We start from the raw sequence: 128,807 nt of genomic DNA, 5'->3' as shown, positions 1-128,807 counted from the left end.
AGCAATTAAATAGAGAAGCGAAGGATGGTGATAAAAATTAAACCTCATTTGGAGTTAAAGCTTGAAACTTTTTTTTTTGTCAAAATTTAAATTATTATTTTTATTTTAAATTATTTTTTTAGTGTTTTTAAATTATCTTAATGCGTTTATATTAAAAATAATTTTTTTAAAAATATTTTTTTAATATATTTTTAAATAAAAAAATAATTTAAAAAATAATTTTTGTTGGGCTTGTTAATTTTTTTCTTATCATTCTTTATATACACACGCATATGTTGCTCTGTGTATCTCTCTTACACAGACATGTACTTATTTTTTCTCTCTTCCTTTTTATCTCTAAGATTCTCGTTGGTTTGTCAAGATTTAAAAGTTTTTGTTATTAATTTTTTATATTATATCTGGTTTTTTTTAATGATATAAGTTTTATTTTAAATATTTTTTTGATATATTTTATTTTTTAATTTCATCAATTTAAATTTAATTTTAATGAATTTTATATCAACTTTGATAGTTGTTTTTTTAATTGATGTTTATTTTTTAAATTATTTTTTTAATTAGATTTTGTTTTTAATTTTATTACTCAATATTTGATTTCAATTTATTTTTATGTCAAATTTAATTATTATTATTTTTTTCAAATCTTATTGTTATGTTTTTTTTTAATGAATTACATCTCTTAATATTTATTTATTGGAAACTTTGCTCCATGATTGGAAAATTTCGAACGTGTCATCATTTTCAAATGATCTTTTTTTTAGTTTTTTTAAAAAAAAATTTTAAAAAAAATTATCATTTAATATTATTTATTAAGAATTAATCTTTGTATTTTTATTAACTTCTCTTTACACGGAGTTGTTATGATCTCATGTCTTAGGTTAGGTTATAAGTATAACAATTTAATTTGAGTTGATTTAGATTTTTTTAATTTTTTTAATTTTATTTTTTAATATTTATTTATTTAATAATTAAAATTTAATTTAATTTATTTTATAGAAGGGTACCTAATATCACAATCAGGTCATATATTTTCAAATGAGGTCAAGATTAAAATGTAATTTAAATAAAAATTTGATTAGCATATGCCTCACACAAAACTGGGAAGTGGGCGCCTCCTTCACCCTTCAAATAATACGTGGAATGCCATAAAAACTTTAAATACTGCTTTTTAGGACAATGTTAGTTATGTCTTGTTGCTGTTGTCATGTAACTTGTTTTTTCCCACTCTGTCCTTTATTTTTCCCTTCTTCGAACTACACTTTGGGTATTGCCAAAAAAAAAAATCTGGTTATTTATTTATTGTATTAAATCAGATTTTTATTCTTTTAATTACAATGGATTTGACCTTAAATTCTTTATTGAATATTTTTTAAAATTTTTTATTATTTTATGCTTATTTTTATATTAAGTTTTGCATCATTTTTTTTATTGTTATTTGTATGTATTTTTTTTCTTATCTTTTTATTTATTAAAATTACTTTTCAATTTCATCCATTATTAATTTTTTTTAATTAGGGCATCATTCTTTTAAAATCTATATTTTTTCTTTTTGATTTTTTTTGTTAATTTTTTTTTAATTTACCCTTGATTATTTTGACTGGTTGAGAATTTAATATTTTTTTTTTTGAGTTTGTCTTTTATGCTATGATCTGACCTTATGATTTGAGTCACGAGTTTTGAAAATTATATCAGGTTGAATTCATTTTTTTAGGTCTTTTTTAATATTATTTTTTAAAAATTTATTTCTATGGAGTTATCTCAGTACCATGTCTCAGTTCATGGATTAAATAAATTTATTGAGGTTGATTTAGATTTTTTTATTATTTTTTTTATTATTTTTTAAATTTTATCATTTAATATTATGTTAGTTTAAAAATTTATCTTCGTAATTTTATTCAATCTGTTTTCAATGAGATTATCTTAGTTTCACGACGAGATTATAAATTTGGTGTGTTAGCTCGGACAAACTTAAGTTGATTTCTTTTTTTAATTTTTTTTAATTTTTTTATTCAATATTTTATTTTCCTAAAATAGAGATTTATATTTTTTTAAAATGAAATTACTTTTTTATCATTTAATTTTTATCTTGTTAACAAATAGAACCATTTGGATTTTTTTTAATAATATTATAAAGATATATTTTTTTATAATATCTATAAGCATATATCTTTGTATTGAATTATTGTTGGGTTTTTTTTTGCTTTATTTATTGTTAATAATTTTTTTAATAATATTATTAAATTAAATAAATTTATTAAACTTATTTTATTCAATGATTAGGTCCTCAATTTGTTTTTTAAAAGACATTTATATTATGTTAATATGTTTTTTATGTTGAAAAAAAAAAAGTCTCACAGCAGAGTGAGTGCCGGGCCTGCCGGCCACCTATCCAGTAACTACACTAAACTAAGATTCCAAATATAAGTGAGTGGGCCTAAGTGGGCTTTATTTAAAACAATGTACCAATAAATGGACGCTTCGACTCTCTGCCCGAGACACGCGTGAGAAAATCCTAGCGAGTAGTAGAACGCCATATCCTCAAACTCCCACTGATAAACGTCACTTTTCAATCAAATCTCTGACCGTTAACTCCTCAAGCTAACGGCGTAAAGGACAGCGGGGGGGAATGAAAACTACGAAAATGTTCAAACCCAAAACATAAACTTTACCGCAACTTTTAAATTCTCCCCCCCTCACTAACCTGCTCTTATTTTTTGTTCAATTTTTGCCCTAATTACACTTAATTTTTGGGGCAAATCGATCAAAAACCCCATAATTGAATCCTACTTCCATTTTTTAATTGTGAGATTGAAAAATCGGTTACTCTCAAATTTTGCTTCGCAGAGGTGACATTGAAAACACATTCTTTCCTTTTTCTTTCTTTCTTTCTCCCCCCCTGCAATTTCTTCGTAAATCCGCGTTTAGTGCTGCTGCTAGAGTTATAGTTGAAACGACATTAGATTGTCAGAAACCGATTCTCCTCAGCATTAATTGGATTGTTTAAATTTGTTATATTATTATTTAATTGAAGTTGAAGGAGGTTTTCGATCTGATCTTAGATTCTTTAGATTTAGGGTATAGTTCGGACAACGCTATAGCAAAGCTTATATGGTCTTTGATGTTATGTTTCTGTTAATAATGAGTAACATGTATTTATTAATTGCAACTTAGTTGTTTAAATGTTACGGAATATCTGTTTGTAGGTGGTGAGTTGATTGGCGGGAAGGGGGTTGGTTGTTATGAAGTGTTTGTGAGGGTAATTTATGGCAAAAGTTGCTGTCCCGGGAGGTTCTTTAGGTTCTGTTAATGTGCAAATTGGTGGCGCTGCTGCTGCTCTAACTGATGGTACAATGGTTAAAAGGAAGACTCCGTCCGAACTGAGAGTAAGTTTTCAACTTTCTATTATGTGTTTTACAGCTTGTTTGGAACCAATTCTATGCTAGAATTGATTTCAACTATTTAAGTAGATTAAATTGATTTGATTTTCTAATTGAAGTTTTTGGTTTGGAATAAGTTTGAAAGTTGTGAAATTTATTTGACTTGTGTTAATGAAAATACATCATTTACCCTACATGTCCTCATCCCTAATTGGGTAAATGGTGTTTAAATGGCTTCATTTCCACTCAAATCTTACGTTTCCAAACAGCATGTAAGGTCTTGAACTTGGAAGTTTTGATCACTATTTGAATGGTTGAATTTTGGCATTTTCAACAAAGTGAGATTAGATTCATGCGCATGATGGTTTGTCTTATGTGTCCACTTCCCTTGTAGATGTTGGATAGGAAGGGATGGAAGACTGATATTCTGCTTACTTGTATGTTCATTAATCAATTTCTTTTTATTTTTTGTTTGAACCCCTTTATTTCCTTTTTTTTTGGATGTGTGTGTGGAAATGGGTTAATTGACCAGCTTCCTCATAATTCCTTTACCCGCTTTCTCATTTTATACCTGCTTAATGCTTTTAGTTTGTTTTATAAACACTTCCATTTGTATGTTACGAAGTGTTTGAGGAGAGGGTGGGGGTAATTGAGAATTGCTTTTCATTTTGAATTGCAAGAACTGATGGTTTATATATAATACATCACATGTTACCTCAATGTCATTGGGACTGTCGTTTATTAACTGCATTAAATTTGAGTTCAAGAATCTTTTCAAATCTATTTAGTTGTAGTGGAGGAAAACCTCTCAGTTTTGTTGTCATTGTTGGCATGCAGGGAGAGCAGCTGAGGAGGAAAAAGGTTATAGAGATTGTAGATGAATCTCCAGCCCCCCTGGGTTCAAAGAAGTAAATTACTCTAATTTTCTATTTCTGAACTACTATTTGTTTTTGTTGATCTGTTGACCATTTCCCTTTTTACCTTCCAGTAATGGTATTGAGATGGATTATGGGCTTAGGAAACCAGATGCATCAAGGACTCCTAGATACATTAACACCCGCATGGATGAAGTTTATCCTGTCAAAAAATCCAGGCTTAGGATTCTTTCCGTAAAAGACAGTGCAAAGGTTATTGTATTTTCCAGATCAGGATACTGATGTTCTGGTTCTGATTATGATAGCATTAATACCTTATTCATTTGTTCACTGTATTTCCATTTACACTCAGGAAAATACATCAACTGAACAAACTAATAGCCTGAAGAATATCTCTGTGCTTTCAACTCTGGCTGCCAAGAGACAGCAACTTTCATGGTATTCCTTTTAGCACAGCGTATCTTATCTGCAATATATAGACAGTTCCTATTTTCCTCACTGATTTGCTTTTGATCTCATGGCAGTACAGAGAATTCGGTTGCTTCTGACGAAGTTTTGAAAGATGATGTGGTACAACCTCGTCAAACAATCAAAAACTGCAGTCAAAGTATATTTCGCAGTGTTACTGAGCTTTCATCTAGTGGTGAAAGGTCATCTGGCTTGGCATTTGTTGAAATGGTATACTGTGCTGGCAATTTTTCTTTCTTGTTAATCAAAGCCGTGTTTGTTCTGACTTGACTTACCGACATAGGATAAAGCATTGAAAGGACTTGTGGCCCATGAACCGCCTGACACTTCTGGTTTAAATGCTGATTCTTCTGAAAAAGATGGCAATCATGGTGGCAATTTCTGCTCTGAATGCCATATAGCTGGCAAAAAGGCTCCTCTTGATTTTACTTTGAAAACTAGAATGCGGGTGGCATCCTACTGTTCAGTTAATTGGTGAGTTTGCCGAGTACTTCAAAAGTTAGTATTCCCTTACTAGTTTGTTCTGCTACCTCTAATTAAGATAATATCAACCCTTGAACTTATTTGATGGTTGGTTGATCTTTCATCATGTGAGTGTTTAAAACTTCCAGCTAATTAATTTTCTTTCTCAATGTAATTTTTCAGTCATACTGTTATATTTTCATTTGAAATCAAAATTTGCTGTTACTTTACCATGCATCTGAAAATCTCAATTAAATGCATACATGAATAATTGACAAGGTATGAGTAGCTTATGCTCTTGTTTTCAATCTGGATAAAGGTTCTGTTTCTGACTTCCTCATCTATTGATTCATGAAAATAATCATGAAATATACGGTCCTTTTGTTTCCTCAATGACTATTTTGCAACTTATCTGATATGGCACACCATATTGGAAACTGTTAATCAATATGTTAGCAAGTTCCATGCTGTAGGTTGTTAATCAGCAGTTAATATTTTGCTTGCAATTTTTAGGATTCATAGGTCAATTATGAGCAGCACCTACAACGGCATGCCACAGCTTGCATCCCAATTTGGTGATTCCAAGGACAGTAGTAGCTCTGGGCAGGCAATGACTTCTCAGATCCTTAGTGCTAAAGCTTTGCATTCATGGGTTTACCCTCAATCCACCCTGCCTCCTGCTGTTATATCAGTGCTAACCTCATCAGCAATTGAGGGAGGTTGTCAAATAAAAACATTAACTCATTCGAGACATTTTCTATTCCCTTTCTAATGTTCTCGCTTTTTATTTTGTGGGTGTAGATTTTTTGAGAAAACGGCAGCTGGCATGGGAGGATTCTTTTCGAAGTCTTTATTACATGCTTCGAAAGAACATTTGCAATATTTTTTATGGTATGTTTCTGCTCTTAGTTTATTATTCTATCTATTTTCTCGTCCTGCTTTAAATTCTGGTTCTTTTTCCACAAACATGGAATATTTTGTGCAAAATAAGTATGCTGTTGCTTCCGGGCATCATTATCATTGAGGCAAATTACTTGGATTTAGTAGATGTCAGAGGTTGTGTCTGCATATCAATAATTAGAACTCATACCTCCTTTCCGTGATTCCTAATCTGGTACATTGCATACTGAGAGCTACTTGTAACATGGCAATCATGCAAAAGCTATTATTTTGAAGAGATACGTTTCTCACCATTTCTTTATTGCCCATGAAAGTATTTTCCCCTCAAACTACAAGTTAACATTGAGTTTTCATGGGAATTTTTTGTAGTGTGCACTTCACAATTTGTGGTGATGTTCACTGGTAGTGATGGCTCAGGATGTACCAAACACCTATGCAATGCTTACATCTCCCAGTCGACAAGAGGTCTGAGGTCTTCGTTGAGAGAACATGTAAGATCTCTGTTGATATTTTAATATTTGCTCATTTATGTTGTTGATAATTTTGCTAGATGTTTTAATTTATGTATGTTTTGCTATAAGTTTGTCATATTATGTAACGCTATTAATTTGTTGTGTAGGACGTTTGTTTCTCTATGCCACTTTGTCGTTCTAAAGTAGAGCATGTCACCACTGAAGATTTAGTTGAGCTTTCTGAGATTGAGAAACAAAATTTGGGCCAGGTAAGTGAACCCTTTCCATGTATGGCCATCTTGCGTTTCCCTGGGCTTAAATAAGTTGCCTTCCCTGATTTCATGGTTCATTAAGCTCTTTGATTAATTAATACTTTTAATTAATATAATCCAGCAATTATTCCTCCTTCTGTTCTTTTAATGAATTAATGGTCCTAGTTAAATGCTTAGTATTCTTTTCTTTATGATCATTTAAGATTTGAAAGTTTGGGCTGTAAAGGATATCTAGCAACCTGTAGTAATGATGTATTATTATTACAGTTGTTGGGATTGTGATGATTGTACATCCCAAGCTCCTACTTTTGTCTTCTAATAGTTACATTACCTAACTGGAGAGTTCTGTACAATTTTCTGTTGTCAAGATCCTCTGATGTTTACTTTTAATTCCGTTGCTTGTACTTTATAATTAATATATGGTTCCTGCTAACATGATGCAGACTCGTCGCTTTAGTTCCTTGTCTGATGTTGATAATAGCCCACAATCGCTGCTGGCTTTCTGTGGAAATAAGAATGTAAATGGGTTGTATGATTTTTTGTTAAATTACAGGTAAGTGCAGCGTGTAAGTTTTTTGAAAAAATACCTTTCTGTTGAGTTTAGCTGTATAGTTCAGAAATTAATTCCATATTTTCTGCATAATGTTATGACTATATCTCACTTCCTCGTCCTTGCCTTCAGATCTTCCCTTACCTTTTTGTCCGGAGTAGATGTTCCTGTATTGTACTCACCTGTTCCATTTCAGAATGCTGCTCTTTCTTCTCCAGAGGTGGGTAGCGTAAATTTAATCTTGGACTCAATAGATAGAGCTAAAAGTCAGAGCATACTTTCATCTCTTTTACCAGTTTGCCTATATTAGCCTCTATTGTTTAGCCTTTTCTCATTGTCCAACCAAAATATTTGCACTCTCGTCAATCTTTCATGACAGGACCTCAAGGGCGAAACTTTCATTCACAATCAAATCTGATTCACTTACGGAACTTCCCTTTTATCGGCAGCTATATTATCCATTGCAAAGTGTTCTATTATATATGTTCTCCTTTTATGTTCTCTTTTTAAATAGTTTTTCTTTGAAGATTTATCTGTGCTTTTCATCAGTATTTTTAATATTGAAAATATGAATCTATTCAAAATGGTATATGATTCCTGCCTCATGATGTCAGAAGCATGTTGGCGTATCTGAGTATTGGTCTTGTTTCGCAGATAAAATGCGTGGAGGTAAAAAGAGCTCACCATATTGCTGCCTCCCCTAAAGAATCTACAGTTAAAGATACTGAATCCAGTCAAGGTTCATCCGCTGGGCTCTTATCCAGCATTGAAATTAAGGATGCATATATTCCATCATGGATTGTTTGCCGTGTATGTGCACTCATGGACTCTGATGGGAGAAGCTTTGAGGCAAGGTATGATAAATTTCTCATAAGCTTTTGTCATCCAGGCCCTTATTTAGTATCACCATAATTACATAGTTATTCGGTTCTCAACTGTTGTTTTGATTTAATTTGGGTAATTTTCAGCTTTACAACAGAACGCACCTCTATTGGCTTGAATGTTGCTCTTGAGACAACCTGCAAAAAACCTGATCAAGCTGCGGCGGTTGAAGGCTTGCAAGAAAGTAATCATTCTTTTGGTATTCCAGAAGCCTCCGTTGCTCCTTGCTTGCGTTCAGGCTTCTTAAAAGGCTTGAAGTACAGCGATGGTTCTTATGTGGCTTCCCTCTCTCCTGTCTAACATTTTGCTCGTGGAGTCTCTGATAGAGACACAGCACTCTACATTTTGCCGATTAAAATCGATCCTTTCCTTGTATTTCCATCCAATGTAATCTTGTTTCTTTAACAGAACTGAAGTTACTGATTGACGCTGTGTAGTCCTTCGCAATATTTATGAAAGTAGCTGACATTATGCCTTTTTCCCGTGCCTGTTATGTTGTGTGCCGTTTACTTTCAGCTCCTTCCATTCCCTCTCTGTTTTTTGAGAATTGTTGCTCTTTCGTTCAAGTCTAATCTATTTATTCAACATTTTCAAGTGTTGCTTTAATTGCCTAACCCAAAAAAAAAACAAACTGCTGGTTCGGTTTGATTTCCGTAGGCTCCATTGTCAATTCGTTATCATATTCTGCTTTCTTGTTGCTCAAAGAGCAATATTTACACGTTTTCCTTTTAATGTATAAGCAAACATGCACTAGTCAAAGATGATTTATGCCTTTTGTGTTCTTAACTCCTGTAACTATACTTTGTCCCCGAAGGGCTAGCCATGAAAATGAGAAAGCTCCTGTTCTGGGAGATCATGCCAAAAGTTCAAGCATTGTCTCTAAATTTGTCATACAGTTCCAGGAACATCATTCAAACCATAATTATATGAACTGCATTATTTTTTTTTACCAGTAATCCATGCAAGAACAGGCTCCTCCCTTAAAATGATGGAACCTGTTCCGATCTCTAACAATCAACTCTCGTTCATACACCTTGGAAATCAGCTTTGTAGCGGTGTGGCAGTCTTCACATACCCGCAAGTTCTTCGCTATTCGAATGGGATCATGACCTTTAGTTCTCAAAATCGCATATGCAATAGCAAGCTTCTCGCTGTGCTTGTGTATGCTGCTTTCTTTTTCCTCTTGATCTATGTCAAACAATGCGTCATCATTATTTCCAGTGTATCCTGCCTGTCTTATCTTCCCAAGGATCTCTTCCCACATTCTTTCAATCTGCTGAATTTCTGGGTGGGTTTTATCACCAATGGTGAATTTATGAACTTCCCCATCCATCTCAAACAGAGTGTAACCTGGTGGTTTCACAACTCCTCTTTCCTTCATCATCTGTCTGATGTTCTCAACATTCTCCCACTTGTTTGTGCGTGCATAGATGTTAGAAAGAAGCACATAGTAACCACTGTGTTCTGGCTTTAACTCAATCAAAGTCTTCCCAGCTCTTTCTGCAATTTCTGAATTCTTATGAATTCGGCAAGCTCCAAGCAACGCTCCCCAAATTGGTGCATTAGGCTTCATAGGCATTTCATTTACAAATTTCTCAGCTTCTGCTAACTTCCCTGCTCGACCAAGCAGGTCAACCATGCACCCATAGTGTTCCAACCTAGGCTCAATCCTATAATCTCTTTTCATGCTCTCAAATAATTCCAATCCTCTTTCAACTAATCCCCCATGACTACAAGCTGATAAAACAGCAGTAAACGTTATCTCTCTCGGTGTTAACCCTGCCTTCTCCATTCGTAAGAAGTACTCAAGTGCTTTCTCGGCATAACCATGCATTGCAAATCCAGCAATTAGAGTTGTCCAGCTCAAAGCATCTCTCCCTGGAAGTTGGTCGAAAACCCAGATAGCTTTATCAATACTTCCACATCTTGCATACATATCTACTAGTGCAGTTCCCAGAATCAAATTTACAGTCATCTTATTTCTCAAAATATAATCATGTGCTCTTTCTCCAAGTTCAAGTGCACCTAAATGAGCACATGAAGCTATTACACTAACCATCACTGTCTCATTAGCGCGCACCCCTTCTGATTGAAGTAAAAAATACAATTCTATTGCCTTCTCAAAAAAACTATTTTTCGCATACCCACTAATCATTACACTCCAAGTGACCAAGTTTTTTTCAGGCATTTTATCAAACAATTTCCGAGCAGACGTAACATCTCCTGATTTAATATAACCAGTGACCATTGAAGTCCAAGAAACAACATCCAAACATGAAATTCTCCTAAAAACATAACTCGCAGACTTAATATCCCCTAAAGTAGAATACATAGTAACAAGTGAATTTTGAACATAAACATCATTATCAAGCCCATGCCTAATTATTTGACCATGAGCTTGTATACCCATATCTAAAGAACCCTTTTGAGTACAAGCCTTGACTAAAAATGGGTACGTAAGATTATCAGGAACTAAGCCATTTCTCTTTGATTGGACATAAAAATGGAAGGACTTATCCGGGTCTTTGCTTCCAGAGAAACCCCTTATAAATGAATTATAGATAAAAAGATTTGGGTTTTGGATTTGGTAAAAGACTTGTGCTGCATAATCAAGCAAGTTCTTGTCTATGCTAATGGAGATTAAGCAACTTGCAGCAAAAACATCAAAGATTGTGTGGGCTCTTATCAAGTGGGCATGTATGATTTTCAGGTGGGAGAGAGTGGTGCAAGATTCTAACAACGAAAGTTTTGGATTTTTAAGCTCTAGTTTCCTTAAAACTAAGTTACTAAAACCACTCATGTTTTTCTAAGTAATCTAGTGTATGTCCACACAGGTCAGTACTCTCGAGGCCCTGTTCCTTACTGCGGCGGGACCACTGCATTCCAAGCAGATGTCGAATTAGGATCTACTGGTCTAAATGGGATGATAGAGTGGCGGTACTCAATTGTGTGGAAAGAGTAACCTCCCTCGGTTCCATAGACACGGATGTCTCACCACCGGGAATACGCACTGGGTTTTTCTTTCTTGCGTTGCACATGGAATTGTTTCACAGTAGATTATTGTACGGTAAAACAATTAATTTTAAAAAATATATTCAAGCAACACAAGCATAAGCATGTATATATATATATATATATATATATGACTGGTGTGAGTCATATAAGTTGGAATCATTTAAGTATATATATGTATGACTGGTGTGAGTCATATAAGTTGGAATCATTTAATTAGATAAAAAAATAAGAAGGTAATGATAAGACCAAATTAAATAAAAAATGAGAATATAAAAAAAAAAGGCAACAAAATAGAAAAAAAACAACGAGAACTAAGTCCTAAGCTAATTCAATACAGAAAAATAAAATAAATAATTATTTAAGTTGACTCTAGAGAGTATACTAAATTTGCAATTCAATTTATTAAACCGGTATAAATTAAAAAAAAAATTAAAAAAAAAATAAAACTTAATTTTTTAATAAATTTATTGTAGGTTGCTGGAATCAAACTAGAGAATCAATTAAAAAATAACAAAAAAAACTCTAGCAAACTTTGTAAGCATACCAAACCCCGATACTCACATCATGCAAATAAAATAATCTAATACATGTCAAAGTAGAAATGATAAAATTATAAATATCAATCATAAAATAACTCAATGTTAAAGGACAAAAAAAAATAGAAATGATAAAATTATAAATATTAATCATAAAATAACTCAATGTTAAAGGATAAAAAAAAGATTAAATTAAAAAAATTGAGTCATTATGAATTAACTCATCAAATTTATAATCAAAATGATGAGATTGGAATAAACTAATTGAAAAAGAAAAAAATCAATGTAAAAAAATAAACCCTAAAAAAAATGATATTAACTTGAATTAAATTTTGAAATCTGCAACTCGAGTCATGAAACCTAGATCACTGCATTGAGAAAAACATAAAATTCAATTCCTAACTAATCTTATACCACATGATGAAATTGAAAAAAAAAATCAGTTTTATAAAAGGACTTAAAATGAAAATGCAATAAAAAGAATGAGGATCAAATTGAAAATAAAAAACAAATAAGAGGATATTTTATATTTTTAGATTGAAGAATAAAATTAAAAAAATTATTTTTTCAAAAGAAAAAAATAGCAATTAAAGAAAGAGGACTAAATTAAAAAAAAAAGGACAACTTACAATTGAAAACAATTTCATATTTTAAAAAAGAGATCAATAATAAAAGTTTAGCAAATAAAAGAATGAGAATTAGATTTGAAATGAAAATAAAATAAAATGAGGAGATAACTCTAAAATTTGAAATAACCAACACAAAATTCAAGTAAAAATGAGAGAAAAAAAAAAACTAACGACACATCATCGTTAATCAACCACATTTGTTACTCTCAATAATCATGTCATGATACATCTAATACTATTATGGATGATCGAGTTTGGTCATAAAAAAAGGTCGCATGTATTACCAAAATGTTATGACCCTCCTAAATTTTTAACTTGTGTATTGCATGATTCAACTTTTTTTACCCTACCCATCAACTTCAATCCTCCTATATTTGTTTCATAATTCAATTGGGTATCTAAAACTTTAATTGCTCTAAATTAATAAAATTTAAATGAATATCGAAACATCTCCTCAACATTGTAAGACCCTATATCTAGGTAAAAAAATAAATTATCAATTCAATTTGAAAGAAAAAAATGAGGAAGGATCAAATAAAAAAAAACAAAAAAAGGAAATAAATATTTTCCTTGCAAACCAGTCCCCAATAGAACAAAATTAAAGGTGTCCAAAATATTTCAAAGCCTCAAATTTGGTCCCCAATTTATAGTTGCTCTACACCAATGAAGTTAAATTTTATTTCACAAAATTGAGTAACAAAAAATTTTCTTAGCACCTCGGGGTTCATATTTGCAGCTGGTTAAAACAAGCCGCAAAGTCCATACCTAAGTTATTGCAATGTCATAAAAAAAAAAAAAACCTTAAATTGAAGAGCCAAACTGTAAATTTTTGAAGAACCAATAAATAAATATATATATATAATGTGAAATTCTTTTAGGGCCAATTATGACCCATCTTGCTGACTATAATTGGGCACCTCATTACCTAAAACACCAAACAAATCCTCCCTGAGGTACGCTGGAACCTACCTCCTAATCGGAACCCAAAACTGGAAGGATCCTTCTCACCGAATTTCGGGCCGAAAAGATACAATGGACGTTCTTCCCTCTCCTGATCCGAATACCTAAAATACTCTTGAAGCCTCATCTCCACGGACCCAGCAGCAAACTTCACATCACGCAATTGGTTATTTTTTATTTAACTATATAATACTAAAAAATTAATGATCAACTGAATAAAAAAATAATTATAATGGACTATTGAAAAAAAATGATTGTTCAAGAAAAAAGGCAAAAATCAAATAGAATATAATAAAATGATATCTAAAAACATTCTTTATCGATTTAACAATTTAAAAGAAGTTATATATATATATATATATATATATTAAATATAATAAAATGATATCTAAAAACATTCTTTACCGATTTAACAATGTAAAAGAAGTTTTTTTTTTTTTTATATATATATATATATTAAATTAATTATTTTTTAAGAAATTAAGTATGGTTAAAAAAAATAAAGTTCAAACACGTAGACCTGTTTTTTAGAATGTCTTCCAACCAATTGTTGTTTTTTTTTTAAGAAAAAAAGAGACATGACAAGTCTCAAAATCTAGCTACCATAAATTTAGTCAAAAATTTGGGTTGTGTTATTTTTTTATTAAAAAAAACTCAATTTTCCTTCTATTTTTACCAATAAACACCTCAAAAGCACTCTTATAACTTCAAGAAACTAATCCCCTAACTTAAAAAAAATAAATTTCTAAAATTGATTAAAAAACACAACTAAACTGAACAGTCAACTTCTTTCTCTTGTTTTTCTAGCTCATGGACTAAAATGTGAAAAAAATAAAGTTCTGGAGCAAAAAATATAAAAACCTCATGAAATAGGGATTAAAAATGAAAAAAGATTGAAGCAAATTTAGGGATTAAATATGCTAAAAGAGGGCCTAAGCTATAAAAAAAGTATGGGAATTCCGGTGTCAATTTTGATCCTTGGAGTCTTAATTATGTTTAATCAAGAAAATTGAATTTAATTTTGTTAAATTGAACATCAATTTAATATTAATTTTTTTTTAACATTTCTAATTGCAAAGTTAACCGAGTATAAACAAAAAATTAACCTTAAATTAGCTAAATGTTGAAGTATCATATTAAAAAAAATAACTGAAAAAAATAAAATAACAAAATAAAAGTTAAAAAATAACCGTGTGAATCCATGATTTTTTTTTTCCCGAGAGCACAGTAAAATATTAAGCCCTCTTAATTTTCTTCTTATTAAGCTGGTGATGGGTTTTCAACCAGGACAGCAGTTGTGTTCATTTAGCAGTCTTGACTCTTAAGACAACAAATTATTTTGGTTTTTATTTTCCAATACAGATTTAGTTGTTTGAATGTTACTGCCATTTCTAAAAAATAAAATAAGATTCAGATACACGCACACACACACACAATAAAAAGAGGTGTCGTTTAGAAAGCAACTAATACTAAAATCTTACACACCACCTTCATTTTGTTGTTTCCATTTTTGATTCCTGAACTTCCTCCCATTCACACATGAGACCTGAGATTGACAAATAACCATTCATTTCAATTACTACAATTCTGAGCATCTGAATGTATGTATACCAAAACAATAGAAAGAATGATTCAACATTTCATTCGCAAAAAAACTGAACAGGGAAAAGGATCCGTTTCCACCAGAAGGAAGCGCGAGGCTCAAGCTTGAATTCTTGAGAGGAAAATATGTTCTTCAAGCATCTACATTCCATTGCAAGATCATGGTTTAAAGAGGAGCCGGAATATGACATAAACCTGTGTTTGTTCCAGAGTAAGTTGTTGTCCCATTCCCACGCATCCAGCCTTTGTGGGGTTTGTTTAGAAAGAGAACTTGAAAGCACCAGCATGGGAATCAGTCACTGAGTCCCAGAAGGAAAGTTTTTTCTCTTGGGCCTTTTTCTCCTCTGCTTTCTGCACCAATTGATCGATAGTTCCAGGGAAAGTGGACTCAATAGCATTCTCAAACTTATCATGCAAATTCACACGGTCTCGAGTTCCAGACACTAGTTCCCCTGCATTTGGCCTCTTAAGAAAATCCAAAACATTCAGCAGATTTCTCCTGCAATACACTAGACAAGTAAGTTGCAACCAATGGGTATTGGTTTCTCATATCCTAAAATATGAAGCAACAGTCTTTTCTCTATACAAAAAATAAAGGGCAGAGCCAGGGCTTTGGAAATGGGTAGGCCATGTTAAAAAGACGAGGACTTGGAAAGGAGATTGAAGTACAGTGCAAGACAAGAATTAAAATAGATTTTCTTATTTTATTTTGTGTGTCAGGTGTGGATAAACCAATGGAACTGATTCACCAGCTTCTTATATAGTCCATGTCTTCTTGATGAACTTATTTAAACAATGACAACGGAAATTAATGAATTCCCACCCTCTAGAGAATAGTTTCTTCTACTGTTTAGTTTATGTAACATCTCAAGGTATACATGGCAAGGATGGGATAATCTAATGAAATTCATTACTTTCAATTCAGAGAATCAAAGACTTTACTTGAAAATTGGCTCCAGCATATAAACTGAATAAACTAAAATAAATTCATTTTCTTAAACCGAGGTCTCAACTATATCAATCGATTCTTGTCACCGACCTACCATCATTGCACTTCCTATCCATGAATACTGGGTTTGCTGTGGTAAGTTTTCGTCATTCAGTTTCATGAATCATATCTCTACTTGTCAGCTTCAGAAGTTACACAATGAGAGAGCAACTTCATTCTTTTAAAAGTCTATTTAAGAACTATCATCAAACCTTTTACTCAACCAATGATGTCTACAGATGAACTTTCTAAAGTTAAATTCTAAGAACTATCTAAATTATAGATAATTAAAAACAAAAGAAAAGTACCTGCTGACATAATTCTGTGTAATAGCAATGGATTCTTCCAAGTTGATTACCAAATGCCACCAACCATTGGGCACAAAGATCACTTCACCAGCCTTACAGATGCATTCAATAGGTCTCCTTTTCAAGTTCCTTGTTGCACCATAAAAGTTCATGAACCATTCCATTATGGAAACAGGACATGCTACCTCTGCACCATCTGGGCTTGGATAAACACCAGGAGGTACCACATCAGGTGGGAACAAAATCCACTTCTTAGACCCCTTAATCACTGCATTCCAAGCAGATGTAGAATTAGGATCTATGTGAAATGACGAGCCAGATCCTGCAGGGCCAATTATGACCCACCTATAGTCTGGCCTCTCATTACCTAAAACACTGAACAAATCCTCCCTAAAGTACAATGGAACCTCATATTCAGAACCCAAAACAGGAACCTTCTCAGCGAATTTCGGGTCAAAAAGATACAATGGACGTTCTTCCCTCACCTGATCCGAATACCTAAAATACTCTTGAAGCCTCATCTCCACCGGCCCAGCTGCAAACTTCACATCACCACACACACTAACCAAATAATCCTTATCCCATTTTTGCAATGCATCCCAATTATCGATACACCCTTCCAACAATACCGGCTTATTTGGCTCCTCAAAATTCATCACAAATTCCTCAACAGAAATGCCTTTCTTTCTAACAATATTATCTCTCTCAAGCCATTCAGGTTTCATTTCAAGACTAGCACATAACCAACTTTGAAAAAGATAATCAGAATAGAAATCTCTAACTTTCAAACTTGAGCAGCCATTAACGTCAAATAAAGGGTAAATGCCAGCAATATAAGTAGACTTCCATGACCCATTAAACAGAAACTCACCATTTAACTTATCCAAGACAAGGTTTCTCCATAAAGGCTCATGATTAGTGAAAACGTAAAATGACTTGCTAACAGTAGCTAAAAGTCCTAACTGGGTTCCATCAAGAAATCCTAAAATATCAAGAACTAACTCATCAGTCAAAATTTGAAGATTACCTAAACCGGTGTTTCTTGAGTTAATAGAGCCTCGATTGAAGTAAAGATTGCCAAGTGGCTGGACCCCGTAAGCATTTGATGGAGCTGAGGTTTTTAGATTAAACCCTTCAGTGTCTTCTTCTAGTTCATCTTGTTCAATAGGATCTTCTTTGGTTTCTTGTCTTTTGTTTCTTGTTTTCGTTTTGGGTTTTTTGTGTCTCTTCTTTTTTATGATTCGAGACAATAAGTTCGTGGAAGTTAGCATTGTAATGAGAGAATATAGGGTGCTGTGGCCGCCTTCTTCAGGGTCTGAAAGGAGGCAAAGTTTGAGGACGTTCAAGGGTTTTAGTGAAGCCAAAGGATCCACTGGTTGCTTTAGGCGTTTCGATGTGTTCCTTTTTTCAAGCATGGAAAGAAACGTTTTTGTTCTGTTATATAATTTCTTTTTTTCCCCTTAATTTCGTGGGTTAAACACCAGACTTAAAATATAGCATCAAGCAAGGAAAACTAATTTACATCGGGAAAACATGTCATCGCGTTTGTTTTATGTAAAAACTTTGACTTATTTTCTTCATATTTTATAAGAAAATCAATCAATTCAATTACTTTTAAAATTTATGAATTTTATAACATATGGAAATTTATTTTTAAAATCATCTAATAATATCAATAATTATTATCAACATCACCACCACAACCAACAATTACTTCCACACATTATTATTATTATTATTATTATTATTGTTATTGTTATTGGTAATTTTCTTGAAATATATGCATGTAATAAAAGTAATAAATTAAAATTTTTTAGGAGTTTTAAATATCTTATTAAATAAATTTAAAGTTGTTTGTATTTTATATAAAAATTACTTGAAAATTAAAAATTTCTTTTATTTTTAAATAATTACTTCAAAATCAGGTAGTCATAAACTCATAAGTTATTTAAGAATCTGATTTAATCCACATAAATCACGAGTAAAAAATATTCTAAATCTTTTCAGGAGAAAGATTGCAATACTTTGAGTTTTAACTCTTTTATTTTGTATTTATATGTTTTTATATTACACTGTTATAATATCATGTACAAAAACTATAAGTCATAATATTTTAATTATAAGAAAACCTTAAAAAGTTATAAATTATAAAATAATAATTTATCCTTTAAATAATATCACATATATTATTTTTTGATAATTTTAAAAAAATTTCATTCAAGTCCCTACTTAATTTTTCTATGTCTAGAATTGTAATATATTAATTGTATACTAGTTCTCAATTTTTAAAATTTATTTATAATTAAGTTACATTTAATTTTTAATTTTTAACTAATATTAATTTTTTATAATATATCACAATATTAATGAGGTATTTAATTGTAAAAATTAAGAGAAAAATAAGAAAAGCTTGCATGGAAAATCTACTTTTTATTTTGAGTGTGTTTGTTTTTTATTTTAAATGTTTTATTATTATTTTGAATTGTTTTGATGTATTAATGTTAAAAATTAATTTTGAAAAATAATAAAAAATATTATTTTAATTTATATTTAAATAAAAAACATTTTCAAAATCATGTTAACACAACCGATAGCCGATGACACATACAACACAACAAGTATGGGTATGGAATATGAATCCAGCACCCCATCAAATCTTGGGATATGAATCTCTCTTTGAGATTAGACCTCGCTGTTGTCATTGTCCTCCATCTATGCGTTTTCACAAAATTAAAGAGAGAAGGGAGGAAAGAAAGGAAGTGGCTGCAAATTTAAATTATTTAAAATGTGTGGTAATAAGATAAATGGCTTGGTCATAGTTTGGGAATGAGTTTTAACATTTTTTTTTTAAATTGTTTTGCTGTACTATGTTAAAAATAAAATTTTAAAAATAAAAAATATTATTTTAATACTTTTCAAATAAAAATATTTTAAAAAACAACTGTCGTTACACTTTTAAATATCTTTTTAGTATATTTAGCTGTTACATTTTTAAATATCTTTTTAGTATATTTAGCTACGTGATTTAATATATATATTTTAAAAATTTTTAATTTAAAATATTATAAAATAGAATTTTTATATTTTTCAAATATTAACACATCAAAAATATAGAATAATATAAAAAATATTAATTTTTTATTTTTTATAATTAAAAAATAATTTAAAAAACAACATTCATATTTTCACCGCTTGCTTGTAATATTCTTTAGGGTCAAATCCGTAGGTTGTCAATTGAACTACTCCCATGATGAGAGTGGTTCATCGCGTGATGATTATGGGTTGAACTAGGATAAGCTCCTCCAAAAATCATCTCTTCAATCATCCATAATTATTTCAAAATAGATAGGGATAAAAAAAATCTTATTATTTAATTAAAACAAAATATATGAATTTAGTAAAAAATCAAATCGAGTTTTTTTAATGGATGAAACATGGATGCCGAAGTTTATTTTTATTATATTTCAAACATTTTCAACGCACAATCTTATTTGAAAAATATAATTTCCAGCAGTTGTGCAGACATGTCCAATCGGCTTCATGTGCGAGTACACTGACGACAAAATGCAGAGAATACCCAAGGAGATACGATGATTCAAACGTCAGGCTTAAGTGTCTTGCCAACGTCGATGACAAATCGGTATCTAACATCTGCTTTTAGCACGCGCTCCATGGCAGTGTTCACGTAGTCCATCGGAATAACCTCAATATCTGCTGTTATGTTATGTTTGGCGGCGAAATCAACCATCTCTTGTGTCTCCTTGATTCCTCCAAAGCAACTGCCTCCCACTGTCTTCCTCCCTGTTATTAATCCACAAAGGTAATAAATATATGCAGTTAGTGTCCTTGTTCCGATTGGCAAGATGAATTATTCCGGGAGACACGCATACACATACCGGTGATCAAAGGAAAGACGGGCATTTCAAGAGGCTTCTCCGGAGCGCCGACCAAAACTAGCTTTCCATGAGACTTCAATAGAGTAAATAAAGGCAACAGAGGGTGAACTGCGGACACTGTATCAATGATACCATCCAATGTTCCCTTTGCAGCCTACACGAGAAAATAAAAAACCCTATGATCAGAAAAAACTAGCACAGTATACAAAAACCCAGGTGATTATTAGTTGAGCTCACACTTGTAAATAATTTATCAGAAAACAATTGTACCTGCATCTGATCTTGGTCACGACTGACCAAAAACGAGTCTGCTCCAAGATTTTCTAGAGCCTCCTGCTTTTTATTTGGAGAGGTACTAATCACCGTCACCTTGACGCCCATAGCTCTTGCAAATTTCACTGCTACATGACCTAGACCACCGAGGCCAACAACGCCCACATGCATACCAGGTTTGTCAAGTCCAAAATATCTCAAGGGGCTATAGACTGTGATTCCAGCACACAAGAGAGGAGCACCAGCATCGAGCGGTAGGTTATCTGGAATACGAACGATGAAGTGTTCATCAGCAACCATACTATCTGAGTAGCCTCCATATGTGACGGTTCCGTCATAGTACTTGGCACCGTAAGTAAGTATCATTTTTGAACAGTAATTCTCGAGATTGTTCTGACAGGTATCGCAAGAGCGGCATGATCCAACCATGCACCCTACACCCACTTTGTCTCCGACCTTGAATTTTTCTACCTTGCTCCCCACCTCTGTCACTACTCCGACAATCTCATGCCTGCATTCAGACAGTTAATTAACTCGTTACTCTCAGATTTTCAATATTTGTAAATTCTAAGAGCTATAGCGCTTTAACTTCATTGATGAATGAGCAAAAGGAGTTGGTCTGATCCTAGAATCTTATGGAAATTCATTGAATTTAGTAAGCATCTTCAACATATATTCTGTTAAATGCTTCTCTGTTTTCCTTCCTAGAAATATAGCTTCTGGCTAATTAAACTTTTATGCTGTCCTGCTTGTTGTTTAACTGATTTAGCCACAGTTACTTGTTGGCTTCTTGTTATATCCATCCATGATTTTATTTGTTTTTGCAGTCCAACCGTACTTTAAAAAACAATTTTTTTTTAATTTAATATCATCAATAACAGTCTCTGATCTAATCAATCACAAAAAGGAAGCAAAAATTCATGATAGGAAATTCAAAGAGCCATTTTACAGTTGAAAAGGGTTGCTATAGCTAGTATCCTGACAATTTAAATGGGAGCACAGCATTTGGAAAGAACTAGACCTTGCGCCCCCCCCGCCCCCCCCTCCCATCTGTAAGGGATATCTCCAAACAATTACTCGAATCAATTCAAATGAAAACAAACACACAGGCTACTCAATATGGATACACGTACCCAGGGATAAGAGGGTATTGAGTAAGGCCCCATTCATTCTTGACCATGTGAAGATCGGAGTGGCATATCCCACAGTACAACACCTTGAATGCCACGTCCTTTTCCCCTGTTGCTCTGCAAGAAGTTAGAAATAGCCCTTCTGTTTAAATTAATATATAAACCGATTTAAGGAACATGTAGAATGCACAAAGAAGATTAAAAAGCAAATAATAGGACTAAAAGTAAGGTGATGGGGAATGAGGAAGAACCTCCTGGAGAATTTGAAGGGAGAGAGGACCCCAGACTGGTCTCTCGCAGCCCATCCAAATGCCGGTTTTGGATGCTCTTCCTCTGGCAATTTGTCTACCATTTTTCTCTATAGTATGTAGAACTGTAAACCAAGATTCACCTTCCTGATGCAGCAAACACCAATACAATTTTACAAGCTTGTGTGTGTGCGTGTATATATTCAGTGAGATGAGTGGTGTAACTCCGGGAGCTTTCTAGCATGATGTATCGGCTGACGTGTAGGTGAACTAACCATGAGTGGGTTTCTACTTTCTCGAATGGTCGGTAGTGTGAAAGGTTTGAGGTGCAGGATTGTAGCAGAATTTGCTTCGACGACTTCGCTTCAAGGAGTCAAGATATTCAGAGCCACAGCACTTCAGATACCGTTTGAGTAGAAAGTTTTTTTAAAAAAATTTAAATTTATTTACTTTTTATTCTAAATAAATATACTTTTAATGTTTTTAAATTATTTTAATTTACTAATCTTAAAAATAATTTTTAAAAAATAAAAAAATATTATTAACATATTTTTAAATAAAAAGTAATTACAATCACATTTTCAAGTATGTATCAAGTCCACATATTTTTTCTTTATTATTATGATTTTGTTTTTTAATTTTGTGGTTGACAATTTCTATTTGTAAATGGCTCTTTCCATCTCTCTCTCAACACTCAGCCCTAAACCATCTGTCCATTGTTAATTTTGTAGACTTTATTTTTTCATTTTTTTAACCTGAAAAATATATCTCTTTATGTGGGAGAAAAATAGTTACTCGTTCTTCAATATTGGACAAAGGTAAGTTCTACTTTTTCAATGTGGGAGCAATTTTATGGTTGGATTTTGGTGTTTTGTTAACTTCTTACAATAATTTCTTATTTATTTATAATTTATTTTAGATTTTTTAATATTGAATATTACATTATTTTTATTGAAGAATATTTCTCAATAAAGTTTTAATAAAAATTATTTTATTTTTAATTAGACCTCAAATATATCTAAAAACAAGTTTTCCAATAAAAATTATGTTTCTCTTTAGATTTATTTTAGATATTACTATGTCAATTAGTTTTGGCATTGTTTTCTTTTGTTTTAATTGATTTCTTTAACACTAAATTGTACGATGAAGGGAAAAAACAATGGTTTGATCACTAAATGCATGTCCGCAACAATATATTGTGTTGTGGGTATATTTTACGCGGTGGTTGAATTGTTGTTTTATTATTATTTTTAGTTTTTTTTAGTTTTAAATTATTTTAATATGTTAGTATTAAAAATAATTTTTTAAAAAAATATATATATATATTATTTTAATATATTTTTAAATAAAACATAATTCAATGAAAAGTTGTTGGATGTAACATGACAGGACCTGCGCCAATCAGTCTCCTCCTCTTTTTCTTTAGCAGTTGCAGGGAGCCATTCGTTGAGTGCCGAAAGCCTATTCATCAAACAAAAAAGTATTGGCTAAGCTTTGTTGTAATATGTTCCTTGGGATTTTTTTATTGGCTCTTTTCAATATTTTTTTTTATTTTTATTTTATTATTTAATATAGAACTTTTATTTAATTTTATTAATAATATTTGTTTGGTGATAAAATAATTTTATATTTTTTATTATATAATAAAATAAAAATATCAATTTAGTCCAGTAAAATCCGTAACTTATTTATAATTTTGGTATATTAACTAAAATAAATTTGTTATTTTTTTAATTTTTTTAAATAATAAAATCATATAAAAATAACTTTCATGTAATTTAATTTAAAACTTAAATTAAATAAAAAATTAAGTGAAGAATTTTCGAAATTATTATATTAAATTTAATAATAATATAAAAATATTCTATTATTTAAATATTATTTTTTATATTTTAAAAAATTTAATCCAATCTATCGGGATTGCACAGGAAATAAACTAGTGATGCAATAAATTAAGACATCAAAAACTTTTATTGTAACAAATGTTATGACGTGGATTGCACTATTCCACAAGAGTTTAAAAGTTCAATTTAGTATATAAGTTTTTTTAAATTTATATGTTTTATCCTTCTAGTTTTAGATGTTTATATTTCAATCCTTAATTTTTTTTTCATGTTTTAGTCTTAAATATTGAGATATATTCAATTTAGTTCTTCAAGTTTATGGAAAACTTCAATTTGATTCATATATTTTTTAAAATTATTCCTTACCATTTAAGGAGTTCACTTTCCACCCCTATAGCTTTATTTTCAATTTGATCCTTGAAGTTTTTAAATTTTCAAATTATTCCCTAATTGTTTTAGCATTTTTTGACCTTATAGTATTATATATTAGTGTTTTGGTTTTATAAAATCATTTTCCTCAAGTGTAGTCCCTAGATATTTAGAAGATTTCAATTTAGTTCTTGTAACTGTCATAAAAGTTCAATTTGGTTCTCTAAAGTTTTTGGATTTTACATTTTTGTCAATGTGGTTTTAGTTGTTTGCATTTTGTTCCTAAAACTTCATTTTCCTCGTATTCCGGTCATTGAATGATAACAAATTAGGGAGAAAATCAATGAAAAAAAAAGAAGAAATAGAAAGACTTTGACTTGCTATATTCCAACCATAAAAATATTAATTTGAGTGTCACTAGACTTGTTTAAAAAGAAGAGTTCATCGAAAATAATTTTTATTTTTAATCATGTTTAAAAAATTAAATTAAATTTCATAAAAAAAATTTATATAAAAAAGAATCGAGCATCCTTGTACAAAGAGAATAGAGCCCTTCATATTAAATTTGTAGACCTTAAGAATAAATGCATGTTTTCAAGATGGTGTTGCTCAATTCCATAGAAGAAATTGTACTAAAACTGTTTGCACCAAATAATAAAAAATTATTTTTTAATAACAAATAATTAAATTTATTATTTTTATTTTATTTTTTATTGTCTTCGATAAACAACTCTACGAGCATGTTTTTCAAATTAATAATTTATTTGATCGAGAAATTATTATGTTGTTTATTTTATTTATTTATTGATCATATAAATTATATATTTAATTATTTAAAATTTTATGCATGTTTATTTTTATATTATCATATTAAATTCTATATAAATAATTTTTCATGTACAAAAGATTTACAAATTTACAAAACAGTAATAGTTTCCAACACTTCGAAACCTTTGAGTACAGACTAGTGGGCCATTTCAATAGCCCATCTCCAGAACTCACCATAAATCCTCTAGCCCATCCCGAACTCATGATGATGTTTCCCTTGGACTGTGACACGTGCCAGGGCCCATCAAAGAGGACAAAGCCAGTGTCATGTCAAGCACGTAGACGACAGGTCGGGTATTGGTGGCCATCGTCCCATCACGTGTATCCTCCATTTGAAGGTCGCTTTCGCTGTTGCTATCTCTTGTTTTTATCCCCCGATTAAAAGATATAATTATTATAATAATTTTTATTTATAAATATATTAAAATAATATTTTTTTTTTAATATTAACATATTAAAATTATCTAAAAATATTAATTTAAAATAAAAAATAAAAAAATTTTAAATTTTTTAAAATACAAAAATAATGATCACAATTACCGGTCAGTGAAAGTCAGTTAATTTTATTATGAATATTTTATATAATCTTTTCAAATAAAACATTCTTTTATTTATTTTTTGATATTATTGCTTAAAAAATATTAAAACCGATAATTTTTTATTTAAAGACCCCGCTGCCATGAAAAAAATAAAAGCAATTTTTAGTCGAGAAATATGAAGTACATGAATAAAAATATATTTTTGAAATCGTTAAGAATATTTATTTTAGCTACCATGAAACACAACAAAAATAAATCTCGAACATGGCTTCACAGCATCTGGCGGGCGGCTAGTTTGCTTTGGAGACATTCTTTATACCAACCAAAGGAGAAAATGACTGTGAACCAGTACTTTGCAGTGGAAGTTTCATCTCCTCTTTCGTTGCTCTTGGCTGGCATGGGCGAGGAAAGATCCCGGAATCCGACAAATCATCTGCAATGTTATCTAAAAAGACAGTAGATGCGCGCGCAGGGCTTCTCCGCCCAGAGACCACCTGGGTGCAAAAGGATAAGATTTGCATCGTGCGCTTGTCGATTGCTCTATTATTACAATTATTAATCAGTCAGAGAACAAAGCATTAGGTAGAATAACTGGATTTAGGAGCAATCCAGATGTGACGTTGCCTAATCATGGTTCAAAGAAGCAGTCATTACTGAAATGCCCAAAGTAGACTCTGACCTAGCTTCTCCAAGGAAGACGCCTTCAAAGGAGAGCTTGCTAGTCGACTCCTCTCAAGTTCAGGCACACAGGAATTGAACGTCCCGAGGTCGTGGAAGGGAGCAGCCAAACACTTTTTCATTTTTTTTCAAGGCAAGGCAAAGGACCGGACAATGAGAGAAAAAAAGGTCGCTGGCCAAAGTAACAATCTGAACAGCGTTCCTGGTTTGAGAGCAGCCTATTTTCTGCATTCCATGACTGAGCAGTAGCTGGATTGGCAATCTTGACGGATAAACCAGAGCTTACAGCTTAATAATGTCCGAGTAGCTGTCAAAACTAGCTTGTGATTTTGTGATAATAATCTGTCAGGAAACTAAATTTTACAAACAGATAGCCCGCTATTTACAGCAATCAACCATGATTAACAGCGTTTAAAATTAGAGGAAATCACCAGTGTGCACCTCAAATGAAAAAAAGAATAGCCATTGCGTATTTAAATGGGAAATCGTACAGGAATCTGAATTCTGAAATATACAGTAGAGGGCTGGCTGTCAGAAGACGGATACCTCAATTCAAGCTAGATTTCAACTACACAGGCAGGCATGCCCATTCTAAATTCATGCTTCCCTAATCACCCAGAAAAGAATACATTCAATCCAGATAATATGAAATCAAAAAACACTGCACAAAACACTGAATTTTGCGGAAGCACATAACAAATCAGGGCAGCAACGTGACTGCGTCTTCACAATAAGAACATTGGCTTCAAATGGGTAAAGGAATTTTGACTGATGGTTTCACACTTGTGTGCTCATGAGACATCTCCATTGCCTTGTGCTGGGGCCTTTGTCTAGAAGCATTAGCAAACCAACATTGGTGGCGGACAGCCCAAACATATACCTGCCATTACAAGATTCGATGAGATCAAACATCAACGCCAGATTTAGACCACAAATAATCCCATCAATGCTAAAAATACAAATCTTAAACATTATTTCTCAAAACTGAATCAACTGAGAAACTCAAGAGTTCAGGAATACTGTAAACATATGCACTTGCTTCTGTAAAAGAGTAAGTGAATCACAAATTTCGAAACTGGGAATGCCAGAACAATTACCCCTGGATTCATTCCCCTCTCTTTCTCCAATTTCCACGCAATTCCTTTCAGAAATTACAAGGATTTTACCTTCAAATTTGGAAAAAAATTTCTACCCCTGGTTCATTTTTTATCTTGCAAAATACACAGCAAATAAACCCAGTGGAATTTTTCACTCCTGATTTGCATGCACTTCAAATAATTCTGTATATACAATTAAATGGGAGCTGATTTGCATGCACTTCAAATAATTCTGTATATACAATTAAATGGGAGCACTAAACGAGAAACTATATTATGTCAAAAGTTTATAGCAATACACTTACTTGCTTCGTTGAGCTTTCTTTCTCCAGAAAACAAAGGACACAACCCACTGAACAAACAAAATGAATGGGGAGTTATTGATGCTAGTACAACAAATAACACACAGCACGGTGCTTAAAAAGTGGCATATGAGAGGAGAGCCAGGTAGTCATTAATGCGTACGAGAATTTAAAAGAGTGAGCAGCTGAGAGCTTTTGACAAGTGGAAGTCAGGAGAATTAAGGACAGAGAAAATGAAAATCCAAGAAAATAAAGAAAACATCAGAAACCCCCTTCAATAATTTTATCTTCTATATGTTCAAGCACTCAATTTACATCATAACTCAGATTTCAAGAGACAGTCTTCTACAATGCAGTTCAGTTTATTCAAATTCAAAGTTATTATCCAAGTCTAGTTCAGCCATACCCACAATAATGAAGAATAGAAGATTTAAGTGAAAAACAAAGTCGAGGGGAGGAAGCGCAAGTCAAGGAGAATTTGAAGTTAAGTACAGGACAAAAGAATAACAGATACAAATACTATAACGCAAGAACAATCACCAAAATGATTATGGAACAGCAGATTTGATGATATATTTTGAATACCAAAAAAGGCTGGGTCTCAGGATCGAAAGGCCAGACAATCAACTGAATGGAAATCTCTAATTTACAGGAAAGCATATTCATTTACACAAAGCATAAAGAACTACCTTAAAGATTGACATGAAGGAAAAGTTTCCAAGAAGAGATGGCTTCTTCACAGGCAATTTTCTTTCTGGAGACATTTCCTTGCACAGATGTTGAGCTATCTCTTTCAACAATACCATTTGGGCTTTATCAGTCCGCATTGAAATAATTGCTTGCCTCATAGATTCCCTGTCAGCCTCAAGTGCCTGAAGTCTCATGTAGAGCTTTTTTATGTCAGGATCACTAACATCAGGTTGATCCAATGTTTCTTTGGGAGTTGAAAGATACTCTTCATAAATCCCAATTCCAGCTTTTGGTTCTGTAACACCATTCTGTGAGACCCCGTTATGGATAGAATCGATGGTATAAACTCTGTCACTCATGTCATCTCTAAATTCCGATGAATTATCCCTCTTTCTTGAATCTGTGTAATCTTCCACTTGCAAAACACAATCCGTCTTCTTAAAGCTATTGCTTAACCTGCATCTTGGAGATTCAGTGACAAAATCTGGACCAACTTCTCTGGACATCCCCATCAATGAACTTGAACTATCTGCAGAGAACCTCCTGCTGTGCCTTGATCGCCTAGGAGAGTGGCCAACTACCACCTTCTCAAGAATATTCTTTGTACCAGAAAAATCACCATCCTGCTGAATGTTGCGTGGGCTTCTCTCCATCTGATAGATCCTATATTCCAAGTTCTTCAACTGCTCCCGACCATGTGGGGTCTCACTGAATGCATATTTCTCAACATCCACAATATCATCTTCACCCTCCATGGGATTTGGATTTTCATTCAAATTGCATTTCAGGGGTGGGTATTCATAAACTGGAAACTCTAATTGAGCCGCAACCAAACTTTCATTCATGCTTGTGTTGCGGCTAAACCCACCCCTCTCACCCCCCTCACCCTCTGCCTCTGCCTCTGTAAGGCCATAACTCATCATCCTATACTTGTAAGCCTGAATTTCACAAGTAAGTGATTGAATAGCCTGCTCTCTCTTGTACAAAAGATCTTCCAGAGCCAAAATCTCCTGCTGATCATGCCCCATCTTTTCCTCAGCAAACCGCTTAAATTGCCTTGCCTCCATTTGGATCTCTGCCTTCTCCCTCTGCAACCTCAATATCATTGACATGGCTTCATTTGCGGCTGAAGAAGCAGCATTCCTTTCCTCTTCCAATTCCGTGTACAAATCCTGCACCGTCTGCTGTTGGCTAGAAACCATCTCACGCAAAGCAGCACATTCATTCTCAATCTGTACTCGTGGGTTCGAGAAGGAATCAAAGCCAGGTATATAAAACCGATTTCCCTCCTCAAACTCATCATGTTTTCTTTTAACAGACCTGATCCAAGACCCTGAAGATGAACCGGTTATTAAAGAACAACTGCAGTCACAATTACAACACTTCACCAAATCCCTCGACGGTGAAGCCTGAGTCGAAAATACTTCCAAATCCATGGACCCGTTATCATTCAAAACTAAATACTTTCAACAAAAAACGATCCCAGTTCACATAGCAATCAAAGAGAGCCTTTTCCCTTGAAGCTCTCAATTTCTCCTCTCTCAATTGAATCTACAGATCTTTTCAGTTAGCAAATCCTTTCCTTCCTCAATCACACCTAAGACTCCTAAAAATAACAAAAATTACACGAAAATTACACAAAAACACAAACCCTAACAATAAAAAACAATCACAAAATCACTTTCTTTTCTGCAATGTAAACATTTTGCAGCTTGAAATATGATCGAAAAAAACACAAATTAACACTCTTTTTGGTATTATTATTATTATTATTTTTTAAAAAAGAGCATTGAAGGACACATTTTTATTTGCTAGACAGGTTGGAAAAACAATAATTCCAATCAAAGCAAACAGAATCTCACTCGCGATAGAGAGAGGGGGATTGTGTGTTACCTGGGCTTTGAAAAACCGATGCGGGTAAAATTGAGGCGAAGTTTCCCGAGAGAAAACAAAAAAGAAAAAACAATTTCCCACGAAAGAAACGAGAAAGTGAAGAGATCACCGGAGGCGGCAAAGAATGAGAATCCTAATCAAATTTTCCCGGGAAAAGAGTACAAAAAGAAGACGGAGAAATAGCGTTTGGAGGGAAAGAAATTGGAAGAGAGAGAGGGAGCAAGGGTGGGGAGAGAGAATTGGAAACCCTAGATTGTTTTTTATGTTTTTCCGCTCATACAACCTCTTAATGACTGAGTAGTTTGTTTTATGCTTCTCGATCTCCGTGTCCGGGAGAGAGAGAGAGAGCGATTTGGGGAGCAGAAAAGTGTACGTGGGGGAGAGAGTTTTATGATAATTAAATGATGATTACGTAAAAAGATTAGGTGGAGTGGGACCACCATAGTTAGCAATTCTTTTTTTACTTTTTACAACTCATGACTATTTTTTTATTTATTTTGGTTTTTACTATTTTTTTAATTTCATCTGTGGCTTTGGGTACCAGAAACAGACAGGGAATGATGATTAATTAGGACATTTCTACAGCTAATTCTATAGACCAATTCTATTTCTTAGATTGTATGATGTAGACATCCATTAGATAAGATATCACTCGGCTCCGAAATTCGTTGACTGCCCAGCACGCATTATTAGGCTAATTCTGTATTTGTTTTTGAAAAAAAAATTTAAAAAAAGATTAATTTTTTTTTTATGGTTTAAAAAAAAAATGAAAAAAATAAATTTAAAAAAAATATTATTTTAATACAATTTAATATAAAAATACTTTAAAAAATAATATCATTATAATATAAAACACTAACTAGGGTTCATTACTATCCTTAGAATGGGAAAAGCTTCTCATTACTGGTTTTATTTCTCTCATTTCAAATTAAGAAATGAATTCTATGAACAAAAACAATTTCTCATAAGATATAGGATACTGATATACTATATATTAATTAATAACATTATAGTATTAATGCTATACATATCAATAGATTTATGTTAACGAACATAGTTATATACTTTATGATAAAATCATATTAATATATTAATTTTTAGCTTAAACTTAGCTAATGATTCGTTTGGAAGAGTTGTGGCTGTAACTGTGATGATATTTTTTGAAAAATTATAAATTATAATTTTTAAAAATAATACATGAAAAATATTGTAATTACCAAATACTTAAAAGCATGATTATAACTAAAATTCATAACTATAACTAAATTAATGGTTTTTAAACAGGTAATAAGCTCATCTCATTAAGACTTAAGACTTGTTTGAAATTATAGCTGCGATTAATTTTTAAAATATTTTTTATTTTAAAATACATCAAAATAATATTTTTTATTAAAAAATTATTTTAAAATATGAGTTAGCTCGTATTTCTAATATTCTCTAAGAAGTGACTAGTAAGATAGGCTCAAAGCTTCTTGTTTTAAAGGTTACAAGTTAGTTTATTTTGCAGGTTTATGAAAAATTAATAAGAAGAAACAACTTATAATTTCTAAAATAAGCTAATTTCATGTGAAATTAATATCATTCTTCTTATGAAATAAAATTTAGTAATGAAATTAACAATTATGCATGTTTATAGCATGAATGGCTAAAACAATGTAATTATAATTTATTAAGAAATTCATGAGATATAATAACTTTATAAATCTTTTTATGACATTAGAGATGAGATCTTCACTAAACATTATTGTCTTATTAGTTTTATGCATGGAGCACTCCCTTTACATGCTTATAAGAGCAGGTTAAACGTAGATTTAACTTACATGAAACAAACTTATGTGAGATTATAATTAATTGAGTTTCAGATTTTTAATACTTAGTTCATGAGATAAAAAAATAGTCTAAATTAAATATAATTAACAAGAATATTATTTTTTATTAATTGTGAAAATATTAAATATTAAAGGGTCTTCTATTTTCAATCTCATTACTTTTTATATAAATTTATAAGAAATAAGTTAAAGAGCAGGTTGAATGTCAAACTTGCTCGAAAACTATATGAATATCAGCAATATTTCAAATTTTAGATACTTAGCTTAGAAAATAAAAAATATAATTAGTCTAAAATATTATAATTATATAAGATTATTATTATTATTAATTGTGAATATTCAAACCAATTTACATGCTTTTCAACTAATAATCAGAGACTCTAAAATAATTATTATGTAAATATTTAGTAGTTTTGAAGTTTGTAACACTCAAATTAGTAATATTTAAAAAATAAATTTAAAATTTAACAAATTAAATTATATTTTTTATATTTATATATTATTATTATTGGTTGCAACAATATTGAATTTTTGAGGATCTCTTATTTTCAAAGTCGAAGGGCACGAGGAATTTAAACGAGAATCAACTGTAAGGCCATGGGATGTGCATTTCTTCGCTTAGACACGGGTCCAAGCGAAGATATGCAATGGAGAGGTCAAAATACAAGATAATATATATATGTTTGGAAGTTGGAATCACGACCATGAACTCTCTCTCTCTCTCTCTCTCTCTCTCTATCCAATAAGAAATCTAGTCAAATCTTGGGATTATATAACAATATTCAAGTCAGGATTTTAAATTTATATAACATGGAGAAATGATTAAAAGGCTATACATTTATATAATAGTGTTTCATTTATTTTTAAAATTTTTTAGATTATTTTGATTTCTTGTTAAAAATTATTTTAAAAAAAATTATTTTAATATATTTCTAAACATTTTTTTTTAAAGTAACTACTACTATATTTTCAAATACTTATAAAGTTTTTTTAATTAAATTAAAGACTTGATTAATAGCTTAAATTATAAAAGTATAGTTGGTTGGATATAATGAATCATGTAATGTAACAAAATTTATATAATAACGCTTTCACTAAATTTTAAATTTGCTTTTTGTTTAAATTTATGTTTTTAGATTATTTAGATTTGTTGATGTTAAAAATTATATAAAAATAAAAATTATTTTAATATATTTTTAAGAAAAAACATTAAAAAACAACCACTATAATATTTCAAAACACTTATAGAGTTTTTTAGTCAAATAAGAGATTTGATTAATAGCTTAAATTACAAGAGTATATATCGTCATAAGATTGTCAAAAATGCTTTTTTGACATAACATGAAAAATACAATATAAACTTGGATTATAAAATTATAAAATTGTAAGTAGTTTCTTTTAACTAATTATATATTGATAATTCTAGTAAAAAAATTAAATTACATTAAAATCTTACAAAATGAGCCAACAATATTATAATCAATGAGTGATCTAAATAAAATAAGAAAGATAAATAGTATGAGTTGATAAATTAATGACATAAAGAAATAAAAAGTCTCAGAACAAAATTTTTCAATACAGAAGAATCACTTAAAGGTAGAAAGCACGTATAAATCTAGCGACAATCTAATTGCTCTTATCATAACAAGTCTTGATAGATCCCTTTTGGGTTGCAAGCTAATGAGTTTAAATTAGTACTTAATTAATATAAATTCAATAATAAAATAAACCCCTAAATAATGTCTAATATGCTAGAAAAAATTCAAATTAAAAATAATTATTTAAAAATAAATAAATAAATAAAATAGAAATAATAAAAAAAAGTCTTCATGTTAAAATTCCTCCATGCAGCCTAAATCTCTATTTCTTGTATATTTTTGGTAGATTTAAGTCTTGATTTTAAATATATCGTTCTCTCTTGATTTCAAATATGTCGTTTTTTCTTGTTTGGATGAATTATTAGGCCTACAATATATAGTTAGAAAGTTTTAAATATCTGGTTTTCCTCTGAATTTTAAGCAAAACAAAATTTCACTGGTAGCTCTAGACATGTCTCAAACAATACATAAATGTGTTGTTTGACATATTTGACTATATTAGTTTACTAAATTTGATCATCTAAAATATTATGTTCTCTAACTCCATTTGACCTAAAAATTTATTATAATATATTTTTATGTATCTAATATTTCCTTGTAAAATTTCAGCTTTATCCAATATATGATTTGAAATATATGTTTAATCTTGCAAAACTAGTGAGCTGATATTTTAAGATTAAATTTGAACCTGACTTGATTCATATCACAAATTTAATAAAATTTTAAAATCAGACCGAGTTTATTGATTTTATACAAGTTAAGTTCTATTTTACTGATTTTAAGTTTTCAGTCCGATTTAATATGTTATATACATATTGACTCATAAAATTATAAAATTTTACTAATTAACTCACGGTTTTAAAAACCTTGTATGGTTAATATGAATCATGTAATGTAATATTTCATTACATTATTATATTTAATTGTATACTTTTTAAAAATTATAATATGCATACTAGATTATTATAATTGTAAATACTAATTACATTACAAGTATTACATAAAAAACCTACATAATGAACTATTACATGATTAATAGTGATCATGCAAATATCTAATTGCAAAAAGTTTTTAATAATAAGGATCAAACTATAGTTTTTTATAAAATAAAAGGATGAAAGATTCAAATAAGAACCAATTTGTAAATAAAAATAACATGTAGGAATTGCAATGAATTTTTAAAAAATTATAAGGAATAAAATAAAACTATATAAAGGTTGTTGTTTTCAATTTTACCACTATTAGTGCTATTATTCCGAAGGTATATGTGGGCGATGTACTTGGTATATACTACACTCCTTTATCAATCTTACATAGTAAATACTTTTAAAAAAAAATTAAATTTAAACACATGGTATCTCGGTTTTTACTTGGGTTTCCCATATGCTTTGATTATTTTGAGAATCTAAAAATTACCATATAATTAAATATTAATTGAGTTTAATTTTTCTAATTAATATTTTATATGACCTTTCATTTTATGATACAATTTATAGAGTGCTTCATGCCATTGATTTTACCTATCCAATAATTATGGGGTGTTATTTTACTCGCATAATTTATTTATAATTAAGACCTTACACTTTTATCTAGTTTATTAGCTTAACCTTCCTCGATCGCCTTTTAAAAATCTCAAATCTCTCTCTTACTGTTCGAGGAAGAAGATAGCAATGGAAAGCCATTCTATGTGCTTGATGTTATGATCGAGCAATTCCTTCTTTTATTTCTGATTTGTTTTAGTTGACGGGGCGCTCATTTTTGTTAGGGTTTTCTTTCTTGGGTTAATGGAGGTCGGAATGATCCGCTCGCCTCGGTCGTTTTCTAGATACAAGAAACAGTCTTGCATTGGTAGCTGAAAGTAATCAACAGTAATTCTAAGTAATTGAAATAATAGTTTTTTTTTTTTTTTTTAATTTTGAGCTGAACTGATGCATTCATTCGAGAGAATAAGTTCTGTTATAAGTTAAAACTTTCGAAAACATAGAATATTATAATTATAAAAAAGATTATCAAAATATTTAATTTAATTTAACTAGGAAAAACTAGTCATAATGAATATGAGAAATAAACTAAAAAAATTATTCCTTTCAATTAAAAAAAACTAGAAAGCATAATAATACATTACAAGGACATAGTAATAGGAAAACATAGAATTAATCATGAAATATATATATATATATATATATATATATATTTCTACAAAAAGCTAATCCATCAATTTTTCTATGTTAGAAAGGTTAGAAAAAATTCATTATTGAGTTTAGTTGACTATAAAGTACTCAATTAAAAATAGAGGTTAAGCCATAATGGATCAGTAATATTTTTTATATAAGTTATCTTAGTTTTTAATATAATATTTTTATATAATCATCTCATCATGAATTCCTAACATAATATTTTTATACATTTTATTTAATCATAAATTCCATCACTAAAATTTTTAATAACAGTAAACAATGCAGACGGAACAACAAATTAAATCCTAAACATCTCTTTGAATAAAAAATTTATGTATCCAGGTCATATTTTTTTTATATTTTTTTAACCATAATTGTTTAACAGCGTATAATAAAAAAGTGACTTGAAAAATATTAGGTTTTAGTACCATAGAATACATATAAAAACAAGAATATCAAGTAATAGAACAATTCAATAGTTTTATTATTGAATTTTATTTATTAGGCTTGATATATTTACTATGGGATATATTATTTAGCTTGTTTGTCATAAATAGAATTTTAATATTTATATGTTATTTTTTAAAATGTTAAATAGTTTTTAATGAATTATATAAAATTTACAGAGTTCCATTCCCTTGTCTTTTTTTTTTCTTCAACCTTTTCTTTTCTTTCTTTTGATTTATTCTTCTTAGCTTTTTATTTTTATTTTTTAGTTTTAAATGTTTTCCCCCCGCATCAGTTTTGATATCGTAGCATGATTTCTTTTTGTTCTTAGTTGTTACAATTAAATGCTCTTCGAGAGCTTTTATCAACATGTGATTAAAAAAAGTGCATGCAGGTCAGCAGTCACGTGACCTGAGAAAAAACTAGCCTCGTCTTCTCCTCCACGCCAACCAGCCACAACTAGTCGACCCTTTACCGAGCCATCAACCAACAAGCCACCCACCAGTCCAATAGCCACTCCAGCCAAGTGGAAAGCCACCACGCATAGCCACTGCCTCACAACCATCAACCACCTTCCAGCCACCAAAACCAGCAACAACCGCCAGATCAACCACCACAGGAACCAACCAGACAGCCTAGGCCCACCACGTCACCGACCAATCTCAGCCATCAAGCCGATGACCACAGCCCTCAAAATCCAACACCAAGCCACCCTACCACTGTCCAAAATAATAGCCCAGCACTCCACATCCATCCTCAATCACCATAGCTACCCTGCCCAAAAACCACCACAGACATAACCATTGCCCAGAACAACGACAGCACACCCTCGCCATTGAATATTAATCAGTATAGAAAGATTCGGTTCAATCTCAGTCGAAAAAGTCACATCACTCGGCCAGCAACTCCAGATCACGGCAGCTCCAGTAACAGCAAATTAGACGTCAGAGATCAGCATCATGCTCCAGTCAATGAAATCCCTCACGTAAGTCCGTCAAGGCATCTCCATCATGCATGGGATTAGAAATCTTTTTTTCACAACTAATTCACATGTTTTTATTTTTGTTCTCATTTTTTTAAATTTCATTTATTTTTTTATATTTATTTATTAAAGAGAAAAAAAAGTTAAAAAAAAAACGGTGACAGAAAATAAAAAGATACAGGTATAAAACTACGAGGTCCATTGATTTGAGATAGAATTTGATTAGAATCTTCATCGATAAATTACTCGCCGAATTTTACTTTTCTAGTTTTTGCACTTGCAATTAATATTATTTTTGTGTCTAATATATATATATATAAATGAAAAAAGTGGTTGAATTTCTAGTTATTTTTGTTAATTGCAAAACTTGTCAAAAAAAAAAGTGATATATTATAATTATTATTTGATTAATAGTTAGAGTTGTATATTTATAATTTTTCTATTGTACTCCATTTTCTTTTATTGATCTCTATGTTAAAAAAAAAAGAATAACTTTAATTTTGTATTGTAATTTTACTTGTAAGAATAGTTTGTTATTACAACCAATATAATTGTTATTTAAATTATTTTAGACACGATAAGAGAGTCATGAATCCTAACAAAATAAAAGCTTTTATTTTTAATGATCAACATGACCTTTAAATTTTTGATAAATAGATTAATAACATGGATAACTTTTTTATTGATATAACTTGTATGATAACCGGAGAGTTAGGTTTGTTAAGATACAATTCATTAATAAAGCTTAACTTTATTGAAAAGATGTTAAAGATTATATAGAAAGGAAAAGTGAATCTCTCATCGATTACACTAAAATGAAACAAAATTACAAGAGATTACTTATCTCAGTCTTATAAGAATAAAATTTTAGACTAATAAAATAATCTTAGGCAAAGAAACATATCAGTCAATGATTATATAGTATAATTTAATAATGACATTATGTGTCTTAAGAGAAAATAAAGTCTGACTTTGCATAAGTTTTGTAAAAATTTGAATGATTTATTTAGAAAAAAAATCATGCTTATAGGTGTTTTCACTCTTGAACAAGCATATAATATAATGCAAAAACATATAATATAATGCAAGACTATGTGGTTTTAATAAAGAGTCAATAAATAAAATATCAAGACTCTCCTAGTACCACTTCTAGGTCTCAATTTAGGAATAATATTTCTCTTTTATGTTTTTCATCCTGTGATCTAATCCTATTAATGCTTAAATTTATGAAATATTTAGGTTGAATTCAAATGTTTAGTGTGCTAAATGTCAAAATTTTGGTCATATGTTCTTTAATGGTATCTTTAAGCTCTTAGTCATCCAAGAATATAAAAATATAGATGAAAAGAAAAAAATATTTTATGTAAATATATAAACTTAATCTTAAAGATTTTAATGACTTGGATAAAAAGAAAGTGCAACAAGAAGAAAGAGGACTAAACATGATAGGTTCAAATGAATCTTAGACGGAGGTTAATAAAGATCATAATGAGTTTGCTTTAATGGTAGAGGAAACTTTAGGATACTAGACTCTAGTGAAACCACTTAAAGAGATAAACGTAATATTAGAAGATTTTCTAGATATTTGTCCACTCGAACTACCTAATACTTATATCCTATGCTTGACAATCAAATGAAATAAATTTTGCGCAACATATTGAGCTCTCTCTCTCTGATCCTTTACCTCATATATACATATAATGAGAAAAAATAAAAATAATCCTAATTTATTTAGTTGTCTTAACCATATCTATACAAGTTTTGAATATTGTTTATTTCATTTTATACTTTTAGTTTAATAGTTACAAACCTAAAAACTTTGTAGATTTTTTGTCTATATATCTTGAAGCTAAAATGTTTAAATTAACTGAGTCATTTTTATATAGAATTTATAATTTTGCATGTTAAGATTATAAAACCAATTCAAATAAGTAAAAAACAATATAAATTCTGAATTGATATACATAAAAATCATATTATACTTAATGTTAAAAATTATTTTGCACTACATATTATACTGGAGTGATCTTCTTTGAAAACTATTTATAAAATATTTCACTTTTTTATAATTATTATATTTGAAATGAAATAGTAGACCAGGCAATTGAATTTAATTATACAGTTTGGAATATATATATATATATATATATATATATATATATATATATATATATATATATATATAAAAAAGTAAATTATCAATCTTGACTACTTTGTTTTTAATTTAGGATTTTTTTTTTGTTGTGAAAAAATATTTTTGTTATAAAAACCTTATATCTATTTAAAATAACCCTAATTTTCAAGCATCATTAATTATTTAATTAAGCTATTAACATAAATGAATTTATGAATGGAGTACTAAAAAGAGCAGTAATGAGTGATTTTTTAAATATTTTTTACATGTCGGACACGATAATCCAAGTTTTTCTCTCCGAATCAAGTTTGAGATTTTTTTTTTAATTTTCTTTACCTCTCGAGCACACGACAATCCAAGTTTTCCTCTAGTGATCAAGTTTGAGATGTCGCTCGTGCTCTCTCCATTTGTCAAGAAGATGTTTCACTCTAATTTGCAAGAAGGTTTTAGAAGAAACCGTGTGGATTAGAAGAAGAGAAGGAAGGAGACAATGGAGTTTGTAAAACATAGACATTGTGTTCTAAAGGTATTTTTGAAACATTATTTTTAATCTCAATTTGAAAAGGAATTACTATAGTAAATAAGATGGTCTATCATCTGATTTGCTTTTAAATATATTTTTAAAAATTAAATTCCATTTAGAATCTAAGTCTTTACCTTTAAAAAAATATTCAAAGCACAAGAATTAACTCAAGACATGTGAATTGAATTCACATGTTTCTAAACGCCCTGTTAATCTTCAAGTCCAAAACTTAACTCCAAGCAGAGAGGCTTAATTTGATGACGCCCTGTGTCAGAGCAAGGCCCAAATCATTCTCAGTTCTCCCCGAGGTGCTGGATTATTAACTCGGGCCCTCAATGGGGTCTTAACTATCCTATCCTTGGCTAAGTGACGGGCAGGTGTGGCTATATACAGCCTAGCGTGTACTATTCGATGGGACGAGGGCTCGTGTCTCATTGACCTGGAAATGGACGAAGCAGCAACATCTACTTTTATTCTTTCATGACCAATCGGCTCTTAACGTAAGAAATTTCATTACCTTGTTCGCAACAGTATCTGTGATAAAGCCACCATGCAAGGGGTTGGAGGCCGGCGAGAAGAGAAAATCAAATCACTAAATTGTATTATCTTGAAGAGACTCACCTTTTCTCCAAGCTTTAAAGAATCAAGATGCCATTATAGTTTGGTTTTAACTGTTGTTTAATAGAGGATAAGGATCACATCACTCGATTATCTGATCAATTACTACCAGTTCTACCACCTATGATGGATTTTGATTGGTCCACAGCCGATCTCGGACCCACCATATCTCGTGGAAAGTTTAATCCAGAAAAACAAGAAAAGGGAAATCTTGTGGAAAGGTTTTGCATCATGTGGAGGCACTGCACAAACTTCCCAGATTTTCTACGAACAAGATTTTTGCCTCGAGAGGTCCATAGCTGGAGATAAAGGGATCGAGTCCTGATTCATTTGCTCTAAAGTCGTCTGCTTGCGCCCGAGGCAACCAAGCACATGAATGTATTGCCATATTGCTGATAGAGCAAAAACTGCTTTGTAAAGCTTCACATGAAGTGTCAGGCACCCAAATAAACTAGAGGAAACATGCTAATCACAGCGTCATTTACTTGTCTGATATGACTAGTTTTTCTTACACTTAACTAATTAGTTAATTAGCAAGCAAAAACTCTTTGGATTTTCCAGTATGATATTGTAGAGAAATCATCATGCATGACCAGCTAGCCAGACGTGCTATTCCTTCCCAGTTGAATTTTATGGCTGCTATCGGTTACAGTATAGTTTAATTAACAAGGGATATATCACGTTTATTTAGGGCTGCTACTGATCCTACTTGACTAGACAAGGTATTAACTAGCATGATGATGCAGAAATATATCAATAATTGATTCGGGTCACGAGTGCATAGAGCCGATCTTGGACCCATCAAATCTTGTGAAAGGAGGTGAATCTGTATAATACATGATGATGATTAGCTGGCAATACATGTTCAAGTATGATTGATTAGGTAGCTAATTATATTGAGAAAAAACGAACATGTGTGATCACATTTTGATTCATCTTTCTGCAAATATGATGGATTTGGCTTGTGGTTTCCAAATATCATGATTATTGCCTTTTACTATATATCAGCATGGTGATCATGATAATGACATGCCACAAGTCCCTTGAACCATGATTAGCTGAAGAATTTGCACTTGACATTGGTTTATTCGAAATTGAAATTAAGAAGATAATGATGCAAGTCCAAGAAAATGGATTATATATAGCCCTAGGCGAAGTATTACCCTAAATGTTTTGGTCACCAAGGTACGCGTTCTCTATAACTACAAAATTAGAATCATCAAGTGTTACTATTAAATTGCAGAGATCCCCTTTTCTCCTATCCACGAGAATCACACAAAAGGAAATCAAAGGGAAGAAGATTTACGAGCAAGCTTCTTATGCTAATTAATCCCATACATGAGTAATAAGTTTAATTAATTATAGGCCCATGCGATTATGAAAAAAGTAATTATTACCAATATCAAGCTAGCTAGCTAGCCAGTAATGACTAGATCATGAAGACTTGAGATATTATTCTTTTAACAAGAGTTCTCGATCATAAACCTCTTCATGTCTTGAATAACCTCTTCTGAAGCATCTGAGTAAGGATCATTGGTGAAGAAACCGTGCTGCTTCCCCTCAAATTCAACATACTCAATTTTCTTCCCCATCTCTTTCAACCTCCTAGCATAATCCTCACCTCTATCTCTTAACAATTCACAGCTACCTACAATCACCAAGATTGGATCAAGAGCCACCAGTTCAATATTCAAGCTACCTGGTCCAAATGGGTTAGCCAAGGGGTGGTCCCTACTTGCTCCAGCAGGCATAGAAAGCCTCCAAAAGCTGTACTCGTTTAGCTCAAATTAATTAGTCAAAAAACAAAAAGGAAGAGGCGGGAACATAAAACCATATGTGTGAAATGGATTAATATCTCTAAGAATTAGGGTTAAGTGTAATTAATTGCTCCACACACACACACACACACGGGGGAACATTAGAATAAATACAATATTAATTTGTTGTAAAGAACTTCAAGTCTAGTGGAGAGCTTTTCACAAGATAAGGATATCAGAGAGAGATATTGGAGGAGGCACTATCTAATACATATGGAGGCGATTCTGTTGATATTGGATTAGGCACTACGACTATGTATCTCATAGCTAGTATGTGACGTGCTCAGCAGAACTTTTGGTTTCTCATGTCATCACTTAATTTCTTAATTCCTTTTTGTCTGTTTTTTTTTTAATAAAAAAGTCACCTTCCTTTCTTCTTATGTATATAGACAGGGAGATTCCAATTTAAAAAACGCTACTATAAAGGCGGCTAAAAAATTTGGAGTAGATTTACCACAAGAAAGAGGAGATATATACGTACAATTTGACCACGAACACGTGTATGTAGAGCTACTAGCTACGAACATATGGCTAGGGCATCGAACTACATGGGACCATGGTCCAAGTGAAATATCAGGTAGCGGGACTTGATAAAAGAAGCTGTGGAAACTTTTTGGCACCATGAAGATGAGACTGCACCGAGGACAATCAAACCCAAATGGTGTGTTTTACGATTGGAAAGAAAGCCAAGTGGCGTGTTTTAAAATTCCTTGAGCTTGACCTCTCTCATGTGCTCTAGTTCATTTTGGCCTTTGAAACAATAATTGTGGTTTTGAATTTGGTAACGTTTGACCTTCAAAAAGATTGAAGTTAACTTGATTACTTGCGAATAAGACAAGTTGATTAATTCTGGCTGACCCATTCAAATTTCAAACAGAACTAGTGCACGTACGTCAAAGAAGAGAGATTGGCCATGACTCAACCCAAGCACACTCAAATAACAGTAAAGCGGAGACATGGCTCTATCATGAACTTTTCAATGAAGGAATTTTCCATAAAAGCTGGCCCTAATGTTCCCTTGTAGTGTATGTGCATCTTATATCAGCCACGTAAAAATCAGTATCTGGCTGCTCAGTTAGCTGAGATATGCGTGACTGTGATAAAAATTGATTTTTAAAACAACCCAATCCAAGAACACTAAACACTAAACACCGTCTTGTTGCGGTCCTCTTCGAGCTATAATAAATTATTCATAAATAAGGGCAGGCATGTCCCATACATGAATTGATCACCACCATCTGCTACATAAGGTAGGTACTAAAAATATATATTAATATCGTTCCTCATCAGAAAGCCTGCCCACCTTTTCATTTGATCACGGCAGATATCCTAGCTTTTGATTTTTGTTGTTCGGAATATTTTAGATTATCCTACTTTTGCATCATCTAAAGCTATCATTTTTAGATCTTCGGAATCATCATCAAGCAATCAGATTCAAAGTAACACTTAGGAGAGCAGGAAATCAAGCAAGCAAGCAATTAATATTAATATTCTTCACCTATATACACTAGACATGTTAAGCTAGTGAACCTAGACAAATGATATGTTTCCAAATTGATATATTACTTAACTGCTCACCGTCTACCCCAATTATATCTTACATCATTGCATGGGGCTTTCAGGTGGACAGAGTACAATGAAATATACTTTAGAAGGCACGATGGAATGAAGGATCAATTTGAGGAAACTACTGCCACAAGAAGAGAGACAAGAAGAAAAGAATTGACCACAATAATTAACATCGCCAAGCCCCTCAGTACTTATTCCATATGGGACACAGAGCCAGAGAGAGATGGGTGTGTGCTTTGCGTTTTCCTTTTCTTTTGTGTGGATCATCGGGAGGGCACGTATGTGTACGCACCATGCATCAATAGAAACCCTTTGAGAAATTGCTGGTGTGGTCCAATTCTTAAATGGGACTTTAATGATTTATATGTATATGGTAAGATATGATGAGAATTATGTACGTCCAGTGTGTGTGTGTCTTCCTTTTACTCTTGCGGTTCAATTAATTTCAAACAATACTTATATTATCTTTACCTATACAAAGACTAGTTGGCAGGCAAAAACAAGGTTGTCATTTGTGAAGATTAATGAAAAAGCCGTATCTTTTTGACTCCGACCTATGATATTACATTACTTTCCACAAATTTGATTCCATTGCTGTTCTTTTTCGTTCCATTTTCTCTTTTCAAATCAATTAGATATCACATTAAGGTTGACCAATTTCGTTTAGTCTGGTCTGGCATCACTCTGAAGGAGAAATTCAGGACGGATGACCCTAAGCAGAGAAAATACAACACTCATCCCACCAAATAAAGCCGCATATTAATTAACTGTAAATGTGGCAATTAATTGTATAAAGTGAAAGTAGATATAAAATTATTTGTAGCCCAAAGATCCATCGAGCATATGTTTGTAAATATGATAATCAAGTATATATCATGTTATGTATGGTACAAGAAATTGTTGTCTACATCACATCAAAATGGTTTGATCTACGTACGTATACCATTAGAATTAACTGTGACAAAAGACAGAGAGAGATTAATAGGAGTTGGATGTTAACGTACCGATCCAGTATTTCCAAGTTCAACGAGAGTTCACTAGGCCCTTCCTCTGATTTTGTCCTGGCAACCCCTCCAAAAAATGGTGCCATTAGGATATATCCTCTTACCCGAACTGGAGCCAACCCAGTCGAACCAGCCCCGATCTGAACGGCTAAGTGGTGTGCAATATTGCCACCAGACGAGTCTCCCAAGATAAAAACCTTGTCATAGTCAACCTCACCACCATTGACCCATGCATCACCTTTGTCGCTCAAACCCTGAGCTTGTAGCCACTGCAAGGCACTAAATCCATCCTCCATGGCCGCCGGGAGCCTATGTTCTGGGGCCAAACGATAGTCCGGGGCCACAACGAGGGCGTTGAGCCCAGAAGCTAGTTTAAGGCAGCAGTTGTGGAAGTTAGGCCACTCACGCGTGCCTACACAAAAGCCACCTCCATGAAGGAAAAGTATGACAGAAAACTTCTTTGCAGGGGATGACGGTGGCATTGAAGTGGGTTTGTAGAGACGGAGGTGGAGGTTGTTTGTTTTGTCAAAGAGGCAGTCCTTGAAGACGATGGACTGGTCATTGATGATTGGGATGGGGAACCCTATGTCTTTGGTCCTATAAATGGTGCCATCACTGAAGAGTTGGACAACACCCCCGCAATCTTCTACTACATGAGGGAGGGAACCCATTTCTGCTATGGTTTCTCTTCTCTATAGGGAGACAATGATGGTTGGCAATGGAGGTAATGGCCTAATATGGGAGGTATATATAGGCGGAAGAGAGGGGAAAATTAGGGAGGGGGAAGGATGGGTGAGTTGGAGTGGAGAAGGCAGACAAAGTTTATTCGAATGTCAAGGGTGATTGTGTCATTTCAGGAGGGATATTATGGTGGAGAATGATGCATATGCATTCATGGCCTTTGGTTTATCTTATTGTTTTGAAGAAGGACCATAGATGAGGTTGGTGGCTGTGGAAATGTGCTTCCCCGTTTATGGTAAAATCCTCCGTCCCTTTAAGACTTGGAATTCTCATTTTAAAAATTAAATTAAAGTTCATGTTCTAACAAAGATAGGTTGGGAGATTTTACGTATAAAGGATACGTTTCCTTTATATAGTGAAAGACCAATGAATTATAAAATAAAAAATAAAAAAATTCTTGTTCTTATATGTTGTTGAAGATAACTCTCCTCTCCCCTTCACATAACTTGCTAAAATAATTGTTTTGTGTTAATATAACATAAAAATAAAAATGATGTGTATATATATATATAACCATGCATTTTGTTGCGGGATACGAGCCGGCATGAAGTCATCTAGCAACGACAAAAGCTTTTTATCATACCTTTTATATGAGGTATTGTGTGTTGGAAAGAATTTTTTGGATTTAATAATAAAATTATAATTAAAGTTCAGGATTCGCCACCTAGTATTATGGTTACTAGAAACCTATGGTTTGTAAGAATCTGAGTAACAGACTGGTTGTGCAAAGGGAAGACGCATCAACCTCAATGCACCCTACCTAAGGTAAGTTGCATTATTGTTTGATTGTTTTTTTCTGAGTCGGGTATTTGTTGATCTTTTCTAAGACTCAAGACAAATTTATCTTTGTGAGAGAGTCTCTACCTTATTGGGTTAAATCCTAACCGTTCTAAAATCTGAATTTTAGCATCGTATTTATTTACATCTTGTATCTTTAATACCTATGGGTATACTTTATTGTGTAATTTTACACCTTATAAATATTAAATTCTACATCTGGATCCTAAAAAAAAAGATTGAAAAAATATTTTTGACATGTTGGCTAAATCCTAATGCATAATCATAAACTAGTTACGATATCTATTTTTGAATTTTTTTAAACATGAAAAAAAGATGCAAATTTTGTTTTTATATGAAAAATATGCTTGGAAAAATTTCAGGATTTACCTGTATGCAATAAAATACTTTTTTCTTTTTGAAAATGTTTTGAAATCTTTTATTTTTTAAAAATATTTTGAAGAAAACCAGGTATTTTAATACTAAATTTGTATTTTACAGTGTAAATATACAACCTGATATTATAAAACATTAGTAAAAAAATATGCGAGAAAATCATAATTTTTTTAAATGATTTTTTTGAAACCTTTTGAATTTAACAAAAAAAAAAGGGGGTATAGTCCACTGCATGAACAATGGACATGAATTATAATTCACGCCATTGTTCATGCGTGAACAGTAAGATGTGAATTATAATTCACGTCCTTTGTTAAGTGAATAGAGGCAAAAAAGAAGAAGAAGAAGAGGAAAGGGAGAAAGGGCAGACAACCTGGCATGGTGGTGGTCTGGCCGAGGATGACAGTGTGCTGCCGATGGTTGCAGCGATGAAGGCTGGCATTGGTCATGGCGGGAAGAAGAAAAAGTTGTGGAGAAGAGAGAAAGGCTGGAAGGAGAAGAGAAAGAAGGTCACAGTAGCTGCTTAGTGGCCGATTGGTGGTAGAAATGGTGAGGGGATGTTTGAGGCAGTGGGATGAGACTGTGACAGATGGTGGTCGGCGGCAGAGGAAGCAAAAGAAGAAGAAAAAACACGTGGGAGGGGCTGCAGAGAGGAGAGAGAAACCGACGGTGACTCTTAGTAGTCGGCTAGTGGTTGTGTTGGCTTCCTATGGTGGAGCTGATGGTGAGAAAATAGGTGATAAGAGTGGTGGTGGCTGAAGGCCACAATGGAGAGAGAGAAAATTTGCAGAAACCGACAGAAAAACTGGTTTTTTAGCTAATTTTGGACCCGAATTTCTTCTAATTCAAGCCATGAAAACCACCTCTATTTATAGGTAGTGGAAGAGGGAAATTTTGTCTACACTTGAAAAAAAATTCAACCCTTAATTCAGTTGGAAAAGATCCTAATCATTGGCTCAAATTAGGTATCATGAGTTGCAAATCTGCAGACAAAAACTGACTAAGTTGATCTTTTTAGGTTGTCACCAGAAATTATGTATTTTCATTTAGTCTAAACTGATCATAGGGGGTTCTAGATAAGGTGTAGAGGATCATTTTCGTATAAGATTTATCAAATTTGGTGGATGTTAGGTATATTAAATGCTGCTGCAAAATAGGTAACTAGATTAATTGCTTTCAATTGAACCCTAATTGACCTTAATTTTTTTTATTCAATGTAATTAAGCCCCTAATTTCAATCAATTTTCTCAATTAAACCAAAATTAAGCTCCTTAACTTAATTTTTCACCAATTAAGCCTAAAATAAAATTAATTTGACCCATTTAAAGTATAATTAAGTCCTTACACTTAATTAAATCCTTCAATTAGACCCAACTTAATTTTTAAACATAATTACAATTTAATTTGGCCCATGATTAAATCAAATTGGCTTATTAAAAATTTAATTATGTCATTGGACTCAATTTTTATGCAAATTCATTCAATAATCATTCAATTTGACTTTGAATTTGTATTTTTCTCTATTTTTGGGCATAATAGGGTACAATTACGCCTTGAATTCCCTTAAAAAATTATAATTTGATTTTTTCCTATTTTTGTAGCCCTCCTTAATTTGCTTTCTCTGCATTGTCAGCTTTTATTTTATTTTGAAAAAAAAATTGATTTTAGAGGAATAACTCAGAATTGGGTTATGATACATTTAATTAACCTAATCATGAAAATATTTACCAATTCAATTTTTACTTCACAAGATATCTCTATATAAACCACTTTAAAAATTTATAATATTTTAATGTAAGACTAAAGTCTTAGGTTTGAAAATATTTTTGTTAACAATTTCTAATTCATCATAACTAGTTTTTCTTGGTTGAAATATTTATATTGAAAAATACTTTTTAACAAAATCTTAATAACAAAAATTGAGGTAGGGTCAAACTTTCTTATAATTTGTATGTAATATTCAAATGAAAATAAATTTAAAATTAAGTTTAATTTGATAAAAATAATTATGTTATTAGAAAATCATTCTAAGTTCTAAGAAATTCTAAATTCAATTTTTAATAAAATCTAAATGAATATAAATTTGAATTCTATTCAAATAAAATGGAATAAAAAATTAAATATATAAATATATTATATAAATTAAATGTATTATATAATTCTAAATGTATTGGATGTAATCTATTAATTAAATATAATAAAAATATATTAAATAGGTAATAGGAATGGTCTTGAAAAAAATATCTGACGTAGCTATTCATCAATAGAATCAAAGTATTAAGTGTCAATATTTAAAAAAAAAAAAGGATATAGTTGAATGGTAAAACTTATCTTTGCTAAGGAGAAAACACGAGTTTAGTTTCTGTTATCCGTCGAAGTCGATTTATTTAATATAATAAATGATTTAGGATAGTTGACTCTAATAGTTTTTTTTTACCCTTATCCTCTTTTCTTTCCTTCCTCTAAAAAATAGTAATTAATTATTCACAAGTTAACAAGGACAATCCTCTATTTTTTTGTCAAGAAAATGTTATAAAGATAAGATTTGAATGCGTGACCTCAAGATTATTAGCCTTGCAAACTATTAAAATGTTCTACCTAATATGATGAAGAGAACAAATGGAACTTAATGGACAAACCAGGATAGAATGCTCCCCTCTACCATATATGTACTAATATAATATCACATATACACATAATGGCTCTTCCATGATTAATGATTGCAGAAATGACTTGAGAAAAAAAAAGAAAAAAAAAGAATATTTACCAATTTGATCTTGTTACCCTCAACAACAAACATGCATGAACCTTTACTTGAAGTATATGTACATATATTGCCCAAAATCTTGATAATTAGCTCTTGGTATTTTAGTAAAAAAACAACACCGATAAAGACATAGTATACTATTTCACGACGAGGATTGTAACATTCAATTAATTTCTCATGTATCACTTAATTACATAACTTTGTTTTTTTTTTTTTTGTGAGGATCAACGAATCAAATGATATAAAGGGACCGACACCAACCTGCCCAAAACTAAAAGGACCTCCCCACATTTTTGTTCTAACCTTTTCCTCTTCTTCCCTCATTGAAACAAACTTTTCCTTGCCATAAGGTTTCACTTCCTATTAGTATCAGTAATACAAGTTAGATCCTAAGTTAAGCCTTGAAAATTTTAATGTTCTGATGCCTTTTAAATCCTCGTAGCCATTATCTTACTACAATAGTTCTTGCTAAGAAAAATAGCCTTGTTGTAAAAATTCCACCTAAAAGGTAATGAGTTTTCCTATAGTATGCCCTTGTATAATGATCAAGGCTCTAGGCTAAGTAGCAACTTTTAATTTATTATGATTCCAAATAATTGATTCAATAAGTTCTTGTCAATAATCATAAATATTGAATAGAAACATTAAACTAAAAGCCCATATAAAGGAAGAGTCTACCAAAAAAAAGCCAGATACAAATAATAAAAGAACCATAAGACTAAATTACCTGGGAAGCATATATCTAGAGGAAATTATAGAGCCATCCATTAATATTAATAGAACTCTACGCAAAATCTCCTCTCATGATATGAGTTACCACCCCTTCATCACTTATACTAACCAAAACATTTGATTGCATTTTCCAATTGAAATGGAATATTACCATCGAAATTACATACAATAAGTAAATTCTTTATTATAATTAAAAAGTCTCGATATTCTTTAGAGATAAAGGCCAATTAAAAGGACTAAAACACCCCGATAAACACTTGGTTATGATCACCGTTGTAGGCCTACTTGGATAGTGAGCATTTATTTGTAAAAATAGAATTTCTTGTGTTAGATGATTGCAACTTTCGAGAAAAAAGGATCCAATCAATTTTTTATTATATTAAATCATTCATATATGTGTAGATATAGATAGGATTTAGAGTATATATATATATCGATCTATTTGTTTTTTGCTTAAGCTAGATGATAAAAAATTACAATGTCCAGTTCCTTCGGATGATAGATTTTTAAGAATTCATCTATCCTAATAAAAAACAGACTTGAATGATTTAAGAGCTAAATTGGCTAAACAAATTGGTCATAATTATTATAGAGAACCTACATTGCCAAATGATCTTTTATATAAAATAATTTTTTATATATATTCTTTGGTAGTAATTCTAGATATTATTGCATGTAATGTAAGATTAACAGTTTTAGAATCATCAATAATTGGTGAACTTGCAGATCTATTTATAACTCCTTTGGAAATATTGCTTGGATGATATTTCTTTCTCCTATTTCAAATACTTCATATAGTACCCAATAAGTTATTGGGTGTTCTTTTAATGGTTTGAGTATCTATAGAATTCTTAATAATACTCTTTTTAAAGAATGTTAATAAATCTCAAAATCCATTTTGTAGTTTGGTCATAACAAATGTTTTTTTATTAGTACTATGATGGCTTTTTAATAGGGTATTGGATCACCTATTGATAAATCGAGTCTTTTTAATATTGGTTTAATTGAAAATAAAATGTCATGACGTGTGTTTCTTGTGTATCTAGAGAATAATTGATTCAAAGTGAATTCTCCCTAAATAACATTTATTCAATTAAATTATTTATATATTTATATATTTTACAAATATATAGATTGTGTTAAAGATTCAAAATTAATTTACATCTTTTTTAAATCTAGATAAAATAGAAATAAATCTATTGGATTTAAAATTTATTTTTTTGTAAATTAATTGTGACATGCTTTTCTATTTTTAGAATATCAAATATATGTTTTATGTCTTCTATGAAAAAATATTTAATTTCTATAAGGTCTTGACTATTTCTTAAAACGACCCACAATGTATGTATATTCAATCATTTTAGGCAATTATAAATCATAGGAGCCAATTTGAATTGGTCTTTAAGAATATATTTCAATGCTATTTTTTTTTTCTTAGTTTAGCTAATGTATCATGAAAAGCAAAAAAGGGTAATCTTATGTTGATTTTTTTTCTAAATGGAATTTTTCTTGTTTTGCATGTAAAAAAAAAAAATCAATCAAATTTTAGGAGGCTTCATGAAGTGGTTTTTAAGATCTAAACTTCTATTAGTCCATATTTCAAGAAAAAAGTATCTCTTGCTTTTCATTTCTATTTTCATAAAAATAAATATTATGATTTGCATTTCAAATACGTATTAATACGTCTTTTATGGAATAACTTCCATCTTGAAAGTTTTTTCGTAGTTTTATACAATAGCCATGATTCCTCTCGATTTGTAATCCAATATGCAAATCAACTTCTTCCTTTAAGCTAAATGTTGTGCATTATCAATTATTTCTATAGATAATGGTAAAATGATGCTTTAAGCGGTTAGACTTCTATAACCCTTAACACAAATAGATCTATCACAAGTTTCATATAAAATGCTTCTCAATATAAGTTTTGTTAAATTCATTAAAATTTCATATATTGGTTCTTAAATACCCATTATAGTAGAAAATTCTTGTGGTATTTTCTTAGACTTTGCAAGTATGAAACCTAATAAGATAAATAGAAGTTATTCTTCTATCCCAATCCAATATATATAGTATTTTAGTATTTTCTTATTCTCTTATGCCGTGAGATTTCACGACTTCATCCATTGAACAAAAAAAAAAAGGAAGAATGTCCACCTATAACAAAAAAAAAATTAACTAAACAAAAGAGAACAAAAATTCAAAGATAACATAATTTGTTTTTAAATAACGAGACAAAAATATATTGAATCGACTACTTGTGACCTTGATTATGGATTCCAATGTGTTTAATTTTTTAAAAAAACTATTTTTTATTTAATTATATAATTAGTGAGCTAGGTGATATTATCAACTTGGTTTAATAACTTTTGTCTTTATAAAAATAATTTTTTTAATTATACAATAAGAAAATAGACATTTATAAAATCAAGCACCAACTAAATATCTAGATATTTGTTTGAAATTGTGATAAACTCACAAATATCAAACCCTAAACAAATTAATAGGTTACTAAATAGGTGATCTTTGTTATGCCATAGCCACAATGATTGTTTTAACTCAAAGAAAGAATATTCACTTGGTTTCAAGACTTAATCTATCAAAAACAAATTGAAAAAAAGAGAGAAAATTTTCCACAAAAAAAAATTCTTGAACTAAAAAAAAAAGAACAAAATTCCAAGATAAAAATATTGATAGAATGATATAATGGATTGACCCGGGTTTTGCCGCCTAATCCATCAAATTCGTAACCTGAGTTATGGAATTCAATGTGTTTAATTTTTTTTAGATTATTTTTTATTTAATTATATAATAAGTGACTTGGGTGATGGACTCAATTTGGTTTAATAACTTTGTTCTTTCTGAAATTTTTTTATTTAATTATACAATAAAAAAATAGACATTCAAAAAATTGAATATCAACTAAATACATAGGTATTTTTTAAATCATAATAAACCTACAAATATCAAATTAAAACAAGTTATATAGTCCAATTCAAAATAAATAACATGTTGCAAGATAAAGTTGAAAAAAAAATCAGCATGAAAAATAAATAAAAGTGAAAAAATCAAATGAAAAAAAAAGAGTTAAAAGAGTAGGCGCTCAGGTCAGGACAACCCAAGGCATCTGGGCCTAAAAAACCAAGTATATTGGTCTGAGGCAACCCACATACTCAAGCCTGTTATATTTATTTTTTTAGAAGCAAACGACAAGTTGTTCACCCTACCTCATTTAAAAAAATATAGTAGAAAGCATGTCGCTTGTTGTCAAACATTCCAACCACCACAGGTGGCTGAAAAGTTGGGTAGTTGCTCCCTACGGATAAAAATCCATTTTGACCTATTTTTCCAGCCAAATAAACCTAAGAAACACCATAGAGACCTTAAAAACCCTATTTTTGATATTAAATCACAATTTAATTGATTAAAAAATAAAAATCAACTTGAATTAGAATAAAATCTTATAGCTCAATCTACTTTTTGAGGTAAAATCAATGAAAAGAAAGGCTAAATGGAACTTCTCTAAGCAAATTGAACTCATTGACACCTAGAATGAGTTTTTTTTGTCAAAAACTGAGCGTTTGTTATGTTTCTCTTTTCTTTCTATAATCCAGCGACTTTCTCTCCTTTCTCTTAAACACAGGGACTCAAATGGAGGGAAAATAAAATTTTAGACCTAATTATGTAATTTTCAAACTAAAGGGACCAAACATAATTTTTGACAAAACCCAATGGCAAATATTGTGAAAAAAGCATATACACACTTTCTTTTTAAAATAGGACCTTTAAATATTTCACTAATATAATTTGTCTTGTCATTTTCAATCTTTCTCGAACAATAAAATTGGATTGTTTTTTTTATGAATCCAAGCTTGAAAAAAATGGCAAGATAGGTTTTTGTGATTGAAATAATAATATAAAAAATATATCAAAATAAATTATTATTTTCAATTCTCGATCAATATAATATTAAAAGATTCAATTGATAAAAAAAAATACAATAATTAAAGGCTGAAAAAAGAAAAAGGGTCAGAATTGAGACTTTCCTTCATAAAAATAAAAATAAAAGGCATGCTATTTTTCATTTCCTTCATTTTTTGTGTGCTCCCTTTTAAATTCTTGTAAACAATTAAATCAGTTTTTTTCTTTGTGAAATAGAACACTAATATGATATTAATTAGGTTGCTTTTCCAAGATCTCGATAACTATATAAAAGGAAAATAAAAATAATTAATCTTAAATTTCAATCAACATAGCATTAAATAATAGAATTGAAAAAGAAGAAAAACCTATAACAAAAAGGATTTAAAAAAAAACATATAAAACACTACTGTAATCTACTTCACATTACATAGTACTGAGGTCTTTTACTCTCTCTTTTTTTTAAAAAAAATTCATTCATTCAATTTTAATACTTATAGGAGTTTATCCGAAATCTAGGAGTAAATGCCAAAAAAGAATCAGAATTCAGTGGTTTATCTTCATTTCAATGATCGAGTTTCAAATTTCGATAGTTGATGGTTCAGCAACTTGTGACTTGCTTCCATTTTCCATTAATTAAGTCGATATTCTGTTTCCTCCCCATTTGCATACTTTACTTTTTCCTTACTGTTGCAGCATTCGTGAAGAATATATCATTTGCAAAGACTGATGTTTCTTTTCCTCCTGCGTACTTTATCATGTGAAGAGGATGTATTATTCTGATGTATCAATGAAATCTTTTATCCATCGTTGTTGACGAAATAAAAAAAAATGTTCTTAATATATATATATATATATATATATATATAAATCTAAAAAAGGCATAACTATGAAGAAAGGAAAGCACAAATAAGAGAAATTACGAATCACTAGAGTACCAAAATTTGAAGTTGTCATTAAAATGCCAATAGGCAAAGTCATTTAGTATATTTTTTTTAATGAAAATCTCCCCAGAAATCCATGGCGGAGCCGGCTTCTGTTGAGAAAATTGAACACAAAACAGATCATAATACGTTAAAAAGAAATGGCCAGAAGAACTAAGAAAATGAATAGAAAACATAATGTATGTCGTCAAAGTCAACTCTAAAATTCATTAATGGACAAATGGCCAGTCCATGCTACCCTCTTGCAATATTTAGTCTAATATAGAGCCAGCTCCCGGAGGATGAAGAAGTCCTTATGCAAACAAATTTATCTTTTTCTTTGAGAATGCAGACGTTTGGATGTTGAGGTTTTACAAAATTATTGTGTCGGCAGTCATGTGAGTTTCAATTATAAAACACCATTATTATTTTTTAATGTTATGGATATATGTGACTTAACTTGATCTTGCAGAGGTGGACCTTTCAATGTCTTCCTTTCAATTTGTTGGAGGAGGAAAATAACCAGTAAAATCAGGGGAAGTTTATATGTCTTGTTTTGGAACAAGGACTATAGATGGTTGGACGTGGAGATGTGTGCTTGTTTTTAGGGTTTTTAATGGATGATCTTCTGTCCTTGCTATGGCCATGTTTCTTTGTCAAAGTTACAGTTGCATTTACATATTTGTTAAAGCAATAAACAATTGTTGTTCGCCAAAGTAATGGTCTCGTAATACATGAGAAAACATGTAATTAGAAGACAATTGGATCTTTAGTCTACTGATCATTTGAAGAGGAGTTTACTAGACGTACGTGCACTCTAAGGAGACATAAAAAATGCTGGCCAGAAATCCTTGGGGTCCTTGGCCATGTGAGCTTCAGTTTGAAACATGCCGCCTTATTGTATATTATGAATAGACTTTGACTGTGCCTGCCCGTTGGACGCTATATTGAACTTGTTGGTTGAGGAAGCCAACAAGGGAAATGAGGGGAAATTTGGACCACTATGAAGTGTGTATTTGCAGCCTCTTTGTATATAAATTATGCAGGGAAAAGAGGAGTTATCTGGGATAGAGTTTATCGTTCATTTATGTGGATGATGATGGCATGATATCCAATGGTGATTGCCTCAAGTTTTGGCAGTTGTGACGAGGCAATTGGTTGTCGTGTCGGTGGTTGTAACAAGCTATATTTATCTGTAATTGTATATTACGGGTAGGGCTTGACTAGCTAGTTGCAGGTCTAACCCTATCTCGATTTTCAACAAGGGCAGGTAACTGGTGGGGAGAAGAGGAAGGATCCAAATCCAGGAATCATATGATGCATGGATCATCAAAAACAATCTTGAAGACATTAGCTTGGCCTGGGAAAAAACAAGAAACTTTACAAAAGCCTATTCATTCGAATCTTGAGTTGTAGCTTGTCCTGCTCTTATTTTGTCCTCCCACAACCATTGACTTGTCTCCATATTCCATGGAGATTTATCAATCAATTGGAAGCACTGGAGCCGACTTCCTTTCTTTCTTTCTTGTTTTTTGTCCTTCAGCACAAGCCTCGGTACTGTCCTTATCTTCAATTCCATCATGCTCCACTCTTTTCATCTTTGAACCGATAGCTTAATGCGTCCGATGTTTGAAACTGTGGGTGATTTCAAATAATGCTTGGACATGACATGCTTCCTGGTGATTTCTGTGCTAGCCCTGATGATTCATTTCTGCAATGACTATGTATGTCTAGTTTCTTGTCATAAATGCTGCCTGGTGATTTTTGTACAAGCCTCATGGCTTGTTGTCTTGTGTGCTATGCACAAGCTGACGATTTTGAGCACAACGGGCTGGTAAAGAGATCATCAGGGTTTTACAAACTAAACTGTGATGGATTTAACACCAACTAATTTCTGCTTTTGGCGATGTTTGCAGAGGAAGCAAAAGGTTTTAACGAAGCAGGCAAGTGCAAGCTGCAAGCCCCATCCTTTTCACTTCTGTCTGGCTCTCGCACGATATTGATTCCTAACTTTAGCACCACCACTACCAATCGGATTCCTTCACCTTACGAAAGAATAAAGTTTCGATTGTTAAAACACTCCTGATGAAAGTAATTTAATCAAATATCCAGTAATTGTATAAGATTTTTTCTTATTGTAAAAATAATTATTTTGTTTTTGATTCGTTGTTAAATTTGCCTAATCTAAACGTGCTTTTTGGAGGTTCCATGGCGAAGCTTCTTTTATCTCGTCTTTCAGACCGCCACAGAATGCAACAGCGAACCTGATATTGGGTTAAGCACAGCAATCGTAATGTTATGTATGTTTGGTTTAAAGACCTGCCTGAATGTGAACTCCTATGATTCGCAGCCCCATAGACACATAAAAAACCTGGGTGACACTGAAAGGCTGAGGCGCTCAAGTTCTGCTGGGACAGGAAGAATAAACTAGTTGCTGACTGTTACATCATTTTTTTTTTTCATATAACTTTATAAAAAAAATGCAAAAATGACAGGAAGTTAAAAGTTTGATGTATAAGAATGAAGGATTTTTAAAATATTAAGATATTAAGATGGTGACTCATTAGATAATATTTTAAAAAATATATATTAAAATATTAAATTAATTAAGATTAATCTGTAAAACTTTTAAATTAGAAAATGAACCTATAACAATACCATGAAATTCAAATAAAAAAAATAAGGAATGTAATTCAATTTAATTAAATATTGAAGACTTGAAATGAAAGAAAAAATAACTCAAGCAAATATTAAAAAAAAATTAAAAAAAATAAAGACTTGGATAATTTACCTTACTTATTAAGCTAGGTTAATTTAATAATATAATTAGAAAAATAACAATGAACTATAAATAAAAAAAACTCGAGATAACTCATGACATTTTTAAAATTAGTAAAAAATTATATAGAAACTAAAAAACAAAAAAGAAGCTCAATCTTCAAATAAATAAAACATTAAAGATAAAACCAAAAAAATATAAGTTTAAAAAGAGAAAAAAAATAATTTAATATCTTACACTAAATTGCGAGTTAATTCCAAAAAGATTATTTCAAAAGAAGCTAGATCTAATATAGAAAAAATATATATAAATAGATATCATTTTAAAAGCTGTGAAAAATCCTATACAAAGAAAAAAAATATAAAACTTAACTTCCAATTAAATTAAATACTAAATCATGAAACTCTAAATCATGAATTTTTTTTTTTGAAAAAATAAACCTAGATAATTCCATTAAACCTGAATTAATCTTTTAATTTTATAATGTGTTAAGTCCTAGACTTGGGTCAATAAAAAAACTCAATTTATGGTTGAAAAATAAATTAAATTAAATTAATTTTTAAAATTTCTCAAGGTTTAAAAAATAACAATAAAAAAAGTAAAGATAAAATCTAATATAATATAACAAAGAATAAAAAAAATATAAATAATAATAATTCCAAAAATCATCCAAAATAATTAAAAAAATCTGAAATGAAAATAATCAATCGAGTATGGAATAAAAATAAATTCAATTTATTAAACTAATTTAAATAAAAAATAATAATTAAAAAAACAGGAATCTAATTAAGTTACACGCGCTGCATGGAGAGGTATCAATAGTTGTGAATCGGGAAAGATCAAGAAAGCTGGTTTTTACCCGCCATGAGCCATCACAGGAGATGTCCAGAAACAACAGAATGGCGCACTCACTAACATGTTCCATGTACACACCAACTTTTTTTTTATTATTATTTGTTTATTAATCAAATTCACAAGGCACCCTTTGGACCGCTAATAACAACAACCAAAAAAACCAATTTAAAAATACCAAAATATCTCTATTTTAAAATTGTTAATTGTGCACGTCAAGAAAGAAAAAAACACCCTAATCCATACTTAATTATATTTTTTTGCTAGTAATTTAACTGTGAAAAAAATTATGAAAAAACTAAAATAGCCCAAATAATTCTGAAATGATAAATAAACCTAGTAAAAATACCATTTTACCCCTAAAAAAAATCTCCAATTCACTATTATAATCAACATTGATTCAAGGTCATACACAGTGAAACGAAGACAATGCACAGTAGCTTTCCGTCATGAAATAGATTATGTTAATATTAAAAGAACAAAAAGAAAAGAACTACGTATTCAATCTCTAATCAACTTTGCCAATCTTGGGTAAGCAATAGAAACTAAAAACTATGTTTCCAAATTACAAATTATTCATTTCTCATGATCATCCCTTGTCGGCACAGAATTATTACAGTCGAAGGTTCCCTAGAATAGTTTACATACGAGAATGGAAAGGAACAAACAAAACAAAACGAGCATGAAACGAATATTCGTGTCTCGCATGCGAGGCGGACGAAAAAGACTTAATATAGGCAATTTGAGAACCTATTAACCCCAGCATGCTGCCTATTTAAACCTTCTGTATATAAAAAGATTCTAATATGCGCAGGACCAGATACTCTATGATGGTCCAGATGGGCACAGAAATAAGATAAGAGTCTTTTTGATAGGCAAAACAGCTCCTATAGAGAATGACAGCAGGGGACAACCCTCATCTCCGCATTAGTGGTCCTAAATGCAAACATGGGGTGGAATAAGCTTCCCTGGGTTCATTATATTGTTGGGATCTAAAGCATTTTTAATTCTTTTCATTGTCTTCAGGGCCTCCACTCCAAGTTCTTTCTCGAGGTACTGGAAACACAAGGAATTCCACGGTATTGATTATGGAACATGTAAATGTGAATCCCATGGTAAAAATTAGTACATTTCAATAAACTTGAAGAAGTTCCATTGTTTTAATGTGCTCCAGCTCAGTTTTGGGAAACTAATATGCCAAATGAAAAGTTCCATTCTGCTAATGTGCTCCAGCTCAGTTATGGGAAACTAATATATGCCAAATGAAACTAGTGGTACATTGAATTTGATGGTGCAGCGGCCCTATATTGTGCATATTTTATCCAAACAATGATGATAGATAAAGACATCTTTAACAATGATGTCACCATGTGGTAATCTGTGCGTGTTGCAGTGCCGAATGAAATGTCCTTTTGGTTTTCAGGAACTCTATCATAAGGATCTCATGAAACGAATCATGCAAGAACGAAGAAATGGCATGGCTGTAATTATGCGCTACTGTTTTGGTTAATCTGTCGTGTGTGCGCTCATGATGTCACAATTTCATGTCATCTGTCCTTTTCCTTTGAATTTATATGTTGCATACTGTTGGACAGGCATTGTGCACGATGACATTAATTTCCAAAATGGTTGATGAAAATCCCTTGTTACAGTAGCCAAAGCACCAGATGAGTATGTGTCAAACTTCATGAAATGCATTGCAGGTTCAAACAATGGATAAGATACCTTCATTTTCCCTGTTCCTACTCCATGTTCTCCAGTACATGTTCCTGCTTGGAAAGAAACAGGGAAACGTTTTAGCACCAGAAATTTTTCAGCATTTTGTTAGAATGTGTCCAGATGGTCAAAGATCTGCAATCCTAAGACAGGGGGACTTTTATCCTTAGAAGTCAGCATCTTACACACGGATGAAAAGTAGATAAACATATAGGAGAAAGAATTGACTATGTGAAGCATGACTAACTAAAAAGCATCCTAAGAATTCCATAAACTTTTTCCAGCTAAAACAGAAATAGCAGACACCAGAAAGGAGCATGCACCTTCCATTGACAAAGCACTATGGACCATAAAATGATTTAATCTTTCTGCCTCCCGCCGGTGATCTTCTTGGTTCGGGTCAAAAAGAATTACAGTGTGAAAGTTACCATCACCAGCATGAGCAATAACTGTGCTGCTATTTGACAAGACAAGAAAATAATTCCCATCACTAGCCTAATTCACTTGAGCGCATATACAGGAAAAGAAAACAATATGCCTCTTGCATACTGTCTCTAGTAGATGGCCTTCAGAAAAACATACCAAACCAATGGCGATGCATCCAGCTCTTTCTTGGACCTCGATATCAATTCTGCAAGATGTGATAGAGGAACACATACGTCCTGCATGAAATAAATGGGAAAGGTGACATTAGCAAGAAGCAAGGATAAACATCATCACAAAAGAACAAGAAAAACCTTCCATGCTTTTCTCAGCAGAAGAAAAAAATATGATGAAGTCATTCATATAATAATGTGGTTCGATGAAAAGAAGATGATCTCTTCATTCATCAATTTTCACTTTGCATTTGCTTATCCTTTCTTTCATTATTTCTGGAAACTAACAATTTCTGTCCATTAAAAAGGGTTGGGATTACGTTTTAAAAAGTCTAGTTAAAGGTAGCAAGCAAGGGTTGGGATGGACTTACCATTGAATAAAGTGGATGTCATATGAAACAATGCAAGTGCATCAATGCAAAAAAAATGACAGCAATTATACGAGTAATGTATAAGAGAACTCAACAAAGATGAAAGATGTCCCAGAGCACATGGAAAATAAGTCATATAATGATCTCCATTAGTCAATTACTGCATTACCTCCATGTGTTTTTCAAAATAATCAGAGAAAGTGAGCATAAAGCTGAAATAAAATGTTCCATCAAGCATGTCTCCACTAAAACAGAAGACGTGTGAAACTTTGGTATATATACAAGCTTGGCAAAGTGACTCACTGAAATCATCGCCTCATATTTTGGTTCCATTGCAAAGCAAGCCCATAGAGCCTCCTTCCTTATCTGCAACACACTAAAAATTTAAAATACTATGCATATAAGCTAATCATTTGACAAATAACTGATTTCAAAACAAAATAATTTTCCATGCCCGCATTAAGAATCAGGGGGGTAGCATCCCCAGAAAAGGAGAAGGTTGCAAAACTAAATCCAAGCACTACCCACAACTAGTATGGGAAAGAGCAGGAGCGCAACAATCCATGTGACTTTACCTTCCATAGTTCCTTTTTAGCTTCAGGGTCTTCTGCAAAAACAAAATCTGAACCCCTGTGCTCAGAAATGATCTTCTGAACAATTAGTGTTTGTTCACGTGCATATGCCTCTAATAACAATAAGCAGGAGATGAGTGGGGTAAAAATGAATTAAGTAAAAAGACAAGGCTTAAGAAATCTTTTTTAACAGGAAAAGTGATGCAATCATTTAGATGAATTGGCATCCAAACAACAATTCAACCTGATTGAGATATGGAAGTCCCTGAAATATTAATCGCATTTGCTTATGAAAAGTGTGGTAATATACTTTAAAATATCAATATTACTTTTTTACTGTAGATAGCATTGAAAGCAGCTCTTAAGTTATAATAGCGTCCAAAGTTCATAAAAAACCAAGAGAAATACGCACTGCCAGATATTTGAACCTCAAACAACAAATCTAGCCAGATATTTAAATTCAACCAGACAGGAACAGATAGATGAACCATGTTGGAATTATTATCTCTTTTTTTTTTTTGTTTTAACTCCAATTTGAGCATCGTTTATCAGGACCTCATGATATCATGATGCTAAGTCAGCCATTAATTAGACAATGATTGAAATATAAGCCATAATCTGTCCGGGAAAAGAAAAACAAAATTGCACAGACAATTGATTGTACAAGATAATTCAATTGTTAACTGTGTTTTACCCAGTAAAATCTCAATCAACCAGTAGCTGTCCATGAGTGTTGGTAGTTTTCATGAGGAACAACATTGATACATTGAGATTCAAAGAAATAACAATTAAACTCGAAACAGATCAAGTATCATGGAGCTCCTTTTTTTTTTTTTTTTGCATTGCCAGCAGAACTGAATCATTCATAAAGAATATCCACAATTCCAGATATTAAAAAAATTTCAAATAACTATTAGCAATTACCATGATACGGAATGGGTTCAATTACTAAATCTCATCCATTAAAATCCTGGATTTTATCCAATCCACATAAATAAGCAAGTCACTTGAAAAGACATCCTGCCTTACCTGTGCCTATGAATTCAAACATCAAAGTTGGAAATTCAGGTAAATTCTTGTCATTAGCAATATTGATAGCTCTCACTTGAACCTCGTCCAGTAGCTCCACTCTTGACACCTAATGATAGAGAATGGATAATCCATAAAACGGTGAATGCAAGAACACAATTTGCATTAAGTCCTACCTGTATACCAGACAGCATAGTGGCAATGGCAACATCTGCTGCATCCTTAATTGTAGGGAAATTGCACATTGCAACCTGTAATGTTGTGAAACTCAATTAACGAACGCAACTAAATTTGACATCTGATAGAAACATGCAGTTGAGAATTAATACAGAGAGCAAGACTCTATCAATTGCCAAAAAAAAATAACAGAAACTTTAAAAGGTGGTTAAAGTCAGATTTTGATGTTTCATTGAACAAAACTTCTCATATTTTCTGATGAACAATGGATGTCAGAGAATTCAGCAAGATGAACTTCAGGCACCTAAAAATAACAAGAAACCACCAGAACTGTCACTCTCACTTGTCTACTGCCATCATTAACTATGTTTTTAATATTCACCCAAAAAAAAATGAAAGGAAAAGGCTGGGTTGGTGGGCCTCAAAACAGAGAGAGGGCAAAGGTACCACTGAATGCTGTGGAATTTTCTGAAGTCGTAAAGTGACCTCTGTTATTACACCGAGGGTCCCTTCACTTCCGATCACCAGGCGAGTCAAATCATACCTAAGGTAATAGATCCAATATGATTAAGAGTTCACTCATCCAAAAATGCAATAAAACAGAAATCCTCTAAAGCAATTGAAATCAGAAAGAGTTGAAGGCATCCTCTGCACATGCACGATGGCCAACCATTTTGAAAGCTTCAGAAACATGAGTCTAGGATAGCAAAGCATCATTTAACAAACAAAATCTGTCAGCTAACTCTATCAGCAATTAGTTGGTCTGTGATTTTCCAGAACATTCTCCTTAATACGAGGATCAAAAATTTCAGAGATTTATCTTCTCAGGTTATTCTCAAATAAATAAAAAAAGATAAAAATGACCAGTAAATATAGAAAAGGACAATAACACACCCTGCAGCACTCTTTCGAGCACGAGAAGCTGTTTTGACCACATCTCCATTGGGAAGAACTACCTGGAGCACAAATAGTATAAGAATTACATTGTCACAAAAATGAACTCAATGCATCCGGAGGTCAGAGAGCAAACCTTGAGACTAATGACATTATCTCGCATGGTTCCATACCTACACGCTAAAAACCAGATTATTAAGTCAACTAAGAAATAAGACCATTGATTCTTGAACAAGTTTCTTACTTTTGAGGATTAAAAGAATTTCAGGAACAGGAAGATAAGTGCTAAAGGCAATAGCAATAGCTTCAATGTCAAAGCAAGCAATTGAAGGCAAAACATAGAATTTAATAAAGATAAACCTTTGGGGGCTTCTAGTCTAATCATTTGGGTGTTGCAAAATGGTCCATCTCCATACTATATGGATGAGTTGAAGTGGTACCATTTTCATGTTTCAGGAATTCAAGATTAATGGTGCAAATCGTCTGAACTTTTAAGCATTAAAAATGTCTCATTGCCGAAGCATAAGCAATTTGAATTTTAAACATAAGCCCTAGTATAGGGAAAAGTAATGCAACATTAATCCTTGTTCTAGTGCAGAAGATCGCTTCTCAAAGCAGCTAAATCAGCATATGTTTATTATGGTGTGTTTCTAGTGCTATGAGCAATCCTAGTGACAGAAGACGAAACGGGTGCCTACACCACTCTATAATCAAGTAGTCAATGGAAATGCAGACAGAAACTTACAGCCACTTGTCAAATTCAAATGGGATTACTATGGATAAGAAAACTGATAAAATATAGAGGGAGGAAAGCGTATAAAAGAATGGGAGGAAATTCACCTTTATCTTGATTTAGCTGAAGCAGTTCAATCAAAACATGAAACTTGAGTTCTATTACTTGTTTTGAATTTCGAGCAACTAATTTATAGCATGAGTACTATAACCATCAGAATGAAACAAAGGCAACTGATAAAGCAGCACAAATACCTCACAGCTAAAGATCCCGAGCAACGTGTAGCACACATTCCCCCTACTGTTGCACCAGGCCCTGAATGTGAACATAATGCAAAGAAGATGCTAATCTCAATTGCCAAATGGACCAACAAATAGTTGCCAAAACTGCAACAAACATAATTAATGACCAAGATCATGCATCATGCAAGACAGTATATACACAATCGAAGTAATTTCAGCCTTACATTAAAACACACAAAAATTGAAACTTCATAGTTTATGTATGAAGGAACCAAAATATAACACGTCCCAAGAACATGTTTCATCACTGGGAGAACTTGTAACAAATTTACCTGGGTCAAGGGGAAAGAATAGACCATGAGGCTCTAGATATTCATTAAGCTCCATCCACCCAATTCCAGGCTCCACAACCACATCCATGTCCTCAACATGTAATGCTTTTACATTCTAAAAATTGAACAAGCAGTTACAAACATGAAACATAAGTTTTCAAGTATTGTTAAGATGAGAGAACTGACAATAGGCTTCAAATTTTGGGTTAGCTAAGAAAATTGCTTACGGACTTCTGGCTAAAATCAAGTTCAACATCTACTTTTTGTAAGTTTTTCAGTAACTGAAAAAAATACTTTGTTTACTTCTTCTCGAGTACTTTAAACAGGAATATAAAAAGCTGAAAATCAAAAGAAGATACTGGCAGTTTTCATCCTTTTAATAGCCAAAATAAAAAAGATAAGATACGTCTATCTTAGTTCCCCATCACAATTTTTGGATGGTTGCTTGCACAATATAGAAACTAGAGATTTGAAAGTTAATACAAATGACAGAAAACATTTCTTTCAACATAACATAACAAATATACTAAAAAAGAAGTGATTTTCTTGTAGCTATCAACACACTTCACTATTCACTATAATAGTGGAGTGATGTCTATGGCCTTGGCTAAAAAAATTGATTGCCTTCGAATTAGGGGTGCTTTGGTATTTTCACATGTTTTATTTGTCATTATTGATTTGTTTAGGGTGTTTCCGTCTATTCATCATTTTAATGAATAGTAAAATAACTAAAATATCCCCAAGAATAAAAAAAATATCAATTGTTTCGAAGAGGGGTATTTAGGTATTTTTGTTTTTTAATACACAATGCAATTACACATGTACCCTTAAATCAAAGAGATTTAATTCATCGGTGTCAGGGTCAAGGGTATTGGAGTCTTTTGGTCTCTGTTTTTTTGTTAATTGTTTGTTTAGTTGAGTGTAATGTTGTTATTAAACATTAAAATAATATTTTTTTAATTGGAAAAAAGTTGATGGTACGTTCACATCACGTGGGAGCCACTGCGCATTTTGAGCAGCGTGTGCAACAACTCTTAGTGGTAAAAAAATAAGCTATGGCAGTATCATTTTATTCCTCATCATCTCCTCTTCCACAATAGGTGGCGCGTGTAATCAAAATGTGGTCAGTTTATTGCTAGTGACCTCTTTTTTTCCATTTATTTCTCTCTCCTACCACCAGAAAAGCACTATGGTCCTCATTTTTATTAGTATTTCAAATTCAGTCCATTTAGTTTTGATTTTAGTATTTTTATCACTTTTTTTTTGTTAAAGTTTTATTTGTTTTCAATTTAACATTTGGTTTCTAATTTGTATATACAATATGTTTCGATTCAGTCCTTTTACTTTGAATTTCTTGTATTTTTTCTTAGTTCTTTTATTAAAGTTTTTATTGCTTTCAATTTTATTCTTCGAATCAAGTTTATGGTTTTTTGTTTTTTCAATGAGAATAATAATGATTTCAATTTGATCCATCTTATTTTAATTTCTTATTGTTTTCCTTGGCCTTTTTGTCAAAGTTTTTATAGTTTTCAATTATATCCTTCAATGATGATGATGATCATAATAAAGAATTAGTAATAATAATGATGATGATGGTATTATTAATGATGATAATTAAGTTAGTGATGATGATAATTAAGTTAGTGATGATGATAATTAAGTTAGTGATGATGATAATTAAGTTAGTGATGATGATAATTAAGTTAGTGATGATGATAATTAAGTTAGTGATGATGATAATTAAGTTAGTGATGATGATGATAGTGGTAGTAATAATACTACTACTACTACTACTACTAATAATAATACTAATAATAATAATAATAATAACGGTAATAACAATAGTGATAATATTTATGATATTAATAGTTGTGATGATAGTAAGAATTGTGGTAATAATAGTAACAATATTAATAGTGATAGTAATAACAATAATAGCAATAATAAAAGTATTAATTTTAATAATAATAAAAATGATATTAATAATAGTAGTAGTGATGATTTTGATCATTATTTTCCGAATTGCTATTTTTTTTCAATCTTTTTGTACAATTGAAAGTATTTTTTTTAATATTTGTTTTTTTGGAAATTGGATTTTATAGTTTTTCTAGATTGAGGTCTGATGACCTTGATTATAAATTTAAAAAGTTAACATATTTATTATAAAAAAAAAAAAAAGCTTTATGATTGGCTTAGTTTCAATTAGCATTGTTATACATTTGTCATGACAATTTTTCATATTATTTTTTAACCTCATTTCAATACCTAAACATTATCTTTTTTGCAAAAAAATAGTTCAACCTCGTGGCAAAGCCTATTCACCAAAAATATTATGAACTTCATTTCAATACCTAAACATTATCTTTTTTGCAAAAAAATAGTTCAACCTCGTGGCAAAGCCTATTCACCAAAAATATTATGAACTAAAGCTCGTGTTTCAAAGTTTGTGAAAGCATTGGTATACCTGCATTAGTGACATGTCAATGCAAACACCACCTTGAGGTGATAAGGTGTGCCCCTCTATTGATGTAGCTCCACCATATGGTACAATTGGAACCTGCTTAAATAAAACAAATCCAGCTTAGAACCACTTAAATGGTTACACCAGCGGAGTAGAGCAAGCAAATGGAAAAGGCAACAAAATTGAGAAGTAAACACGAAGCAAAACCAATTATAATAGAAATACAAGTTCTTGATAGCAAAAACGTTCCAAAAATCTAAAAGGATACAAAAAACACACACGCACACAAAATGAGCTCAGACCTTATGTTTGTCGCAAGATTTCACAATGTTGGAAACTTCCTCTTCTGACCTGCATGCGTGAAATATGAATTGCAGAGCATTTTGAGAAGCAAGCCATCCAGATGATTTCAAAGAATAAGTGCAAACAAGGACTTTACACAGAACTTCATGATCTATCAACTCTCTTTTCTTGTATATGATATGCTTATTCAGATCAATGTTATGCATCTTACGCACTCAAACAGACGAAGCATATGCACTTGTTTTCTTAAAAAGTCACACAAAGGGAGGCATTCTCTCCTCTGAATACTTCATAGATTCTCTAACTATACCATTCTGTTGCGACTGGATGCAGACCTAACTTAACAGGTGTGTATTGCAAAGCTCATTTATAACATCATCGACATTCTACTCTCTTTACTCCTCATCCTTTTGGCCTAAATCATAATTTCACGAGGCACGTTACCGCAAGCATTAATGACCAAAATTATCAAGAACACAACACGGCGAACATAAGATCAATAATCAAGCTCACCTTGGGAAAACAACGACGTCCGGAATATTTACAGCTTTATGAAAACTGTGTTGCGGTTTTCCATGGAAATACCTCTCATCATAATCCATACTCATGTTATCCTACAAGATATTAATTACAAAGCTCAAATTATCTATTTAATTGCAGCTATGTAATTGCATCTCTAAAGTAAAATTGAAAAATAAAATACTTGACAAATAGCTTTTAATTCTTCAATAAGCTCTTGCGGTAAATGCTTGTGAGATCCTTTTACCACAAACTCCGTGCTTCCTTTTCCTCCAATTCCTCTGCTTCTTAAAAACAGCAGGAAAAAGGAAAAAAAAAACATTACTCTTAATATTTAAAATTGAAGAGGTCAATGATTATCCACTAAATTAGAAAAGAAAAAAAGAGAGAGAGAAATGAACTGACGGGGAATCGAGAGAAGCATCGCAGAGAGGAGGCGGAGATTGGAAGTGAATAGCGAGCGATCCAGCGAGAGTGATAGGGAGGAGAGAGTTTGAGCAGGTAAAACGGAACGGATTCTGTTTAGAGAAATGATATGGAGAGGTGATTGCTGTAGTGTTTGCTCCTCGAGTTCGGAGATGGTGGAAGAATGAGGTGCGGAGGTTGGTGATGGTTTTTGAATAGGAGGAGCGTAGGCGAGAAAGCCAGCAAGTGAAAGCCATTTGATTTCAGTGAGAGACACCGGATACTGGAAGAGAGATGGATCTTGTAAATAGGAGGAGGAAATTTTTTGAAAATAATGTAAATGGCGTGATGCTTTTTCTTTTTTTTTCATTTTTTCACTTACTTGGAATTTAATTATATACCAGTCACTGTATTTAATCAAAACTAATTAATTAATCTATTTAATATCAACAACAATTAACATAATCTTTCATCTTAAACTATTTATTTTTAAATTTTAAAAATATTTTTAAATCATTTTAATAAATTAATATCAAAAATAATTTTAAAAATTAACCCCAACAACATTCCAAACATTCTATTAATATTGATCATCTTCAATTTAATAAGTTTTTTATTCTGAAATTGCCACGCTTCCTACCAAACTTTCCCATCTTATCTACTCTTCTTTTTCTTTTTCAATTTTTCAAGATAAACAAATGGAAAAAAAAAAAAACAGAATTAACAAAAAGGCTAAGTATTAAATAGAAGAAAACAAATAATTGACTATATGGTTTTTACTTCTTATAATAATAATAATTATTATTATTATTATGGACCCTACATCCAATAAATAGTGTTTAACTAATTAAAGAATTAAATTGTGATTAAATATTAGACACGCAAGCATTCCCTTTATAACCACGTCTAGATACATGGACAGGTCCCATCGCACTTCCTTGTCAAAAAAGGACTCCATGGGGCGCGTCCGTTTTCCAAGCTTGTGGAAATGGGCCAAATGGATGGAGAAACGTTTGTTTTTATAGTGCTCTGTGATTTTATTATCTATCATCTTTTTGTTTTTTTTTTTTTTTTTCACTTAATGTCTTTCTTCTTCGCACTTGCTCTCTCTCCCAATGTTATTCCTCCTCTCTCTCTCTCTTCACATGTCTATCTAGCTTAATGATACTTCGCTGCCACAATTTCTACTACTAAATAGGTTTATGATATTTAAGTTATTTTAATGATATTTAAATTTGATTTTTAACTTATATTGTTATTTTTTAAAAAGTATTTTTAACATCAATACATTAAAATAATTTAAAAATAAAACAAAAGATATTCATTTGAAACTTTAGCGTTTTATTTATATATAGCTTGTTGAAAAGTATAATTATGATTGTTTTTAAAGTATTTTTTATTTAGAAATATATTAAAATAATATATTTTATTTTAAAAAAATTATTTTTGATATTAATATATTAAAATAATATAAAAACAAAAACAATATTAATTTAAAAAAATATAAAAAATCTAAATTTAAAAAAAAATATTTTTAAAACACAATAACCAACCATATTTAAACTTAAAACTTTAAAACTTTGAACTTTGCATTGTCTTTCACGAGTATGTTTCTGTAAATCACCCGTCCAAGGGTACTGAAACATGCCATTGAACAACGTTGTTTTGAAACCTGCGAGGACAAGATGTGTACTGGCTGCATTATCGGCATGGCTGTGTTTCTAAAAAAAAATTATTTTTTTTACTATTTTTGTTTTGTTTTAATTGCAAAAATAAATTTTATAAAATAAAAAAATATTATTTTAAAATATTCATAAGATAAAAAAATATTATAAAAAAGCAAACACCACCACATAAAAATAATAAAAAGAGAAATACAAAAACATTAACAAGATGAAACAACAGAGGAAAGTGAAAAGCTGTTCAAACAGAGACATGGAAGGAGTTAAGCGGGGGATCATCAAAATTCATAAAAAGAAATCCCAAGTAATTCGATAGAAATTACTTGGTGCTGACCAAATCGAGGTTCTCTGGCAAAAATTACTTGGTGCTGATAAATATTCATTGTCTTATTTTCTAGTCTTCCTTTCCTTTCCTCCATTGTAATCTCGAATTACAATAGCGGTAGCTAAGCAGGCTGCTCACTTGGAAACATTCCAAAATGATCTTTAATTGGGTCTAGCTCAAAACCACCAAGAAATCCACAGCCTGCTTGAACTATGATATTCATCTCAAGCAACTCTGAGCTCAACCACTTGAGGTACACTTCCAGAATTCCCTCCTCCATTCAAGCCTTCCACAATCAATAGCCAATCGCATATTTGGTCTGTAAATCCCAATACTCCCTGGTTTGCTTTACGGTCTCAGCACGTTCAGCAACCATCCTCTCCTTCCAGAGCTCTTTGCACCTGAAAGATTATGACAATCAGAAATTGTAAAATCTTCAACAAGAGAGTGGAATATTAGTTTCTTCACCTTCTTTTCACAAGCAGATCAAGCTCCAACATGTGCACTGCGTTAGTGTATACCCCAGCCTGCATAGGATGGTAAGCAAACTTGAGATCAATTCATGCCAGAAAATTCATTTTCTTTAGAAACAAAACAACCTGGACAGCAAACAAGCATGCTACCTATATTAAGCAGTGTTCACTCCAACAAAGTAAAATAGCAGATCTCTTCAGGTTGATTAGTTAATCTTATGAGACAGAAACATAAATGTTAGAAAGAAAAGAAGGATAATTTTTTCCAGACTCAATCCACTCAATGAAAGGTAAGGTGTTTCATTACTGCACTAGTTAGAACAATCCATGCTTCCAAGGAAGATTCACCACCTGCAAACCTCTCATGGCAAACAAGAAAGACAACTAGCAACATTGAAGATCCCAAGAGAGTTGAACTTACTGAAACCTTTTTTCTTTGTACCCACCGAGATATTATAACCATTGCACCCAATGTAAGAAACCAACCATGCATGGTGTATGACTCGTTCCTTTCTGCTGTTGAAACAAAAGAGGCCCTAGAAGAGCACAAGATACCTCTAGTAATGCACATTGTCTCAGGTAATACAACAAAAGCACCTTCAGAGTAAGTAGCCGCTTCAAGTTCCTACTCAGAATATGCCTTGAACAATCCTATACACCAGGGAATCAATCCGCGTAGGGCATAACTTTGCCGTTGAAACAAAAGAGGGCCTAGAAGTGCACAAGGTAGCTCTAGTAATATACGTTGTCTCAGGTGATATACCAAAAGCACCTTCAGAGTAAGTAGCTGCTTCAAGCTCCTACTTAGTATATGCCTTGAAAATCTTATCCCCCAGGGAATCAGTCTTTGTGAGGCATAATAGTTCTTATCCGGATAATAATTATTTGCAACCATCAGGAATTAGAAGGTGGGACGGTCACCATTACACTATCTCCTAAAGTATCAAAATATTATAATTTTTACACACGATCAGAACACAGTATTGTAATCCATTGAGAGAGGACAACGAATTTATGAGATTTCATCACCCTGTACCTAGTTTAGCACCAAGGAGTCTAGATAAATTGTTTTATCAGCCAGGAGTGATAGGCTATTACTGTTCTACGGTATTCAAATTCTGTAACATATTGATCGTGAAATTGTCTAATCAGAGGGGAAACTATTAACAACAATTGTTAATTTACGAGTATATGGACTTCTGAAATCGTGTATCCTGGTGCCTGAGACGTTGTAGGAAGTTATGAAACATAAAGGCAGCTCGGTATGGGGATGGCATAAGAGAGTTAGTATGAGAACAAAAACAGGAATAAGATAGACCATAAGACTGGATAAGTATGGATTCATCTCTCAATGATCTAATCCTTGGACGTGGCTGCTGTACTCTACTTAAGAAATTAAAAAGGAGAAACATTAAATGGTATTGGTAGGTGGTCCAAGGAGTGAGCTGGCGGTGCCATTCATGGCAGCCCACGACCCAATACAGCCTTGAGCAACCGCACATCTCAAAAGGGTACCGATTCAATAAGAAACAATGCATCTTTTCATATTCCGATAGGAGAGACTATCATGCAAAACATCAAATGTCAAAAGTGGAGATCCAATGACAAGTGTTTTAAAAACTCTCAAGAAACAACATACCTGTGACTTTCCATCGAATGAAAAGAACACATTGTTTTGGACTCAAAGATGAGAAAAAAAAATTACTCTCTCTCTCTCTAAGGATCTGACGGGATTAAGAAAGTTACTGTGTTGCTCTTGCCGAAGTTTGGTGTTTAAGTGTATTGAGGTTTCAAAATTAGGTTTTGAGAAGATCAGAAACTAGCTTTATGACTCATGATCTCCTTTTGTCAAGTCAACCAGAAAGTGAAACACAGACAAAAAAAAACATGATTTTTATATTTTATTTAACCAGTTTATTTATTGAAAAATAATTTTTAAAAAAATAAATTTTAAAAAAATAAATTATTTTTTGATATTTAATAATATAATAAAAATTAAGTTGAAAAATATTTTTTATTTTTAGTTATGTCATAAAAAATAAGTTAAAAAATAATTTATTAATATTTTATTTTTAAAAATTTATTAAATAATAAGGAACAAATCTTACAAATTAAAAAAATTAATAAATTATTTTAAAAAAATAAATAAAATTATTTAATAAATTTTAAAATTTATTAAATAATAAGGAACAAATCTTACAAATTAAAAAAATAAAATTTATAAATTATCAAATAAAATGAATAATAATCAAAATGATAAAGATTAAATCTAACAAATAAATAAAAATAAATAAATAAATTAAAATAATAATAATTATCCATTTATAAATTATTTTAAATAAAATAAATAATAATTAAAAGAATAAGGACAAAATTTGATTGATAATAAATTAATTAAAAAAAATTAAAATTATAAAAATTAAAATTAAAATTAATATAAAAATCAAATTCTAAGAAATGGAATTAAAAATAAAATATTTAAAACAATATATATATATATAATAATTAAAAATTTAAAGATCAAATTTGATATAATTATTAAATAATATAATATTTCTAAATTTTTCACCGTTTTTAAAAAGTTTTTTTTCACCCAAAAAAATATTTTTTAAAAAATCAAATTAATTTTTTATTTAATTAAAAATTATTTTCAGTTGATTAATTTTTCTAATAGTACATAAACACATAAAAAATTAAAAAATTATTTTTCACTGACAAGACATTAGACTGATTCACATTTTCCCTAGGCATGTAAGGACCAAATATGAATTCTGAATCGCTCACATCCGAGGTGACTTGTTAATATAAATCCTGTGCAAGTCAGGCAGAACAGAATCTTGGATGGTATTTAAATATGCAGAGACAAGTTTTCACATACGCACAAGCAACAAGACTACAGGTATGCATCAGGTGGTCTAGTGGAGCATATTATAAACATCAGTTTGCTTTAAAGAGATACAAACCTCTCTACAGACAGGGCACTTTGCATTTGAACTTGCAGCTTTAAGGCCTTCAACCACCAGCACAGAAGCAGCTAAGCAAGCACACAACTTGCAGAAAAGATGACCACAACTCAAAGCATACGGATTAAAAACCATCTCCTGAGAGGTAATGATTAAAAAAACAAAATAAGAGAAGATCAGCAGAAAAAATGTTTATTTTCTGTACCTTGGAATGCACCAGAATTGATATCTTACCAAGCAAATGGCACAAGTAAGACCGTATTCTAATTTTGTATAATTTGGAAGCATCAGTGTCATGACAGGTTCTGTAGCCCTGAGATCACAGGAAAACCGACTGCAGAACTCACTAAACTCCCCTCCATCTATTCCATCAAAATTCAAATAAAAGGCTCCCAACTCTATTAGCCAAGGTGATTGCAAAAGCTCCATATGTTCAGACCGCATCTTGGATTTGAAATTCTTCCCATTTATAGAGGAATGCACCTAAAATTGAAAAAATATGCCTTTGATGTAAAGATAACATGAACCTAATAAGAAAGATCAAATGATGAAAATGGACTAAATTGCTGCATACTTTATCATATTTCTTTAGAATTTTACGGATAGCAATTGCATTCATGGTAACATATTCAATCAGCATGCGCCCTTCTTCAACCATGATCTGCTGATCATTTTTGAAACATTGACGTAGACGAAGTTTATATCTTTGCATTCCCCTGGCAACATGAAGATGGAGAAGATGTCTAACTCTGGAACTAAAGCACCCAGCTATATCTGAAGCTTCCCTCATCAATTCGGAAAAGAACATCTGATCACACACTACAAAATAAAAAAGCTATTGTGATTATAACACAGATACGACTTACAAACATTCAGCAGTCAAATTATTCTGCTTTAAGTTGAACCTGTAAAAGTTTGTTAAATTTAGTGACCTATATAGTGAATTGTAGCGAACATTAAAACCAAAAGAAATTGAGCATACAAGACCTTGCCGGAACCCATGCGGCTCATCACATTTATTATAAATCAGAAGACATGAATGATTAATCGCAAGAACATCAAGAAAAGCTAAATTGTCTCGAGAAGGCAACCAACTAAGATCTTAAATTGATATAGCAATTTTGAAAATACATCAAAACAGAACAAGAAAGCATGCGAAATCTCTTTCAAATATTTTCAAACACTAAATCAATGAATAAACTAGAACCCTGGTTAGAACTGAATATAAACAGTATGGTTGTGGCGAAGAGACTCCAGTAACTCCACTCTTCTTTTTATTGCCTTAATTTCTCTTCTTTTTGTTCACCAACCCGTCTGATAACTCCTCCTACCCTTTCCTGACTTCCAACTCTTTCAATTCAGAGACGAAATCAAATGTCTTTACAAACTAAACTAGGTATCAAGAAACATAATCAGCCAAAAGGGTAACTGACAACTATCAGCCAAAAGTTTTCAAATTTGACAGAAATCCCATATCAAGATTCCATCTTTCCACCAAAAACATGGAAGGAAAAGGGACTTACAAGGGCAAGATTTGCAATGGCAGACTTGGGACAAGCTGTGATTCTGTTCACTGTCTCTTTCTTGTTGCTGCTCGTCGTTGCAAGAAGTGGATGGCGGACCTTGGCTTCTGCATTTCTTTAACACTTTTTTGAGTCGTTTGTACTCAACATGAGCACATTTGTCCAAACACCCTTCTTGTTCTCCGTGTAAATACTCCATGAATGTCTCTCCAAACTTCATCTTCTTCTTTGTTTCGATGAAGAGAAACGAAGGATTAATTAATATTTATTTTAAGGATTAACTAACTGGGATTTGGAAACGAGTTTCTTTTCTATAGAAAGACACAAGCAAGAGGATGTTGCGTGCAATTTGTTTCGATAAAAAACGAAACCCGCGCTTCTCTTGCAATTTGCACCATTAACGTTAAATAAATAGGAAGTACAGTTTGACCTGAACACGCCAAGTCAAAAACAATCCAGATGCATTTATGAGAAAAATGGGATCCACCCACACAGCCCACTAACGTAATGATGGGATATGATATGATCCGATCCTCCTCTGGTCGTGGGAATTCCTGTTGCCGTATTAAGGACCATTGAAAGTGTTTTTTTTTTTAATAAAAACATTAATTATTTTTTGTAATAATTTTTTTTATATTTTTAAATAGTTTTGAGTTAAAAATATTTTTTTAATATATATATTAAAGTTCTTTCAAGTAAAAAATAAAAAAAAACTATTGTCACAAGTATAAAACAAACTCTAAATTTATTAGCAAAAAAAATTGTTTTATATTGTATTTTGAAGTATTTTGAGATGCATTTTATCTTAAAAATATTAAATTTATTTATTTTTAATATTATTTAATAATTTTAATGAACTGATATTAAAAAATATCTAAAAAAAATATTTTAATAAATTTTAGACAGAATATATTTTTAAAAAACACCATATGTCACACTTCACTTATTTTAAAAATAGATTTAACTTGAAAAAATATGAAATTAATTTATTTTCAATGATAATTATAATATACTAATATAAAAATTAAAAAAATATCTTAATATATTTTTAAATAAATTTAAATTAAAAATAAAAATACATTATAGAACACATCATCAAACCACTCACGTCACTTTTTTACATATTTAATTGAATATCTACTTTAAAAAACCATAAATTTTTCAAACAAAGTAAGGATCCCATATGGGAAAGGCGATCGCCACCACCTTCTCCCATTATTTTTATTTTCCTGACGAAACCATGATGACACCGTGACGCTCCATCTTCACAAAACCAGGTTAATAAGCTCATTAGTCCCTCTATTTTCATAATATTATTAACGTGGTCCGACATTAATTGATTTTCTTAAAGGAGACCTTCTATTTATCCTTTATTATTTAATAAGCCCTTCCATCAAATTTAAATGTTAAATAATGAGTTGATTTGACAAATATAATTCAATAGATTCTTTACTTGTATGTTTAATGTTTCATCAATATTTTTTAATATAAAAAAAGACATTTAGGTATTGATAATTTTTTCTAGTGAAAAAATATATATATTTATGGAAGTTGATTCAATCTACTTGATTAGTTCATGGATAATCTAAATTATTAATAAAAATATAATTTGACTAACAAAAATTAAAAATAGCATTAAAAAAAATATTGAGACAGTAACATATTATATCAACTTTATTTAACTTAACAAATTCACACCTCAAGTTATGAGACCATAATAGTTTTATATAAAATAAATTATGAAACTAAAATCACAATCAACCTAGTATAAAATGAAGGATTAAAAAAATTTCAAAATAGATTATTTAAGTTAATCTGTCAAATTTACGACTCAAATTATAAAATCAAGATAACCTTATGGAAAGTAAATCAAAATTAATTATAAAAATTAATTCTTAATCAATTAAATATTGAATGATAAAATTAATAAAAAAATCAACTAAAAAAAAAAACAACTTAAGTTAACTTAGGTTAACCTCTCAACTCATGACTCAAATCATGATATTAAGATAATCTTATAAAAAATAAAAAAGATTACTCAAGTTAATCTGTCAAACTCACAATTCATGTTATGAGATTGAGATAATCTTGTATGGAGAAAATCAAAATAAATTACAAAGTTCATTTTCTAATAAACTAATTACTAAATGATGAATCTAGAAGAAAACAATCAGTTTAAAGAAAAAAGATAATAAAATGAATTGAGCCTATCAAAATTAACCAGCAGAACTTATGACTTAGATTGTGAAACCAGAATAATTTTATAGAAAAAGAACTAAAATAAATCGTGAAATCTAATTTATAATCAACTCAATGTTGAAAGTTAAAACTAAAAAAAATTAAACCAATCAAGTTAGTATATCGAACTTGCAACATGAGTTATAAGATTACAATAATTATATATAAAACAAAATGCAACAAATCATGAAATTCAATCTCCAACAAATCAAATATTAAATGATGAAATTTGAAAAAAAAAACATAAATTTTTTTTAAATAAAAGAAAAATAAATATTACTTTAATAAATAATGTTTTGTAAAGATATCATCTCTTTAATTGTTTTTGTTAATTAATTTTTCACTTAATAAAGTTGCATTGGTTTATCATAATCCATGTTTATAATTATTTTATGTTTGAGCAGTAATATGAATAATTGAACAGTAATATTGATAAACAATTCTCACCAACTTAATATTAAATTAAAACGCAGGAATAAATGAAATAGATCCCCAGTTGCTATGCCAACTTAACATATGATGTTTTTGTTTAGAAGATAAGCAGAAGGGATGTTTGATCATATTAACTTCATCCTACACTTAATGCCAGCCACAAAATTAGAATTTGTTTTTTTTTTTCTATCTTTTATTATATTCTATTTTTATTAAAGTTTCAGTTTAATTCTTTACTCTTTTAATTCTTTAAATGCACATCAATAAAAAAAAAGTCATAGAATTCTATTTAATTTTTTTTTAAAAAAGAATTGTATTTATAAAAAAAAACGTTTGTTTATGTTAAAATCACATTAAAATGCAGCGCTTTGAATGTTTAAAAGAAGCCCTTTGACAATATGTACATAAAGTAGATATTGCTACAGTATGATATATTGTTCTAACTAGTTTATATATCATATTATGTGTTATGTTATGATACTTGTTGGGTTTTTTTTTAATATAATAAAAAGTATATTAATTATAGAAAATTATTTAATATTTTTATTAAATTTAAGCCTTTAAATTAATCTCGAAACCTTTAAATTCATTTCTTATCTAGATAACTCGAGTTTAAATCAAATTGCTACATTATGATATATAGTTTTAACTAGTTTAAATTAAACTTTTATTAAGAGAAATATTTTGTTTAACTATTATTAAATTCTTGTGTTTCCATCAATCAATTAGTACAGGACAAATTACAACACCTCTCCGGTATGCTAATTTTTTTGCGTGAAAGCTTCTTGAATGATGCTTATAATTTTAATGATACTTAGAAAATAAAATACTCAATATTGATGTTTCATCATTAAATTAAAACTTGTAATTATTGAACAAAATGATGAATGGTTAAAAGCGTGAAATATATTTATTTTGTTGTGAAATTATCGCATGAAACGTTGTGTTATTGACTTTGAGAAACTTTTATAATACTCAAGAAATAATTTGTGATTTATTATAGTCAGTTTATAGTTTCTATTTTGAAGAAAAACTTACACATAAAAGGTAGAAACTATAAAATTCATGGTTCAACAAGAATGATAAAAATATCTATACCTGAATAATTTTTTTTCTTTCAGTTATATTTCTTTGTATTTTTTAAAGTGGGTTGTAGAGAATAATTATTAAGATATTACTAATTATTTTTTAAATATCATAAATTTACTTGTTAAACACGATGCAAATCAAGAGTTAATTTAATGACTCCCTAACTTGGTTTTTGATTCAAGTTAGGTTCCAAAGAAATCAAATTGGAGTTAATTAAGTTTGACTTAATTGACTCTATAACTCAACCATAATCTAATTAAATATTAATTAAATATTTTTTTAAATAATATTATTTTTATTTTTAAAAAATTTAAATAATATAATTTTAAATTAACGTAATTTAATTTATTTAACTCATTGTCCGATTCTTAATCTATATCACGAATTGAGATGGCATTATATTCTATTTAGCTTTTTGGTGTAATCGTGTTTTTAAAAAATCTTGATTGTTTTAGTTTTAAATTAATTTTTTTATATTTTTATATTATTTTAATATACTAATATTAAAAATAAATTTTTTTAAATAATAATTTAATATATTTCAATGCAAAAAAAAATATTTTCAAAACTAATTTCAATTACATTCTTAAATATTACTTTTGATGATGTTCACTTCATTTGGTGCCAGCCAATAGAAACAGACAGGAGTGCCATAACTAGCAAGCACATGGTATGACTTATTTTGTTAATTACTATTTAACTTTCTTTACAATTCTTGAACATGTGAATTTCTAGGTTTCCAAAACAAAACTAGGAACACCAAAGCAAGTTTTACGGGTAGGATTCATAGCACATAACAGCCGTTTCCACCAAAAAAATATAACCCTGAATTTAGCGGTCACAATCCAAGACATATAGATTCACCTCTACAAGTTACCGAAGTTGCTGGCAGAAAGACGATCACCACCATCGTATCTCCTAAACCCTCCGAACCTTTTGTCTCTGAACAAAAAGACAAAAAGCAGACGAAACCCCCCGAGAAATAGAGAAGACGTTCAGGCAATCAAGAAAAAGGAAATAAAGAAATGGGACATGAATTGAAGATTTCTACAATTCCTCTACTTGAATCTTCATCAACAGGAACAGCTTCTAAAATTCAAACACTAGGGAATATAATTGTTTCTGTGGTTGGCACTGGTATTTTAGGCCTGCCTTTCGCTTTTCGAATTGCTGGCTGGCTCGCTGGCTCTCTCGGTGTCCTCGCCGCTGGATTTGCCACTTATTATTGCATGCTTCTCCTTGTCAGTCAGTTTTCTCTTCTCCTTTTCTTTTCTTAATCCTCCTCCATATAGTTCTTGTTACCCAGATGCAGTTTTTATACCAGCAGCATATATCTAATCCAGGGATAAAATTTATTATTTGTTTCTTTAGAGGAATTAACAATATTTGTTTCTGGGGTTTATTATTCACTACAATTTTCAAACTAACCTTTTCTTAAAACTTTATTTCTTTTTTGGTTCCTTGCTTTTCTTGTTTTCATTTATCTTTAATTTTGGGATCTGCTGTACTTATTTTATGTGGCCCAAAAATTCATTGACAGCAAAATACTTCAGAAAATTCTTTAAATTAATATATATATATTCAAGCTCACGATCCTAAAGATGCAAGATCGAGTCTCGAAGTCAGTTGTTTTATTTGTGGTAAAAATGTTAGAAGAATTCCGTTTCCCTCAATAACAGATTAAGTGGCTGTTTGGCAGTGTATTTAAAAAGTACTTCCGAAAAAATTTGAATTTTTTTATTTTAAATTAATATATTTTTAATTCTTTACTCCCACACACTCTCATTTTATATACTAGTCTTTTCTTGCCTCACTGCTGCAGGTTCAATGCAAAGAAAAGCTAGCATCACAAGAATTAACACCAGAAACAGAAACATATGGTGACTTGGGTTACAAATGTATGGGCAACACAGGCCGTTCCCTGACAGAATTTCTCATTTTCACATCCCAGTGTGGAGGAGCAGTGGCATACCTAGTCTTTATTGGCCAAAATCTATCATCCGTATTCAAGGGCCATGGACTTTCGTTCTCATCCTTCATATTCTTGTTAGTCCCTATCGAGATCGCACTATCCTGGATCCATTCGTTATCTTCTTTAGCACCTTTTAGCATTTTTGCCGACATATGCAATGTGTTAGCGATGGCAGTCGTGGTGAAAGAGGATTTTGACAAGGTAATAAGCGGTGAATTCAGGTTTGGTGATAGAAAGGCAATCACATCTAGTATAGGAGGATTGCCGTTTGCTGCAGGGATGGCAGTGTTCTGTTTTGAAGGGTTTGGGATGACATTGTCGTTGGAGGCTTCAATGAAAGAGAGGCGCGGTTTTGCTAGCTTGCTGGCAAAGGCATTCTCTGGGATTACTCTTTTGTATGTTCTGTTTGGTTTTTCTGGTTATATGGCTTATGGTGATGAAACTAAAGATATTATAACTCTCAATTTGCCCAACAATTGGTCCACAATTGCTGTTCAGGTAATGTGCTCCAGCTTTTTGCAATATAAATATGGCACTTATAACGTGTAACATCCTTCTTTCCATCTTTACATACCGCATTAGTACTTGCTCAAGGATTCCCTTTCCTTTCTTTGTTGGTATTAAATTTAGAAATGAATAGCTTCACTAGTTGTTTATTACAAGAAATCTTAATTTATCCCAATACAGCTTTTGGAATTAATAAAATAAAGGTTAGCTTTAGAACTTGGAACCAATTCTTTATATCCATTGCCTTGGATGCATTAACAGATGCCTTGGATGTATTAACAGATGCCTTGCCTGCCTGTCTACTCTGTCGTTGTCTAGTATTATTGTTATTCACTGTCATCCTCCATTTGGAACTGATTGTTTTTTTGCATATAATTTTTATCTAAAAGCATAAAAAACTAGATGCGTAGGCACGTATTTTTATACTGCATGTAGGACTTTTGTAATTATGTTGCATGTATGCCTACCACAAGACTTAATAATTGCAGAGGTAACAGTGAAATTGGAATGGTAATCTTATCACTGCAATTTTGCAAATCCTACTCTCCTATTTTATTGCTATATTATGCAACAGGATGTGATTGCCATGCTAATCTTTGTGCTAATTGGCAACAGGTTGGATTGTGCTTGGGACTAGCATTCACGTTTCCCATCATGGCACACCCAATCCACGAGATTGTGGAGGGGAAGCTGAGAAACAGTGAATGGCTTCGAAAGGCATGCTATAAAGATGGTGAGAATCCAACATTAGTTGGAAATTTTGGAACATATCTGAGTCGTGCTATATTGATTGTTGTTTTAGCACTCTTGGCATCATTTGTGCCTGGTTTTGGTGAATTTGCATCGCTTGTCGGGAGTACTGTATGTGCACTAATCTCATTTGTTTTGCCAGCCGCATTTCACCTAAAATTATTTGGTTCATCGTTACGATTCTGGGAGAAAGCCTTGGATTATATCTTCTTGATAGGTGGGCTTCTCTTTGCTGCTCATGGTACTTACAATTCCATCATTGGTTTTTGAAGGAATTTTGGCTTGAATTATGTTTTTGCTTTTTTCCTTTTCAGTAGCCTAGATTGTCACATAGAGAAATGTAGTTTCATGTAAGAGACATTATTAGCAACAGGTAGAAGGGGATGTATCTCTGGAGATCATTTACTTGGGGACTGAAGATGCAGCAACTTGCTTTGTATAATGCTGTTGGCCCTGCCTTTATCCAATCGAATGGAAAGTTCAACTTTCATGAATTTAGATTGCCTCATTCACCCAATTGACTCTCGATGTCTGTAAGGAAACAAATTAGCTCTCTTTGTGTTGCATTAATGTGCTCCCGCATCTTTTCGAGCATGCGGCTTCCACGCTGATAATAGAAAATTTTGAAACTAATTAAAACTACATATTTTTGTCAAGGTTTTAAACAGCTTCATGCACTGCCTCCATCACAAATACTAGAATTATGTTGGGTACACTATACAGTACGGTACACCTAACTTCATACTTTAACAATCGCACCACAATTCGTTTAGGTAGGCCTGATTTCACAGACTAGAAATCTAACTCCAGTCTGGTACGCCTAAACCCTGTCATCTTTTGCTGCTTGCAACTTTGCATACCACTTAAAAGGTATCTTTTCTGCTTCCCAAGAAAAGGAATGCAGATTGCTGTGATGTGAAATTCTGGAAGAGACTTAAAGCCAGGTGCTGACATTGGATAAGACTTGGGACCAGGATGCCAGAGAATGAGCAAAGATGGCAACAGAGATTCTAAATTTTTGTTGGGAAAACATTGCGAATGATCTCTAACAAAATGCAATCCATGAAAAGATGGGAGGGAATATGTAATAATATATCAGGCATTTAAATATCTACCACTGTGGAATATTAGAGTACTGGACCTTCAAAATCTTTCCGGGGCCTGCTGTCTTCCCAGTAGTGTTTTCTCCTTTAGAATAAAGCATCTTTGATGATTTGCATTATTTGTTGGTATGTATGTCATCCTTTTCAGGTGAGGGACATTTTAGATGCATCAAAGCTAATGGTATCCCCACTAAGTCCAGCATTAGCAGTGAGCATCCACTCCATTAGAAGAGAGAGGGCCAGCTTTTGGCAAAGATGACGAAGTGAGAGTGAAAATGAAATGGGGGCAAAAAGACATGGATTCTCAGTGCTCCAGGACAACATATTAAAAGATGAACGAAGATCATGAAAAAGTCCCATGTCCTTTTCCAAAATAAAATCCATGACAACTCCTTTTGTTTTCATTTGTAGCCACAATTTTGGTATTCTTAGTATCCAGTAAAGATATGTCACTCAGAATAAAGATATTCATGTGGGGAGAGCAGTACTTGCCGATAGAGATGGGAATCGCTTCTCTTATAATGACACACTCACTTCTTAGTGTGGATACCCAATTCCCATGTTGGATACCCAATTCCCATGTGGCCTACCTTCACATCCTTTTCTTCTTCTGTAATCCCAATTACAAGATTTGTAATCAAACTCTGTTTTCATAAGAAAGAAGAGATCGGATTTTGATAAAATTTTCAGGCAATGATTTCAAGGATGCATCTCATGATGATCACAGCAATTAATCAACTTGTAACCATGCTAAAGCAAACATAAAGCTACTTTGAACCAGCACGTAGAAAGGGCTCGACTTTCTTCTGAGGCATAACCCTTGCGTAAGTACTTTAGCAAGTGTTCCAAGTGGAATAAGTTGTCGGCCATTTTGATCTTTTGCTGGTGTTATAGATATTAAATTTGGTTGATTCATTGATTTAAAATTTATTGTAGCAGTTCAATTTGTTATAGAAATCAAGTTTTATTTTAAATTATTTTGGTTGAATCAATGTTTTGTTAATTTTTGATTGTTTTTTTGTTTTTAATTATTTTTTAAATATTTTTAGATCATTTTATTAATATTAAAAATAAATTTTAAAAAATAACTTGTTATAGATCCTGGACGTTGAAGACCATCACCAAATACTTGGAAAATTAAAAACCATAAAGCTGACTGCTTTTCATTTGTAATCCAATGAATTTATATCTAAAAACTGATAATTAATTTTGAACATTTTACCCACTTTATGATGCAAAATTTAACATTACAAGTTACATTCCGTAATGGAGATTGCCAAAACATAAAATTTAAAGAAAGAGATCTCTTCAATTTGAGACCAAGATTCACAGTGTTCTAATGAAATTCTTAAAGCTCTTGATACTATTAGACGAATAAGAGCCAATTACTCTGTCCCTATGCAAAAGTTATCAACATTAAAAAAAGAAAAAAAAAAGAACTTGGCCTCTTACAGAGAATTTGATGAGAAAAAAATCATAAAAGGAGGAGAATTTGATACAATAATCCACAAAACAAGAGCCGAGAGACTTGATTTTTAGATTTGTTTTTTAATATTGTTAGTTTAAATTTTATATAATTTTAAAATTATTAAAAAAAATTATATAATTATTAATTTTAAAATTTATTGGAGCTGTGAAGAATAAAAAAATTAATAGGAACGAAGCCAGCTTCCATGTAGGACCCTCCTTCCACTTAAGAAGCATGGACCCAGTTTGAGGTTGTACTATGCTTACTGTGCCCCAACATTCTCTCCCCCACCCCTCCTCTGCCCTTCTCCTTGTGTGTATATATTTGTGTGCACGAATAAATCCCCCGGGCCCACTTCCCACCCACTTCCTCCCCTCAGAAAATGACAGTTTCCGGGCCTTTTTCCACGGACAGAGTCTTTTTCCTCAGTTCGCAGGTCCTGAAGACTTCTTCGTCCTCACCTCCCATGCATCATTACATTATAGTACAACACCACATCCCATGTTAATGTTACCATCCCTACAAGTAGCATTAATAAATCAAATAAAATAACAGTTTCCTGTTCCACCATTCATAACTTCTCTTACTACTTACTAGTATATAACACAACTCTGTAACCAGTCACAGCAAACCACTAAAGCACACCAAAGAAACCCGCCACCGCCACCGCCACCGCCACCGCCACCGCCACCAACAACAACAGCAACCCTAAAAAAGGAAAACAAGAAACCCTTTCTTGGTTTCTAACAATGTCTCCACCGCTCACAAAACCAACAACAACAAGCTCGATCTTTTTTCACTCAAAACCGCCACCACCTCTCTGCACTTTCCTTCTCTTGACAGCCCTTTGCCTTATTGGTTTCTTTTACACTCTCCACCACTCTCAAAATCCCAAGACTACCCTCCAGCACACCGCCACCCTTTTCCTCTCTTACTCCTCTAACTCCACCATCTCCTCCTACCTTCATTCCCTCACTCTCCACCCTCACCTCGCTGGCACCAAACCTTCTCTTGAGACCGTCAACTATGTCTTCTCCCATTTCAAGAACCTCAAGTTAGAAACACACAAGAAAGAATACCAAGTTTTGCTCTCTTACCCTATAAAATCTTCACTCTCCGCGCATTTTAGCAACGGGAGTGTTGTAGATTTTAATATTAGTGAGGTTGTTGATCTTGCTGAATCAGATAAAATTGTTTCCCCGTACCATGCGTATTCGCCGTCTGGTACGGTGCACGCTAAGGTTGTCTTTGTAAATTATGGCCGTGAAGTGGACTATAATGCGCTTGAGGCTTTAGGAGTGAACGTTAGTGGATGTGTTGTTTTGGCAAGGAAAGGTGAGGGTTTAAGTAGGGGTGGAGTGGTTAAAATAGCTGAATCTAAAGGTGCTTTGGCTGTTCTGTTGTACGCCGAGGAGGGCAGGGTAAGTGGGGGTGTGGAGAGAGGGACTGTGATGAGGGGTGTAGGAGACCCACTTAGTCCAGGGTGGGCTGGGGTTGACGGAGGGGAGAGACTGGGGTTAGAGGACAGTGAAGTACTTGAGAGGTTTCCTAAAATTCCATCTCTGCCCTTGTCTTTTGGGAATGCTGACGTCATCTTGGGGTCGCTTGGTGGCCGTACCGTGCCTCCGGAGTGGAGGGATTCTGGTGGAAGGTCTAGGGTCTTACGGGTCGGCCCAGGGCCGGCTAAGGTCAACTTCACTTACCAGGTTGGTTGTTTTGTTTGTTTGTTTGTTTGATGAATGTTTCGAGTGTTTTATGCTCGAATGTTGTACTGATAGAATGCTATAGAAGACAAAAAAGAGAATTTTGAAAGGCCCACAAACGTTGGTCCAAAATTATGGTATCTTTGAATATTTGTAGTTGGCTAATTGTTGATTTTGCTATTTAAAGGTTGGTCAAACTGGTATTTGGATCGGTATATGAGGATTGAATAGTATTAAATTTGGATGAGTGTTGAAGTTCTTGTTTACGCTTTCTATTTCCTGGGCTATGATTCTAGTTGAATTTGCAAAATCTGGAGTTGAATTCGAAGTTTTGGAAGAGCTAGAAGTGCTTTTGTTTGGCCTAGAGCGGCCATGACAACAAGGACTAGCTTCCTCGAAACATGTGAACTTGATAACATGCTAGTGTGCAATGACATAGTAACATGATTATTGTAGGCAAAACTCAATATGATTCACTTAAGCTTCAGTTTTGTGATTGGGTTTTCTTGGTTTGGAGAATATGTGCCTGCCACCTGCAAGCTCGCTCTTTTTTCCTTTTTCCTTGGTGGAGAAGTCTTGACATAATAAATTTTAGTAAATATGACCTGTATTGAGGTGGCTGTTATTTTTGTGTTTCCTAATTATCCAACTATGATTGGCATCTTACTATGTGATCTTGCTTATTTCACACAACTAAGATTTTGGGAAAATATCAATATCTATCCACAAGATGATCGATGGAGGGCGACTGTTAAAGATGGTGAAGTCGAGCTGAGTTTTGACAACTTAATCTACTTTATGAGATTCAGCAGATTAAGATTTTTCCTTTTTCTGCTATTTGATATGGAGAGTTGTGATTGGTTTTTAAGTCCAGTCACCCTTTCATGCTTTGAAAGAGCTTGTTTTCCTGTAGCTCAATATCAATTCTGGATACTACGATTTGATTTGGATGGATTTTTTTCCAATCTTTTAATTTTTAACGCATTGAAGTGAATATCATCTGACGTGCTTCTTTATGTATGAGAATTTCAGCTCTCTGCAATTTTGTAATGCTCTCTCTTTGTTATAAATGTATTTGGCTGCTTATTATTAATGAGGAAACGTGGAAAGAAACACAAAAAAGCATATTAAAAGCTATTTATTTGACAAGCTCATTCCACTTTTCACACATTTTTTCTTGATTATTGATTTTTCTTCTGTTCTTTAGGGGGAGAAAAAGATGGTGACAATCCACAATGTTTTTGCTGTCATAAGGGGGTCAGAAGAGCCTGATCGTTATGTGATCCTTGGTAATCACAGAGATGCATGGACATATGGAGCTGTTGATCCCAATAGTGGTACTGCTGCATTACTAGACATTGCTCGGCGATATGCTCGTTTGATGCAGAAGGGGTGGAACCCTCGAAGAACTATAATCCTTGGTAGTTGGGATGCAGAAGAGTTCGGGATGGTAGGTAATTCTCCATCTTTGTTTTCATTTATGTGCAATGGCTGTGATGTGGATCAAGATGTTAACCTCAGGATTGTTGAATTATAGTTTCTCACATTTACTGTGCTGTCTCTGATTCTACAATCTTCTTCTTGCATAGAACAGGATGGAAGGTACTGCATCAAGTTTGATCCTCATCCATTTATTACTTTGTTGAAAACTGAAGAACCTGTTTGACATGGCTCGTTATGCATTATTGATAAAGAATACATTTTACAAAAATATTTTGCTTCATTATTCTTTTTACAGCTTCTATTGATGCAATGACAATTCAATTGTCCTTGGAAGTGATCACTTTGGAATGAGGGAGACAGATACTTGTATGATCTCCTCATAACATGGATGGACCTTTCAGCAATTTCATGTGTTTGACTTTGTGGTCGATTGCTGATCCTCCCATCCAAGTCTGTACATGGATCTCTGTTCTGATTTCCCAAAGTCTGGCAACTGTAACAGTTCTATATAAACAGAATACCAAATTTGCTTGGAGAGGGCCGGATTTCAGGACGGCTATTTATTACCATATCTAAACATGAATGCAGTAAATTGATAGGTTCCTTGAGAAAAATAATCTTTCCTTGCTCACTAAATGTTGTTGTCAAGCCTCATAGTTTTTCTTTTAATAGTTTTACTGAGTATGTATCTGTGATAATCTTTGGATGCTGAACCTAACAAGATTGTATACTGGAGTGCTTTTGTGTATTGCAGTAATCCAAATTGATGTGTAACTATGATATTGTAGGGTCTACCGAGTGGGTTGAACAAAACCTTGTCAATTTGGGTGCGAAAGCAGTGGCGTATCTTAATGTAGATTGTGCAGTTCAAGGCCCAGGATTTTTTGCCAGTGCAACTCCCCAGCTAGATAATCTTCTTATTGAGGTTACTAAAAAGGTAAATTAGAGGAACAGTATGCTGTTACTTTTAAGGCAGTTTTGATTAGCCTCTTTGGATGTTGCTTGGTTTCAAAACGTGACATTTTAACCAGTTATTTCAACTAATACTAAAAATGATTTCAGGTCAAGGATCCTGAAGCAGAGGGTGCAACTGTATATGAGAAATGGGCAGCCAGAAACCAAGTCAATGCAGTAAGACTGAACAGTATCTTTTATCAAATGCCAGTATTTTAACTGCTCGAAGACGCTGCTTCTTCAATTATTAAATGCTGATATTTGAAATGCTTAAAGATGCATAAACATTCACACCAATGTATGTGTCTGTGTTTGTGTTTGCACGTACACATCCTTCACTTAAACTATTGTGTAGCAGCATACCACTTTGGTCTCTACAAAAGAATAGGTCCTATGTGCAATGCACTGATGATCATCTCAAATATCTTCTTGCTTTGAAGCTACAAATGGAAATGGTGCCCTTTTTTTCCCCTCACAATTAGAAGTTATAACCACCCTAGTGGTGCTCATTTATTTAAGAATGGCAATGAATCGGGTCAGGGAAGGTTTTTTGCAGGATTATCTAAATCTGTAACCCACCTCTGCATGGAGGATTTTCTCCATGTAGCGGTACCCGACCTCATTTATTTAATATGTTTTTTTGAAGATCAATTTTACAAAGATAAAATCTATGCTTAAAACAAACTACATCTATATTCATGAATCATAAAACCATAAAATAGTGTATCAATTTTCCATGTACAAAATAATAAAAATCATTTATGAATCATAAGATATAAAATTCAAGCGTCTCATTAAAATATAAAATTAATACTACAAAAAAAAAAAGTGTTGACACCCTAAGCTTGGGGAAGGGGCCTGGTGCGTAACTGAAACTAGTTAAGGGGCAGGTTGGGTGATGGGGTGAGCGAATGCGCCCACCCCTGATCAAACCAGATCAGATTTTATCCCCCTTCAGTTTGGCTGTGGTCAAACTGGATATAATTCCAATCCAATTGGATCCATGCATGCAGATCAAGTGCAATTATCATCCGTACATGTAGTCGTACTTCAACAAATGATGTGTTTTGGCCTCCTGGAGATAAGTTTTTTTTTATCAGGCTCTTATTCGGGGACTATCATGTTTGGTTTGCAGATTCAAAGACTCGGTGGAGTGGATTCTGATTTTGCTCCATTTCTGCAACATGCAGGGATTCCTTCTATTGATATCTATTATGGAAGAGGTATGTTTCTCCAACCTTTGCAGTGATTATTTACTGGCAGTAATGTCCTATTTAGGTTTGTGGTTATGCATATGTGAGATATGAAGGTATTTATTTATCAGGCGCTCAAATGGAATCATTTCAGGAATTTGAATAGCTTTAGCTGTGTTTTTTCCCCTCAGCCTTGCAAATATTATTGCAGCTAAAGGATCAGAAATAAGGATAATTTTTAGGATTTTTGTTTTTGAACATTGTATCATAGGAGTAACACCACCATTTGTTTTCATCATCCCCACTTTCAAGTCATGCCTCTCTCCATGTTTTGGCATTATGACACGCATTACTGTTTCTGTTCTTGAAGTTTAAGAGGAACCAAATTGGAACAAGAAACGTTCCCTGGATTTTCAAACATGATTGTGGCTTGACAGTAAGAGACTATTTTATTTTGTCTCAGGGAATGTCTGAGATGTTCTTTTCATAATCTATACCTTGTTGGTATTAATGCCAGAAACAGTATTGTAATTTGATGAATTTTATTTATCTTTGGAGAAGCATGTTAGAATTTTAATTCTCTTGAATCAGGGGTCCAAAGCCACAACAATTAGAAAACTATCTAGAGAACTCGCCAGGTGGATAAAATCCAAACTAAGAGACAGATAATGATAAATCACTGGATTTTCATCTCCTTGACCAACTTTGACTCTTGTAGCACAGCTGCACACTGGGAATTCTGATTCCTGTGAACCTCATTGATGAATGGAGCAGGGCTTTGGTATGCCATAAACCAAGGAACAAAGCTTTCTCAATCACAGCAAAACATTGAACAAACAGCCCAGATGATGGGCACCAAGGACCGTATTGGTGGTTGCACAACAAATGGATAGATTTAGCATCATGTAAAACAAGGCAGGTCTGGAAAAAACCTTCTAGATCAGAAGAAAACACTGAAAAGGATAAAAGAAAAGAGAATTGAAAAGGAAGAGAAAAGGGCATGCTGCTGGCAAAAGTCAAGCAGTGGTAACCCAATTCTTATGGGCGGCAGGGAGGGAGCGCAGTAGTGAGAGGTTTGGTAGGATTGCTAGTTCTGGGTGGTACTTTTCTAAGGTTGGCAGCTACTGTCTGTTTTGAGTTAAGCATTTTATTATGTGACTTTGATGGTACAAGAACTTGAGAGTCTGGTGACATGGTTGAAGCCAAAGAAGAAACTGGCAGAAAACCTTGCTTCGCTTAAGTTAAACCCCAGTTGCAAGAAACATTATTAGTGCAATTGAACAGATAATAGCAGAAAATTATTTGAACTACATAGCTTTTATTTCTTTGCTAACTCGCGAGAATTCTTTGCTAGCGATACTAACTGAAAGCTGGAAATTTATACTTGTTGTTCAGATTTCCCTGTCTATCACACTGCTTTTGACTCCTATGGGTGGATGAAAAAATATGCGGACCCGTTATTTCATCGTCATGTGGCTGGTTAGTGTCCTTTTCTGTCAACTTGTGTGCCTACTGCAGATAAATTATAAGGGCATTCATAACAACTTTCAATGGCCCTTCTGTTTTTTGTTGTTTCAGTTGCTGGAATTTGGGGACTTCTAGCCCTTCACCTGGCTGATGAGTCTATTCTCCCATTTGATTACATCTCTTATGTGGAGCAGTTACAGGTGTGCATCTGATTAAAATTTCTCCAGCATGTATTTGTTAGTCAAACAAACGATGTTTTAGACTAGCTGTTCACAAATAAGTGACCAAAATGGTTGGAAACTTGCCAATAGAGATGATTGCATTTCTATGGGAAACCTAGGGTGCTTCCTTCAAATTCTTTATGTAACTATTTATGTTGTGGGTAAGAATAATTTTTTAGAAAATAGGATCTAACTTGAGGAAAAGACTGGAAAATAACATGAGAAGATGCATCATTCTAACAATTAGCGTGGTTGGAAATCATTTATGTTTGACTGCCAAGCTGTTCCATGATGGCTGTACAGCTAACATGAGGAAAAGACAGGAAAATAACGTGGGAAGATGCATCTTTCTAACAATTAGCATGGTTGGGTATCATGTGTTATGTTTCACTGCAAAGTTGTTCTCCTTAAATATGATGGCTGTATAGTATGCATTTGTGAGATTCACCCGCCCAACTCCACAACCTGTGGTTCTTGAGAAATGAAACTGGCTATTCAATTTTGAAGGTTGAAGAAATATGGTTCCGAAATCACATTGCACCATTATTGAACATTTTCTCTGAATATATAGTGAATTTTGTCATTTTCAATCTCTGAGTGACATTTCCCCTTTCCTTGGCAGGGGCATACAGTTGTCTTGGGCAAACTATTGGACAGGAACGTATCTCTTCATCCTTTAGTTACTTCAATTCAAGAACTTGCCTCTGCTGCAAAAGAAGTGGAGTATGAAGTAAAGGTGAGCTCTTGAAGTAATTATTGGACTTCCTACATCTTAGTGGAGATGAGGAAAACCTACATTTTATGGTCATTTATTATGCTCTCTCTCGAGTCCTCAAGGGGCATGTATTGTTTTTTAATGCAGCAATTGAGAGAACAAGAGAGGAGGGGGGATTTTATAGATTTGAAGTTGCGAGCATTGAATGATCGGCTGATGCTTGCTGAAAGAGGCTTCCTGGATGTAGAAGGGCTTCAAGGAAGGCAATGGTTTAAGCATCTTGTAAGTGTTCTCCTCGTCTCCAGCTCAAGAGCATTAACTTGGATTTAAACAGTATTGTGAAGAACCTCAACAGCAATTTCTGTGTAGAACTGACGTTTTAATCATCTTTGTAGATTTATGGGCCTCCGAGTGACTACGAAAGTAAACTGGATTTCTTCCCTGGAATAGCAAATGCTCTCTCTCAATCCACTAGCAAAAGCCAACAAAATAGGCAAGCAGCAGTTCAGCATGAGATATGGAGAGTTGGCAGAGCCATTGAAAGGGCTGCTAGTGCTCTTAAAGGGAATCTCACCTGAATCAAGCAGAAAACATGCATCGACATGAGGCCGTCAACTTGTATATAAGAGTGGTCAACTTGTCATAGATTTTAACTTTACTCGAGATGCATAAGGTTAACTCTTGTGAATGCGAATTTAAAATCCATGCTGTAAAATTTTGGCTCATCCACAGCAAGCAAAGCTATTATCAAGAACATTGCATCCCGTGATTACTGATATGCTGGAAAGATACAAAGACTAGAACTGAAATTGCAGACATCTGAATGTGTTCCACTCTTGCATGATCTTAAAACAGAATATATCGATGCCCTCGTGAGTCTTCATAAGAAAAAAGTTCTTAAAATATACAGATCGGAAAATGACAGGTTATCAGTTAAAAAGCATGGGATTAGGAGGTTGCATTAATTGGGTCTCAAAATAAGATGGTGGCTAAGTAAATTTGAGTGACACAACACAATATAACAGAGTTTCCTTGCAGGCATCAACTTGCATGATAAGAACATGGCAGGTTTATTTCCTCTTTTCCAAGTGGCAAAATTGAAGACATTGAAAAATCTTGCCTTGGTCCGAATGTCCTCTCTCTTGCATCATATAGTTCTATATCCAACATGGCAATATAATATACTGTTCATTTTGATTTAGTGTAATAAATTAGTTAACTCGTCTGATCTTTGCTACATAGATTTTTTTTTAATAACAAAAAAAGTTGTTCATGTATTTTCTAGCAGTAAAATAATTTTGATTGTGAATTCAAAATTTAAAGTACAAGTTTTAAAAAATTGATTGAGATTTTTATTCATCAATACATATTAAAAACAAATGTTAATACCAATTAAAGACAGGTTAACAATTTGAAAAACATAAATCATGATTAGTGGCAGAGTTAGGATTTTTTAAATGAAAGGGTAAATTATTAATAAATATTTAATATTATATATTATATAAACATGCATTATATTAAGAAATCAATGTGAAATATATGTATTAACTCATATTAAACAAAATTAATATAAAAATACTTTCAAAATAAAAAAATTATGTTATAATTGTTCTTTTCAAGTTTTATATTTTAAAACTGCTTCATAATAACTTTATTATCAATCTTATCAAAAGTATTTTTTTTAATATATACAATCAAACTGTCAATTCATCTATTTTTAGTTTAGGATAGGTTCAATGCTTCTGTTCTCTAAATCTTCGAAGAAATAGTGAAATTCTTAATAATAATTTTATACTGGTATATGATAGAGAATAACTAAAACCATAACTTAAAATGATTGTTATGACATATTGATGTTGTTATTGTTGACTTATTATTTTCTACAAGTGGGTTAAATATAAATGTTAAATATTTTTTTATTTCTCTATTATGTCCTTAATTTTTTGATTTGTCCCATACTTCATTTTTAATCGCTAGTAAGATTATCGCCATCCATTTTCAATATGAAATTCGTAATAAAATACTCTTATTAATTTTTTAAAACTCATTTAGATTCATATCTATATACATATAATATTACTCATACATATATTAATTTACAAACTCTTAAATTATTATAAATCCTAACATTTTCAATAACTAATTGTAAATGAATAAAACTAGAATTAAACAATGAAACAAATAAAAAAAATTACCTAAAGCATAAAGTATAAGAGGCTATTTACTTAACTAACTAATAGCTTAGAACTTGAAGAAAAATTTTGTAAAAAAAAATAAATAATAATAGCTCGAAAAAAAAAAGGGTTATCGGTTAATTAATAAAAAAGAAAGAAAACAATTAGTGAAATGTGTTAAACATATATATTATATATTATATTATGTTGTAAGTTAACAATAGCTAACTTGGGTTAATTAGTAGTTAGAAAAAAAAATTAAACATGTTAAGATATTATTAATATTCTAATATAAAAAGTATTTTGAAAAAAAAAAGTTTAAAGAGGCAAATTGTATATTTTAATATAAAAAATATGTTAAAAGAAAAATTAAGGAGGCAATTGCCCCCTTTTGATACCATATAGCTCCGCCACTGCACTTGATCTTGTTCTAATTGCAGGCCTCAAAGTTATATATATACACACACACACACACACCCTTCCTTCTCTTATTAATAGTTATTTGGTCTTTGCTCCCCTACGGGTTAAATAAAAAAATTATACAAAAAAAGTGCTCCCCATTGTCGGCGCATTTTCTATTAGCAACAAAAATTGTGATTGTGAATTCAAATTTTAAAGCATAAGGTTATATGTGCCATAAAGGTTAAAAAAAGATATTATGGACAGTTGAAGACCAAGTTATGGACTTTTGGGAATATTATTAAATTCAGCGGCTTGATAGGTTTAATTTAGAGGTTTTAATCCAGGTTTTTATTTGGTTTTGGTTTCAAATTATATCATGTATGAGTTGATTTTATGAGTTCAACGGCAACTCGAGCAAAACCTAGTTTGATTAAAAAATATTTTAAATTTTATTTTTTTAGTTTTTTAAAAAAATTATTAAAATGATAATGTTATGGGTCAACCTAGATCTTTAAGTGTTAGCTTTGCAACCCTGTCAATTTAGTCAAATCCCAGTTTGCCTTTAAAAATAATTAAAAAAAAAATTAATCTAATATTTCTTTTATAAAAATATTAAAATAATAATATTTTGGATAAACTTGGATCAAATTAAATTAATTTACCTAACCCATAACTTAGGTCCTCTTACTAAGTTTAATAATCTTGTTTTTAAAAATATATTTTTTATTCAATCAAATAATTAACAATTTAAACATAGGAGAGAAGATATTAATTAAAATTTTAAAAAGAAAAAAAAGTTAATTATTAATGGACTTAATAGGATAGGCTTACTGATAGGCACATAAATGATATATTGTCCATTTTTTTTTTAATTTTAAGAAAGTTGACAATGTGTCTTCTTGAAATCAAGTTTTCAACCAATTTTATGGAGGTTAAAAAATTGAGATACAAGTTTTTTTTATTTAAAAAACTTATTTTTAACTTGTTTTTACATGAAAATACATAAAATATATTTTAAGAATGTTGAAAAATCTTTTGCCAACCTCAGAACACCCTAAATCACTCTAAAAAGTAAAAATCAACCAATTAAAAGAAAGCCACACAAATCCTAATTTAATTTTTTTAGCATGTTTATACGGAACATTATCCCTATTGAACTCCTCTTGTAAACTTCTGGATAAAATTTATAAAATTAATAAAGTAATTGCTATGATAAGTGAGTAAAGTGAATATATGAATTTAAAAAATAACTTTATGAGAATTTGAAATAAAATGTTTATGTATTAGTTTAAAAATAAAAATATGAAAAAACAAAGAAAAGCATATAAAAATTAAATAAAAAGATAAAAGAGAAAATTAATGTTTTAGGATATAATATAATAATAGGAAATTAATGTTCTAGGATATAATATAATAAAATTTGAAGTAGTTGGTTAAAACTTGGCTTTAAAAATACATCTGAATCTTGGAAATATGACTTGACAAATATAAAAGATATAATATAAGCCTGTAACTCTAAAATTGATAAACAAGTTATAATACAAAGAATTTTTATAAATTTAAACTGAAAATATTTAGAAAAGTATTTAGAATTTTTAAAATAAATTAATGCATGATTTTATACTATTTGAATTGATGATATAAGCTTTGCGCATAATTACATAGTTTTTTTTTAATTAAAAAAGGAACAAAATTTGAGGAAAACTTGTATAATAAATAGGTATGGAATTTCCCAATAAATTAGTTAGAGATTTGAAAAATTTAAGCAAATAAAACAATACAAATTTTTGGATTTTTGGTGTAAAAATTACAAGTTATTCAATTTTATATTATTAAGTATAACTCTCAATTAAACTATTAGATCAAACTAAAATGTTTTGATTAATCTTCTAAAACATAATTCTATGTTGATTTAAAATTTCATGTAAATTGAATGTTGAAAAGATCTTTTGAAAATATAAATATCAAGTTATAAAATAAAAAACTAGCACTTGAGCTCATTAATGACAAAATTATAAACACGCCAAAAATCTCCTCCCTCCTTAAAAAACCTGGGAGTGCAGCTAGTTCACGAGGGAAAGGCTGTTCTCAAAGAAAGTGTTAACACTAGAATGGTAGCAAGCCTTTTCATTAGCTCATGGAAGTTTTCTTCATACTCCTTTGACTATTTCAATACTACTTTGATCTTTTTAAAATCTATAAATATTTTTTTTTATAGATATGATGTTTTAAAAAACCATTTTTTTAGTTAAAAATCATATTTTTCCAACTTGGCATATAATTTATAGTTCTTTAGAATGTACAATACATACCTGATATTTTTTTTATAGTTATTTAAAATTTTATATGGTTTTTCTAAATTCTGATTGATCTAAAATTTTAATTTAAAATTAAAAAATATTAAAAAACCATATAAAATTTCAGCTTAATCTAATGATTGTATTGAGAATTATACTTGATAGAGTAAATTTGATCAATTAGTAATTTTACACCAAAGATCTAAATTTCTATGTTCCATCCTTACATGGATTGTATTAATTATCTCACTAAATCCTCTAGATCATTTTTTTATTTCAAAATATATTTAGTTTGTTTTTTATCATTTATTTCATTGATATATTTATTATTATTTCACAATAATATTATCGATTTTTAACCAGGATTTACATCAATGCCTTTTTCATCTAATTCTTTCTTAATTATTATTCTTTATTTTCTTTATGATTTCTCAGAATTATTTCTTCATTCTCAAAATATATTTATTTAAAAGTTTTCTAATTTTTTTTATCCATGGAAACCTATTATTGATCTCACTAACATTATGAATTTTAAAATAAATTTCTTAGTTCTCATTTTCACTTCATCATTACCTGTAAATTTACTTACAAGGATCATCCTCTCTATTTATACATCATATGCATTTTAATTTCCATCATTTATTTATCTTTTCTCATCATGAGTTTTCATTATTTATATAAGTCTTATTGTCTTCGATCCTATGGTTACACGAGATTAACAAACAAAATTTTTATTTAAATAATAAAATCCTTTTCCCTAAAACAAAAATAGTAAAACCAACCGAAAAAAACCCAATCCAAACATTTTCAACCCGATAGACCCGGTTTATTGGGCTTTATTTTGAATGAAACAAAAGCGGGAAAGCAAATGCTAGTAAAGAAGAAAATCGAAAGAGGGAGTGTGAGAGAGAAATGGAAGAAACGATATCTGAATTTAGCAAAAGCGTAGGCAGCTTCTGCAACCACCTCCAGTCTAGCTGCGACGCTCTCAAACAATCCATCGACCGCCGCCCCATCCCTCTCGGTAAACAACACCCCCACCTTCCCCTGCCGCCCCCCTTCTTTTTCATTCAACAATTTAAACAGTACATCTTCTTCTTCTTCTTTTCCAGATTCGGCTTCATCTACGTATATCCAGTGCTTAAACAGAAGTGTAGCGAGCGCAAGCAGCGATCTCAACTTACTAGAATCGATGTCATTTGGTACCGTTTCTTTTGAGGAATTATTAGGTCATTGCAATGAAGTTTACAAGAACAGTGAGAATCGTATTCTTGATATTCAAGATCGTCTCAGGAGCTTCGGTTATGTTCCTGCTGGTACTTTCATCTTTTACTCTGTTTATTATTTGTGTTTGAGTCTTTACAAAATTACGAAAAATAAGTTCTTTTTCTTAAGGAAATTTGGTTTTTTTTTTTTAAAATAAATAAATTAAAACTGATAAAATTGATAATGAATAGTCATGTAATTGGAAATGATGCAGAGAAATCAAGGATGGTAGAAAGTAGTGTTTTTGGGTTTTGGATTTTGTTTCATGATTTTTTATCAAATTAAGAAATGCAAGTAAAAAAGCCACATGTTGGATTGAGATAGGCGCATTTGTAACTGTAAATGCTGTTCTGTCTGAAATTTTATGCACATCTATGACTTGTGTTGATTGCTTTTTTTCTTTTATTAATTGTTTTGCTTTTAGAAGTTGAGATTGATGATGAAGCGGATTTGAGTGTATCGATGGCGCTAGGTTTAAACTTGAAGGATGAAATGGACCCTTCTGCAGCTTATAATGAACCGGTGTCTGTGGCAAGTTCAATCATGAAGAGTTTGGAAGAGGATCCTTTGTATCCTTGTTTTATACTATCGCTGTTTCATTACTTCTCTCCTTGTTTCTTTAACATGGAGGATTGGAACTTTTTTTCCATGTTCCTGGCAAAGAGTGAACTGATAAGAAGGGTTTGTTAGGATTTGATTGAAGAAATTCTGGGTCATTTTCATTATCGCATTAAAGTGGATGAGAATCTTGTTTGCCTTGATCTGTTTTTTTAGAATGGACGGGACGTTGAGCTTAAAGAGTCTTGGGCTTTCAGATGTCTGTCTTGCCACTTTAGCAGCTGAAGGTAGTCTCTTGCCACTGCTATACTTCAATTTCAGATTGAATGAATTGCAAAATCATATACTGATTTTGCTCTATGTGTGATGGTTAGATGGATTTCTTGCTGTAAATACTTACAAGTCTGCCTCCTACATCGCTGATTTGTGCTTTCTACTAATTTCACCTCTCATTCTCTGCAGCTAACAGTAAGATAAATGATCCCGATATATCTATGAGAGACACAAAGAAGTAAGTTGTTGAACTTGTATTTTGTGCTTCGCAAGGAACTTTCAGTGTTTCCTTTGCACATTCTAAATTGTTCATGTTTTAGGTATTATGGAGACAATTTACAAAACGTGAAGATTCTGGACGAAAATACTGCAAATATGGGAGTAATTGAAGGTAGAAAGCTGTCATTGAGATTTAGCTATTAAAGGTTTTTCATGTCATTCCAATTTAACAATGAAACAATACCAAGCACCAATGAGTATGTGGTTATCCTTCGTTGTAAAATCCAGGTGAACTGGAACCAGCTGAAGCTCTTAGGGCTGTTGTGAAGGCTTCAAAGGATGATTATGAAAGTCTTCCTTCCTACATGAAAAGTCTAACATCATGGGAGGTATGGATGACTAGTTTCCGTCCTTAAGATTGAGCTGATGTTGTTTGATCTTTCCATTCCAACTGAATATATTCAAGATAGCCTTTCTTTGAATCTTGACTGTAAAGGTTGCTTCATGACAATTGTACTGAATGCTGAGGAGCTAGTTTCCATGTAGCACTTCATTTTTCCTAATGGTCTTATAGTTGAAACTTGAAATAACATCAGTAGGCTTTTTGAAAGGATTCTGCTTTTCTGTCCTTCGTAAGCTGGAGTTGGTACGAAATTTCTCGAAGTATAATTGGACGGCAATGATGTTTCTTGTATTGGTTTGGAGACAGCACTTTACACAATTATACCAATACATAGGATTGATAACCAGCTTGGTTAACGTTGGGTTTTCCCATTTATGACGTTCGTGATGTTTTTCTGTGCTTGAACTTGCAGGATCTGCTTGCTGCCGTTGAGAAAATCAACTCCAGCCTAAAGAAGAAGGATAAAACGAAGGGAAATAATTATTTCCGCCAAAATGAAATCACATCAATGGATTTAGGTATGTATTGTCATCTCGCTGTCATATACATTTCATTACTCGTTTGCCACAGGCATTTTTATCCATTTCGATGTTAGAGATTGATCAACAAGGGTGGGACTCAAACTTGAGATCTCACCCATAGAATTAGAAATATTGCGGGTGTGCATTTGAAGTTGTGGTTTTTCTAGCTGCAGTCCATTGACGACTCACGTTTTGCTTTGGTGCTATTTGCTTGTATTAGGGCCTAAAGCAAGAACTTATTTGCTGCTGCTCACACGCATGAATCAGCTGGCTGTTGAAACTGTTGATGGCTTGATATCCTATAAAGTTCTATAGACAAGATATGATCCCTTTCGCATACAACTGGCTTAGTAGATTAAACCAACTGTGCCTTCAATTTTTATGAAAATTTTCTGCAATTTGAGATTGTGATAAACCAAATAAATATTATGGTGTCTATTTGAGATTGTAATAAACATATAAATATCAAACCAAAATAAATTTTATTATCTAGTAAAAATCAACAAAAAAAATAAATAAATGATGAAATTAAAAAAAATAAGAAAAATCAATAAAGATTCAATTGTGATGGATCAAATTGAAAGAGAAAAAAAAAGGACAAAATTTCAAGCATGTAAGCTTTTTTTTTAAAAAAACTCTAGATAACTTGAGTTATTTTTAAAATTAATTAAAAATTTTATAGAAAGTAAAAAAAAATAGAGTTTGATTTTCAATTAAATAAATGTTAAAATTAAAATAACAAGAACTAGAAAGAAAAAAAAGAGGCAAACTTGGACAAATTTTCTAACCTTAAGGTAAAATTATAGATCTATGCTTGATTAAAAAAACTTAATTCTTGATAAAATTAAAAAAATAATTTAAAAAATTAACCAAAGTAAAAATAAATAAATAAGAATCAAATTTAATAAAAAAAATCTGAAGGATGAAATCATGAAAAAAAATCAATTTTAAAATTAACTTGAAAAAAATAAATAATAATAAAAAAAAATGAACTAGATCTAATTGATAAGAAAATAAGATAATAAAATTGCAAATAAATTCTAATCTTATAAATAATTTCAAATAAAATAAATAGTAAAAAAATATAAAACAAATTCAAAGGAAGAAAAAAATTGAAGGGTTATTGAAATTTTGCAAGGTCAGCCATAGAAATCAAGAAAAGAAAAAAGAACATGAAAAGAAAAAAAAATCACCAGCACCCACACGCACTGTCAGGGAAGGAAGAGGAGCTGCCAAAACAATTTGAACACTACCATAAAAACTATCATTTGGACACCTAAATCCCCTTCACGCTCCCGCCCGAATGGAGCGGGAAGAGGCCAAACGCTGATGCGTGTATTTTTTTAATACTAACTATATTTTTTAAATGACTACAATGCCTTAAAATCAAACTAATTATAACAAATAATAAAAAAATCACCGTGAAAAGACCCAAGACACTATGGGATGTAAAATTTAGTTTTTTATTTTACAAGTGGATTAGTTATTTCACAGCAGCTAAGGAGAGGTGGTCTAGGGAATTGGAAGCTGGGTGCATCCGGAAAATCCAATCACCAAGGGGGGAGGTAGGCTAGATTAGTTAACATACCAAATACCCCGGTATTTTACGAGGTAGGCTAGATTAGTTAACATACCAAATCCTATTTCACTTGGCAACATTCCATTTGAATCCAGGCTGAGGTTTCAAAGTTGTTAAATATCTATCTATATTGAAGAGATTATCACACGAATCTGGCGACTCACCATGCACGCACGCACGCACTATGATAAAAAACCGACTGAGTTTGAGAACCACCACATAGGCCGCAGTCAGCATAAAGCGATGTCCCATTGCCACCCATCAGCAGTGCCACTACCCCGAACTTAAGTGATAGGGCTTTCACATGTGACCTGGATAGAGAGAGAAATACGAAACAAAAACTCGCGTGTAAAACAATATAAGGATTTTGTCAAGAACAAGTGTGCCAGCTAAAACCCTTTCGAAACAAATGAGAACCACCACCGCTATATTAGGTGACAAAGGTGGTGGTGCTATAAAACCAACCTGAACCACCACTACACTATCAAAGCTCGGAACCGTAAGCCAATCATTTTACAAGCCCATCCCCCAAGATAGGGAAAAAGAAAGAATCAATGTCAAACACATCCAACTATACCCCGGTATACATCCCTTAGTCAAAATCTTCTTATGTACTGCTGCTAGATTACCCTGGAGCTGTATATCGTGGGAATATCACACCAACCTCTTAAAACAAGGAGGTGTCTGCATTAGGAGAAAGGCAAGAAAGGACCAGGAGCTCAAGCAGGGTGTATCAACCATAACAACACACTACATAAGGCGCCCCCCCACCCCCCCTGTCGTCACATCAGAGAAACATATATGGCCTACAAAACCATTTATCAAATCCTACAGAAATCACTTTAATTCGCACTTCATTGTCTTCTTCCTTCAGATGTACCATCCATTCTCATCCCCTACGTTGTAGCATGAAAGATGTTCGACTCAGCTTTACGTGCCGGTGGAGGGTAATTTGCTCTTCCCTAATTGTATATTTTAACAGGCTTCTCAAATGTGTGACGGTTCTGCAATATTTTCAGACCAATCAATGAAATCTCCATGGTTTCACGAGATGAAAAGAAAAAACTAGGGTAATGCTAACACCAGCATTTATTGACAAACAAAATGACTCAAAGTTTCCATGAGAGTAATAACTGATCTCATGGCTGAGAATATGATCAGTTATGGAGGTAGTCTCAGTACCCACATGCACTTCATTTGTAGTTGAATGAGAGATGCAAACCTGATTTACAGCAAAAGACCTTTTAGGAGTATTATCAGAGTGCTCCAACCCAAGGTACTGCTCCCAAGCACCATATACATCTCTTCTCTGAAAGACAAGGTAAAAATACTAAATGCAGATACCCGCAAAAAAGAGAGCCAGTAAAGGACGCATATGCTAGGAAATGCCGAAATAAAAGCAGGTTCACAAGGGAGGGAAAAAAAAGAGAAGAAGCAGCCTTGTAACAGCACCTGAAAGCGGGTGAACACAACATCAGAATCCTGCAAATACTCTGGACGACCCAGTGACAGAAATGCAAATTTCCACTGAGCAACCAAAAGAAAGAGGGTTGATGAGGAATTGTATTCATATTCTGATATAAAACCACGTTACTGAAGGAAGCAAAAGCTAAACTTCGCAATCTAATGCAAGATAACTGGTAAGTGTCAGGCAGGGTGGTTTATATGTTTGTTTCCTTAACCAAACAGTGCAAAGAAAAAACCAAATACCTTAGCAAACTCCTCATCAGGAACCTGCAGCTTCTTTTGTATACGCATTTTAACTTCGGCTAAGGTTTCACCTTCATGGATGGCCAAGAAAAAGGGTTCACCAAAATTCTGTACTTGCTATTGAGGACACAAATATAAAAGTATGTAAGAACCTGGAAATATCCCTATTCAATAACAGCCATAAGATAAAAGCCAAAAATCTAAAACCAAGTAAAATCTGTGGATGAAGTATCTATAAATCATACCATTTGATTCTGTCCAGACTCTTTCGTGAAGTGATAAACGTGAATCAGGCGATCTTGGGGACCAAGATTTTTTTCTTCCTCGGGAATCTGCAGAATTTGAGAGAGAGGGAGAGAGAGAGAGAGCGAGAATGGGGTGTCAAAACATTATCTCATTTCTGAAGGTGTCCAGGATTGTTAATCAACTGAAAGTAAACTTCCTGTTTGTTGGCCTGAGTTATCATAACATTTACTAATTACATAAAGGTAAATCACAATCATGCCAGAGGCTGTTTGTAAAAGTAGCCAGTCAACAACCTTCAAATATTCCACTAAATAACATTCGATAAATTATGTTTCATTAACAAAAACTGAACAAGTCAGGATAATATATTCATAATAACCTGAAAATTACAAGTTCAACAGAAATTTAAGATCTTAGTTTTCATTTTTATTAATAAACTTGAGACAGTTTCTAGAAACATACCATTTAAGAATAGAACACTGATTAATATCTGCCATTTGACACATACTCGGTGGAAATTTTGGTATGGCAATGGTTTATTATAAATGGAAGCTTATAATTTTATTTGGCTCACACCTATGATAGTTCATGTTGGCACTCTCCCAAAACTCCAAACCCACAGTCACGCATGCTTACACATTCATGCCCTATGCCTTCACATTTCAAATAGCACTTCACCATTGACTGTGAAATATCAGAACCTATGAATTGTGTGAAAATACGATACTTCGAATTCAGGTATAAGATATAAGATGAGGTATAAACCTTGATTTATACTATTTGATATTTGAATGAAATCAATTAAATTAAATAATTAATTCATAAAAAGACAAAAAAAAAAAAGTAAGTTGTTAGTATCAAAATTATGAGACAAAATTTTTTGTTTATCAAGACTAGCTCATTTTTCTACATAAATTACATGATAATCCACTTGTTTGTTATTCTTATTTTATTATCTTTTTATTGTCTTTTAATTTGAATTTAATAAAGAGTTTCTCCAGCTAAGGGCCACGTCCAACTTCATCCCCAGCCTAACTATGATACTTCAAGTTCATCCACAAAATCATAGGTGAAAGGCAGATGAGATATTTCCTAGATAAGACAAGGAGAAAAAGGACTTGCCTCCTCTGCCCGCAACGTCCAATACTGATCATTTATATTCTCAATTTTTTCATTGGGTGGAAAGATCTGCAATGGCAAGATGGCAAACTGAGTCAGAAGAAACCACCCATAAGCGCTGCCAGCAAAACATCTAAAAAATCCAATGCATTAGAATAAAAAAAAATCTGAAACTCATAGATCAGGTTTCATACACTTTGTTGAACACATTATCATTGCTATTTAACCAGGAAGGATAATTATTGATTAGCAGGAAACAAAATTGAGTGATGAAGTCATTATCTTATATATGCTAACTGAACCAGTTAGTACCTTATAAATCTTGTGATAAAATACTTCAAGCACTCGAAGTTCAGCATTTGGGTGAGACAATTCTACCTGTTTCAGCATGAGCCAAGCATTAGAAAATTTATCACATGCAGTGACAAGATATGGTGTGAGAAAAGGGAAAATATAGCAAAAAATATGTACTAACAGTAAAATCTATTCAACAGAATAGATTATGAAGAAAATAATTATAAGACATCTAAAATGAAAAATTGGTGAAACTTGAGAATTAAAATGTTCTGTTTTGGTATTATAAATAACAGTCCAGATCAAGCAGGCACATTGAAAATATGCTTCAGGAACAACCACTTCAGTACATTTCTTCAGCTAAGAGGTTAGAGATTAAAAGTTCTTACCTTAGTTTTAAGTTCATTAATCACATCCCCCACGGTGCTTTGTTTAGGCAATCTAATGTTATGAATTACCACCTGTTAATAGTCGCAATAAGATTAGAAGAAAGACATGAAGATGATCAATTAAATAAGGCATGAAATTAACATAGCCATAGATTTCATACTTCATCTTTGGTAGCGTGATGGAAAGCAACTTTTAAATTTTTTAGACCTTGCAACTCTGGAAGAGGAATATCTAGAACTTCGTAATACAAGATATCAGAAGTCTGTCGAAAGAAGAGAACAGGTAAATTATTAGCCATGTTATATAGTTTCATTAACAGTATATGAACCAATGACTGCAATTCATGTAGCAAATACCTGATTGTAGTGAACTAACATATCTGATAGATGCTCCACTCCTCGATATTTAATTGGCTGCGGCTTAGGCTGCTGAGAGTAGCAGTTGTGGGATCTTAACCTGATTTTGGATGGATCGTCCAAACCAATCTGGCGAGCTACTCTTTCAACAACATCATCATAAGTGTGTAATTTTGACCTACAGAAACATCAAGAGTATAAATGAGTCTCTACAACAGCACTGGAGATTTCTCAATCGAGCATACAACATTACTTGGGATGTGATTACTTACAACTCTAGCCAAAAATCATCCTCTTTTGCCTTCTCTAGGGATCGGAAACGAACTATCTATAAAGAATCAAATAACACAAAAGAATTGACTATAAAATTGACAAATCAGGAGAGAGGTTTGATGAAATTGAATAATTCAATATAATCTAACTACTATATAAATAGTTGAGGAATACAAAAGGTGCCCCTCTTGAACCTAATCTGCCCCCATTTCTAAAATTCTTTTATAAAAATAAAATGAGATGCCTGGAAAATCTCATTCAAGAAGAAGGTACCTGCCGATTGTGCACATATTCCAAATACGTAGGCACATCTGGATTTCGACAGTCTTCTTCAATTTCAGGAGGAGATTTCTGAAAGCATATTATGTCCCCGTCTTCAATCTGAGGATAAGCACCTAAAGGTCAGTGGCTGATCTGATAATCTGATAACATTCTAGCCTAAGTGAAAAAAACACATACCTGACTTGTTTGAAATGAGGCTCTCTTATCAAGGTGTTCACACATGACACGAGGCTCAAACTTGATTTCCTGAACAGCACACAACAAGTATAATCTTTCTGCTAGGGCAATATCTGCTTATGAATATTGAATTAACTTGCGCTCTTGGTTTGATTTTATGGTTAAGAGGGTGTTTAAGAGTGATAATTGTTGCTTTTCAAAATGCTTTTTACTTGGAAAAACATCAAAATAATGTTTTTCTTATTTTTTCATATTCATTTTTGACATCAGCATGCCAAAACGATCCAAAAAAACTAAAAAAAATAATTTGAAGCAAAAAAAAATAAATTTTGATGAAAAGCAGGTTAAAGCTCACTCCCAAACACTCTCTAAGTCAATTTCCTTGATTGAATAGTTATGTTAGCCAGCTATGATACAAAGTATACTTGATATAGACAAACCTCATAAAGTTCAATCTCTTCCTCTGACGCAAAGCCAGCCATTTGATTAAGCTTTGCTAGAATTTCTATCAGTTTACTAGAATTCTTCACAAAAAGCCTACCAACATATCTGGGATCATGGAGTAATTTGTCATGTCAGAGGCATCAAGATTCAAGAGAATGCAATGGACAAAGATAGGACAGCAAAGAGGAGCCAAAGATTATTAAGTACCGTAATTCTTGTTTTACAGGGTCATAAAGCTTGAAGAAAAGCAGAATATCTTCTTTAGTTTTTTCAGGTGGAGCAATGGGACGTAAATCCTGAGATATTGCAAACCTCAGTAGAAGCATGACATTTTCTGGATAGAAATATAAGTGCAAATGTTAAATTTGATCATTTAGAAAAAAAAGAAAAGAAATACCAGCCCAAGCTCAACTTCCAAGAACAACTTTAATTCAGCATTATGTGTCTTATTTGACACCTCTCTCAGTTGTCCAACCTACAAACATTAAATGGCTATCATTAAAATTAGGTGACACGAAATCTCCAGAAACATTTTAAACCACCACAGTGCAAATTGTTTTTAAAAACAACACTTCAATGTGATCAAAACAATTGTATCATTCCATTCCACAGTCAATGGCCACAAAGTTTCACCACTAGTAGTTACAAAAAAAAAAAAAAGGCCTGATGTTGGGATTGCAAACCAAAAGGTGTGTTATTTGAAAGCACATGGCCAGAAGGCATCACCAATCAGTCTAAAAATCCGGAAACCTGATCCAAGTCTTTTCTTACTTGAAGCAGAAATAATCATGCAAGTATCTAACAGAAATACAAGTCACTCCACGACAATGCAATCAGAGCTTTGATAAATTAACTTTGAACAAGAAAAAAATAGCTAGTTACTGATTGTGCTTCCTCCTGGGGAGTCAATGGTCGATTGGGTCTATATGTGTGGTTTTGGCGCTTTGCCCATATCCAAAATCTCTGAAATTGTACTGGTATACCAAGCTCTTTAGCAACCTCCTCCTGTAATCCAGCTCAACATTAGACATAGAAATCTACATGCTATCTCATCATCCACAATGTCAAAATACTCAAAAATCACACCCATTTAATACCTTAAACAGACTAAACTGTGTCTGTTTCTGAATACGGAAGTTTCGGACTTTGTCATGATCCACGAGGTCAAAATAAATATCCTTTCCAATTTGCTCTTTAAGGTCCTCATCTCGCGCAACCTAGATGCCATACTAAATAGCTTTATTTATGACTTACAAGCATCCCTTGAGGTAGATGCAGGTCATCGCTAACAATATACCATTAAAAAAAAATAAAGCTGGGAAAGAAAAACCTTTATAATTGTGTAAAGGTGAGCTTGTGCTGTATATCTTCTCTTGTCTTCCTTTTCTTCTTGTTCTTTCTTCAGCCTTATCTGGAACAAGATGTTGAATGAATCAATAATCAGTCATCATTGCGATGTGGAAACTCTTAAATAACATAGTTATATTTACAGAACTTGTTGCAATTATAAGTAAAGAAAGTAATTTACCCTCAAGTGTTCAGCAATGTCTTTCTCATCAACATTACAAATTATCTTGTCCTTTTCACTTTCCCGTATATACACAAGCATGTATGCATTTGAGTATTTTGTGAATTTAAATGGAGTATTGTTAAAGCCAGGATTGGTCTGAGGTAGCTGGCAGACATAGCAGAACAAGAGCACATCATTCACCATCAATCACATGTACCATTCATAGGATTTACAGCAAAGTTTGAGAACCATTACCTCTTCCTCACCACCATACTGCTCTTCTAAGGCCCTCTTTACATCTTCCTTTGTCACACGTTCATCATCAAATTTGAACCTAAAACAAGAAAATCAAGTATCATATGGTGTGAAAAACTATCAAGTTCTCAACATGAGTACAACTATTCAGACATGGGTAAAAATGTGAAGGTTCTGACTAAGGACTATTATACTCAAAAATGAGTGTATAGGTTGTTATCGGTTTCATTTTCCTAGAATTGATATTATGAGGAGTAAGCATATTATGTGTGCCTATGACCAAGCTTAAGGTTAACAAGCACACCATTGATCAGAGAGGGTAGGCCTGATAAAAGCATAATAATGTCCACCATGCACACCTCCACTGTGAACCAAAACACTGCAAGGGAAAACAAGCATATATATAGGAGATGTCAGCACATTATCAGACATTCCAAAAAACATAACTTCCGAACCATGGAAAGAGAACTATGTGCAATTTATATTAGGTGCATGCAGTTCATGTTTCTCCAACATGTCAATCTTTCATCCACTCAAGCTCATAGAGTTTTCTTTCATTCCTATGCTACTCTAGCAAGTCATGCACATCCCATGTTGCTATTACATTAACAGCAATGACTATTTATGGGGAGACGGGAAAAGGAGATCAAAAATCTCAAGAAATGGCTTAAACAATACAACATTTCTTTTCTTAACAATACAACATTTCTTTCTTTTAAAACTTGTAAAGATTTATGATAGTGATAGTTATAATTTTACTTTAGTTTACCACAAGATAGAAGCATGCTTCGGTTTGAAGGTAGTTTGCATTTCACTTAGTTGCTCTAGCTGCTGCAACCAGTTGTCACACTATTATGAGTTTCTTGAGTAGTTTTAGTTCATGTCATGCTAGCCCTTTTATATGTTGTAACAAACAATACTATCAGCTGGAATAGATAGACTATCTGATATCCCATTAAGGCCACAACTCTTCATGTAAAGTGTATATGACCGATTCAGTAGCAAAACACTGAGTTTTTCCTCCAACTTAATTGCTTTAACTCCAAAAAAAGTTCATAGTTTGATTTTACTTTACAAAGAACCATGCAGCCTTGACAAGCGAGGAAGACAAGCTCCAGTCAGTTAATTGCAGCCATACAAGCACAGAAAAAAAAACCATGAATCAAGACAGTCATGATAAAAACCATGGCAATGGAATGTGAATTTCTGGGGGCCAAAAACACCATGTGACTTACCTGTGAAGTGTGTATAGATTTCGCACACTCCTGTCAGCTTCAGGTGATAAGTATTTCCCATTCTCCCTGTCCAGGTCAAGTTGAAGAGGAAATTCATAGCGATCATTAATCTACAAAAGCAAAGAGAAATCAGTAAGTGGAAACAAACATATTTGGCTTAAGTAGCAATTTGTCCATCAGTCAATCCACTACAGTTGTTTAACATATCCTAGCTTATAATGGGCACAAAGCAACAATCCCACATAACATATTTACCAGAGCAACCTGTTACACCTACTGACCTTCACCATAGTATCGCGCATAAAATCATATTCAAACCGCTTTAATTGGAGTTGAAGAACAGGGGGAAAGTCGATAAATAAGACACCCTTCTTTGCATCCTGAAACAAATACAAGTTCAAGCACATGCCACCAAAAGAATGACCTTAGGAAGCGATCTAAAATAAATGGTTCTGGTAGAAAAGAAACATGGAGGATAACCCAAAAATATGCCCATACCATTCCTCAATGGCCTCGTCTTAACTGACAGTTTAAAAAGATGCATGGACAAATTACATCACTTCTATGGGCAACTCCTCATACTACCTAAAATATAATATACAGGGTCTAACCAGGAACAGCAATTTGTCTGGGAATTACCAGAACCATCTCTTTTAATGACAAAAATTTAACTTGCAGTTTGCAGAATGAAACTGTAAAATGCAGCATAGCTATGATAAGACAAAAAAAAGTTGGCACCAGATATGATTAAATGCACGGGATGTAAGACACGTAATTGGTCTTCATGCATTTTACAATGGCCTTATAATTAAGCTTCTTGTTTTTTGTACGAGGCACCATGAGATGCTAACTAGTACTGGCTTCCACATTTTTATGTGTATGTGCGTGAGACAAGAATTGTTCGAGAGTGAATGCATATATTTCAAACTGCTTAAACAAATCATATAGTCTGGCTCCCATCTATTCACAAGCATTGACTGACCTGCAAACCATGTTCTTCGGCATGATATTTGTTATCACCCTCAAGTCGTTCAACTTCCACATATTTGTCAAAAGAAGCATAAACATCTCGACAACCTTTCACATCAAGCTGGAGATCTGCCATGTAATATCTACACATCAGTGTCTAATGAAGACATCATTACACAGAACTTTCAAATGCTGACTAAATATAATACCATAAAATGACTCCTTTCGTGTAGATTTGTATTCCACATTGATGCACTCAATGTAGTTCATATGGTGACCCTCAAACAACTGCTGTATAGTGCCCTCCACAACAGTCCCCTGGATCAGCAGAAAAGAAGTTGAATACTTCAAGTTAATGAAAGTATATCCCAAAACCACTGAATGTTCAATACCTTCATTTTATCCTCTAGCTTCTCACACAGGACCCTGTTAAGCTCTTGCACGTCATGTTGCATGAAGGAATCATATGTATCCCAGCCAAAAGATTTGGTCAGTTCCTTTGTTGCAACACTGGTATCATTATATTGAAGCTTATAGAATAAACTCTGCAGGGCCAATGGAATGCTTCCTGTAGGCATGTCATTCTCAGTTGTTGGCATGTGGTACACCGCCTGGAAAAATAATTTTCAGAATGAGGCAATTCCATTTGAACAATGTGTTCATACAAGTCATGATGAGCCTTTTTAAAACTGAGAATGTGCTGACCTTTCGGAAGTAGGAAATATGGTATAGAGTCTGTAGGAGAGAGTTCATGTAACATGTTGCTCCTTGGTTTTTCAGTCCTACATAGCCCGTCTCCTTCTTTGAGTCATAGGACCAATAATCTAAAACCTTGCAAACAGCAACTTCAGCTTCAATAACAACTGTATCATTCACTAAGTATCCTCTGCTAGGATCATAAAGTTCACTCAGAGGCATGAAAGATGTAAAGCCCCAGTCACTCTCTCTTGCATTGAACTGATGTTGTGTGTCTGCAAATGTATTTTTAAAAGAGAACGCAGTATTAAATAATATCAAAGTCCACAATAAACTTCAATAAGAGAACACCAAAAAGAAGTTGACTGTGGTGCTGACATCTTCCTTACACGACATATTGTTTCCATACATTTAACAAAACTAACCAAGATCCAAGCTCAACCAACCTCCATTATGATAATTTCTGAACTAGCTAGTTCAAGATATCCAGAACCTGTTATTTTCCCGGACCGAATTACTGGAATTCGTTTGACAGCTTTTATAGATCACAATCTGTAGAAGTTGCTGCTTTCAGCATAGTGAAACAATAATTTAACAAGCATCCCAAACCCTCAAATAACAAGATACTCGAGTCTATAATTGATCATATTATTGGAAAACGCTCACAATGACAAGGATTCCAAACTCTGTCGGGTGTTTATTGTGGTGTGCAAACTGAATTCTAATCTAACCTTGTATATGGATTGCACCACCTTGGTGCATTTACTTTTCTTTCAATTCACTTTGGAAATAAACAATCATTGGCAACTTCTCTAGAAGTCATAAGATTATAAAATAGGCAATTATTGATAATATATCTATTGCGGTCATAAAAGGTTACAAAGAACAAGTGCTCTACAGGAAAAATAATGATGTACTCAGGCAAGCAATCTAAATATAAGAAATTGATCCAATGTATAGACATACGTAATAAACTAAGAACAAAAAGAAAATGCCCAACTTGAAAATAAAATTACAATAACAGAAAGAGCCATTAAATAGGGGACACAAAAGAAGATACCCTTTCTAATCGAGTATTTGTTATGAATTTGATTGACCACAGCCAAACTGAATTGCGCATATCTACTCCATCCATATGGCAAAGCTGTCGAATCCGCAACATCCAAATACATCGACAGGTGGTCCACGTTGTTTCCTTTAGGGAATATCAGTACTCTCCTGTTAATAACACACTAAAAGAAATTAACCACAAAATGATACAAACTCCGACAAATGCAAATCATAAGCAACTCCAACTAGTAAGAAGCTACATTGTTTATCCACCTACCATTTGTAACTGCCAACAATAAATATATCAGAATAATGCTTCTTTGTGTTCAACCTAGTAAAATTCTCAATAGTCCAAGTAAATTTCATCGATGGAGGATCCTCCACAGGCTGATTCTCCACGGTACTAGTTTGCTCCACTTGTGCCACTACTACCACATCAAAAAATTACAATCACCCCAAAATTACCAAACCCTAACATATTAATCAAAACGTACAATACACTCTAGCAGAAGATCCGTTCGATCACATACAACGAATTATAAAAAGAAGAAGAAGAAGAAGAAGAAGAAGATTGAACTCTCTAACCTTCCATTGGCTGAGGACCTTCAACTATATCTGAATGCGGTACGAGCATCTCCTCGTCTTCTTGCTTTAAATTAGTAAAAAAACTAATAATTAATAAACCCAAGCCTTAAAAAACCAAATACAAAAATCAAACTCTATCGTAAAATCGAGAAATTAACAGAAACCCTGGTCGATCCAAAAAAAATACAAAATAAGGAGAGAGAAAGAGATTACGTCTAACGGTGAAGGAGTCATCATAGTCATGGGTGGATATGGACCGTTCGATCGAGCGAATCAGAGGGGCAAGAATGAAAACGAGAGCAGGGACTGAGAATAAGAGAAGAGAAGCGAAAGCGGGATTTTTCTGGTAGCCAGAAGAGACACGCGCAAAAGCACTGGCTAGAGAGAGAGAGAGAAGAAGGGGGCATTTGGTGTCTGAAGGCTATTTATGTGATTATAGGAAACAAGCCGGGGTAATGTGGGAAAGAGAGAATCGATATTGTGCCTCGTGGATACATTGAGAAGAATGACCAATAGAAGTGTGACACGCAGAGAATGAGTTTGGTGATGTACGGAATTGATGACGTGGCTGTTTGGATCCTGGGTTTCTCGTGCGTTCAGGTGGGTGACATCATCTTTCTTTGTACTAAAAGTAGCAAGGACTGGCTGCTTCTTTATTGTTTTGCCCTTTTTCATTCTTAAGTATTTTTAATAAAAAATCGCAGCTTAATTAATTAACCGATAATTTCTTAACTTATACAGCAAACTCGAATTTGAGTTTGATTGAGAAGAATGATAACATGCAGAGATAATTAACCTCCTCAAAATCATAAAATAAGATATATTTTGGATCTTCAATTAAAAAAATAATCTTTTATGCTTTTTTGTCATGATTTATATCAAAATATCATAATTTTTATTGAGTAATAGCAAATAGTAGATTAGTCAAACTAATGGAGTGTTTATTTTCACGTTACAATATTTAAAAATATATATATATTTTTATTTAAAAATTATTAAATTGATATTTTTAAGTGTTTTTTAATAATTTTGATACATCAATATATAAAATAAAAAAAATAAAAAAAATATTATTTTAATATATTTTTAATTAAAAATCATTCTACATCACAATATTAAATACATACAAAATTTTGGTATTTGACATTCAAATTTAGTATTTCAAAATTAATTTTCAATTAAAATTATTATATAGTGTTTATTGTATTACAATAAGTGTTTATTGTATTATAGAACTAATTTATAAATCACGCTCTCCTCGTGTCTAGGATTTAAAAAAAAACTTTAATGTAAAAAAATAATATTTAAATTATAATTTTTTTTATATTATAATGAAATTTGTTATAATAATTTAAAAAAGATCTTGATTTGACTATTTTATTTAGTAGAATTTTAAATTAAATCATATTAAAATTGTGTTGCATGACCTTGTTTAGTAGGTATGTTTAGAGAAAAAATGATATCTAAAAATAAAATTAAATAAAAACCAAATTTTATATTAAAAAATAAAATTAGAAAAACAAAAAAGAGGTTCAAAAATGCTAAAGAAATTAAAAAAAACTTATATTAAAAGAAGAAATTGGAAAAACAAAACAAAAAATAAAAAAAAGGTGCAATAAAACTTTTATTATATGATAAAAATATAAAAATTATTTTACCATAAATTCAATATAAAGAATAGAATTAAATAAAAATCTTATATTAAAAAAATTAAAAATAAAGGGCTAAAAAATCCATTATAAATGTTTTAAAAAAAACTAGAGTTTATGCTGTGGCTTTTATTTTTAAAGGTAATATGATAGAGGATATGTCTAAAAATGTAGCAGTAATTGTTATTTAAAATATTTTTTATTTAAAAATATATTAAAATAATAATTTTTTATTTTTTAAAAATTATTTTTAATATTAACACATCAAAATAGTTAAAATTATATACAAAATAAATTTTTTAAAAATATAATTTATACCGTATTACGCAATAAAAAAACAATTAAACAAATATTCGGACCCGTGACCTCCATTTACCTATGACATTCAGCTAGTAATGAAACAGTTAAACAAATACTTGAAACTTTTGTCTTCTAAACACGAAATATTTTGCCGCAATGGAGGTTCAAACACGTGATCTCTGTTCTTCCACGCGTTAACAACTAAGCTCCAACACCCATAGCTTATAGCAAAATGATTAAAAATATATTTTAACTTGGTTAATTGTTTTTAGTATACTAACAGATGTTTAATTAAGAAAGGTATTCAGGTGCATTTTTTTTATGGAACATTTTTTTACTAATATTTAATGGTTTGTGGTGCTGAGATATTTTCTTTTTCTTTTTCTTTTCTTTTTGTGTTACTATGCTTAGAGTTTAATTAGTGCGAAGAGATATTTAATGGGTACCCAGCACAAGTTTGGGTGATTGAACCACAGGCTGGGAGGCTTTGTGGATAGAAAGGGTTTTTTTTTTTTTGCTCTAGTCTAGGATGTTTGATACATTAAGATTAAGAATAAGAATAAGAATTGAGATTATTATTAAGAAAAACACTAAATGGCGTGGTCGAAACATTGTATGCTATAACATAGATTATTGTGGGTTCGCACATTGTCTATATGTTATTTTATTTATTAAAAATTGTGTTACTCCAATTATATAATAATATTTTTTTAATTTAAATTTTTTATCAGTAAAAAATTAAATTTTATAATTTATTTTTTTGAGATTATTAAAATACCAAAATAATATCTCAATATTGTATTAATAATCTATTTAAATAAAAAAAAATTGCTTTGTTGCTTGCAAAACAATTAACTTTCCGAAACCCACTTGAGTTGAGGCAACAATGCAAGGTTTTTTTTTTTTTTTTCCTTTTTTACTATGAAAAAACGCCTTCTAACATATTTTTTCCTCAAGAATTTTATCATATTTATTTTTGATCATTTTATTTCTTTTAAAAAACATTTTAGAAATGAGCGTATTGGCAAGACAAAGGTTTATAGATAGGGAGATATCATTTTTATCTTTTAAATTGTCTATTTTTTTTACATGTCTTGTAATTGATTTTTATTGAATAAATGAAATAGAACAAAATGTTATCTTTTTTTGTTGGATTATAGATATTAATAAGAAAAGGAAAACTTATACTATCAAATTAGTTTGTTTCAATAAAATTAAATTCTTACTATTATATATATATATATATATAAAAGTGGAGTCATGTAATTAAATAAAAATAAATAAAGGGCTCCCCACCATACTAGACTCAATATCTTAATTTATATATATTTCTCAACTTCATAGCTTAATCTTTAATTAGAGTTAAGATATCTTCATCTATGTTTATAATCCTTGTTTGTTTCATTAAAATATTTATTAAATTTTGAGTTCATAATAAAAAAAATTATAGATACTAGAAAACTTGTTAGCAACATTGGTATTTTTTTTAATATTAAAAAAAAAGTGTTTTAGCTTAGCCATTTAGTTAGTCTTGAGTTATATAAAAAAGATAAAGTTCTCATTAAAATTCAAGAAAAAAACTAAGAGGCATCAATAAAGTTTCGTAGCTTGCAAGGTAAAACACTTTGGATTCATATAGTGTTTTGTTTTATTTTTTGGTCCTTTGATTTTTTTTTATTTTGATCCCTTTATTTATTTATTTGATTCTTTAACATTGCATTAATTTAGAATTGATTTTAATGATTTTTTTTATACCTATATATGGGGATCTTACAAAGTCGGGGCAATGTATCATCGCTTGATTAATGCTTGATTCGACAATATAAAACTTAATTTCATTGATTTAAAGGAATTAGATCTTCAAAAACCAAATTTGCAGCTTAAACAAAATGTTTAGTCCCTCTTGTTTGCTAATATTAGGGGTTGGTTTGCACAATTAGAGAAAGAGTTTTTTCATTTTTTTTTTCTTGTTATTCAACTCTTTTTTTATTTGATCTTTTTATATTGATTTTATTTGGAATTTGACTCGATATTTTATTTTAGTGGTCTAAATATCAGGTTCATTTGATAAAAAATTCCAGCACTTAATTGATGATCAGTTTGACAAAATAAAATAAAATAATATTGATGTAAAATAATTAGTGGTTAAAGGACTAAAATTAAAACTAAAACAAATATAGTGGGCTAGGGTGGACGGGTAGAGACAAGCTATATAATGAGTGCAGCCCACGCACCAACATGTGAAGGAAATCATCGCTTTCAAGCCGCATGCTGCTTACTCTGGCGGCCTAACATTGCCTTTCTTTGTAGCGATGGAAGTAATGTGGTAAGGCTATTACAGTGAGGTTATGCTTGTTAACACTAATTTTCATGATTTGTTTTGATAGGACGATTTTGATCTTATGAACTAATCACTAGTTTGAAAAATTAATATAAGTTAATAGGAATTTGAAGTTATTACCTCCTCCACATTTTGAACAGGATCGCTAGGGACTTGGTAAGGAAAGAGAGGCGAAATTGTGGTGTGAAAGGATACAAGTTTAACGTTGAATTTTCAGGGACCTTGAATAACAAGATAAGGTTGAAATCTAACTGTCAATTATATCGGATTAAAAAAAACCTCAACTTCAAATTATCTGATTTTCTGTCGACCAACGGAGAAGTGTGCTTCAAAATTAACAATTAGTTTACAGCTCATTCCCAGAGTTCTGATAAATAAGATGAGAATACCCAAATGTCAATGTCAAGCAATTTAAGGGAAAATTCTGAGAAACAATTAGCAAATACCTAACGCTAGGAAGGAAAATTAATGTGCGACAAGATACAAAACCCAATTTATTGTAATAATATAATCATGAAATTACTCTTTAGCCATAAAAGCTTTGGAATAGGTATTGAAGTAAGATTTTTTTTTTTTCTGTTATACAATTGGTTTTTGGCAAATTATGCCGGGCTAGATTGGCTAATTTATTTTTTTTTTTTTTATATTAAACTTACTAATTTAATCCTATAATAAAACAAACAAATTATCTTTCAAATAAGGGTGTTTTGATCTCTTTCTAAAGTTTTTTTAAAAAATAAAATTACTTTATTACCATTTAAGATAAAATTAATTAAACTCTCATGAAAGGAGTTTTTTTTTTCATTTTACATAAAAAAATTTGGTTGTTAATATTAAAACTAGTCGAGGCATTATTTTATTTAAATATTATTTGAAAAAACTTGGTGATTTGTACGAGCATACACTAATGAATAGGTGGTTTATATTTAGGCAACGTGTGTGATACTATCCTATCACCAAACATTGTGTTTTAAAATAGTGTTTGAATCATTTTGATCTTCTTTCCACGACAAGGCATGGAATGTTTTAAATGACCCTCTAGTTTAATGATGATTTTCTTTTTTTCTCCATTCAACTCCCATGTTGCCCCTTAAAAATTATAGTCTTTTCAATTTGTTTTTGTTTTTTTAAATTTGATTATTATTTATTTAATTTTGAATAATTTATAAAATTAGAATTTTTTTTCAATTTCATTCCCCTTCAATTTTTAAACCTCTCAAATTTGATATTCATTCTTCCTAGTGTTATTTGTTTTATTAAAATTAATCGTTTTTGCCATATCTTCCACCTTAAGTTTCTTTTCTATCAAATTTGATTTTTATTCTTTTAATAGTTATTTTTTTATTTTAATAGATTTTTTGAATTGATTTTTTTTATTTTATTATTGAACATTAAATTAATTGAGAATTAAAATTTTTAATTGAGGTCAAGTCTAAGATTTCATGGGTTGTGAGTTTTAGAGGTTAGCCTAAGTTTAAAAGATTCACCTGAGTTTAGTTGGTTTTTTCCTCTTTTATGTAGGCTTATTTTATCTCTAATTTCATCATTTAATATTTATTCAATTGAAGATTGGGCTTTGATATTTTTATTTATTTACTTTTTATAGAATTTTATACTAATTTTAAAAATAACTTGAGTTATCTTGAGTCTTTTTATTTTTTGTTTTTTGTTGAATTTTTTTGGTAGTTTTTTAAATTGATATTTTCTTTTTGATTTAATTATTCAATATTTGGAATAAATTTTTTAATAATTTATAAAATTAAAACTCGTTTTCAATCTCATCCCCCTTGAATTTCTGAATTTATCATATTTGATCCTTATTTTTTTGGTTGTTATTTTTTCATTTAAAGTGATTTTCTAAATTGATTTTTTTTATAATTTCATACTTATTGGGTTTTTTCTGTTAAATTTTATCCATATTCTTTTAATTTCTATTTTTTTTACTTTGATAGATTTTTAAAATTGATATTTGTTTTATGATGTCATCCTTTATCATTAAATTAGTTAAGTATTGAGTTTCTTGATTGAGTTCAGGTATTAGATTTTACAAGTTACGAGTTTTAAAAATTAACCAAGATTTGGGAGGTTTGCCTGATTTTGGCTATTTTTGTTTTCCTTCTTTAAGTTCATGTTTATTTTTATTTTTATCCTCTTGTATTTATTTAGTTAGAGATCGGACTCCATTATTTTTATTTACTTTCTTTCCATATGACTTTTTGATAATTTTGAAAATAACCTGGGTTATCTCGGTTCTTTTCATTTATCATTCTCTGTTTAATTTTCTTTCACTAATTTCTTAAATTGATATTTTTTTTCGATCCTATCCTTCAATGTTAAAATAGTTTAGGATTGAGTTTCTTGATTCAATCCGGGTTTAGGGTTTCATTACTTATGAGTTTGAGATATTCGTCAGGGTTTACTTGGTTCTGTTTTATTCTTTTTAAAGCTTATATTTTTTATTTTTTATTTTATCATTTATATTATTAGTGATTAAATTCTGTTATTTCTTTATCTGTTTTTTATAGGATTTTTTTAATAAAATCTTAAACTGACTTGAGTTATCTCAGGTCTTCTTATTTTTTTTATTTACTTAAAAGAAATTTTAAATTGATATTTTTTTTATTTTATCTTTTAATGTTATATTGTTTAGGACTTAATTCTCTTTTTTCCCATCCTTCAAGGATAAGGTTTCTTGATATTGAACATCGTGATTTTCTTTGATTTCTTTTCTAGTTATCTATCTCGATCCCATCAATTAAAATACAGGTTTGGTGGGTTGACATGGGCTGACCTGAGTTTATAGACTTGTTTTTTTTAAATTTTAATATTGTTTGTGAATCCGTCCTCCAACATTAAGGTTTTTTTTTTTTAAAAAAAAATAGAGTTTCCTCACATTTTTTAACTCGATTGCAGAGTTTGGTTGATTTGTTGGGTTTTTTTTAATATTGATATTTTTGTAGATTTCATCCTTTTATACAGAATTTGTATGAAATTAAACTTTGATTTTTTTATGTTTTTTATTAGTTTATTCTGGTCTCGTAATCTGATTAATATATTTGGTATATTCTCTAAGGTAGGCTCAAATTGTCTTTTTTTTTTTAAGTTTTGTTTTTTGACATTTGATTTTTGAAATCTTAACTTTATCATTTTTTTGTTTTTTTAACTGTTCAATTTTTAAAGTTACCATGATATTTTTCAGTTGGTTCATTTAATGTTATTATTTATTATTTATTATATAACTAAATTATACTAATATTATTTTGCTTAATCGAGTCTATAAGACAAGTTATTGTTGTTGGTGTTATTATTATTATTATTTACTTTTTAAAACATGTTTGCATATTTTTTTATTGATAAAAATATATATGTTGCGTGCCCACAGATCTAGTTAGCAAGTGATTCTCATGACTTTCACTTGTTTGTCAATGCTAGTTGTACGAAAGATGCAGAGATAGCTGCTATCCACATATTATGACTATGAAAAAATGAGTGCCAAATTATCTATCTGCCTGGTGAGGCACGCTATTGTTGATAACATTTTCAATAGACACACCAAAATGTCCAAAATATATTTGCTCATGGTTCATGCATGAAAAACTGTCTTGTTTTGCGATGCATAATAAATCTGGAACTCTCTGCCTGCATGAACACCATGTGTCCAAATGCTTGCAGTCAAAGTACCACGCAACACCCTTAACGTTTGACAATTGTTTCATATGATATAGTAATGAAGATGTTGTTATAAATAGAAGAAGATGCTGGGACAGGAATGATAATGGAGACAGGTGCAAATTTAGATTTAGAAAGAGTACTATTGCAAGAGCAGCCAGTGCAGCAGCCGTTGAAGGAAGCGCAAATCAGAAAGAGAATGAGGATTATGGTGGCTATTGATGAGAGTGATGGGAGCTTCTATGCTCTCAAATGGGCCCTCGACCATCTTGTCGATCGCATCACGCCAACAAATGTACCGAGCCAGGAAGAATCTAGCCTGATCACACTGGTTCATGTTCAACTGCCCTTCCAGCACCACATGATCCCTGCTGGTCCAGGTGGAGCAGGTTTAAGATCCCTTATATAAGATCTTTATGCTTGATGAGCACTGTTATTTGCCAAGTTAATTATGATTTGGTGATTATTTATAGTTAAGCACAGATTGATTACTTTCAAATTACAGCAGCTTTTTATGCAACACCTTCGATCGTAGAATCTGTGAGGAAAGCACAGGCAGAAAATGATGCGGCCTTACAGTCACGTGCTCTACAGATGTGCAAAGATAAGATGGTAAGCCAAAAAACAAATAAATATTGCAGTGAATGGTTATTTCAACTAGTTTTATGTATAAACGTTTCAAAGCCGAATGGAAATGCAATTAATCATATGGTATAGAAGTTTAGGGATCATAGTTTCCTTTCTCTTGTCCTTAATGTTACTGCAAATAAAAATATAATTATTTCTTACTCCTATACGTCAAGGCCATTTAAGGCCCTTCTTCTAAATCATGATGTTAAATGTTGTGCAGATCAAAGCAGAAAGTCTTATTCTTGAAGGGGAGCCGAAAAACAAAATCTGTCAAGCTACAGAACAAATGCAGGTTGATCTCCTTGTTCTAGGTAGCCGTGGTCTGGGCAAGATTAAAAGGTGATCGTTGTTAATTAATTTCCCAACTTGAATATCAGGTCACTGCAAGCAAGTACAATTCTATAGCTGATCACATCAATTTCTAATGCTTCACAATGGCCAATTAATCACTACTAGTAGTACATTACATAGCTGCTATCTATTTACTTTTCTGATAGTAATAGAATTTTGCTTGTTGCAGAGCAATCCTAGGAAGTGTAAGTGACTACTGCGCCCACCATGCAAAATGCCCCGTTCTTATTGTCAAGCCGCCAAAGGAGATCACTAAGGAGACCAGTAGTAAGAGCAAAGAATGGAACGCTGATAAATGATAAGCGCTGCCATTTCAGAGATCTCCGAGCAGCTATGATTGTGTGACTATGCATGCTTGTTGTGTTATGCAGTGTCCTTGTAACCAAGTCAGAAAAACCTCCTTGTGCCTCCCTGATATTATGTACTTTCGTGCGCGCTGTTATATATTTTTCTGATCAAGTTTGGTTTATGCAACGCTAAGTTTATCAACTCGCACGTCAACATGTTAGAGATATAATCCGCAGAATCTATCGCTGATGATTCCATGTCTTGGCATGGATAAATAGTATGTGTGTGGGTAATATGGTGCAGGTTTACATCAAAACTACGTGAAAGAATCTAAAGCAGCATCAATTTTGTTGTTTTATCCGAAGTACTTTCAAACGATTTAATGCAAAACAAGGTATTATATGGGATTGATAATTAAATGGAATAGCCTTCCGAAGATCCTTAACACTGCACCTAGTGGAGCTAACAGCAATGTTTTTGTTCACATCCATATATTTGCCTGCATTCGTCTCGAGTCTGAATTATCCGCGCCGATCTGCGCCTCGTGAAATCCGTAACACAATTAGCCATCCATAAGCCTCTGGTTCTCTTGTTAGCATCCTCTGGTGATATACTGATCGTTTATTGTCCGAGTTAGCTCATTTTGAAAGGCTGACACTCAACTTCAGTGACAACATTAAAACCAGAGGTAGCTATATTAGGAACACATCTTCCCTGAATAAGCTATTGAGCTTGATTTTGCTCATTTATTATTTGCAAATATCATTTCTACCAAACATGACATTAGTTTGAAACATGAAGGGAAATATATGGCAATATCCCTTTCTCCCCCAACTAGAAAACTGAAACAGGTGGTGACCCCAAATGGCGCAGGACACTCGGTGGTTGACTCACAGAGGTGTATAATTGAACTCAAATTGTGGAACAAATATAATCAACACCCCATTACTTTGTTGGCTTGGAGCTTCGTTTTTTCAACCACAGTACCATCATTCCCAGCTAGTGCCCTGTACTTATCTCTCCTAGTAAAGGAAGTGCATTCATAGGACAGGGTGGCAGCAATCACTCTTTGTATGTAGTTTGCCACCTCATGGCTAGATTTCCCACCAGTGCAGGTTAGCTCCTGTGGTAACCTGTTCAAGAAAGTTACTTCATATGCTGGGCTAGGGTTCATGAAGAAGTAAAATGGATCCATCCCTTTCCACCCTCTTGCTGTTGTCCCATGAAACATACTCATGCGATTCACCAAAGCCACTGGAACAAGTTGGTCCGTTAATTCAGCAAACAAAGCAGAAAACCTTAAAAGAAAGGGTTCGCGGCAAGTAGTTCCCTCAGGGCATATAGCTAGGTCACCTTCTTCTAACAACTTTTTGATCATGGATGCGTCTGTAGCTCGGTCACGGCTGAGTCTAACAGTTTTGATGGGTGAGATAATTTCAGAGAGACGAGAAACTGAGTACGTGACTGCTGGGATAGGACGGCCGAGGGCAGTGGAGAGAAATATTGGATCAAGCAAGGTACGGTGAGAGCAAATAAAAAGGACACCAGATTGACCGATTGATTTCTTGGCCGGGGGAGGTGGGGTTCCCTTTATGGTGACACGGACACCAAGTGCCCAGAAAGCATAGTAGACCATTGGCATAGGCAGGAGTGATCCGGCTGCAATTCTCAAGCAGGCCAAAATGAAGCCTATGGGGATCCATAGAATTGTGAGTAGTGCTGATAATGGTGTTGGTTTTTGGACTAGCCGGCCATCATGGAAGATGATTGGTTTTGGGAGCTTGTCCGTTGTCACTGCTTTAACGTCTGGCTTGGGTGGCACTATGTAGCCATCCTGTAGTTTTTCTGATCAAGTCAATCTCTCGGCTACTGCCCCAGTGATATATGAAGGAAAAACAGTTAAGAAAAAGAAAAAGAAAAAAAAGACCAGTAGACTAATTAACTAACCTTGCATAAAGCCATGAAGGGTGCATCTGTATGACGATCTCCAAGTCCAATCTCTGGCTGTGCCTCTCCAAAAGCCTTTTTGAGGGCATCTGCTTTGTTCTTCCCCACAAGTACTCCTGGGCTAAGAACAAACCCAGTTGCTCTGCCTTTATACGTAGACATCTCAGTCCCCAAAACCAAATCAGCTCCCAAGAAATCTTTCAAAAATGCTTCCACCATAATTCTTGGATTTGCAGTAAGAACACAGCGTTTTCCACAAGAAGAAAACACACGCCACGACTCAGAATGAAGATCGCTAGAGTAAAACTTAGGCAGCACAGCACGAGCCACAGACTCAATATCGGAAACCTTCATTCCGGCACATGTAGCAAATATAAGAACCTTAATACCAGCAGACTCGGACACAAAGTAATATAGAAGTCCTGCTAGCGGTGAGGCCAAGAGCAAGAAAATCAGCCTAAAAATCCCACCAGCTTCAAAGGCAAGTAGAGCAAAGTAAGGGAATGAGCTACGACCTCTAAGCAGAGTTCCATCCATGTCAGCTACAACAGTGTGCTTTTCTCTACCTATGGATGCACATTTGTCAACAGTTGGAAAGCTATCCATTGTTGCAACTATATATGCTTGGTTTCTAGTGCCTAAGATTTTGAATGAGCAACTTGGAAGTTGGTGGTGCTTTTATAGAGACGATGAAAAAATAAACTAAAGGACATGAACAAGAAGTGAGATGGTTACGAGTAAAGTGGATCGTTGGGATCTAAGAGCCAGGGTGACATGGGAGATATCTGGCGCCGATATTCCAAAATGCGCTTCAGTATGCTATGGTATAATCGATGGCCAGGTACAATTTTGAGGATAAACAATGCCAAGTTTGTGATCAAATGACTTTGTGTTCATCGCTGCCATGGTTGTCGTGTGTGTGCAATAAGCTTTGCAATACATGTCACTATCATGTCCAATGCTAGTTTCTGGAAAATGGGCGACGATAGAGACGTGACAATATTTTAACATTTAAAAAACTCACCATTGATGTGTTGATTTTGATGATTCCAATTTCTGAGACTTGGAACTTTTAAAGCATTAATCAACAATGTGGATCTGGAGGAAGATTTGAACACTTGAGAGAGAAACTTGGAGCTGGGGATATAAAAAGAAAAATATCAGTGAGAGATAGAGAGTTTGATGTGACAGAACAGCAAAAATGTTTTTTATGGAAAATTAAAAACCAGCAAGGATTAGAGAGCAATTTGGAGTGTAGTAATTATCTTTCATAATTTTAAAGGAAAGGTAGTGGAGTTCGAAGTCATTAGTTCTGGCACATACCAGGTAGAGAACTGAGTTGTTGCTTTCGTATTCGGGAGGCTCTCAAGAACGATGGTTTGATTTTCCATCAAGCACTCAGTGAGATGAAGCACTGATGGGGCCGAAGAGGTCATACAAGGGCCGCTAGCTTCCAATAAACTCACTTTCAGGGAGTTCAGGTAATCATCATCGATCATTGCGCAGAACTGAATAATCAGTGTTAAGGTTGTCATGTCGTGACTTAATTTGATGTTGGTGTGGATTAATTTCTCCATGTTTTTCTGTAACTTGATTGTTGTGTTGTGGTGGTTCACAACTGATGCAATCAATCTGCTTGCAAGAGGATGATCAAATAAATAGGGAGTGGTGTGTTTGTCGCTATTAAACTTGCATGGATTGCTTTTGTTTCTCGTAAAGGATTGCATAATGTCGTTGCAATTATTCTTAAATTTACATAGCCGTCGCTCTCATCCATTTGTCAGAAATCATGCTTGCATTGGCTTATTAGCAGATGAATAACAGGATGATACAGACTATTGTCATTATATATATATATATATAATGACAATAGTCTGTATCATCCTGTTATTCATCTGCTAATAAGCCAATGCAAGCATGATTTCTGACAAATGGATGAGAGCGACGGCTATGTAAATTTAAGAATAATTGCAACGACATTATGCAATCCTTTACGAGAAACAAAAGCAATCCATGCAAGTTTAATAGCGACAAACACACCACTCCCTATTTATTTGATCATCCTCTTGCAAGCAGATTGATTGCATCAGTTGTGAACCACCACAACACAACAATCAAGTTACAGAAAAACATGGAGAAATTAATCCACACCAACATCAAATTAAGTCACGACATGACAACCTTAACACTGATTATTCAGTTCTGCGCAATGATCGATGATGATTACCTGAACTCCCTGAAAGTGAGTTTATTGGAAGCTAGCGGCCCTTGTATGACCTCTTCGGCCCCATCAGTGCTTCATCTCACTGAGTGCTTGATGGAAAATCAAACCATCGTTCTTGAGAGCCTCCCGAATACGAAAGCAACAACTCAGTTCTCTACCTGGTATGTGCCAGAACTAATGACTTCGAACTCCACTACCTTTCCTTTAAAATTATGAAAGATAATTACTACACTCCAAATTGCTCTCTAATCCTTGCTGGTTTTTAATTTTCCATAAAAAACATTTTTGCTGTTCTGTCACATCAAACTCTCTATCTCTCACTGATATTTTTCTTTTTATATCCCCAGCTCCAAGTTTCTCTCTCAAGTGTTCAAATCTTCCTCCAGATCCACATTGTTGATTAATGCTTTAAAAGTTCCAAGTCTCAGAAATTGGAATCATCAAAATCAACACATCAATGGTGAGTTTTTTAAATGTTAAAATATTGTCACGTCTCTATCGTCGCCCATTTTCCAGAAACTAGCATTGGACATGATAGTGACATGTATTGCAAAGCTTATTGCACACACACGACAACCATGGCAGCGATGAACACAAAGTCATTTGATCACAAACTTGGCATTGTTTATCCTCAAAATTGTACCTGGCCATCGATTATACCATAGCATACTGAAGCGCATTTTGGAATATCGGCGCCAGATATCTCCCATGTCACCCTGGCTCTTAGATCCCAACGATCCACTTTACTCGTAACCATCTCACTTCTTGTTCATGTCCTTTAGTTTATTTTTTCATCGTCTCTATAAAAGCACCACCAACTTCCAAGTTGCTCATTCAAAATCTTAGGCACTAGAAACCAAGCATATATAGTTGCAACAATGGATAGCTTTCCAACTGTTGACAAATGTGCA

General features: G+C 32.1%; 14 protein-coding genes and 1 long non-coding RNA gene across 27 annotated transcripts; 6 read left to right on the top strand and 9 right to left on the bottom strand.

Annotated features, from left to right (window-relative positions):
• Positions 1 to 2,540: 2,540 nt before the first annotated feature.
• LOC105138199 (downstream neighbor of Son) lies at positions 2,541 to 8,750 on the top strand. Of its 2 annotated transcripts, none has more exons than XM_011044232.1 (15): positions 2,541 to 2,843; positions 3,201 to 3,380; positions 4,212 to 4,282; positions 4,363 to 4,501; positions 4,602 to 4,687; positions 4,774 to 4,927; positions 5,001 to 5,191; positions 5,693 to 5,898; positions 5,981 to 6,070; positions 6,449 to 6,570; positions 6,699 to 6,800; positions 7,247 to 7,356; positions 7,486 to 7,573; positions 8,008 to 8,207; positions 8,322 to 8,750. In XM_011044232.1, exons 2-15 carry the CDS (start codon positions 3,261 to 3,263, stop codon positions 8,533 to 8,535), a joined length of 1,893 nt encoding a protein of 630 aa, XP_011042534.1. In that variant the 5' UTR covers positions 2,541 to 2,843; positions 3,201 to 3,260; the 3' UTR covers positions 8,536 to 8,750. The 2 variants fall into 2 exon arrangements, with proteins under 2 accessions (XP_011042534.1, XP_011042535.1); XM_011044233.1 differs by lacking the exon at positions 2,541 to 2,843 and adding an exon at positions 2,876 to 3,005.
• A 236-nt stretch (positions 8,751 to 8,986) lies between these two features.
• On the bottom strand, positions 8,987 to 11,320 carry LOC105138198 (Pentatricopeptide repeat (PPR) superfamily protein). The gene has a single exon (XM_011044231.1). It carries the CDS (start codon positions 11,033 to 11,035, stop codon positions 9,182 to 9,184), a length of 1,854 nt encoding a protein of 617 aa, XP_011042533.1. The 5' UTR covers positions 11,036 to 11,320; the 3' UTR covers positions 8,987 to 9,181.
• Positions 11,321 to 14,927: 3,607 nt separating this feature from the next.
• LOC105138197 (transferring glycosyl group transferase) lies at positions 14,928 to 17,682 on the bottom strand. The gene is made up of 2 exons (XM_011044230.1): positions 16,274 to 17,682; positions 14,928 to 15,476 (listed from the first exon to the last, which is right to left on the bottom strand). The coding sequence occupies exons 1-2, from the start codon at positions 17,542 to 17,544 to the stop codon at positions 15,236 to 15,238; spliced, it is 1,512 nt and encodes a 503-aa protein (XP_011042532.1). The 5' UTR covers positions 17,545 to 17,682; the 3' UTR covers positions 14,928 to 15,235.
• A 2,070-nt stretch (positions 17,683 to 19,752) lies between these two features.
• LOC105138196 (probable mannitol dehydrogenase) lies at positions 19,753 to 22,217 on the bottom strand. The gene is made up of 5 exons (XM_011044229.1): positions 21,824 to 22,217; positions 21,576 to 21,689; positions 20,440 to 20,953; positions 20,170 to 20,323; positions 19,753 to 20,074 (listed from the first exon to the last, which is right to left on the bottom strand). The coding sequence occupies exons 1-5, from the start codon at positions 21,922 to 21,924 to the stop codon at positions 19,869 to 19,871; spliced, it is 1,089 nt and encodes a 362-aa protein (XP_011042531.1). The 5' UTR covers positions 21,925 to 22,217; the 3' UTR covers positions 19,753 to 19,868.
• A 4,303-nt stretch (positions 22,218 to 26,520) lies between these two features.
• Positions 26,521 to 30,437, bottom strand: LOC105138194 (myosin-binding protein (Protein of unknown function, DUF593)). 2 transcript variants are annotated; one of them, XM_011044227.1, is made up of 4 exons: positions 30,061 to 30,437; positions 28,167 to 29,773; positions 27,481 to 27,527; positions 26,521 to 26,958 (listed from the first exon to the last, which is right to left on the bottom strand). In XM_011044227.1, exons 2-4 carry the CDS (start codon positions 29,601 to 29,603, stop codon positions 26,856 to 26,858), a joined length of 1,587 nt encoding a protein of 528 aa, XP_011042529.1. In that variant the 5' UTR covers positions 29,604 to 29,773; positions 30,061 to 30,437; the 3' UTR covers positions 26,521 to 26,855. The 2 variants fall into 2 exon arrangements, with proteins under 2 accessions (XP_011042529.1, XP_011042530.1); XM_011044228.1 differs by lacking the exon at positions 27,481 to 27,527.
• An 11,200-nt stretch (positions 30,438 to 41,637) lies between these two features.
• On the bottom strand, positions 41,638 to 45,670 carry LOC105138193 (alpha/beta-Hydrolases superfamily protein). The gene is made up of 2 exons (XM_011044226.1): positions 44,759 to 45,670; positions 41,638 to 42,135 (listed from the first exon to the last, which is right to left on the bottom strand). Exons 1-2 carry the CDS (start codon positions 45,427 to 45,429, stop codon positions 41,829 to 41,831), a joined length of 978 nt encoding a protein of 325 aa, XP_011042528.1. The 5' UTR covers positions 45,430 to 45,670; the 3' UTR covers positions 41,638 to 41,828.
• Positions 45,671 to 59,144: 13,474 nt separating this feature from the next.
• Positions 59,145 to 69,356, bottom strand: LOC105138192 (FAD-linked oxidases family protein). 3 transcript variants are annotated; one of them, XM_011044223.1, is made up of 18 exons: positions 68,994 to 69,356; positions 68,773 to 68,875; positions 68,583 to 68,683; positions 68,069 to 68,117; positions 67,770 to 67,862; positions 65,306 to 65,420; positions 64,986 to 65,046; positions 64,135 to 64,171; positions 63,999 to 64,060; positions 63,552 to 63,648; positions 63,104 to 63,178; positions 62,928 to 63,036; positions 61,902 to 62,011; positions 61,630 to 61,692; positions 60,942 to 61,021; positions 60,683 to 60,813; positions 60,369 to 60,412; positions 59,145 to 59,699 (listed from the first exon to the last, which is right to left on the bottom strand). In XM_011044223.1, the coding sequence occupies exons 1-18, from the start codon at positions 69,248 to 69,250 to the stop codon at positions 59,580 to 59,582; spliced, it is 1,707 nt and encodes a 568-aa protein (XP_011042525.1). In that variant the 5' UTR covers positions 69,251 to 69,356; the 3' UTR covers positions 59,145 to 59,579. The 3 variants fall into 3 exon arrangements, with proteins under 3 accessions (XP_011042525.1, XP_011042526.1, XP_011042527.1); XM_011044224.1 differs by having other exon boundaries at positions 68,773 to 68,869; XM_011044225.1 differs by lacking the exon at positions 67,770 to 67,862.
• A 1,497-nt stretch (positions 69,357 to 70,853) lies between these two features.
• LOC105138191 (probable E3 ubiquitin-protein ligase BAH1-like) lies at positions 70,854 to 76,470 on the bottom strand. 3 transcript variants are annotated; one of them, XR_844731.1, is made up of 7 exons: positions 75,960 to 76,467; positions 75,011 to 75,255; positions 74,671 to 74,919; positions 74,437 to 74,574; positions 71,469 to 71,527; positions 71,038 to 71,401; positions 70,854 to 70,998 (listed from the first exon to the last, which is right to left on the bottom strand). XR_844731.1 is itself a non-coding variant. In XM_011044222.1 (6 exons), exons 1-6 carry the CDS (start codon positions 76,177 to 76,179, stop codon positions 71,296 to 71,298), a joined length of 1,017 nt encoding a protein of 338 aa, XP_011042524.1. In that variant the 5' UTR covers positions 76,180 to 76,467; the 3' UTR covers positions 70,859 to 71,295. The 3 variants fall into 3 exon arrangements, 1 of the variants encoding a protein (XP_011042524.1); XR_844732.1 differs by adding an exon at positions 71,624 to 72,184 and having other exon boundaries at positions 70,859 to 71,401; positions 75,960 to 76,470; XM_011044222.1 differs by having other exon boundaries at positions 70,859 to 71,401.
• Positions 76,471 to 80,411: 3,941 nt separating this feature from the next.
• ANT1 (aromatic and neutral transporter 1) lies at positions 80,412 to 83,538 on the top strand. 2 transcript variants are annotated; one of them, XM_011044221.1, is made up of 4 exons: positions 80,412 to 80,959; positions 81,541 to 82,188; positions 82,813 to 82,930; positions 83,090 to 83,538. In XM_011044221.1, exons 1-4 carry the CDS (start codon positions 80,744 to 80,746, stop codon positions 83,215 to 83,217), a joined length of 1,110 nt encoding a protein of 369 aa, XP_011042523.1. In that variant the 5' UTR covers positions 80,412 to 80,743; the 3' UTR covers positions 83,218 to 83,538. The 2 variants fall into 2 exon arrangements, with proteins under 2 accessions (XP_011042523.1, XP_011042522.1); XM_011044220.1 differs by having other exon boundaries at positions 80,414 to 80,959; positions 82,813 to 83,538.
• Positions 83,539 to 85,983: 2,445 nt separating this feature from the next.
• On the top strand, positions 85,984 to 93,968 carry AMP1 (Peptidase M28 family protein). Its single transcript, XM_011044219.1, has 10 exons — positions 85,984 to 87,224; positions 88,429 to 88,675; positions 89,453 to 89,601; positions 89,727 to 89,795; positions 90,754 to 90,841; positions 92,207 to 92,290; positions 92,390 to 92,478; positions 93,122 to 93,235; positions 93,362 to 93,496; positions 93,610 to 93,968. The coding sequence occupies exons 1-10, from the start codon at positions 86,268 to 86,270 to the stop codon at positions 93,790 to 93,792; spliced, it is 2,115 nt and encodes a 704-aa protein (XP_011042521.1). The 5' UTR covers positions 85,984 to 86,267; the 3' UTR covers positions 93,793 to 93,968.
• A 4,957-nt stretch (positions 93,969 to 98,925) lies between these two features.
• On the top strand, positions 98,926 to 101,725 carry LOC105138186 (uncharacterized). Of its 2 annotated transcripts, none has more exons than XM_011044215.1 (9): positions 98,926 to 99,111; positions 99,200 to 99,403; positions 99,781 to 99,922; positions 100,128 to 100,198; positions 100,374 to 100,422; positions 100,505 to 100,575; positions 100,692 to 100,792; positions 101,219 to 101,324; positions 101,548 to 101,725. In XM_011044215.1, the coding sequence occupies exons 1-9, from the start codon at positions 99,000 to 99,002 to the stop codon at positions 101,640 to 101,642; spliced, it is 951 nt and encodes a 316-aa protein (XP_011042517.1). In that variant the 5' UTR covers positions 98,926 to 98,999; the 3' UTR covers positions 101,643 to 101,725. The 2 variants fall into 2 exon arrangements, with proteins under 2 accessions (XP_011042517.1, XP_011042516.1); XM_011044214.1 differs by having other exon boundaries at positions 98,928 to 99,111; positions 99,778 to 99,922.
• A 1,010-nt stretch (positions 101,726 to 102,735) lies between these two features.
• LOC105138187 (uncharacterized) lies at positions 102,736 to 103,614 on the top strand. The gene is made up of 2 exons (XR_844730.1): positions 102,736 to 102,892; positions 102,939 to 103,614. It is a non-coding gene; the product is annotated as an uncharacterized LOC105138187 (long non-coding RNA).
• Positions 103,272 to 114,932, bottom strand: LOC105138188 (ubiquitin carboxyl-terminal hydrolase 12-like). 3 transcript variants are annotated; one of them, XM_011044216.1, is made up of 32 exons: positions 114,711 to 114,930; positions 114,498 to 114,561; positions 114,190 to 114,340; positions 113,923 to 114,080; positions 112,872 to 113,137; positions 112,559 to 112,777; positions 112,376 to 112,484; positions 112,180 to 112,295; positions 111,479 to 111,577; positions 111,198 to 111,307; positions 110,267 to 110,341; positions 109,963 to 110,041; positions 109,726 to 109,872; positions 109,528 to 109,608; positions 109,295 to 109,414; positions 109,080 to 109,202; positions 108,595 to 108,672; positions 108,405 to 108,493; positions 108,194 to 108,302; positions 107,754 to 107,822; positions 107,568 to 107,675; positions 107,294 to 107,349; positions 107,022 to 107,199; positions 106,826 to 106,927; positions 106,665 to 106,736; positions 106,294 to 106,359; positions 105,985 to 106,050; positions 104,862 to 104,948; positions 104,617 to 104,733; positions 104,359 to 104,433; positions 104,129 to 104,215; positions 103,277 to 103,910 (listed from the first exon to the last, which is right to left on the bottom strand). In XM_011044216.1, exons 1-32 carry the CDS (start codon positions 114,738 to 114,740, stop codon positions 103,869 to 103,871), a joined length of 3,348 nt encoding a protein of 1,115 aa, XP_011042518.1. In that variant the 5' UTR covers positions 114,741 to 114,930; the 3' UTR covers positions 103,277 to 103,868. The 3 variants fall into 3 exon arrangements, with proteins under 3 accessions (XP_011042520.1, XP_011042518.1, XP_011042519.1); XM_011044217.1 differs by having other exon boundaries at positions 114,190 to 114,337; XM_011044218.1 differs by lacking the exon at positions 109,726 to 109,872 and having other exon boundaries at positions 103,272 to 103,910; positions 114,711 to 114,932.
• A 7,646-nt stretch (positions 114,933 to 122,578) lies between these two features.
• LOC105138185 (universal stress protein A-like protein) lies at positions 122,579 to 123,868 on the top strand. The gene is made up of 4 exons (XM_011044213.1): positions 122,579 to 122,845; positions 122,962 to 123,068; positions 123,307 to 123,425; positions 123,607 to 123,868. The coding sequence occupies exons 1-4, from the start codon at positions 122,656 to 122,658 to the stop codon at positions 123,734 to 123,736; spliced, it is 546 nt and encodes a 181-aa protein (XP_011042515.1). The 5' UTR covers positions 122,579 to 122,655; the 3' UTR covers positions 123,737 to 123,868.
• Positions 123,869 to 124,418: 550 nt separating this feature from the next.
• On the bottom strand, positions 124,419 to 127,273 carry LOC105138184 (glycerol-3-phosphate 2-O-acyltransferase 6-like). Of its 3 annotated transcripts, none has more exons than XM_011044212.1 (3): positions 126,408 to 127,273; positions 125,673 to 126,238; positions 124,419 to 125,559 (listed from the first exon to the last, which is right to left on the bottom strand). In XM_011044212.1, the coding sequence occupies exons 2-3, from the start codon at positions 126,207 to 126,209 to the stop codon at positions 124,660 to 124,662; spliced, it is 1,437 nt and encodes a 478-aa protein (XP_011042514.1). In that variant the 5' UTR covers positions 126,210 to 126,238; positions 126,408 to 127,273; the 3' UTR covers positions 124,419 to 124,659. The 3 variants fall into 3 exon arrangements, with proteins under 3 accessions (XP_011042514.1, XP_011042513.1, XP_011042512.1); XM_011044211.1 differs by having other exon boundaries at positions 125,673 to 126,809; positions 126,996 to 127,273; XM_011044210.1 differs by having other exon boundaries at positions 125,673 to 127,273.
• Positions 127,274 to 128,807: the final 1,534 nt, after the last annotated feature.

Source organism: Populus euphratica, unplaced genomic scaffold (genome assembly GCF_000495115.2).
Source record: "Populus euphratica unplaced genomic scaffold, PopEup_1.0 scaffold74.1, whole genome shotgun sequence".
Taxonomy (NCBI): domain Eukaryota; kingdom Viridiplantae; phylum Streptophyta; class Magnoliopsida; order Malpighiales; family Salicaceae; genus Populus; species Populus euphratica.
This window is presented reverse-complemented; position numbering and strand designations above follow the sequence as displayed.

Bases quoted from the DNA above. Each gene is read 5' to 3' on its own strand.
- LOC105138199 (XM_011044232.1), top strand. From the start codon at position 3,261: ATGGCAAAAGTTGCTGTCCCGGGAGGTTCTTTAGGTTCTGTTAATGTG. The intron at 5,192-5,692 runs GTGAGTTTGCCG...TGCAATTTTTAG, and splicing joins TCCTACTGTTCAGTTAATTG to GATTCATAGGTCAATTATGA. The intron at 5,899-5,980 runs GTTGTCAAATAA...TTGTGGGTGTAG, and splicing joins CTCATCAGCAATTGAGGGAG to ATTTTTTGAGAAAACGGCAG.
- LOC105138198 (XM_011044231.1), bottom strand. From the start codon at position 11,035: ATGAGTGGTTTTAGTAACTTAGTTTTAAGGAAACTAGAGCTTAAAAAT.
- LOC105138197 (XM_011044230.1), bottom strand. From the start codon at position 17,544: ATGCTAACTTCCACGAACTTATTGTCTCGAATCATAAAAAAGAAGAGA. The intron at 15,477-16,273 runs GTACTTTTCTTT...AGTGTATTGCAG, and splicing joins ACACAGAATTATGTCAGCAG to GAGAAATCTGCTGAATGTTT.
- LOC105138196 (XM_011044229.1), bottom strand. From the start codon at position 21,924: ATGGTAGACAAATTGCCAGAGGAAGAGCATCCAAAACCGGCATTTGGA. The intron at 20,954-21,575 runs GTACGTGTATCC...GTCTGAATGCAG, and splicing joins CAATACCCTCTTATCCCTGG to GCATGAGATTGTCGGAGTAG. The intron at 20,324-20,439 runs GTACAATTGTTT...TTTCTCGTGTAG, and splicing joins GTGACCAAGATCAGATGCAG to GCTGCAAAGGGAACATTGGA.
- LOC105138194 (XM_011044227.1), bottom strand. From the start codon at position 29,603: ATGGATTTGGAAGTATTTTCGACTCAGGCTTCACCGTCGAGGGATTTG. The intron at 27,528-28,166 runs GTAGTTCTTTAT...TTGTTTGTTCAG, and splicing joins CCTTCATGTCAATCTTTAAG to TGGGTTGTGTCCTTTGTTTT. The intron at 26,959-27,480 runs GTAAGTGTATTG...TTGTAATGGCAG, and splicing joins AAGAAAGCTCAACGAAGCAA to GTATATGTTTGGGCTGTCCG.
- LOC105138193 (XM_011044226.1), bottom strand. From the start codon at position 45,429: ATGGGTTCCCTCCCTCATGTAGTAGAAGATTGCGGGGGTGTTGTCCAA. The intron at 42,136-44,758 runs GTACGTTAACAT...AAACGAGTACAG, and splicing joins AACTTGGAAATACTGGATCG to CTTTTGGAGGCTTTCTATGC.
- LOC105138192 (XM_011044223.1), bottom strand. From the start codon at position 69,250: ATGGCTTTCACTTGCTGGCTTTCTCGCCTACGCTCCTCCTATTCAAAA. The intron at 65,047-65,305 runs GTAAATTTGTTA...GTTCACATTCAG, and splicing joins ATTCTTTCCCCTTGACCCAG to GGCCTGGTGCAACAGTAGGG. The intron at 60,814-60,941 runs GTATGTTTTTCT...GTCAAATAGCAG, and splicing joins GATGCATCGCCATTGGTTTG to CACAGTTATTGCTCATGCTG.
- LOC105138191 (XM_011044222.1), bottom strand. From the start codon at position 76,179: ATGAAGTTTGGAGAGACATTCATGGAGTATTTACACGGAGAACAAGAA. The intron at 71,528-74,436 runs GTTTGTATCTCT...CATCCTATGCAG, and splicing joins AGTGCCCTGTCTGTAGAGAG to GCTGGGGTATACACTAACGC. The intron at 71,402-71,468 runs GTGAAGAAACTA...ATAATCTTTCAG, and splicing joins GATCTGCTTGTGAAAAGAAG to GTGCAAAGAGCTCTGGAAGG.
- ANT1 (XM_011044220.1), top strand. From the start codon at position 80,744: ATGGGACATGAATTGAAGATTTCTACAATTCCTCTACTTGAATCTTCA. The intron at 80,960-81,540 runs GTCAGTCAGTTT...TCACTGCTGCAG, and splicing joins ATTATTGCATGCTTCTCCTT to GTTCAATGCAAAGAAAAGCT. The intron at 82,189-82,812 runs GTAATGTGCTCC...AATTGGCAACAG, and splicing joins GGTCCACAATTGCTGTTCAG to GTTGGATTGTGCTTGGGACT.
- AMP1 (XM_011044219.1), top strand. From the start codon at position 86,268: ATGTCTCCACCGCTCACAAAACCAACAACAACAAGCTCGATCTTTTTT. The intron at 92,479-93,121 runs GTGTGCATCTGA...TTTCCTTGGCAG, and splicing joins CTTATGTGGAGCAGTTACAG to GGGCATACAGTTGTCTTGGG. The intron at 93,497-93,609 runs GTAAGTGTTCTC...TCATCTTTGTAG, and splicing joins GGCAATGGTTTAAGCATCTT to ATTTATGGGCCTCCGAGTGA.
- LOC105138186 (XM_011044214.1), top strand. From the start codon at position 99,000: ATGGAAGAAACGATATCTGAATTTAGCAAAAGCGTAGGCAGCTTCTGC. The intron at 99,923-100,127 runs GTATCCTTGTTT...CTGTTTTTTTAG, and splicing joins AGTTTGGAAGAGGATCCTTT to AATGGACGGGACGTTGAGCT. The intron at 100,793-101,218 runs GTATGGATGACT...TTGAACTTGCAG, and splicing joins AAAGTCTAACATCATGGGAG to GATCTGCTTGCTGCCGTTGA.
- LOC105138188 (XM_011044216.1), bottom strand. From the start codon at position 114,740: ATGACTATGATGACTCCTTCACCGTTAGAC. The intron at 111,308-111,478 runs GTCAGTAGGTGT...TTGCTTTTGTAG, and splicing joins TGCGCGATACTATGGTGAAG to ATTAATGATCGCTATGAATT. The intron at 108,673-109,079 runs GTAACTAGCTAT...TAATGTTTGTAG, and splicing joins CCCAGGAGGAAGCACAATCA to GTTGGACAACTGAGAGAGGT.
- LOC105138185 (XM_011044213.1), top strand. From the start codon at position 122,656: ATGAGGATTATGGTGGCTATTGATGAGAGTGATGGGAGCTTCTATGCT. The intron at 122,846-122,961 runs GTTTAAGATCCC...TTCAAATTACAG, and splicing joins TGCTGGTCCAGGTGGAGCAG to CAGCTTTTTATGCAACACCT. The intron at 123,069-123,306 runs GTAAGCCAAAAA...AATGTTGTGCAG, and splicing joins AGATGTGCAAAGATAAGATG to ATCAAAGCAGAAAGTCTTAT.
- LOC105138184 (XM_011044210.1), bottom strand. From the start codon at position 126,278: ATGGATAGCTTTCCAACTGTTGACAAATGTGCATCCATAGGTAGAGAA. The intron at 125,560-125,672 runs GTTAGTTAATTA...GAAAAACTACAG, and splicing joins CCTTCATGGCTTTATGCAAG to GATGGCTACATAGTGCCACC.